The sequence below is a fragment of the Sturnira hondurensis genome, unplaced genomic scaffold (genome assembly GCF_014824575.4).
Source record: "Sturnira hondurensis isolate 20B ecotype Veracruz unplaced genomic scaffold, ASM1482457v3 Scaffold0021555, whole genome shotgun sequence".
Lineage (NCBI taxonomy): Eukaryota > Metazoa > Chordata > Mammalia > Chiroptera > Phyllostomidae > Sturnira > Sturnira hondurensis.
This window is the reverse complement of record NW_028094186.1, coordinates 1,661,474-1,802,029: the sequence shown is the minus strand read 5'-3', so window position 1 is coordinate 1,802,029 and position 140,556 is coordinate 1,661,474. Positions and strand designations below refer to the sequence as shown.

At 43.6% G+C, this 140,556-nt stretch overlaps 4 protein-coding genes and 1 long non-coding RNA gene across 8 annotated transcripts; 3 read left to right on the top strand and 2 right to left on the bottom strand.

Moving 5' to 3' along the window:
* The first annotated feature begins 11,563 nt into the window (after positions 1-11,563).
* Positions 11,564-32,174, top strand: TMEM50A (transmembrane protein 50A). Its single transcript, XM_037032878.1, has 7 exons — positions 11,564-11,718; positions 14,676-14,781; positions 17,293-17,405; positions 21,470-21,537; positions 23,351-23,443; positions 26,222-26,282; positions 31,913-32,174. Exons 2-7 carry the CDS (start codon positions 14,689-14,691, stop codon positions 31,956-31,958), a joined length of 474 nt encoding a protein of 157 aa, XP_036888773.1. The 5' UTR covers positions 11,564-11,718; positions 14,676-14,688; the 3' UTR covers positions 31,959-32,174.
* On the bottom strand, positions 15,136-15,390 carry LOC118977737 (40S ribosomal protein S27-like; the record flags this gene model as incomplete). The annotated part of the gene is made up of 1 exon (XM_037032778.1): positions 15,136-15,390. A coding segment is annotated over one exon (255 nt), but the record flags the coding sequence as incomplete, so codon positions are not given.
* Positions 26,683-27,645, top strand: LOC118977785 (uncharacterized). Its single transcript, XR_005064607.1, has 2 exons — positions 26,683-27,066; positions 27,319-27,645. It is a non-coding gene; the product is annotated as an uncharacterized LOC118977785 (long non-coding RNA).
* A 1,707-nt stretch (positions 32,175-33,881) lies between the features above and the next one.
* On the bottom strand, positions 33,882-66,783 carry LOC118977821 (RH-like protein). 3 transcript variants are annotated; one of them, XM_037032935.1, is made up of 10 exons: positions 66,550-66,776; positions 56,985-57,174; positions 50,288-50,438; positions 48,795-48,942; positions 47,853-48,022; positions 46,230-46,367; positions 43,608-43,741; positions 41,723-41,799; positions 38,550-38,623; positions 34,043-34,070 (listed from the first exon to the last, which is right to left on the bottom strand). In XM_037032935.1, exons 1-10 carry the CDS (start codon positions 66,734-66,736, stop codon positions 34,044-34,046), a joined length of 1,296 nt encoding a protein of 431 aa, XP_036888830.1. In that variant the 5' UTR covers positions 66,737-66,776; the 3' UTR covers position 34,043. The 3 variants fall into 3 exon arrangements, with proteins under 3 accessions (XP_036888832.1, XP_036888830.1, XP_036888831.1); XM_037032937.1 differs by lacking the exon at positions 38,550-38,623 and having other exon boundaries at positions 33,882-34,070; positions 66,550-66,783; XM_037032936.1 differs by lacking the exon at positions 43,608-43,741 and having other exon boundaries at positions 66,550-66,777.
* A 9,922-nt stretch (positions 66,784-76,705) lies between these two features.
* MACO1 (macoilin 1) lies at positions 76,706-137,917 on the top strand. 2 transcript variants are annotated; one of them, XM_037032700.1, is made up of 12 exons: positions 76,706-76,724; positions 77,373-77,620; positions 94,129-94,270; positions 95,677-95,803; positions 99,575-99,698; positions 101,561-101,739; positions 103,408-103,909; positions 124,781-124,939; positions 126,548-126,730; positions 129,133-129,253; positions 131,903-132,077; positions 136,773-137,054. In XM_037032700.1, the coding sequence occupies exons 2-12, from the start codon at positions 77,541-77,543 to the stop codon at positions 136,973-136,975; spliced, it is 1,995 nt and encodes a 664-aa protein (XP_036888595.1). In that variant the 5' UTR covers positions 76,706-76,724; positions 77,373-77,540; the 3' UTR covers positions 136,976-137,054. The 2 variants fall into 2 exon arrangements, with proteins under 2 accessions (XP_036888595.1, XP_036888594.1); XM_037032699.1 differs by lacking the exon at positions 76,706-76,724 and having other exon boundaries at positions 77,311-77,620; positions 136,773-137,917.
* The last annotated feature ends 2,639 nt before the right edge of the window (positions 137,918-140,556 follow it).

Below are 140,556 nucleotides of genomic sequence, written 5' to 3'. Positions count from 1 at the left end.
TGTTGGTTTCCTGTGCATTTCCCTTCATTTCAATTAGTTTAGCCTTCATATGTTCCTCTAATTTGTGACTATAATCAATGAGTTCTGTGAGCATCCTGATAAACAGTGTCTTGAACTGTGCATCTGAGAGGCTGGCTATTTCTCGGTCGCTTAGAATTATCAGCTCTGGGGCTTTGAGTTCTTCTTGAGCCATCTTTTGGACTGTTTGTGCCTGTTACGTATCAGGATCGGAGCCCTAGGTGTTCACCAGAGCAGGGCCACTCAGTAGCTGGGTTGTGATGCTGTATGTGGGGGCGGGTGTCAGAGAAGAGCAATGGCGGTCTGGTCTGCCACCTCCGCCACCAGGGCCCACGTGCTTCATCTCCCCGTGCGCGAATCTGGGACCACAGTGAGCCCTCCACCACTGGGTTCGCCCTCTGGGGCCTGTGTGGTCCGTCTCACTGTGCGCGAATGTGCGACCATGGTCAGTCTGCCCCACACCCCGACTGGGTCCAGGCTACCTGTGCACCTGGGTCAGGGGATCTTTCCTGCCCGACCCTGCTCCACTGCTGGCTCCGCCCCTCTTACCGTCCTGGTTGAAGGGTTCGTCGTTGTCGGACTTCCGTATAATTCAATTTTCTGTTCTTTGGCTGTGTCTTTGTTCTCCAAACCTTTGTTGTATTCAAACTTGGTTGTGGGAGAAGGAAGGCACAGTGTTTCCACCTATGCCTCCATCTTGGTGGAAGTCTCATGGAATTTCATAGTCTCTTTAGAACAATCAATTTGGGCTCAGAGGACACATAATAATACTTCAGTGTCTGGTGAGTCTGGGAATTCTAAGGTTCCTTCTCCTGAGAAAAATATAATTAAACTAAATTAAATTAAATTAAATTGGCCTCCTAATTTAAAAAGCAGGTCTTTACCTAGGACATTCCCAGGGAAAGTGTCCCATAATAGAAAAGTATGGCTTTCAGAGAAAGGGTCAAGGGTGACACTTACGTGTTCCAATAAGGGAACTCTTTGAATCTGGAAACTCCCCCCGCTGACATTTTTATCACTCCGAGGAAGTTCTTCACGTATGATGGGAGGGTTTCAAATAGGTAGAGTTGTTCTGGTATCTACCAACATGGGACAAATTTCTCCATTTAAGTTTAACTTTTCCATGTTGATTTAAAGCAATTAAAGCAACACGAGGAAGTAGCTTACTGGGCAGTTCCTCAGAAGCCTGCCATTGTTGACAGTTACCACAAGAGTCTACAAGTCGAGGGCTTTCTCTCATAGGGCAACTGGGTTATTTAAAAGTGGGCAGTTGTATCCCTTGTTTACAGTATTATGGCATCTCTATGGATAGGGGCAAAACGTGGGAGGGGGAGTGGGTCTCCTAAAGTTGGCTCAAGGTAATTGTTGTAATTGTAGGGCCCTGAGTCTGTTTGCTCTCAAGCCTTTTTTTTTTTTCTGTTCTGTTGCTCTCTTGCACCATAGGGTAAGATGCTGAAGCTCTAGGAGAGGAGTGACCTCCTATTCTAACGTGTCTCTTTTTATAAATATTATTTTATTTATTTTTAGAGAGAGGGGAAGGGAGGGACAAAGAGAGGGAAACATCAGTTGGCTGGTTCCCCCATGTCCCAAACCAGGGACCTGGCCTGCAACCTAGGCACGTGCCCCTGACTGAGAATTGAACTGGTGACCTTTCAGTTCCCCAGGGTGGTGTCCAACCCATGGAGCCACACCAGTCAGGGCCCATCCTAATTTATGTTTCTTTAATAAATCACTGAGTTCTGGGTTAAGCCCATTCACAACTATGGGTAACAGGCAAAACCAGTACCAAGGTCTTTTGAGACCAGAGCATTGTCTAAATATTACTTCTGAACAAACTCGGAAATCTGCTACTGGACCCTCCTTTTCTGTTGTTGTTTACAGGACTGTATAGTAGCTGAGTCGATTCTCACAGGAACAACTTTGGAAATTGCTTCAACAAGCAGTAGACTTTGCTCTTTGTTGTCTATATCTGGAGGCGTATTTGGTGGGGGTCATCAAAATCAAATTTGGAAGGGACTTTCCAATTTTTATTTTATTTATTTTATTTTTTTAGGGAGAAGGGAGGGGAGAGGGAGGAACTTGAATGTGTGGTTGCCTCTTCTGCGCCCTCTACTGGGAACCTGGCCTGCAACCCAGGCACATGCCCTGACTGGGAATCCAACAGGGGAAGCTTTGGTTTGCAGGCCAGTTCTCAACCCACTGAGCCACACCAGCCAGGGTCTTTCCAGTATTTCTTGAAGCAATTTTTTAGCGTCTCCTTGACTCGCTATCATTTGAACAATCTGGTGTAAATCAGGAAGTCCAGGATCATAGGGACCAAAGAACAATTTTAAATTCTTTTATAAATTTAGTTTGGTCCTTTTTAGCATGTGAAAATCATTTACGGTATCTTAAAGCTTGGCTCGAGCCCAGGTTTAAATCCTGCTGAGGCTGGAATCCCTGGTTCATTAGATCTGATATTAAAGGGCATCTAATTAGTTAGTGGGTTTGGAGAGGAACAGTAAAAGATCAAAAGAGTCCATAGGTTTAGGATAATCAGGTGGACAAGGACAGAGCGGAGCAGAGTTGCTGGTTGGAGGCCCCCTGAGTCATTCATGTCAGAGCTTGGTTTTCATTTTTCGCTGGCTCACCGTAACGATTATTTTAGACAGGCTCGTTTAGAGCCTCTCTGCCTTTTGGAGGCCTCTACACCAGTGGAAGAAAGCACACTGCTGTCTTTGGAAATGATCAGGATCATCTATTTTTAAGGGTTCCCCTAAGGTGAACAGTCCTATCTGGGTTAAAATTCCTCTAAAATGGCCCCTGTAATTCCAAGTTATCCTTTGCGGAGTTCACCCATTTTCCAAAAAAGGGACAAGATCCTGGCCCTTAGTGGGTATACATACAGCAAGCAGGAGTTTCCGGGGGAGGTGGGGAAAGAATTTTTGATCAAACTCTTCTCTGCCTTTAGGCTGTCTGGAATAACTATATCTGGAGGGAGCCAATAATTTTACCCCCATCTAGAAACCTAGGGAATCATGGGGTTTTCTTCCCTTTAGAGGTAGGAAGTTGACCAAGAAGCTTCAGCAAAACTCAGGAATGCATAATAAAGACAGAGAGCTCAAAACAAAGAGCAGAGATCAAGTCTAAGAGGGTCTTATCCTAAAACCCCTGTGTTCCTGGTGGTCAGTGAGAACATGGAGCACAATGGGCTGAGTAGGTACTGGCACCTCGTTGCCTCTGGCCTTGGGGTTCATTGTGGGGTTCTCTTTTTCAGGGCCTACTTCTGACACCAGAAACTGCCAACAATAAAATCAGATCGAATTAAAATTCTGAGTTTATTGTACATATGAAAGAACAGTTCACAAACTGGGAGACTTCAGACTAAAAATGGCAAGAAGTTCATTCACAAGCATGTCATTCTAAGATGGCTTATAACGTAAGATTGAAGAAGTTGTTTAACTTTACATGGATTGGTAGTTACAATGGGGCTTGCCAGACAGCAGGGGATTAAAAATGACTTAAAAAAATTTTAAAAATTTATTTCTTTTAGAGAGAGAGAGGAGATAGAAACAGAGATAGTGATAGAGCGAAACATAGATTTGCTATTCTCCTTATTTATGCATTTATTGGTTGATTCTTGTATATGCCCCAACTAGGGATTGAACACTAGCATATTGGGAAGATGCTCTAATGAACTGAACTACCTGGCCAGGGCTATTTATTTTTAGAGAGGAGGGAAAGGAAGGAGAAATAGAGGGAGAGAAACATCGAAGTGACAGAGAAACATTGATCAGTTGCCTTTTGGATGCACCCTGTCCAGGGATGGAACCCACAATCCAGTCACACACCCTGATCAGGAATAAAATTTGGTGAACTTTCTCTTTGTGGTATGATGCCCAACCAACTAAGCCACACTGGTCAGGGCAAAATGATTTATTTTTAAACTGATAGTACTTATTTAAAAATGATTCTATTTTATAAAACCAATTTCAGTTTTATTTATAATTATCCAAGACATTTATAAGACATAACTTAAATTAAGTTTCATTTATGTTCATGCAATAAACTATGTTAAGTTTTCCTTACATGGCCTAACTGATTTTGTCTGTTCAGGGGGATTTTAAGCTTAGTCTTCATTTTACTGTATTTTAGCTGATCTAATTCATCCTAAGAGGCCTTTTCTTATCCCCTCCACAAAAAGAGACTATTTGGTGGTTCTCTTTAACCAAGAATAACTGGTACTGGGGAGGGAAACCTGCCTCCCCAGTCACCTTAAAACAGGGACCAAAGTACCATCATTAGGAAGGATTAAAGGACCAATTGTAGAAAGAACCAATCTGGGACAAAGCCATAACAAGCCAAAACCAAACAAAACACCCACACACTATAATAGACAATAATTATACACAAGTGTTATTACTTTAATATAAAAATATGAAAGACGGGTGTTTATATACTTGAAAGCAGTTACATAAAAGCTGTTATTTAAACTAAGTATAACTAGTTATCAGTGACAATTAGTAATAATAGACTAATTACACAAATATATGAGAAATACATAACAATATTTTTTACCTAGTATTTCTGTGTTCTGATTCAGTAGTTAACTTTTTTTTTAAAAGATTTTATTTATTTATCTTTAGAGGGGAAGGGAAGGAGAGAGGGAGAGAAACAACAATGTATGGTTGCCTTTCCTGCGTCCCCTGCTGGGAATTGGCCTGCAGGGAACTGGCCTGCAACCCAGGCATGTGCCCTGACTGAGAATCAAACCGGGATCGTCTGAGTCGCGCAGGCCCACGCTCAATCCACTGAGCTACACCAGCCAGGGCTAGTTAACTTTTAAAAAAACTATTGGATATTGAAATTTTGTAGTCTATATTATTCCATATTTTAAAAAATATTTATTTTTATTTTAAAGATTTTATTTTTAGAGAGAGGGAAAGGGAGAGGGAGAGAAACATCAATGTGTGGCTGCCTCTCATGCGCCCCCTACTGGGAACCTGACCTGGCCCACAACTGGCTTGTGCCCTGACTGGGAATCTTAGGGGCCACCCCTGGGTTCACAGGGGCCACCCCTGGGTTCACAGGCAGCACTCAACCACTGACCCACGCCAGCCCGAGCTCTGTATTCTTTTTTTTTTTTTAAGATTTTATTTATTCATTTTTAGAGGGGAAGAGAAGGAGAAAGAGAGGGAGAGAAATATCAATGTATGGTTGCCTCTCATGAGTCCCCTGCTGGGAACTGGCCTGCAACCCAGGCATGTGCCCTGACTGGGAATCGAACCGGCGACCCTTTGGTTCACAGGCTGTGCTCAATCCACTGAGCCACACCAGCCAGGGCTCCATATTCTTAAGACGTATAAATATAAGACTTTTAAAAAGGAGAACATAAGTACAATAGGATTAACTAAACAAATGTTGCTTATACTTATTAAAAATAATGACAAAAATAAAATTAAAAAGGGAAAAAACAAAAAAAGTGGAAAACAATAACAATGTCATGTTTCTTTCAGTCCCATGATACAGGAGGAGAGTTTTGCTTTTTCTGTTTCCTTTTCCAGTGATACTTCTCTGAGCTGCCCGCAGCCTTAGGATAACCTCCTTTTCTTCAATGCAGTGGTAACACTGAACACAGTCAGATGTAAAACTCTCTCTGACTTGCAGCTGCGCTCTTATCAAGCCCACGTTATGCTGATCCCTGGTGTCAGTCCAATGTGATGACATCGATCCAAATACCCTCTCCATGAACACACTGGAGCATGGGATACTCAGGCTTTTGCTTACTAGCAACAGCAGGTGTTTAGACTTGCAGGAATTCGTTTCTAGCTCTCCAAAGACATCCATCCATTTTTTATCTACTGCTTGTTTTGGTGAGCCAGCAGTTTGTCGACAAGATCCTTTGCACCCATAAATTCATCATGCAGGTTGTCCATGTCTAAAATGTCCATCATTTTTTGCCCTGGCTGGTGTGGCTCAGTGGATTGAGCATGGGCCTATGAAGCAAAAGGGTCACTGGTTCGATTCCCAGTTGGGACACATGCCTGGGTTACAGGCCAGGTTCCCAGTGGGGGTGGCGCATGAGAGGCAACCATGCATTGATGTTTCTCTCCCACTCTGTCTCCTCTTCCCCTCTCTCTAAAAATAAATAAAAATATTTAAAAAATAAAAAAGAAGATGTCCTGGCTGGCGTAGCTCAGTGGATTGAGCATGGGCCTGCGAACCAGAGGATCGAGGTTCGATTCCCAGTCAGGGCACATGCCTGGCTTGCAGGCCAGTTCCCTGCAGGCCAACTCCCAGCAGGGGACGCATGAAAGGCAACCATACATTGATGTTCCTCTCCCTCTCTCCTTCCCCTCTAAAGATAAAATAAATAAATAAAATCTTTAAAAATAAATAAATAAAAGAGAAGATGTCCATCATTTTTAAACATTCAGAAGCACCAAGGATGTCACCATAAGCTAAAGCCTCCTTTCTCAGAGAAAATGGTTTTTAAGCACAGGCGTAATTCAAACTTGTGAAATCAAAACTGGATTCCAAAAAAGTTATAGTTCTAGTAAAGAAATCGAACAAGTCCTGTTTAACTGGGGTGCCTTTCTCTGGTGACATTTTTTTCAGTTCTAAAGCAGTCTTCTCCCCCCAAAATGAGTCACGTTTTCACTGTATGAGTTTTTGTCGCAACTTAGGCAGAACATCAAATAACTTGGGTGTAGACAGTTTATCCTTTTCCAGGCTCCTTATGGCCTTTTCAAAGATCATCAACCAGTTCTGGAGAAACAGCATATAAATTTCTGTTGTACTAAAATTCTTTTCCCCATTTTCATCTCCAATGTATTTCCAAATCACAGAAGGACATTATTCTTTCCCCACACTTTGAAAATAGGGTTTTAGGGCAGGCCAGCAATAGTAACATCTTTTCTATGGCTCCCAGCAATGATGGCCATCTTGTAGACACACATTTAAGGAGTCTATCTCCTTCCGTTTATTCAAAGTCAAGAATCTCATTAAGTCCTTCTGCATATTTTGAGGAAACTGAAAAGTAACCAAAAACTTTCACTGTGAAAGCCTCAGTGTCACAGGAAAGCAAGCCACACCCCTTTCTAGCAGTCTTGTGCACAAGGTGAACAGGACATGTAGCAGGTATTTTCATTTTCTTTGGTAAAAAGTTTATAGACTGAATGGAATTTGCTGGAACTTATGTGTGTACTGTCTGCTAAATATGCAGACAGGTGAGCACAGTCTAGTTTGCATTTGGACAGGATATCAGCGATCTTCTGTTTAGTATTTTCTGAGGTTTCATTAAAATCCTCCTAGAAGTCCAGAGGATGATTTGACTCCATTTTTCAAATCAAAGTATCTCAGAGCGAGGGGGAATATTTTTTTCTTTCCATGATTATAGAAAGCATGATCGTTGGTAAGATCTGACAGAATCAGCTCTACCGTAAGGGGGCCTACACACCTGAGATCAAAATTTCCCCTTTTGTTCGTCCACAGGACATTTTAGTTGCAATCTCTGAATCAGGAAAAGTAATTTCACTCAGTCTCATGGAGCAATCAAGAGAGCCATATGATAACGCCTGTTCATTTGTGTGGTATGCTCAAGCTAATTCAGCAGCTGCCATTTTTGATTGAGCACTGGTATCTTTTGGTGAGACCAGAACACTCTGGATTGATTCAGAAGTACTTGCTTGTCTCGTCCCAAACTTGTAGGATTCAGTCTCCATATGTGTTTTCACATCCCCTTCTCCGCCAGGCCCAGCCCCAAATTCTTTTCGGCATATTGTGCAGTATGCTCTGTTCGGATAACTCACCTCGCTAATCCAGCTGGGCATGTTCTTCCACCTGTCATTAAAATAACCTCGTCGTTTAGTCTTCTTTTTCGGCATAGTCTGGGTCATGCTGACACTTGTATTGTACCCACTCTCATTTTCACAATCTGAACTCTTAGAAAACACGGTCACAATATTAACAAAGTTAGAAATGAAACTAGTCTATCTCTATAGAAAGCACAACAGCTCATTGGACTGTTAACATTCACGATTACAATTGAAATTGCTCTGACAGGATGCTACAATGACTCCATTACTGAGAACCACGAATCATATTTGCCGATAGCAGTCGTCACCACGAGGTAGACAATCGCCATTTGCTGTTAAAAATAGTGTTGTCTTCAGCATCTTTTTCCAGGGGCCATAGTATGGCTTTTGTTCCTGCCCCCCAATCTTTAGCACTCATTTCTGAAAAATAGGATGTTTTTCGCCCAGGAGGGCTTTCTTGGGACACGGGACTTTCTGTGGCAGTCCCAAGGTGGCATGGTTAGCCATCAGAAATAAAGTTCATGACTCTCCGATTTTCATGAGTCTGTTTTCAGATCTGCTATTTTGACTTTAGTAATTATATTTAGCTAGAAAAGTAGTCAAAGATAAACCAAATAAAAATGGTTAACCAGATCTTTCTGGCAGTAGTTTTTCTGGAAGTTTTGTTTGGCGAAATCTGGCTTACCTCGAACATTGCAGTACCTGGTACAGCTGTTCCACGGCTTCTTTCTTTAGCTACAGAACAGTGCTGAGACCAGCTGGCAAGTCAAGACTGGCTATTCCTAACAACTCAGGTGTGCTGGCGTTTGCTATTTCTAACAGCTTCATTTTATCTACAAAGGGCAACAGCAAACACTTGTTAATTCTACAGCACATTCCAAACAGGATAAGAATGACAAATTAAGCATGCACTTTATTATAATAGCGATATAAAGATGCCCACTTAGGTTTATAAAGTATTTGACAATCATGATCATACAAGTAAGTAAAGAGTGGAGGGAGAAAAACAGAACAAGTTCATACTGTTCCTTCCACAGCATTGGTGAACTTATTATAATGGGAAGGCAATATTTGTTATGCTGCTCAGAGATGCTAAACTAATGTTTAAGTCATTAACCCACATTTAAAAAAGGGTCTGATAAGACCCTTAAGGGTCTGATAAGAATTTCCTGCACTAGATTCTCCCATCCTGAGTCACTTAACAGTCACAATTAATCCCTGAGAGGTTAGAATAATGTCCATTTAGAAATATGCTATGGATCATATTATATAGTTTTGTCTTCTAGTCCGTTAATGCTCCTCCCCCCCAAATCCCAAAGCTACAGAGATTTCATATTTCTAAGGAAATTAAATTAGCCAACAACGCTGGCTCCCTAGTTGACTCATACAGTAAACTGTCTCCCTCCATGTAAAACAGGTGAATCCGCATGTCTCTCTTAATGACAAAAGACCAGCCCACCTTCTCTGCTTCTCGACCTCTTGCTGCATCTCTCCCTCTGACTGTCATGTTCTTTCCCATACACCATAGTGTGGGGGCTCCACTCACGCCCCCCCCCACCTGCCACAGATGAGAATAAGTCTACCAAGACACGATCTGCTTGGGGAGGAAAGGTGGCCGATCTCTCAGTGGAGAAGGGCCAAGAGTCTTTTCCTCAGTGGGCTTTTATTGGGTTCATTTTGCACAGGAATACAGGTAAAAGCTCACTAATCATTGTCAGGTAGTAAGGATCAAACAATAGATAACATACAAAGAACTGTGAGGGCTTATTCTGAGTCAGGATCTGTTAGCTAAAAAGCTACAAAACTTTGGGAAACAAACTCATTTCCTGCCTGGACCCTTATCATTTAATTGCGAGGTCTTGGCAAAGCAGGTTTCACAGGATTTTATGTATTCTCTCTTAGGCCTGATCTCCCCAGGAACCTGCCCTTTCTAGCACAGGGCTGTACCACCCTTTGTCATGGTTTCAGGCTTTAGTCAGGCAGGAGAAGTAAGGCAGCCAAGAGATTAGGAGACTTCTTGCAGACAGAATGAGGACTCAGGCTATGTCAAAGCCGAGGAGAAAGCGTCCATCACCCCCTTTTGCTATAGCCGCCCAAGTCCTTCCCTAGGGCCTCCTCTGATGGTACCTGTCTTAGGTGTTCCTCCCTTGAAGAATCTTATCTGTCATTGGCTAACTGATCAAGTATTGGGGGCCAGGAAGGGTGAAGTAAAAGGAGCAGAGGTAGTGCCCCTGCCAGGGAGATTAGCTTTGTCTCCTTAGTGGCATTTGGTCTGAACTTTGCTCACAGGGCCTTAGCCATGGGAGGGTTACAGCTTCTGAAACCAGGCAGGGCGATTCCCAACACCATAGGTTAAAGCCATAGTACTGCCTTCCGTGACGTGATCACCTAGGCCCTTCTGTGACACCTTCTGCAAGATCTGGACCTGCCCTGGAATCACTACGGGCTCTACGATTAAGACCGAGAGTGGCGGCCTGGGCTTTCTCTGGTGGTGCCATTTGGAATGAGACCAGCTCCCACTCCATGAGGGCCGCCAAGAATAGACACCAGAACGGGGACCGAGAGCTTCTCCAGGGCGCCAGGCAGCCACAAGTCCTTCACATAACTAAGCCATGATTGCTTCCGTTTTTAAAAAAGGGTCACTTCCCCCAATGCCCCATTATCTCTTAAATAGTGCTTCTAACCCTGACGAGATTCCGTGGGGTGGGCAGTGACACTGGCAAAGTCTGCAGACGTTCTTGGTTGTCGCAATTGTGGGAATGATACTGGCATCAAGTGAGCAGAGGCCAGGGATGCAGACACAAACCGTAGGGTGCACATGACAGCCCCATAGGCTTATTTGGCCCAAATTGTCTCAGTTTAGGACGAGAAATCCTGCCTTAAAGCAAAGGGACATACTCAAAAGTCAAATCCCATAAATGGGTCACGGCACAAGGATTAGGGACGCACAGTATCTGAACCAGGGCATCCCCACCTCGCGGGAGTGACTAAAAAAAAAAAAAACGGTCACAAAATTTACAAAGTTAAATTCACAAAATTTCATTCTGAAATAGCGCCTCTTGGAGGGGGAGTTACAGTGCTCACGGAGCCAGGTTCTGCAAACGCAGAACTTAAAAACCTTCAATAGCGCGCCCTGGCTGGTGTAGCTCAGTGGATTGAGCACAGGCCTGCGAACCAGAGGATCGCGGTTCGATTCCCAGTCAGGGCACATGCCTGGGTTGCAGGCTGGTTCCCTGCAGGCCAACTCCCAGCAGGGGATGCACAAAAGGCAACCATACATTGATGTTTCTCTCCCTCTCTCCTTCCCCTCTAAAGATACATAAATAAATAAATTAAATTAAAAAAAGGACCCTGCACTTCTCCTGCCACCTACACCAGAGACACCAGAGACATAATTGCGGGACTGACCCCAGCACTAGAAAACTTTCCACCTCACTCAAGACAGACATAGAGGCCCAACACGCATGTCCTTTTCGATTTTCGAAACCTTAGGACAAAGAGTTACTTCTGCCATCACCCTCTAAAATCGAAACCTTAGGACAAAGAGTTACTTCTGCCATCACCCTCTAAAAGTGTACTCATTATTTCCTAGGCACCCGGCAACTAGAAAAGGCCCTGCTGCCGACTCCAGAGCATGCGCAGAGACATTCGTGTGGTGGGCGTGGCTCCCTCTGGCCCTACCTCCGCCCTTTCTCCTCCTGCTCTCACGCCCCTCCTTCAGTCGTCGTCTCCCAGTCGTCGTCTCCGCATGCGCAACCGAGCCGCGGGGCGGTACTGCTACATCCGGGTATCCGGCGGCCTGTATCTCCGGCGGATTTGTTTTTTTGGCTAAAAGTGGGAGAGTGAGGAGGCCGTGCGCGGCGCGACACCGGGCTCCGGACCGACTGCACGGCCGGGGCTGGACGTAAGTGCCTGGCGGGCGTGGGGGGAAGGGAGTAACCCCCGCAGGCGGGATAGTGCACGAACCCGGGGCTCTGCGCCCTGCTGATGCTGACTGGGTAGTTGCCTCCACCTCTGGGAAGCTGCGTACCGGGCTGTGCCTTGTTGGACAGTCCCTGGCTCCTTACTCCGGACCTGGTCCCGCCGGCGGCGGGAGAGCGCAACGGCGTCCGGACTCTGCCAGGCTGCCGGACCGCGCCCTTCCCCCGGACTTCCAGGATCCCTGAAAATCACATTGCTTCCCCTACTTTAGAGCTGGAGAAACTGAGACCCGGTCGGTTCACACTGCAACCCAGAGAGCTAGTTTCCAGGTCTTCCAAGTGCCATTCCACTCTCTCTACTCCTAAAATCCCCAGGGTCTGGAGGGCGGAGTTTGGGCGTGAGCGTGCCTGTAATGAAGCCTACGAAAATGGATTCGAGGCGGGGTCATTGGGAAGAACCGAAAGGAATACAAACCGACGTGCTGTTCCTCCCAGGGAAAAATAAAACGAGTGTATTTTCAAAATCAAACCTGCCCTAATGGCAACTCAGCACTGGTTGTATCACAATTTTGAATAATTAATTTTAAATCGGGAAGTTACAATAGGTTCCATTGCTCCTTTTTAGGATATCATATTTTTAGACGGTCATGATTGCAGGCTACGGAGTAGCTTTAATGGACGGGTTCAGATTCGCCGTAGGAGTTTGGGTGTTCCTTGATTATTAGCAAGTTTTACGTAATTCTGGCTTTTTCCCACTTTGAAATAGATACTGTGGCTGTGTCTCAAGCCGGGTCTGTACAGCTCAGCTCGGAGGAATGTTTTGTGTAGTTTATTAAGACATTTTAGGTCAACTATGGTCATTTAGCAGAGGGTTCTTTTTGGTCTGAATTAATACTAATTTCAATTTTGTACTTTCTTTTGGTTGAATAGCATCTGTGAGAATCAGAGATATTAAAAGGAAATGGGTGTTCTTTTTGTAGGAATTACTCCAAAAGCCAGGCTTGGAGAAGGAAAAAATAATGAAGTGATGTGTGTAGAAGACCTGCAGTACAGTATTTAATTTTTTAAAGTTTTTACTTACTCATTTTTTTAAAATTTATTTAACTTTTGTTCAAGTACAGTTTTCTTTCTTGTATTCCCAGCCCTGCACCCCCCCCAGTGCTCCCCACCCCCCTCCCATCTCCGCCCCCCGTCTTAGTTATTGTCCATGTGTCTTTCATACTTATTCATGTGAGTCCACCCCCTTTTACTCTGTGCTTCTCTCCCCTCTACCCTCTGGACCCTGTCAGCACGTTCTGTATTTCACTGTCTTTGGTTACATTTTGCTTGCTTGTTTGTTTTGTTGTTTACATTCCTGTTAAAGGTGATATCATATGGTATTTGTCTTTCACTGCCTGGCTTATTTCGCTCAGCATAATGCTTTCCAGCTCCATCCATGATGTTGCAAAGGGTAGGAGCTCCTTCTTCCTTTCTGCAGCATAGAATTCCATTGTGTAAATGTACCATAGTTTTTTGATCCAGTCATCGACCGATGGGCATTTAGGTTGCTTCCAACTCTTGGCTATTGTAAATTGTGCTGCTATGAACATCGGGGTGCATAGGTTCTTTTGGATTGGTGCTTCAGGGTTCTTAGGATATATACTTACTCATTTTTAGAGAGGGGTAGAGAGGGAGAGAGGGAAACACCAGCGTGTGGTGGCCTCTCACGTGCCCCCTACTGGAGACCTAGTCTGCAACCCGGACATGTGCCCTGACTGGGAATTGAACTGCCAACCCTTTGGTTGGCATGCTGGCACTCAATCCACTGAGCCACGCCAACTAGGGCAGGTATTTAATTTCTTAATCTGACTGTGCAGAAACATGTTCTCAAGTTGTATAATTCCTAACAAATATTTTTCACCTGACTGCATGCTTTAACTCAAGCCAAAGTTTATCATTTGTCTCTCCACTGTTAGTGCTTCTGGTTTGTAAATATCAAAATTGTACAATAACTTGGTTTAGAACAAAATTAATAATCATTATAAAAATGTTAAATATGTGGATATCCACATTTGTCCATATTAACTATACCAAAACCATTTATTATTTTTTATTGATATATAATTGGCATGTAATGTTGGTAATTTTTGACATACAACATAATGGTTGGATATGCTTATACTTTGCAAATTGATCGCCACAGTAAGTCTAGCTGACATGCGTCACTACACAGTTAGCAAGTTTTTTTCCTGTGATGAGAACTTCCAAGATCTACCCTCTTAATAACTTTCAAATAATACAATATAGTATTCACTGTAGTTGTGATGCTGTACATTACACCCCCAGGACTTCTTATTTTATAAATGAAAGCCAAAACTATCTTTTAAATTAAGAAAAATACCAAATGGAAAAAAAGGGGAAAATACTGAATGAATCCAAGTTTTATTTCCAAATTTATAATGTAGAAATTAATCAAAAGCTAAGTCAGATATTCTGAAGAAGTACATGTAGCCAAACTGAAGTACAGTTGACCTTTGTACAACACGGTGTGAATTGTGCATCTTATAGATGGATTTTTTTTCAATAAATATACAGCTCTCTGCATCCCCGGTTTCCCATCCTAGGAATCCACGGATGCAGAGGACCAACTGTATTATACATGAGGGACTTGAGCATCCTGGGTTTTCGGTGTCTGCAGAGGTCCTGGAACCGTTACCCTGTGGATACTGAGGGAGTGTAGTTAAGTTTTTAGGGAGTCAAAAAGTTATTCTTGGATTTTCAACTGTGTGTGGGGGGGTGGGCTTGGTGTCCCTAAACCCCCATGTGTTCAAGGGTCAACTATATTTGTAATTTTGCTTTTATTAAGTTATTTCTGAACTGTTTATTATTTTCCAAGAATGTAAGTCAGGTTTGAAGCAAGTAAATAGAATACTTTATTTAATTGTTTGTTTGTTTTTTAAAGTGACCTGAAGAAAATGTCCGGATTTCTAGAAGGATTGAGATGCTCAGAATGCATTGACTGGGGGGAAAAACGCAATACCGTTGCTTCCATCGCTGCGGGCGTCCTCGTAAGTGTCGTTGGTCATTTGGGCCGGCGTTCTTTTGGTGTGTTCGTTTTTCGTGTTTTAAACTCTGTGTGATGTTATAAAGTCTGTACTGTGTATTTTATCTTTGACCACTGAATTTATTTCAATAAATGTTGCTATTTTGTTTTGTTTATGAGAGAGAGTTATTCATTTCATTCCAACTCTTGGTTGAAATTATGGTTTGAAAATTTGATTAGTAGATCAATTGATTTTCTTTAACCACATGGTATAATAAAATAAGTATATTTTATTTTATTATTATTTTTAGATATTATTTATTCACTTTTTTTAAAATCCAGAGTGTGTTTGTTGGGACGGTTCCCCACTCACCTTGATTCAGGTACTTTCAGTGCTGCGTCCTTTGAAGGAGCATCCTTCTGTCAGCCTTGCTTTTCCTCCTGTGGGCTGACGGGGGCAGTGGAGCAGCCAACACAAAACTACCACGGGTGCGTGGCTAAAGGTGGTGGTGACTTTATAGCATCCTGGGCATTTCACATCCATGAAGTAGGAACTGGGGCTCTGCACTGGGTGTTTCCTCTTCTCCTCTGGAGAGGGACGAAGGAGAGCCTTAATGAGAGGGATGTTGTTGTGGGGAGGGGGTCACTGCCGGAAAGGTTATTTATTTACATTTTAGAGAGAGGGGAAGAAAGGGAGAGAAACATACATGTGTGAGAGATACATCAGTGGATTGCCTTGATTGCCTCTTGCACGCCCCTAACTGGGGAATCCAGCCCCCAACCCAGGCCTGTGCCCTGGCTGAGAATCAAATTGGCAACTTTTTGGTTTACAGGCTGGCACTCAATCCACTGAGCCACACCAGCCAGGGCGAGACAGTGTGTATTTTATACATTTACTCATTATATGGATTATGCCTCCTCTTAATGAGTAAACTAAGTTACCAGGAAGTGTTTCAGAAACAGGTCAAACTAACTGAGATATGATTGCATTTCTCCATAATTGGGTTAACTTTCTTCTCAATCTCATTATTTTTAAAAAAAAAACCATAAAACTCATTTAAAAATACTGCTCAGAAGTGACTTACAATATAAAATTGTTATTGACATTGCAGATCCCTCAAGGCATCTGATAATTTGTATTTTATGATACTATATTGTAACATGCTCCAAGTGAATTTTAAGTAAACAAACAAAAATTTAAGTTTAACTATCTGTTCTTTCCCGGTTGCCTGATACTCATAATCTGTGAAAATTATTATCCTATATTTTCGCCAAGTAATGGTCAAATATAAAACTGCTATAGAATTCTGCTCTTATAGACATAAAACAAAAAAAGCTTTGAACTTTCGTCTACAAAGAAAATAAATATCTTGACTATATTAAAAGAATACTTGTGTTAACCAGTAAAAATGTCATTAATAGAGTTATGGATCTGTCTGCAACCTGATAAAAATAACTTGATCAGTTTAAAATGGTTATTTTAAAGCAATTGTCAGAAGACGGCATTTCCCGAACCAGCTGGGTCAGGACTGGGAGTAGGGGAGGGAAAGGGGTCCCTCTCACACCCTTCGAAGCTGCGTGTCAGTATTCAGTTACTATGTTATAAGTGTTTGCTCGGATGATGAAAAAACATTTGTGCAGTTTTCATGTTTCTCGTAATATATTTGCCCTTGATAATACCCATGGCCAAATTCAGTTAGGATGAATGATACGTTGGTGTTAAATTTAGCATCACACGTGAAGCCGTCTGTAGGCTGCACTGCATTAATCAGAAGGAAAAGCAGAACTGCAGCCGTTACTTACTCACAGCATCGAGGGGACAGCTGAACTTCCATCAGCAACAATTACTCTCCATATTATTTTGAATTTGTTTTTCTTTTCAATAAGCATATCTTCCTGGAGGCTCATACTATATCTGCAGCAGGCCACTCTTTTTGTCATTTGTAATCTGAGTCCTTTTTTTTTTCCTGCCATGAGATGTAACTTATTTCTAGTCACTAAATTCAGATCACAGACTTTATTATGAAAAAAATTAAATGATGACTAAAGTAGATTTAGAAAATAAGTTCATGTTAGTAAATATTCATTGCTGTCAGACTTAAGGGTATATAGTATTTAATTATATATTAAGCTGTGTACCAGTTACATTTAAGAAATTGCTAGAACAGGCCCTGGCTGGTGTGGCGCAGTGGGTTGAGCAGGGGATTGAGCCCTGGCCTGTGCACTGAAAGGTCGCTGGTTTGATTCCCAGTCAGGGCACATGCCTGGGTTGCCAGCCAGGTTCCCCACTGGGGGCATGTGAGAGGCAACTGTTTCTCTAACACAAGGATGTTTCTCTCTTGACTCTTTCCCTTCCCCTTTCTCTAAAAATAGATAAATAAAATCTTAAATAGAAGTTGCTAGAACATTCAAGAAAATCTGGAAATTCATTAGAAGGGATCGCTTTGCTTTGGTATCTTGCTTTCTTTTTAGTCAGTAATATATGAAATTAATACATGAGATTTCTCCTTGGCGTCACCCTGTTTGTTTGTGTTAGTTTTTTACAGGCTGGTGGATCATCATAGATGCAGCTGTCATTTATCCCACCATGGAAGAGTTCAACCATTCATACCATGCCTGTGGCGTTATAGCGACCATTGCCTTCCTAATGTAAGTGTCATTGTTAGTGACACTTATCACATAGTTTGTCACAAGATAAAAATGTGTTACATGTTGTTGAATAGTTTTAAATTTTTGAAGTGTTATTAAATTAACATATTGGGCATGGTTTAAAAGTCAAATAGTAGAGAAGGACTTACAAAGAAAAGCAACAACCTTCTTTTTTTCCTTTACTTCTCCTTGTCCACGTCTGTCTCCCAGCTTCTCTCAACTCTCCTATTTCTATACTGCCTGTGTCTGTGACCTTACTTTTAGGTCATAAACCATGTGTTTTGTCTATGGGTTTGTTTACTCATTTAACAAATACTTGTTAGCCTCCAACAGACTGTGCTGGAGAAACAGGAAACAGTGACTAAAATGAGAAAATCCATGCCTTTTTAGAATTTATACTGTAATGAGTGAGGCAGATAGTTAACAAAAGAGAAATGAATTAAATACATAGCATGTTAGATAATGATAGGCCCTGGCGAGAAAAAGCAGATAGAGAAAGAGATGAAAAAAGGAGATAGAGATGTCAGCTGGGGGTGTAGAACTCCGGCTGGTGTGGCTCAGGAATTGAGTGCCAGCTTGTGAACCAAGGGTCTCTGGTTCGACTCCCAGTCAGGGCACATGCCTGGGTTGCAGGTTGGGTCCCTGGGTGGGGATGCACAAGAAGCAACCACACACTGATGCTCTCTCTCTCTCTCTTTCTCCCTGCCTCCCCTCTCTCTCTAAAAAAAAAGTAAATAAATATAATCTTTAAAAGAAAACAGGAGGTGTAGATATTTTAACTCAAGTCAAGGAAGGCCTCACGAGAAAGGTGATTTTTGAGTAAAGACTTGAAGAAATGAAGAGTTCATTGTGGGAATATGTAAGAGAGGATCGTTCCAGACAGAACAGTAAGAACAAGGGCCCTGTGGCCTGGAGACCAGTGTGACTAGAATAGAGGGTTGAGGTAACAAAAGCCAAAACAGACAGAAGAACTGTTCCAGACTGAGGAGACTAAAGAGACATGAGACACTACAACAGAGTAGCCTCATGACCCTGGGCAGGACCCTCCCTCCCTCCCTTTTTAAAGATTTTTAAAGATTTTAAAGATTTTATTTATCTTTAGAGAGAGGGGACCTGGCCCGAAACCCAGGAATGTACCCTGACTGAGAATTGAACCAGCCACCCTGCAGGACGGCACTCACTCCGCTGAGCCGTACCAGTCAGGGCTGGACAGGATCCTTTTGCTATTAAGAGCATTATTGGGACAACTGGGGAACTTGAATGAGCTCTGAAGATTAAATAATGGCAGTGGGAATGAATCATCGTTCATTTCCTGATTTTGATGATTGTGTCGTGGTTCTGTAGAAATGTCTTGTTGGTGGGAAATATATATACTTGTATGTCTCGTTTGTAGGTAATACAGTTTCTGGGGTTGTGGGGCATCATGTCGACAGCTTTTAAATATCAGGGAAGAATTTTATTTGGCCTGTACTTAGAACTTTTCTGTAAATTTGAGATTACATGTAAAACTGTTAATAACAGATAAAGTAGAGATCGTTTGAAAATGTGCTGAATAGTTAAGGCTGACAGGTCAGGGTCATGGTTGTCTGATGGAAAGTTACAGAGTTTATTCAGATGGCTCAGCAAGAAGAAACAAGAACTAAGCACCACTAACGTAGGATAATCTGCATTTTAAAAAATAGGAAGTTTGTTTTAAACTATATTTTATTTTATGTGCCAAGTAATTTACTTAATATAGAGGTCACTGAAAAATAATTATGACTACTTTGACCATTCTAAAATGTAGATTTGAACGAATTGAGACTTTATATTATTGTCAAAAATTAAGATATTTAACATATTTATTGAACACCTACCATGTGTCAAGCCCTGTGCTGGGCACTGAGAATAAAAATGGGAAACAAGGTAGACACGGCCCCTGCCCTTGTGGAGCTTACATTCCAGTGGTGTGTGTGATGTATATAATGTTTAACCGTTGGACTTGATATATTGTAAACATTTTCCCTTTTTTTAAAAATATACTTTATTGATTACACCATTACAGTTGTTCTATTCCCCCCCTTCATTCCCCTCCACCCGCACACTCCCTCCCCCACCATTCTCCCCCCCTTAGTTTATAACCACATGTCTCAACTTCTTTAGATTCCATATTTCCCCCGCTGTTCTGCCCTCCCCCTATCTATTTTCTACCTACTGTCTATTCTATTTTCTATGCCTTCTCCCCCCCCCCCGTTTCTAACCCTCCATGTGTTCTTCATTTCTATGGTTCCACTCCTGATCTAGCTGTCCTCTTGGTTTGCTTTTGTTTTAGGTGTGGTTGTTAATAACTGTGTGTTTGCTCTCCTTTCACTGTTCATATTATTCATCATCTTTTTCTTANTGGAGGTTCCTAAGCCTCTCCTCATTTTTTTGAATTCTCATTTCTTCATTCCTTTCTGGTGGGATGTTTTGTTCTTCCTTCTGGTCCATTCCATTGATTTGAGTCCCAGTTTCCTTTCCATCACTATTGGTTTCCTGTGCATCTCCCTTCATTTCAATTAGTTTAGCCTTCATATGTTCCTCTAATTTGTGACTGTACTCTACCAATTCTGTGAGCATCCTAATAAATAGTATCTTAAATTGGGCTTCTGAGAGGCTAGCAATTTCTCGGTTGCTTAGAGTTATTGGATCTGGGACTTTGAGTTCCTCTTGCACCATCTTTTGGGCTGTTCGTGCCTGTTAAGTAGCAGGAACGGAGCCCTAGGTTTTCATCAGAGCAGGGCAACTCAGTCGCTGGGTTGTGACGTTGTATGTGGGGGTGGGGTCAAAGAGGTACAATGGCTTCCCTCTGCCGCCCGCTGCCGCGACCCCCACCGTCACTGCAGCCACCACTGTCACCAGACCCATGCGTTTCGTTCCACTGCACTCGAGTGTGCCACCCATTTCGTTCCACTGCACTCGAGTGTGCCACCGCTGTCGGCCCTCCACCACTGTGTTTGTCCCCTGGGGCCTGTGTGGTCCATCTCACTGTGCGTGAATGTGCAACCTTGGTCAGTCTGCCCCGCACCCCGACTGGCTTTGGGCTGCCCGCGCGCCTAGCGCCTAGGTCGGGGGATCTGTCCTGCCCGACCCAGCTCCGCTGCTGGTTCCGCCTCTCTTACCGTCCCCGTTGAACGGTTCGTAGCTGTCGGACTTCCGTATAATTCTGTGTTCTAGTTCTCCAAAACTTTTGTTGTAGTCAAACTTGGTTGTGGGAGAAGGCACAGTGTTTCCACCTATGCCTCCATCTTGGCGGAAGTCCTCAACATTTTCCCATTCTAAACATGTAAAACGTTTTTAAAGGATACTAGGATACTTTTTTTTTAAAGAAACATCAGTGTGTGGGTGCCTCTCATGAGGCCCTATTAGGGACCTGGCCTCTAACCCAGGCATGTGCCCTGACTGGGAATCGAACTAGCAACCCCCCGGTTCTCAGCCTGCGCTCAGTCCACTGAGCCACACCAGCCAGGGCATAAAGGATACTTCTTAAGAAGGCAGGGCCATCTCAATTTAGAGTGGTGCTCTGTGAAAGTCAGCGAAAGATGTTTTACATTTGGAACACCTATGAGGAATTGAAAAAGGTTTTTCCACTTGAATATCTTTGCGTTGAGTATGTCTGATATGTACAAATGGAAAACTAGATAGGCTCAAGCTACAGATTGTCCCAATCTTAGCAAGATAGGGAATTTGAGAATTTTTAAAAAGATATAATTGGCTCTTATGAGAATTTCACTCACACTTAAAAAAGTATCAGAATCATAGAAAAGAATTGTTAAAACTCAGATTGCTGAGCCCCATACCCAGAGTTTCTGCTTCAGTAATATGGGTGGGGCTGAAGAATTTTCTTTCTAATGACTTTCTAGGTGATGCTGATTCTGCTGTTTTGGAACTTGCTTTAGAGGGTATCTGATTGAAGGGACTTACTTAAGGTCATATGAACCCAAACCTTAAATTTGAGGAACTCTGGCTTCTTGAATCTGGTCATTTGATGTCATGGGTAGTCTCTTGGAGTCAGAGACACTGATTTCTTGGTTTTATTTGTACAGGATTAATGCAGTATCTAATGGACAAGTCCGAGGTGACAGTTACAGTGAAGGTTGCCTGGGTCAAACAGGTAAGTAAGTGCAAACAGTAAGCAAGGACGAATTTACCATGCATCCTTAAAATGAGAATTATACCTGGAAAGGACCCTTGTCTGGCTTCTTCAGATCAGGGATCAGATGGGGGAGTATCTAGAGCAGAGGCTGTGAGTTCCAAGGCACAAGGTAAGAGTTGCATTCGGTCAGAGTTGGCTTCAAAGTGCAGAATACACGGTTTTGAATGTATAATTCTGTGCCATAGTGTGTAGATACAAATGTATATAGTAAAGAATAAGATATAGTGAATATACCTGCAAAGTAGAACTTACAGTGCTTTCAGCTATACCATATAAATTATTTTCTTTCCTTTTTTGCCAGCCTTATTTGATTGAATCAGCATTTGGAAATAGTTTAGAATCACAGGTTTTAGTGTCTGTTTTAAAATTTGGCATCCTAACCATTTCTAAGGGTACAATTTAGTAGTGTTCAAGTACATTCGCATTGTTGTGCATCTGACCTCCAGAACTTTTTTTATCTTGTAAAGCTGAACATAATAATAGAATTTCAGTGCTTAGATTCATGCCAGCCCTTCCTCCCTGATGGAGGAACTCATGGCCCCTGGACCCGATTGTCATGCCACGTGCCTGGGGCAGGCAGGGCACTGGACACTGGCGCAGCTTCCTGGAGTCCAGTTTGTGCATAGATTTTAGGGGAAGGACATTATTAAGCAATTTAAATGATAAACTGAAAATATTACATTTATTCAAAAATAAATTTGGATATGGGCAAATTGCAAGTGTTTTGTTTTTGTTTTTTAATGAAACAGGAGAAACTACTTGTCAGCTCTGGTCGATGTTTTCAGAGTTCTTGGTTCACTCTCTTCATAGCTGGGCTTAAGTAGAAGAGGTACAGAAACATTGACCTACCGTAACTTTGCAGACTCTTAAGGGGCGGGTGCCTGCTAGCCACTAGCGTTGGTAATTGGACAGTAATAGCTGGAGGTAGGGCTGGAATGCGGCCATTGTGTCTGTAAATAAAAGGTGTTGGCTAACGAGGCTTTGGGAGTTCAGAGACAGTTTTATTTGTTTTAATGTCACATCTGTGAGCAACAACTTTATAAATATTGTTTTATGTTTTGGATATGAAATCAAAAATTTATATATAGCATTCTGTTTGCAGTGCTTCATTGAATGGGCCAGTGTTTCTATTAAAATTTATTTGTCCTAATTAAATAAACTCAGAATTTATTTTAGGCAGTCTAACAATACCATTTATTTTCTAGCATATTTTCATAAATATAAAATGTGATTTAAGTCCTCCTCTATTAACAAAATTTTGATGCAGCTTTCCTAAGAGCCAACTGCAATGAATTTAAATTTATTTTGCAGCCTGACTTCCTTCAAGGTGAAATAATGGTAGTGTTGAGGTTCACATATCGCTGAATATGAATTTAATTTTTTGTTAAGTATACCTATGTTTTTGTTTGAAAGTTCTCTTGAAGGACTTTAAATTTTGCAGCACAATTTCTAAAAATATATGGAGAATGAGCCTGTTAATATGGTGAAAGATACTCTGTAAGATTTTTATTGGATGATTGAGAATATTTTTTTCTGGTGTGCGTATTTAGGGAAAGTAAATATAGGCAATTAAAATACACAGGCTAGCCACCAAGAAAAAGGCCAGCATCTGCACTGTTGAAAGATGCTTAGCACATCTCCTGGTCTTATTTTAGACTAATGGCAACTATACGTTTTTTCTTTTGGGGTCTTTGCTTTCTTTTTGAAAAGTTAATTGAACTGACCGCTGCTGAATGAGAAACAATCCTGATAAAATGTTGATTCATTTAAGGTGCTCGCATATGGCTGTTCATTGGCTTCATGCTGGCCTTCGGTTCTCTGATCGCGTCTATGTGGATTCTCTTTGGTGGTTATGTTGCTAAAGGTGAGAGAGCACAGTTTATACTCCCTTCAACGAAATGCTGAAATTGAGCATTAAAACTGGTTATTTTAGAATAAAGTTTTTTTCGTGCAGATAGGCCAGCTACTAGCAATGCATTTATGCCTAAGAACTCCCCTCTCTCTACCAGTATTTTGTTTTGTTTGGTATGTTTTTAGTATCCCTTTCTTCTGTATTTTTTCTTCTAATCTAGAGCCTGGAAAGAATGGGACATAGCTCCAAACCTTGCTCTTCTTTGGCTTCCAAAAACCTCAAAAGCAGAATATATATGTTCTCCAGCCTTTGGCAGGTTTTGACTTGCTGAGTCATATCCATGGAAGCTCTAACATCCTAGAACTGAAACTAATTGAGCTAATCAGCCTTCCTGGTAATGATATCATCTCCTAGAAAGAAAAATGAATTAACATTTAGTGTACATCTGCTTTATGAGGCTCACTTAAGACAAGCCCAGGAAAAGGCCTGCCTTTAGATTCTTGGCTGAAATTTTACTTGAGGGACACCAGAAAAATATGAAAAATCACTTCATGTTCCAAGTAAAATTGACTGTGCTTATCAGAGTGAAACTACAATATTAATGATTTGTAAAAACTGGACCAGTAAAGATCTGATTTAGCTCATATTTAACCCTTTACTTCTTTGAATAAAATGTGATACCTGAATTAAAATGAGTTTCCTGAACTTTTATTAAAATGATTTAAGTTTTATTGTTAGGAATGATAGCATTTAAAAATATTTGTATTTTTTTCTGCCCTGGCTGGTGTGGTTCAGTGGACTGAGTGCTGGCCTGTGGATCGAAAGGTAGCTGGTTCAATTCCCAGTCAGGGCACAAGCCTGGGTTGTGGGCCAGGTCCCTGGTTGGGGGTGTGTAAGAGGCAACCAATCAGTGCATCTCTCACAAATCAGTGTTTCTGTCCTTCTCTTTCTCCCTCCCTTCCCCCTCTCTAAAAATAGAGTCTTTAAAAATACATATCTTCTATTAAAATATTTATATATTTTTTTGAGAATTTTTTCAAGGGTGTATTTGAGCCAAATTGAAGACATGCCAGGAAGCAAGATCTCAAGTGCTCCCTGTATAATTTATTATTAAAACCACATTACCAAAAATGTAGAAAAGAAAGAACTGAAAAAGCAACGATAATAATCTTACTGCTCTTAAGTATTTTGGTATGTTTTCTTTGGTCTCTTCTGTTTTTTCTGTACTTAAAATTATAGTGTAAATCCAATTTTGGAGCCCCACATCTGTTAGGTAGAGAACTACTTGACATAATATGGAAAGTAGTTCTCTTGTTGCTACAAAAACATCTTTGCCACCATCATATCTTAAAAAGAAAGAAATTACTTTTTCTTTCATTTGAATTTATAACACTTGTTCATTGTAGAAAACCGAGGCCGTAGAAGAGCTTGGAGACGAGTGTACAATTACTGATCATTCTTCTCACCCAGATAGGACAACGACCACAGAGTTCCTTTTAGTGGGAAAATGTTTCCCTCATAGAATTTTACGACTTTTTTCTGAAGGCTTTGGGAGCCAGGCTATGCTTGGAGAATCATTAGTAACAGATCTGTAATTTTATAAAGTTGCCTTTTTTCAGGATCTCTATGATAATAGTTATATTCTAGTGGTAATAGTTATTTAATGTAGAATAATGTGGTCTTGTCATGAAAGCCTACACAAATGAGCTGCTGATCTGGTAAAACAAGAATAAGTAAAAACTGTTCTGAGGAAAAGTTGACAGTCCATCCCTTCATCATGCCTTGATTCATGTTGGTGAGCAGTTATTGACAGCCAGTAGTGGAAATGTGTGAGAATTTTAACTGTAGGATAAAATCAGAACAAAACGTCCCTCTGGCAGTCGTGCCCGTCTCAGCCACTCTGTTCCCCCAGAAGTGCAGCCGAAGGCCCCGGGGGCCTGGCCTGTCGGAGACGACCCCTCTCTCCCACCCCCCGCAGCCATCGGCAGCAAAGCCTGCTGGCCCTGCTGTCCAACTAGACCTTCGCCCTTGCTCTCACCCTGGTTCAGTGTGTGACAACCCCCTGCCTGATTCCCTGAAACAGACAGTTCACAGGCTTCTGCTTCTCCCCTGGCGCCTTTAGCCTGCTCTCAGCACCGCAGCCAGAGGGGCCCTGTTAAAGTATGTCCCCTCTAGGGCCTCTCACCTCGGTAAAAATGGAAGCCCTTGCCGTGACTGCACGGCCCCGCAGATCCCACCACCCAGCGCGCCCCTCGTGTTTCTCTCGTTTGTCCATCTTTTGCTTGCTCTCTGCTGCCCACCTGACCATTCCCGAGGCTCCGCAGTGCTTCCGTCGCGGGCCTGTGCAGCTGCCGTTTCGCTGCTTCTGTGTGGCGCCTGCCCGCACTTCCTCCCTGTCCGTACTCAGTGTCACCCCGTGGAGTCTCCTGGCCGCCGGTATGGAATCATTTTCTGTGCCATCGTCTGCCGCACTTCCCGTATCTTTTTTCTCCTCCTTTATTCTCTCTTGTCTGGCTCCATGAAGGCAAAAACATTTGTCTGTTTGTTTTGGGCTGTATCCTCAGCGCGTTAAATAAACAGGGTCGAACACTGTGCACTCAGGAGGTACTTGTTAAGTGAATGAAGGGGTCTGTCAATTACTAAGTACTAGACTCTGTCATGGGCATCATGTCGTTTAATAATCAAACTGCAGTCACCAGTAATGTCAATTATATTAGGAGAACTGATGTTCAACATATTATCAGAAACAATGTTTTGAGATGATAAGCCTCTAAATTTTTTTTTTAACAGAAAAAGCCATAGTATACCCTGGAATTGCTGTATTTTTCCAAAATGCCTTCATCTTTTTTGGGTAAGTTTGTTTTGCATTTTTCATCCTATCTTTCTTTTAAATTCTTTTTCCATAATAGTTTTTTTATGTCATTTATATATTTAGTTGCTTTATTTACCCCCATCCAGTGCTCTTCTCCCATGTTATTGTCATAAAATATGAAGCATGAGAAAGATATATATATATATATATATATATATATTTTTTTTTTTTTAGATTTTATTTATGTATCTTTAGAGGGGAAGGGAAGGAGAGAAAGAGAAATATCAATGTATGGTTGCCTCTCGTGAGTCCCCTGCTGGGAACTGGCCTGCAACCCAGGCATGTGCCCTGACTGGGAATCGAACCACAATCCTGTGGTTTGCAGGCCCGTGCTCAATCCACTGAGCTACACCAGCCAGGGCAAGAAAGATATTTTTAAATATGGATTAGTTTCCCACCAACCTTGGAAACATACATTGGTTTTTAAAATTGCCACCACCACCCTGGCTGGGTAGTTCAGTTGGTTAGAGCATCGTCCTCATCTGCCAAGGTTACAGGTTCAGTCCTGGGTCTAGGCACATAGAAGAATACAAATAGATGTTTCTTTCTTTTTCTCCTCCCCAACCTTTCCTTCTCTCTTTCTCCCTCTCTCCCTTCTCTCTAAAATCATTGCTTAAAAATAAATAAAAATAAATTTAAAAAGGGAAATAAATTGAAGAGAGATCTGCTCAAGAACCAGGAGTTCTTTACAAAAATAAAATCGCCACCACCTCCCCTTAATTGAAGAACTGTGGCTTGTGTAGGGTTAGTTATGTAACACGAAGTGTTCATTTTATTTTATTTTTTTTAAGTATTCTTTAACTTTATTTATTTATCTTTAGAAGGACAGGGAAGGAGAGAGGGAGAGAAATATCAATGTATGGTTGCCTCTCATGGCGTGTGTCCCCTGCTGGGAACTAGCACCTGCTAGGAATTGGCCGGCAACCCAGGCATGTGCCCTGACTGGGAATCAAACCGTGATCTTTTGGTTTGCAGGCCCGCGCTCAATCCACTGAGCCACACCAGCCAGGGCAAGAGTGTTCATTTTAAATCTGTATTTCTAGCAGCTGCTTTTCATGAAAAAGCTGATTTAACACCATTTTTTCTGAAAACTTTGTTTCTGGATGCATTTTATAGTTCTTTCTGTCCTTGGTGTCGTAGAATTTGTACGTGATTTCCGAGGTATAGTGGAAAGCCCTAACATTTTTTTAAATTTTCTGATGAATGACAAAAGGTTAATAAAACTTATAAAAAATCTTAATACTTCTATTAATAATCTTCTGTGATGTTTATTCTTTCCTGGACACTTAGGGCCTGCTTTCTTCTCTACCCTTAGCCTTCTATTCCTCACACCCAGAAAGGCAAAAAAAAACACCTCAAAACACCCAAACTTTTGTCCTGTGCATCAGGAAGGTTTTTTGTATGGTTTTGTTCTGTTTTAAGATTTTATTTATTTATTTTTCGAGAGCAGGGAAGGGAGGGAGAGAAACATCGGTCGGAGCCTGCAGCCCAGGCCTGCGTTCTGACCAGGATCAGACTGGCAACCTTTCACTTTGCGTCAGGAGTTCCTGACTCCACTCCATGGCTGCATTGCTGAAGGTGGGGGACCACCAGCCATCTCCACGTGCCAGACAGTGGTGTTTCTGGGGAGAGATTTTCAAAACAGTCCTAATCCAAAACAGTTTTCAAAATTGCTATATTTTGGACAGCCTGTTTGAGGACTTTTCTTTCTCTCTCACTTGCCACCCCTGAAAAGGAAATAGAAGCCCCATGTCTACGTGAACCATACATGAAATGTTAATTCATAGTTGCTCTTCAGTGATAGTCAGCTGTTGGTATTCACGCTTCCTCCATTTCACCGCCAGGCATTTTGCAATCTTATAAAATCAGTTTGGGAATAAGAAAAATGTGAATTTACATGTGGCAAGATACACAAGCCTCTTAGGTCATACCTTGTGTCCTAAAACTAGTGGGGAAACCTCAAAAGAATTTTAAAAATATATTTAAGCCATTGATTTTATGTAGAAAATAATAATGACCAAAGTTTATTGAGCAGTTATTACGTGCAAGGCACCATTCCTTGTGCTTTACATAGGAGTTCTCAGTTAATCCCTCTAACAACTCTGAAGATGGCTCTCTTATATTCCCATTCCGTGTATCGGAAAGCAGTCACAGAGAAGTTAGGTAACTTGTTTGAGATCGTGTGGCTAAATTTGCGTTGACTCTACTAGGGTCCAGACTCTTAACTGCTATGATGTTGAAATTTGAAATTTGGGATGAATTCACTTCACATTTTCTCACTTTTCTGGGTATCCAGCCAGTTGTTTAGTATTAGTTCTATTACCTTCCTTTTTTTAAAAAAAATAATGCAACATTGTATTTGAAAAATACAAGATGGGTAAACCTTACTTCCTAACTTATGAAATAAAGTTTGGGTGAGTTTATTATTTTGTAGGGTGATGTAGTTTGTGAGAGGGACAGTGTTGATATTTAGGATTTCTTCTCCATTCAAGCTGCAGTGTTGAAGTTTGAGAATTTTAAAGCTGATTTGAGAGAGAGAGAGAACATCAGTTGTTCCACTTATTTTTATGCCTTCATTGGTTGCTTCGTGAATGTGCCCTGACTGGCGATCAGACCTACAACCTTGGCGTATTGGGACAGCACTCTAACCAACAGATCTAACCTGCCCGGACCAGGACTGAGCACCTTCACAGGTGGACCAGGCCTCCTGGGCTCCCTACAGCACTGTCTGCACAGGGTGGACGCGGTCAGGGTAACTCAGTGCCCTGTGGCTTCAGGCGAAGGGAGGTAGTGACATGGGGTCAGAGGCAGGAGTCAGAAAGGCTTCAGGATGGAGTGGAGGGGTTTCCTGAGAACCAGCCACAGAGAGGCTGCCAGAGCCTTCTTTATTTTAATCATTATTTACTCTGGCAAAGATAAAGGGTAAGTGCCACTTTGAGATGCTTTTGGCAGAGAAGTTCCTCTGTCACAGCAGGGAGGGACGAAGGAATGAGGAGGAGGATTTGTGGGAAATGTTTAATCTCTTCCAGTGAGGGAAGAAACACATAAGTTCATTCAGTAATTACCACATTTCACAGAACCTTAGAAACTAATCACTGATATTATTTCAGATTAGTTATAATTAACTTATATGCAACAAGTTTGGTTAATTTCTCATTTGTTACTATTATACTTATTAGATCTTAATACTATAAGGAAATCAAAATGACATGCAACTAGCGGACACCGTCTGACAGTGCCGGAAGGACTGGCGCTTGCCCAGGAAACTTCGTTACAGTTCACATCTCTTGACTTGTGTTCACCGCGTCTCTTTTAAACTGTCTGGAACGTGGAGCCCCCCAGTAACTAATTCGGGGTTTGGGTGTGTGTGTGTTTGTTTTGCAGCAGTAGGTCTGATATTAACTGGTAGAGCAGAGATCAGATTACCTTTTCAGGTTTAAATCCTTTATAAATAGAAATTAATGTACTTCCAAGAGAGACTATGGCCGACTTCCAGGTTCCGTTTTTGTTTTCATCAAAAACAAGCAGTGTTTACCTTTACGAAGGCCTGTGAAACCTGTTTTAAGTGGGCGATTACGACTGGGGGCCGAGCCGAGAGTGCGCACTGGAAGCTGGAGAGCAGATGAGGAAACGAGGGGAAGCCGCACGTGCCGCTGAAGCCCCGCCTCTGCCTCAGTGTCTCAGTCGCACTGTTCCCCACAGCCATGCCCTGTTGCGTCTGCCTCCGAATCGTCTGTAACCTGTTCTCCTTTTGTCCGTTTCCATTGTTCACGTTCAACGGTTGTCATCCCTTCCTCAGTGTTCCCTTCCCTTGGATCTGGTTCTTGTTCTTGTTGTTAATTTTTCTCCTGAAACGTAGCTCTCTCCTGTCAGTTTCCATTTTAGAATTGTTAGAACTCTGAGCTGTCCACGGAAGAGATCGAAGAGATCGGCACTAGTGGTTGCCCGCCGGAGTCTGCCCACAGTGCTGCTTTATTGACCCTAGACAGCACTTTTTGTTTTACTGAGCTGATATGTAACATTTAAAAATCAAGAGATTTTACATAAAAATCTGAATTTTGGGCTTTTCTTGAAAAACTGGAAGATCTGTCAACCTTGGGCCCCACAGAGCAGCAATCTGCTGGAGCCAAAGAGTTGTCCCTTTTACATAGGGGTGCATCTCCGCACAGCCTCGCCCATTCATTGCCTGGGGCTGATTACCGCTTGCCCCCTTTAGTAGGACATAGAGGCTGGCCCCTGCTTGCTTGCTTGCTTGCTTTCCCTTTCTTTTTGAAGAGGGGGAGGAAGGGAGAAAGGGAGAGAAACATCAATGTGTGGTTGCCTCCCAAGTGCCCCCTACTGGGGGCCCGGCCACAACTCAGGCGTGTGCCCTAACTGGGAATTGAACCAGCGGTCCTTTGGTTTGCAGGCTCACACTCGATCCACTGAGCTATACCAGCTAGGGCTGGCACCTGCCTTCTTGGCCCATTTAAGGCACCTGAGGCCCCTATAGGCAATTTGCCACGCTGGTCAATTGGTTTACCAGATCCTGGCCATCACTCCGTATCCTGGTTGTCTCTTAAACTATAGTCTAGCCGTTTTGGGTAGCTGGTACACCTCAGGTCCATGTGAATGTCTTCTTATGCATATGATGGCGATCCTGCCCCTCGTAAACTGAAAGCTTGAAGACAACTCTAGGTACATCTCCGCCTAAACCCTAGACTATAAGTTCTGTGATGTGAGAGCATATTCCTGACACACTGATCTCCTTCCTGGCCTTTTCCTGAGGCCCCGTGGTCTTTTATTCCTCTTTGCCTTGATTTCTACTTCCTAAAACATCTTCACCTTTCCACTAGTTCCTGTACATAACCGACGCCCCATTTGAACTCCTGCCTAGCCAGAGTTTGTCTAGTATTACCATCTGTGTAAATCCTTTTCTAACACATTCAGATGGGATAAATTCTCTATGTTTCTGTGCTCCCTTAACATTTGGAGTATATACCTCTCCCCCCCACAAAACTTACCACATTGTGTCATCAAGAATGTGAGAAACTTCTCCATTCTTACCTTTACTGCCCTAGCACCGTGATACTCAAAAAAGGTTTGTTGAGTCCCAGCTGGCATAGCTCAGTGGATTGAGCACAGGCCTGCGAATCAGAGGGTTGCTGGTTCAATTCCCAGTCTTAGAGCACATGCCTAGGTTGCAGGCCAGGTCCCCAGTGGGGGACACGTGAGAGGCAACCACACATTGATGTTTCTATCCCTCTTTTCTCCTTCCCTTCCCCTCTCTAAAAATAAATAAAATCTAAAAAAAAAACCAAAAAAGGTTTGTTGAATGAATTTGATAAAAGTCAGACATATAATGGTTACATACTAAGCACTGGTTAACTTTTTAAGGGCGACATGTGTCCCCCGTACTCCCAGTTAAGGATGTGGGGAGCCAGTGATAGCACAGCTGGGCCCCGTGGGAGAATTGACTGCCTTGGATCAGTTTCTGTTTGTGTCCGTCCCCTGGTTGTTTTCATACAACTCGTCAGTTCTTCCTTGTTGCTTGTTTCCCATGTGTCCAAATCTCACATGTCTTTCTCTAAACTTAGCTGGTCATATGATGTTTCTTGTTTTGTTCACAGAGGGCTGGTTTTTAAGTTTGGCCGTACCGAAGACCTGTGGCAGTGAAGACATCTGGTTACTGCTGCTGTACAGCGGCCCTGCATGGTGTTTTTGTTCTTGTTTTTGGTTTTTTTACTACTCATTCCCAACTTTTTGTAATGCCATTTCCTAAACTTATTTCTGAGTGTAATCGCAGCATCAGTTTGTGTGATACTAAAATCATGAGAGATCCCTATTTAAATAACAACAAAAATTTATTGTGGTATGCATTTGAGTAACTTATAAAATGTTGAAGAATATTTCACATGAGTAATTTTTATTGTTTCATCATGATATAATTTGTAAAAATAAAAATAAATCACAAAAGAAATTGTGGATATACCTTATATGAGTATTTGTCATATCCAAGGTCCAAAAGTGCCCTGAAGATACGTGTTTATTTAAACGTGGGCTCTTCTGTGTCAAATATTAAGTGAAATACAAGCACTTTCTTGTTTTTAAAAACTATTCAGTGGTTAGGAGTCTGTTTTTTCATTGTTTACACTATTACAGATGTCAGTGGTCAGAATTCCTTCTCACTATACTTTGTGTTTTAGTTGTGCCAAAAATTCTGAAAACATTCCAGTGTGAGTAGCTAGCTGTTCAGGGTCCCCCAGGGGTGAGTGAACACGTCGGGAGAGAACAGCTCCTGATCCAGCCACCAGGCTCCTCAAAGGGTCCCTTCTGTGCCCCTGATCTGGTGAGGGTGGGGGAGGTGGTAATGACTCAGCCATGACACGTGGTTGGTGGGGACACGCAGTCACTCCACATCTACCGTTGGTGGAAAAAAGAAAAGCATAAGGACTGGACACCGGACTCAGGTAACAAATGTTAGTTTGATAATAAGTTGGATTCCACGTTTCATTGTATCTCTACTGAACCACTAAACTCAAAATAGACCAGCCAGGTCAGTTATATTTGTAAACATTAACTACTGGGAGTTCTCAGACTGTGTTCCTCTTTGGAACTCTGTTATCCCCCAGGCTCCCCACCTCGGCAGATGGGTTTTTTGTTTTAAGGAACTAGCTAACTATGGGATATGTGTTCTTCAGACCTACAGTGTGAAATGTTTTCTTTCATAAAACTTACTACACCTAGCCCTTCATTAAACAAAATGTCTCTCAGGTGACTTACATGTCTTTTCCATGCCAACCATAGTTACCGCCCTGTATGCAGGACATTTGGATACGGCCTGGTCATCCGGACACTACCTGAAGAGGTGCTGCTGCTGTCGTCCCACAGGAATCAGTCTGGGGAGTTTTTAGATCCACAGGATGTGAGAATTGGAGGGGGTCTCAGGCTGAAGCCCACGTTCTCCTTTTACAGATGAGAGACCGTGGACGTTGAAATGATTTCCTGAAGGTCATGAACTAGTTTTTTCACGTTGAGGCAGTGTACCTCTGCGACTGACCACAGTGTCTTTTCCTACAGTTAAATTCCGGATGTGCTCAGGGAGTAAGAACTACCCTGAAATTGCTGAAGTAAAAACATGATGTCTGCAGGACTAAATATAAATGAGTTCTTAACTTTGCCCTGGCTGGTGTGGCTCAGTGGATTGAATGCTGGTGTGTGAACCAAAGGGTTGCTGATTCAATTCCCAGTCAGGGCACATGCCTGGGTTGTAGGCCAGGTCCCCAGTAGGGGGCGCACGAGAGGCAACCACACATTGATGTTTCTCTTTCTCCCTTCTCTAAAAAATAAACTCTTTTAAAAAAAATTTCTTAATTTTCCTACTTTTTATCTGCTCTGCTGGTATAGACAAAAGTTAACTGGGTAGGTTACTTTATTAAGCATAAAAAAAATCTTAAGAATTGTGAAAATTTAACCAAAAATCTTGATTTTATGTTGCCTGCCCCCAAGGAAATACTGGTAGCATCATTTTTAATGAAATCAAACATTCATTTAAAACTGTTATGAAATTACCACTTAGACAAGTTCTTAGTCCTTTATTTTAAATACCAAATCTGTCTCTGATCTTATTTTGTTATTCATGAGGGGACTGCAGTGACGAGTGTGTATCGTGCACAGACACACACACGCAAAAATGTGGGCAACAGTAGAAGGAAGCTCTTGTGTTTTGGAACAGGCCTTGTTTTTCTTGGATGCTTTTGCTTAAAATCCAACAGCCAAATGAGGAAACTGTAAAAGCAAAGCAAACATTTTATTACAGATGAACCCTCTACTCAAAGTTTGTACACATGTTGATCCTGGCTTGATCTTTTGAAATTTATATTGACACATGTCTCATAAAATGTGAACTGGAAGAGTTCCTAGACATATAGACCTTGTTTTGTATAGCTCTTCAGGTGGAGCATTGCTAAATGGTCATCTGGCTTTATTTGAACACCTCCCGTGACGATGGACTCACTACCATTTAAAGGAGTTCACTCCATTTCCCAGAGAGTTCAAACTGCTCATTTACACCACAACCCCCACGGGGCCTAGGTACATTCTCTGGAGAAACATGGAAAAATCTTTTTTTTCTTCTGCATGACCACTTTCTAAGTGTATGAAGATTGTTCTTAGGTCTCCTTTGAGTCTTCTGCAAGCTGAATGGATCCCGAATTCTTCAGTTATGCCGTATCACAACATCACTGCTCATGAAGTTGTTCAGATCACAGAATTCTAGAATTGGACCTCAGACTAGCGAACATGTGTGGGGTGTTCCCATGGATTAGTGTGCTTACACTTCACACACATTCTCTACTTTAAATCCTTACCCCAACCTAGTGTGACATCACTATTATTACCTCCATTTCAGAGATGGGGAGACGGAAGCTCCAAGACATCACAGAGCTAGAGGTGGTGGAACCCAGATCTGTCTGAATCCAGCACGTGGACTTCGATGTCACTGTACAAATGAGGAAACGACCCTGGAGAAGCAAAGTGACCTGCCTGCGGGCACCAGCCTACCAGGGACGAGCTAGGACTAGAATTCAGAGCTGCCTTCCAGAACAAGGAAGGCAGCTCTTCACTGGGCCTCTCCAGGAGGCGGAGTCACTGGCAGGCTCCTCCTCTGTTTTCCTGCTCTCGGGTTTTTTTTTTTTTTTTGGCTGAACGAGAGCGTATGCTGGGCCCTTACTGTGTGTAGAACGTTTACATTCAGTCAGAAGCAGAGGTGATAGGGTGACAAGCGTTGGTTTTGAGAGTTTTGCATAAAACAGCAGGAGGCACTCTTAACACATTCTGTCATGTTTTTGTGCCAGAACAGTGGTGGTGTTTATATTTCTTGGCAATAACATTATATTAAAAAGAAACTGTAAATACTGCTTCAGAAGCCGGTGGAGGATCTTCTGCACATGCAGTCATTTCAGAGTCCATCTCTGGAGCTTCAGCGTCCCATTGCACTCAACTCTAGAGCATTCACGTCATCGCGTAATTTCCCGCACGGAAACCTGTCGGAGCTTCCAGTTGCCCGAAGGGATGCGTCAAGGGGCTCTAGGCATCCTTCCTCCCTCTCTTCGCCCCCTCTGCTGAGCTAGGTCGCTTCCTCTCCTGCTCTTGCTCTCAACATTCCCCTCGCAATGCCCTTCACTTCCTGTCGCTTGGCCAAATCCAACACAACTCACTGTGTTCCATTTTCCCTGACCTCCCCAAATTCATGACCTCCTCCTCCTCTTCGAGCAGCTGCTGCCAGAATCACCCTTTCAGTACTTAATAGGAAGAGCTGTGCACATGGAAAGAGCCAGTCCTTCAAAGTGGTCGAGGCCGTAGTTTCTCTATTTATACCCCGACACCATACTCAGAGCAGAGGCCTAGCCACGGTAGTCCTGCAAAAACAGTTTCTTTCTTCAGAGAGGTTCGCTGTGGAATTCATTTCCATAAGTGGATATTGGTGGGCCCTTGTGCTCTCGGAAAGCAAGAAATAAAACCCCTGGTTTATTAAACTGAAACAACGAGTTGAAGGAAGCGATTTATTCTGTTAGTGAAAGCACAGGAAAAATTGTGTCGTGAACTGAGTTTGTGTAAATCAGCACCTGGGCTAGGATCATTGCAATCTACAGGGAGACAGAATGAACGGATGCAACTCCTTGAGACCTACTACCCTGTTTTACATAGAGTTGTCTCTCCAGCACTTCACACAAGGGCTCTGTCACATTTTAGGTGACACATCTGATGAAATTAGGGGATGAACAAGTGCCTCTTACCAGAACCCTCCAAGGGCGCGATGGGTGCCCCATGCTGGCGAGTGCCAGGCATGGCCTGGACAACCAGGGATGGGTGTGTCCCTCCCACCCCCCAGAGGTCTGGTTTTATAAAATGCAATGAGGGCATTCAGTAATGTTTAAAGTGTGTTCTGGATGGTTTACAAAAAAAATACTTCTGGATTTATCAGCTTTGGAACTTTAAAATTCTTCTGTAATGGATATTTGGCTTTTCAAGTGTAAAATATTTGTGCTAGACTGTTGAATAAATGCTTATACACAGCTGTAAGAAAGGAAATCAGAAGATTGGGTGGGGGAGAAATAGTTCTCCAGTAGGTATCCCCTTCCTCCACATGCACACACTGTGTCCTTGGGGCCAAATGGATACCACCCCAAATTCCTCCCCTTCCACTTACTATCTCCGTCATTCTGGACGAGTTACTCCTGGTCTTTAAGATGGAAACGTTTACTCTTGTGCAGGGTTGTTGCAAAGATAAGATCAGAGAATTTTAAAAGCATCTAGCACAAAAAGGGAAACAGTAGGCTTGCAAAAAATAATGATAGCTAGTATGCTTACACATCCCTTCATGTTTGGCTAAACCTAGTAATAAACTTTCACATTCATATGGTGGTTTGCAATTTACCCAGTGTGTTGTATTTACAGACGTTGTTATCTCATTTGATCTTAAAACAACCCAGTGAGGGAGAATAAAGTTTATACTATTCTTACTTTACCGGTGAGAGAGGGTGAGGAACTTGCCTCCTCGGTACCTTGTGGAGCGGTGTCTGGAATCCAGGACCTCTCATTTCTGATACACTCTCGGCTGCTGCAGGGGCTAGTTTTGGGTGGGGTGCCCGGATTTCCTTTACTGATTCGGCAAATATGTATTGCAACTCAAGTAATTGAGCTGGATATTTGTCCTGATTGTGGTATCCCTGGTTGGTTAGCAGAGTGCTTGGTATTTACATAATAGTTGCTCAATAAATACTTGTGGAACGAATGGGTGGATTTAACCAGTTTTCTGAGTCCTTTCACTAAATCACCCAGCCTCTCTGCTAGAAGAGTAAGAACACTTGCAGGGCATTGGCAGAGACCAGCTGTCCGGACCCAGGACTACAGAGAGCAGCTGGTGTAAGAGGAGGCAGGTTACACACAACCACGTGGATGGCTCTCAGAATAACTCAGAGTGAAAGAAGCCAGACGAAGAAGAGTATATACCGACTGGTTCTGTCTATATAAATTTGTAGAAAATGCAAACTACCCTATAGAGACGGAAAGCAGGTCAGTGGTTGCCTGGGGGTGGGAGGGGTGGGGTAGGAAGGGAGTAGTTCCAAAGACGCAAAGGAAAATGTCTGGTGGTGATAAATACGTTTGTTATTTTGATTGTTTTAATGGTTTTCACGGGTGTTGAATCGATTTGAATGTATCAAGTTGTAGACTTGAAATGTGTGTAGTTCGTTGCCTTTTATACCCACAAAGCCGTTTGAAGAAGAGCAGAAGGAAGGAGACGGAGGAGGAGAGAAGAGGCAGGCTCTCTCCGTGGGTTCTCTGTTTCGCCCCCACAGGCCCGAGTGTCAGGGCCCACGGTAAAGATGGCTCTCTGTCCCGATGGTGCTCAGTGTGCCGGCTCGTGGGTAGAGTGCGGATTGGCCCGGGACTCTGAAGGCCTGCTTCCGGCTCGTGCCTCTGCCCCCCATGAAGTATGATGCTGGGCATCAGCCTGGCCTCTCTTGGCCCCAGCTTGCCATTTGTAACAGGCGGTATAGATCCCTGCTTGCCCAGCCGACCTCAGCTTCATTAGGAGATTACTCAGAGTGACGTCAGAGTGCTCCGTGAACTACGAGTGCAGGTCAAAGAAAGGAGGGCAGTGGGGTGATGTGTCTAGCCCAGTCGCGACAACAAATGCTACAGTGTAACACAGACACTGTCGGTTCAGGTGACTTGTTTGAGCTCTGGGTCCCTGGGCTGAATGACTCCAGACTTCTATACCACAAGTTTCCTTGTGTCCATCAGCTGTAATTCATCCGAGCTGTTCTAGACTGAGTTCTGCTGCTCGATGAGAACTCGGTCAGTCCTGGCTCCACTCTGAGCGTCTGTCAAACAGGGGATTAGACCTGCTGGCCTCGGTGGTCCTCTGGCTCTTGCATTCAGGATTCTAGCACCTTCACGTCAAACTATTTGCCACTCCAATGACTCCAGGTGGAGAGAAGTGTGGCAAGAGTCCATTCTCTTATCCCTGGCCTTCCATGACTTGGAGGCATCAGGGAAACGGTAGCTTTTACTGCCTCCCTGCCCTCCCCCACCGCCACACGTGCACACCATGGGTTTGCTCCTCCTCCCGTGGTCTTTACTTAATTCTCATGTGTTTTCACTTTACTCTCATAAGCACTGAGTGAACATGTGGGCCCAGATATCTTTTTAAGTTCATTCACTCAAAAATCTATGACATTAATAGGTTAAAACAAATCTTACCTCCCAGAAAGCTTGGTCATCAAAATATTTAGCCACACGAGGTGCTCTCCATATTTTGAGGTTTAAGAGTAAACCTGTGCAAATTCACAAGTAAATGTTCAACATTTGGAGCGCAGCATTTGTTTATCGCAAAACTAATGAAAATATCATATGTCAACTATGGCGTCTCAACAGAAACCCTGTTTTCTTCCACGACCAGGAGACAGACAAACTGAAGCACTGTTCTCCCTGGACTGGCTTAATTAACTCCATTGACACCTTTTAACAGGAACTGGCAAGAGCAATTATTTCCGAAGGACCGAGGTTACACTGAGAGGTGTTAGGGTAACCATGGATGCGACGTGCTTCCCCAGATGGAATAGAGCCGTCCTATCAGACAATGCCCTGACTTAAAAGCTTCTCCATTTCAAACACAAGAACTACCATGGAGAGCGACTCAAAGTGGGTGTCCTCGTAGGTCCAGTAAACTCCCGCTAGCTTCAGCTTCCGATTCCACTCGTGTACTTAGGAAAGTAGCTCATGACAATTTGCTTTGGTGCCTGTAATTTCCGCCTGTCCAGCCTCTGCCCAGAGAGCCTGGCTCTGCGCATTCCCCCAGCTGCACAAAACCTGCCGAATTTCCCAGGATCCGCGAAAGGACAGTCTACCTTTCTCATGAAGCGGGGAAGTGCCGTCCATAGATTTACCAGTGTATTTCTAATGATGATCGGTTCCAATGTATTTAATAGTAAGGTTGACAAGAGTAGGCACATGCATGCTCACATTTCCTTTTTATCGTGCATGCCTTTAACTGATACTGGCAGGTAAGGTGCAATTACCCAGAATTACTCAGGAATGATCTCTACTGCCCACGTGAATTTTCCAGATAGATGAGGCTTACATATCACTAATGAAAATCCGTCTGAATACCCAAGTCCACAGTGCATTTCTTGTCCTATGAATCATCACTGAACACATTTAGACTTTTAGACTATGCTGGGAACATAGAGACTGATAAAATTTCTGTAAAACTCAGAGCAGGTATGTAGCTATGGAAGGTTGTTGGCCTGCTTGTCTGCAGCCCAAGCTTTTTGTGTTCTGGTGTCTGATTTCAAGAATTTCTCTTCCTCTGTGAGGCTCTTTGCTTTGTCTCTAACATCCCAGTGTGCCTTACCTCCTGGAACCAACCCCACCTCCAATCTGCTATTTCCGGTCTTCCCGATCTAGAAGCCCAACAACTATGCCTGACGGGACTGTTCCTTCAACAGCAGAGACAGGCCCCAGACGATGGGGTCTCCTGACAAGTACAGTGCTTGGCTTTCATGGGGCATTTTGGGGCTATTTTGGCTGTTGGGGGGCCACTGTCCCCTTCTGTTGTCCAAGTTCTCTTCAATCACCAGTTTCCTCATGTCCAAAGCAACATGAAAGGGAGAAAGCTCATTGGTTTAACATCTAAAGGGATAATATAGGCGTCATTTCCACTTTTAAGTATAAGAAACGCCCCCATCCCCAGGTCCTTTACAAGACTGCGAGTCAGTGTCACTTTGGTAATAGAGTGACTAATGGTGAATGATGAAAGGACCCAGGTATAGGGTTGCCAGATAAAATACAAGATGCTCAGCTAATTTTGAATTTGAAGAAAATGACTACCTTATACTTTCATTTGCTCAATCTGACACCCCTGCCCAGGATAGAATGTGAACTTATGGAGGAAGGCATTTTTGCTTTTTGTTTTCATTTTTGTGTGTGTTCATTATTTTTTTCTCTTTTGCGTGTGTGTTCCTTTGTTCATTCATCTGTTCTTAATTAATCATCTTGGCCTCTGTCACAGGCTGAGGCCGGGTGGCATGTTCAGGTAATTTTAGACAATCTCACTCTCGAAAATTACCCAGGTAGCTCCAAAAAGTACCTTCATACATATTTTAGAGCTGAAAGGAAGCCAAATGATTAGTTACCATAATCTTTTCACTATACAGGGAAGCCAGCTCAGGCCCCAGACAAATAAAGTGCTACAATGCCACACAACTCATTAGCGTCTGCCTACACTATTTTGCCTCTTGTCTGGCATCCACCCCCTGTTTAGGGACACAGTATAGCAGTATCTAGTCAGGAAAAGCTGCTCCCTTACAGAATGAAAGTCCACAGTTGTGAACAGGATGCATAGTTTCACCTGGCATATAAGATCGGCAAAGTGATAACACCTCGGGATTCATTGCTGTTCTGTCATATTGCAGGAGCAAAAGCCTACTTCAGTCCTCTGCTTAACGGGGGTCTCCAGTGGCTTTCTACCTTCCAGAGGGACCTGGCACCTTGCCACCGCTCTGTTCTCAACCCCTGCCGCTCTCCCCCTCCCTCCATGCACGTCAGTTGCATTGACCTCCTCCGTTGTTCCCCAGACATTTGGAGCATGCTCCTGCCTCAGGGCCTTTGCACTCGCTGTTCCTTGTCATAGACTGCTGTGCTCTAAAATGACCTCCTCGTAGGTCTCCCTCCTTCTCTCCATTCAGGTCTCTGCTTAAAGGTCACCTGACCAGATAGCCTCCCCTTGCCGCCCTTCCGGAAGAACAGCCTGCCCTCGCACTGACTCTGGTTCTCTCACCCCAATTTATTTCTCTTCATAGCACTTATTACCATCTTATATAGTATGCATTTCTTTGTCTATGTATTGTCAAATAGGATGTCAGCTCCATGTAGTCAGGGAACTGTTTGATTCATTGTTGTGTCCCTAGTGTCTAAGAATGGTGTCTGGCTCATAGTCGATATTGAATAAATATTTGTTGAACCAAATACTGTTATGGATATCCTTGGGGAATAAAAGGTAAACATTTTTGGCATAAGAATTTCCTTGGTCTTCTGTACAAAATTGAGTGAAGTCACGAGCCCTGGCCTTCAGGGGCTGCAATGCCACCAAAAACTCCTATTTATAACCTTAGGACAGTCTCTTCCTTTCCCTGGTCCTCAGAGTCCACACCTACTGCAGGTGACCTTGAGGGCCTTTCCATTTCTAAAATGGGTTGATTCTGTGTTTGTTTGTTTGTTCATCAAAGTCTGAGCCCTTGTGCCCTTTGGCCGGAGCGGGGGAGGTTGGTCCGCAGGGGACGGGATGGGCTTACCCACGTCCAGCCATGGGGCAGGTGCACGTACACCCCGGGCCCTGTGCCTGGGCGCTGGTGGGAGGGCGAGCCCACACTGACCTGTCAGGAGACCAGATGCCAGACCCATGGCCATGTACAAGCTGAGTGTCCCGCTGTTGATGAGCACGTGGATGATCCTAGGAACGACAAAGCAAAGATGGTCACATTCGGGTATCAGGCTGCGGATGTCCTGGGGACAGAAAGCACTACTTGCGTGAGCAGTGACACTGTCAGGAAGAGCCATCAGGAAAACGATGTCCTCTTCCTGGTGGGACATTTCCCTGCAAAGCCATGCTGACGTGAAGGAAGGGACGGGGCAGTTCCAAGATCCTATTTGGCTTACTTTCATCCTTAGAGCCCACGGATAATGAACTAGACCAGGAGCTGGAAAAACCAAGTTCAAGTCCCAGTTCTGTCACTAGTTGCGTGACCCTGGGAAAGTCACTTAACCTCTTAGAGCCCAGAGTGTCCTCATTAGGCAACTGAAGATCAAGTCAAGGGGGGCATATTTGGTTATCAGACCCGTCTTCCCTGCCTCCCCCCCTTGACCATGGTCCCCTGTTCATTCTCCTTCAAGGCAAGCCCAGAACTTCACTTTAAATAAGTAGGTGGCCCTAGGAAGACATTTACATGACCTTGAAGTAGACAAAGATTTCTTACACAGGGCGCACGAGAGCTAAACATAAAGAGAATAATGGCAAATTGGACTATATTAAAATTAATAGCTGCTCATCAAAAGACACCCTTAAGAAAGTGAAAGGTAACCCACAAAGTGGAAGAAGATATTCACAATACATGGACAGAGGGGACTCTTGCGGGTAGATTGGCGCAAACCACAGCGGAAGACTGGTAGTACCCACTAAAGTGGGTGCACGAATGGTGCCTGACCCAAGAATTCTACTTCTAGGCACATATTCCCTAGAAGTGCTGCCCATAGGTTCCCCTAAAAGCGTTAGAATGTTTATAGCAGCAATACTAGAATGTTCAGAATAGTTCCAAACTAGAAACTACCCAAATGGCCATCAATAATGGATCGATAAATTGTGCTGTACTCACCCAGTGGAACATTGTTTTAACTGTGTTTTCTTGGATTCTATAACCGGTCTACTTGGTACTCACTTTTCAATCACAGTTTGCATTCAATATTACTTGATATTAGTTTCAGGTGTACAGCGTAGTGGTTGGACAATCATATGCTTTACAGAGTGATTCCCCTGATACTAGAACTTGCATTTCTAACCAAAGCCCAGGTGATGCTGATGCTGTCGGGAAGCAGTGCCCTGGGAGAGCCACAGAGTCACAGCATTTGGGGTCTAGAAGGACAAGCGGTCCAGATGTTCCAGGTCAGCAGCCCATGAGCAGACTTTGGCGCACTCAATTTGTCCAAAGATTTCAAATCTTCTGCCAGTGCTTTGGGAGAGTACCTAGTATCTTCCTGAATTAAGTTACGAAATCCTCTTCACCCCATGGCTCCTGGCCGCAGGCAGCCGCCAACAACTGTGTGAGAGGAGGCATTCTCACTACCTTCACCTACAACTGGGTGACTGAAGCTCAGAGAAGTCAGGTAGCATGCCCAGCTAGGAAGAGGTCGAGACGAGCCTGACTCCACGGCACACTCTTCACCATGACCTACACTCTCAGAGGCTGAAAACTGGACTCAACTGGCTTGGGCCTGATTGTCCTGCTCTGTCTGCTTTCGAAGATCCTCAAGACTGTCTGCTTTCGCCTTGCACCTGGGCTCCCCCCTTTGGAAAGAAGTGGCCTGAAGAGGTGGCTCCACACAAGTTAGGGGTTCAGCAGAATTTCTGAATAATATTGGCCAATGAACAGTGACTGTGGTCTGCTGAGTGCCTGGCCCTGAATGCACGCACTCCAGCGAAGGGCTCTGGGCACATTTCTCCCTGAGTTAGGTGGGGGTATTAAGAGGGTGAGGCAAGCCACTCACATGGAAGACATGGTCCATTTCTCCTCAAGCATCTTCAGGACGATGTAGGTGATCCCTCCGAGCAGACCTGGCAAGCCAAACGTGTAGTGCACACCGCAAGTGTCATGGATGCCCAGCAAGTGGTTAAAACACACCTGGGGACAAACATCATTATAAACAGACTTACATGTGACTGGCATTTCCTACCCACCCTTTGCATAGAACCTTGGCATCCAGGGCCACCAAAAGGAGATGGGCTTTAGGGCTCACCTAAAGAAGCACTTCTCAGATTTGGCTGTGTGCTCACATCACCTGGGGAGCTTGTTAAACTGCAGAGTCAGATTTAGTAGCTCTGGGGCCCGAGACCCTGCATTTCCAACAAAGTCCCAGGGAACGCCAGTGCTGCTGGCACACAGACCAAAATTTGAGAAGCAAGAATCCAGCCTAGGCACTACCCACTTTGGGCTATACTTCTGGGATGTGAGGGGGGCTGTCCTGTGCACTGTAGGGTGTTTAGTAGCATCCTTGGCCTGGACCCTCTAGATGCTGGTAGCACCCCCAGACTAGTGTGTCAACCAAGAATACCTCCTGGTCTAGCCGCAACTTACCCACCATCCCAAAGACAACATGACTGCTTAGAATACAAATCAGAAGGAAAGAATCTGACCACACCTTCCGACTCCCATTCAATGCTCCACCTCACCACTTAGGTGCCCAGATGGCCAGGAGCCAACAGAGGTGGATTCCAATGCTCATTGGTCAGGCTAGTTCCCACCTGAGGCTCCCCACGATCTTCCAAATACAATTCCAGACTCCTTAACTAGCTCAGGAGCTATACCTGAGCACCCGCCATCTCTCCAGACTCTGGTCCCACCACGCTCTCAGGTGAACCCAGTGCTTCGGTCATGAGAATGTCTTTCTGCTCCCCATTTGGGCCACAGGCTCTTCTCACTGTTGAGCCTCTGAACACGCAGTTCCTTCTGCCAGGAGTACATCTCCCACTTCTTTGCCTGGCTGCTGTGAGTTATCTGTCAAGGCTCAGCTGAGGCATCCTCTGCTCTGGGAAGAATTTCCTGGCCCACCTCAGGTTGGCTTAGATGTGCACCTGGAGCAGATATCACTCTGAGGTGTGCTTATTTGTCTGTTTTATTCACTACACAATAGCTTGGAAAGTAGGGTAAATGTTAAAACATATGTGATGAATGAATGCATGCATGCATGTATGCATGAATGAATGAATGGAGGGAATGAATAAATTAGTGAATTATCTCTTTTTTTAGAATTCTCACCCAAGATCATGCTTATTGATTTTAGAAAGAGGGGAGGGGAGGGAAGGAGATAGAGAAGGAGAGAAACATCAATGCAGAAGAGAAACATTGATCAGTTGCCTCTTGTACTCACCCCAACAGGGGACCAAACCTGCAGCCCAGGCATGTGCCCTGACTGGGAATCAAACCTGCAACCTTTTGATTTATGGGTCAATGCTCCAACCAACTGAGCCACACTGGCCAGGGCTTGAATCATCTTTGGATCCCTCCCCCAGTGATAGAGTCAGGAAACTGAAGCGGAGAAAATGGTGGACTCTGAGCCTGGTGATAACTTATGCATTTTTTGCTATGTGCTTCCCCCTTTCATTACAGGGCCTCAAAGCCAGAGGAGATAAAAGACATCTGTTCTCATTCCAAAGATAAAAAGCAGACTGCCCCATCTCTGCTCAAATCAAACTGTTGGTAAGTTCCTCCTGGAGTTGAAACTGCCCCCCTCAATATCCACTTCACCAAATGTAGATTCCTGGGCCACCCAGAAGTATATCCCTTTGTTCTCCACCAAGCCTTCAAACCCACAAAGATTTGTTGTTCCTAAATATTTCTGTTAGAAGTGTGTCATAACAAATTGGCTATGATAAAGTATTTCGGTATTATCCATGCCTGTTGAACATTGCAGGAAGAAAAATCCATCCACTTAGAAGAACTAAACAATCAGAAGTGGACATGACCTGGCTTCTGGGTCCTGCCCATCTTTCTTCAGGGCACTGCCCTTCCCTCCCCGAGTTCTCATGGTTCAGGGGCAGCAACCATATATGTACGACATGCCCCACCCCCACCCCAGACTAAGGTGGGTACACGATCTAAGTTAGACCAATGAGCCTCTTCTTCAAAGAGCTTGAAATTTGGGCCAAGAGATGCTACCCAGCCGCTTTCTTGAAGAGAGAGACTACATTCCACCATGTGGAATAATAGTAGGAGAACAGAAAGGAAGTCTACAGAGAGAACAAAGCAGATATTCAGGTAAAACAAAGGAAGAAGGAGATTAAGGATTTCTCGGGCTCCCCGCAACGCTCTGCCATCCCTGGTGCCAGCCATTCCTGAGTGCCCAGCAGCACTCCTGTCCTTGGGTTCCATGGCATCCCAGTGGCCTTGGAACAAACTCTCCCTCCTGTCTGAGCAAGCTTGAATGGGTTCTGTTACTGGCTCCCCAGATCCTAACAAGTGTCCCATCCAACCTGGGTGGGTCCCTCACCCAAACGGAGAGCGTGCCAGCACCTGTCTAATGCAGCCCATAGAACCACACGGTGGCCCACTGTAGTTCCAGGGTCCTCTGGTCTAAGACAAAGCAGACAGTGTTAGACGCCCAGGTCCTTACCGGCAGGCATTTGGCTCCCGCGATGGAGATCATCCCAGCCACAAGGCCCAGAACCATGGCAATCCAAGGGGATGAAATCAGGTGACCCGGGACACTCAGAGCCACACCTCCCGCCAGCACTGCATTGTGGATATGAGTCTGCAAAGACATAGCTTGTGAGTGAACGAAGTGAGGCACAGACAAGACGGCGTCTTGCCTGAAGCTCTTCAAACAGCTGGTAGTAAGGAACACTGCAATGTGCTCCCTGCTTCAGTGATCCTGAAACCAGCCACTCCACCCTGTTGGGACCACCTGGCCTGTGTCCACAGTCTTATCTCTCCCCACTTCTCAGGTTCGGGGGGCAGTCGCCCTGTTGGGAGGCATTTGGGGAATCAGCTCGAAGGAATCATTACTCAGCACTCAGCCACCCTCCCACTCATTAGGGATGTGTCCTTGGGCTCTGCACAGTCCGGCACTTCAACTTTCCTCTGGAAGAAGGGGGCTTGGATTGTACCTGCTTAATATGTGTTATTGTAAGAATTAAACGAGTTTGCACACATAAAACCCTTAACCCAGCACCTGGCATGGAATGCAAGTTAATGCAAGAAATAAAAGCCATAGTTATCTGCTTTTATTATATTTATTGGTTACTTGGTGCCTATGCCACTCTGTATGACTGAACCCAACAAATTGGGTCCAAAATCACATGCAGCTATGTCCTTCACTCCTCCAGACCTGGGCCTTGCCTTCTCGTACACTGCTTACCCCTGCCCCCTCAACTCTAACCAGGTCTAGGAGCTTGGGCCTTTGGACCAGCCCCTGGGCTTCCCCAGCCTGAAGGCCAAAAATGCCTCCCTGGATGGCTCAACCTTATCTGATTCTAGACTTCCTGTCGCCACAGAACTCACTTGTGGGAACACCTACCTCCCCTTAGTATTGTTAACCTACCATCTACAGCCACATTCTCTCCACTCCAGGCCCCACTGTCTGTCTAGACGTTTCCCTACCCACTCTGGCTGGCTGGCCCCAGGCCCTGATCCTCACAGGAACTTGTTGTGCCTCTCGCTCTACACTCTCACGTCTCCCGGTGACCCCAGAACTCAGCCGTGGTCTGCCGGCCCCACTGATAACCGCAGCTAATGCTCACCCAGCACTTTTTCCATAGAAAGCACTTGACATACAAAATTCAAGTGGCTTAACCAAGTACACGTAGCCAGTTTAACATACTTCTTTACTTCTGATTTTTATCATTCCAATCTTGAAATTTCTTGGGGTAAAGGAAAATTGACTAATTCTATTCTGGTTTTTCTCGGCTGACTCCTGCTCATGGTGGCTGGCTTTAGTAACTAGCAGAAATGGGGTTCAAACCTGGGTCTGTTAGATGTCAACGCTGATGACTAAATCACCACCTCACCCCGCCCCGCCCCACCAGCCAGCCTTTGATCATTGCAGTCTCCCAAGTCCCAGCGCCCATTTTACAACCTAGCGCTCTTCCTTACACTCCATGGCTCAGAAGACGAGGCTCTATCACCAAGCATGCACTTTCCCAAACCACGGGGCCGGTGCTGGGGGGGAGCAGGCGTGAACATGTGCGCTGGGCCTAGAAGACCCAGGTGCTGGCCAAGGAGCAGGCCCTCTCCTCACCATGTTGATCTTTCCTTGGGGGTGAGCCAAAGCCGACATGGAGATGGCCGTTACTGCACTGACCGCAAGAGCGTAGTGGGTGTTGAACACGGCCTTCTTCCTTTTTTCCTCTTGTATTGACAGCAGCACGGAGTTGAAACTCGGCCAGAACATCCACAAGCAGAGGGTGCCTGGGGGCCATAGAGGGGCATTGGCCAGAACCAGCACGCCTGTTCCAAAGCCCGAGCCTCTGCGGACTTCAGACAGAAGGCTCCCGAGGCTGGAAAATCTCAGCTTCATCCCTCTCTCGCCGAGTGACTTTGGGCAAGTCACGTTCTTTCTGAAATCCAGAGTTGGTGGGGCCCAGCTAACCTACTTCACAGGCAAGGAAGCTAAGGCCCTGAGATTTCAGGTCACCAAACTCCAGGCCTCCTGACCTTGGCCTTGTGATGGCCCAGTGCTTATTTCAAAAAATTAACATGCTGCTTTCATTCAGCCCCATGGCCTGACATTCAGTTGCCTGCTGTCAAGCTTACTGGCTGATTTCCTCCAAGCCTCTCCCGGCAAACTGAGTTCATCACTGTCACTGCAGCTTTTCGAAATGCACCAGTGTTACCCCTCTGTCCCCACCCCTCATCCTTCCCCCACTTCAGTGTGGGGGAGACCCGACCCTCTTCACTCATCCAATTCCTTCCTTTCTGTTGAGTCTGACCAGGTTGGATAAACTTATTTAAATTTAAATGTAGGGACTGTCTCCTCTCATTTGGATAAGAAGAGAGTACCCTAGAGCAAAAGGCCTCCTTTGAAGGTCTGAATTCACCGAACACCACTTGGGGGAATAAGTCCCCGTAGAGGGGCTTCTGACACCCAGGGCAGGTTGGTGACCGAGAGGAGTTTTCTGTAGAGCATTTCGGAGCCTCCTGCTCACTCTGGGTATGAAACCACCCACCACCTCGTGCTTACCCAGCATGGCAAACAAACTGGGGCTTACTGCCTTCTGGTCTGTCTCCTCCATTTCCTTGGGCAGAGGTCGCGAGAGGCACCAGGCCATGGTGAGCCCGAAATAGGCCGCGAACACGTGGATGTACATCATGCTTAAGTGGTTTTCCGCCTGCAACAAAACCCAGCGGGAGCAGTGGGTGCCGGCGTCCGCTGCCCACCCCGCTGCTCCTTGGAGACATCTCTGAGCTTCGTAGAGGGGGTGTGACCTGAAGTCATGAGACTGGTGTTTGGAGTGTATCCAGCCCAGCAGTTCCCCTGTCAGAGGAGCCCCACCAGTAGCTGAGTATTTATTCCAGGGAGGTTGCAAATTGGTTTTATCAGTAGCTTTTATTTTATCCTTACCCAAGGACATTTTTTCATTGCTTAGAGAGAGAGAGAGAGACATAAACATGAGAGAGAAACATCCACTGGCTAGCTGGCTGACTCCTTACATGCCCCAAACAGGGACTGAACCCACAATCTAAGCACGTGCACTCACCAGGAATCGAACCTGCAACCTTTCAGTGTATGCTCCGAGCACCTGAGCTACTCTGGCCAGGGTTTATCAGTAGTTTTCAAACACTTTTGGCTGAGGTTCGCTTAGATGGGGCCAAAAGCCACAGGATCACACACCCTCACTGCTTCCTACTTTTCAGCAGAATTTCATGGAGTTATGAGTGATACAAACTTTGCAACATGAAACAGCCAGACTTCTCAAAAGCGAACTGAAGTCTTTAGTAAATTCTAGGCAGATGCTAATTTTGCTTTATGAATATCAAATTCAGTCATCTCTACTAACTCGAGCAGTGGGCTACTCCTAAATCCTGTTGACTGCGCCTTCAAAAATATGCCCAATTGGCAGAATTTTTACCACCCCAGCTCACTGACCTCACCTTGGTTTAAGCCACCATCACCACAACCCCAAATTATTGCGATAACCTTCTTAACAAGCAATCAAAGTGCACATCCTCAGTATTGAGATAAATGCCACTACTTCACCGAATGATTTTGGAGCGTGCCTTCCCCTCTCTGGGCATCCGCTTTCTCGCCCTGGATCAGCCTTCGTTTCACTCGATTATACCCCACCACAGGGTCTCAACTATAGCAGAAGAGCTGGGAAAACCATCTGGTCTGGCCTCGGCCTTAGACTTTTGACCATTTTCCCCAATGAGATCACATACATCATTAGTGATACACACTGACGGGTCTGAAAAAAGACGTAGGCCATGCAGCCTGCTGGACCACAGCTGGTGGGGCCACTGGAATTAATGATCTCTTTATACATCCCATAATTATCTTGCGATCCCTACAGTATCATATTTTGGAAGTTAAAGGCATTCATATGCTGTGTTTAAACATTTAGCATAGGCCACATTTCTGTAACCTTATTTGGGGCTGGCTTTATTTTTCAAAATCCCAGAGACCTCACCGAATGGAGGCCACCCTTTCCACCTCCTCACCGAACCATGACTCACAAGGAGGACTTGCTTGTCCAAATGCCTCGTGGCGGCAAAGGCGGTCACCTCTATCAGCACCATCAACAGGAACTGCACCGGGTTGGCCTTCCGCAGGACGGCGCCCGCTGAGATCAGCACACACATAGCGCTCATGGTGGCCTGCTGAACGCTGGGGAGAGAGGGCGAGACAGTGATGGCTGAGGAGGAAGGATGCCTGTCATTCATCCACTCCTTCAACAAATACTTGTTGAGGATCTACTACTCTGCCTGGCACTGTTCAAGAAACTCGGGGCACAGGAGGAGAACAAGAAGGCAAGATTTCTGCCTCCATGCAGGACTGATGCTGCCCAGCCTGGGCTTTCCTTCGTGCCCCTCTTCCATCGGGTTGGTAGCTACACTCTGAGAGATTGATCGCGCATCCGTACTGAGGATGCGCGGAGGTCTCATTGGAATGTGACGGTGAGTTACAGAGACCACATGTTCCCTAGGGCCTCCTCTCTCGGATCTGACAACCGGGACTCTGCTTATGGCTTTTCTTCCGCCGTCCTCACTTACAAATGCTCAATAGAGGGCGTTCTTCGCCCGCGTACCCCGCCAGCCACCTTCATCTGCTCTCCCATGGGGTTTGGAAGTAGAACAAGCCTGACTTCCAGTCTCAGCTTTTCCGCTCGAGTGGCTATTTAATCTCACTGAGCCTCTTTCTCCATCTGTAGGCTGATAATAAAATTATCTCATGGTAGTGCTGTGGGGATTAGAACAAACATTTGTGCATGTGTATCTAGCACCATGACAGCACAAAGAACCGAGGAATAGAGCTGACGCCATTACCAATTTCTTCCTCCCCTTGACAAATTGAGCAAGCTCGGTGCGGGGATTCGGAAGGAGAAAACAATTTTTGTTCTCGAGGAACTTATGATTCAGCTGGAGAGACAGGGCTGGCATCCTGAACCCTGGCGTCACTATCTGTATCATAAGGAGGCTAAAGGGAGACACTGAAGACAGACTAGTGCGGACTGGACTAGTCAGGGAGGGCTTCCTGGGAACGATGGCCCTTGAATACAGCAATCCATGGCGGTTGAAAGGTCCCTCCCCCGAAAACCTTTCTCTGAGACCCGTCCCTCGCTGGGAGTTGATAATGATGATGCTACGACCACCACCATGATAATAACTTTTTCTAATAATCAAAATAGTTTATATTATAACTTAAAATAAGATTCTTTCACATAAAAATAGCAAACTATAATTGATGCTTTTTCTACCCTCTTAGGACAAGGACATTAAAAATGCTGGATATGAAGATATTAGTTGCATTTCTTATATTTAATTTCCACATTTCATATTTGCTACCCAAATTTTACCCAGACTTAGTTCACCTGTCTTTATACAGTGTTTCATATTATATTTATTATCTTAGAATTGCATTTATTAGCCTGTGGTTATTGAGCATTTGGAAAATGGCTAGTCCAAGTTGAGATGTGTTTATAAATGTAAAATATACCAGAATTTGGAGAGTTGGTATGAAAAAAGGAATTTAAGAACATGGCAATGATGCGTTGAGCATCATGTATAACAGGCTTGCAAACACGTCACCTCATTTACATTTTTTTCAATTACAGTTGACATTCAATATTATTTTATATTAATTGCAGTTGTACAGCACGGTGATTAGATATTTATATAATTTATGAGGTGATCCCCTCATAATTCCAGCATTCGCCTGGTACCATACGTAGTTATTACAATATTATTGACTGTATTCCCTGTGCTGTACTTTACATCCCCATGACTATTTTGTAACTACCAATTAGTACTTCTTAATTTCCTTACCCTTTCCACCCAGCCTCTCAACCCACCTCCCATCTGGGACCATCAGTTTTTTTCTTTGTATCTATGAGTCTGTTTCTGTTTTGTTTGCTCATTTATTTTGCTCTTTTTATATTTTTAAAAACATTTTATTTACCTATTTTTAGAAAGAGGGAGGGAGGGAGAAAAAGGGGGAGAGAAACCTCAATGTGTGAAAGAAATATTGAGTGGTCGCCCCCTGCATCTCCCCAGCTGGGGACCTGGCCTGCAACCCAGGTACATGCCCTGACTGGGAATCGAACCAGTGACCTTTCCGTTGGTAGGCCAACACTCAATCCACTGAGCCATACCAGCCAGGGCTATTTTGTTCTTTAGATTCCATATACAACTAAAATCATATGGTATTTGTCTTTTTCTCTTGGACGTATTCCACTTAATATAATACCCTGTAGGTACATCTATGTTTTTGCAAATGGTAAGATTTCAATTTTATGATCAAGTAATATTTCCTCGTGTATATGAACCACATCTTTATTCACTTGTCTGCTGATGGGCATTTGGCCTGCCTCCAACCTTAGCTTTGTGAATAATGTTGCAATGAACATAGGGGTGCATACAAATGCTTTCAAAGTAGTGTTTTGGATTTCTTCAGATATATACCCAGAAGTGGAATTGCTGAGTCATAAGGCAGCTCTATTTTTAATTTTTTGAGGAAGCTCCCTACTGTTTTACATAGTGGCTGTACCAATTTGCAATCCTGCAAACAATGTGTGAGAAACTTTCCTCATCATCACCAACACTTGTTTGTTGATTAATTGACAATAGCCATTCTGACAGGTGTGAGGTGATATCTTACTGTGGTTTTAATCTTCATTTCTCTGATGATTGGTGATGTTGAGCATCTTTTCACGTGTCTATTGGCCATCTGTATGTGCTTTTTGGAGAAATGTCTATTCAAGTCTTCTTATTTCTTTTTTTTATTTGTAAAGATTTTTATTTATTTATATTTAGAGAAAGGGGAAAGGAGGGAGAAAAAGAGGGAGAGAAACATCAATGTGTGGTTGCCTCTCATACCCCCTACTGGGAACCTAGCCCACAACCCAGGCATGTGCCCTGACTGGGAATCGAACCAGTGACCTTTTGGTTCATAGGTTGGTACTAAGTCCACTGAGCCACACAAGCCAAGGGTGCTTATTTCTTAGTTGGATTTTTTTTTTGGTGTTGAGTTGCATGAGTTCTTTATAAATGTTTGATGTTAACCCTTTATTGGATGTATTATTGATTAATATATTCTCCCATTCAGAAGGTTGCCTTTTTGTTTTGCTGATGATTTCCTTGCTGTGCACAACTTTTTAGTGTGATGTAATTTTGCTTGTTTATTTTTACTTTTATTTTCCTTGCCTGAGGAGATATATCAGAAAAAAATTACTAAGAACAATGTCAGAGATTTTAATGCTTATGTTTTCTTCTAGAAGTTTTATGGTTTCAGGTCTTACATTTAAGTTTTCAATTCATTTTGAGTTTATACTTGTACATGGTAGAATAACCTGGTCTAGTTTCTTTTTTTGCACATTTTTTGTCCAATTTTTCCAACACCACTATTGAATAGACTGTCTTTACTTCATTGTATATTCTTGCCTCTTTTGTCATATATTAATTGAACATATAGGCATGAATTTATTAACAGGCTTTCTATTCTGTTCATTGATCTATATGTTTGTTTTTATGCCAGTACCATCCTGTTTTAATTATAACTATAGGGAACTGTAACCTAGCCCCTGATTCAGAAAACCAATGGGTTGCGAGGTTGGCACACAGGACCCACGCTCACGGATAGGTTTTCCCGTGGGGAATCAGGCTTGCATTACACCCAGGTTGCTATAAGGCTTGCTTTTGCTAAAACTCCCTCACCCTGGATTGAGGGAGAAAATGCTCACTGGATATCTTTAAAATGGCTTCCTAAAGTCTGTGTTAAACCTCCCAAGTATGGAGTATAACCAGTTCAACTACTTTTCCCCCTTGCATCTGAAACATCCTTCTCTTTGACATAATTAGCAACATTCTTTCCTTTGTTATCTGTGAAAGGGAATCACCTACAGCAAACCCGTATGTAGTAAATGAGGACCATTCTCGATGTAATATACCCAGAAAAGCAACAAAAGCCTGTCCAGGCAGGGGTTGGGGCCCTCTCTTTTACTTAGGGAGTGGCCCTGCCGTCCATCCCTTTTTCTCCACAGGACTTCTGTAGTCTGTGTGCATTTGTTTGTTGCGGCCACAATGCACAGACCTCACGGGCCAGAGTCCGCATCCCATAAAGTTGAAGTATAGTTTGATGTCATGTGGTGTGATTCCTTCAACTTTTTCTTCTTTCTCAAGATTTCTGTGGCTGTTTGGGTCTTTTGTGGTTCCATATAAATTTTAACATTATTTTTTTCTGGTTCTGTGACAAATGTCATTGGTATTTTGATAGGGATTGAATTGAATCTACAGATTGTTTTGGATGGTGTGGACATTTTAATGATGTTAATTCTTCCAATCCATGAGCACAGTATATGTTTTCACTTATTTGTGTCTTCTTCAATTTCTTCCTTTAGTGGCTTTTAATTTCCCAAATGCAGGTTTTTTACCTCCTTGGTTAAATTTATTCCTAGGTACTTTAATTTACTTTTTGGTGCAGTTGTAAATTTTTTCTTAATTTCTCTTTCTGATAGTTTATTATTATTATACAAAAAATGATACCAGTTTCTGAATATTAATTAATTTCGTATCTTGCTACTTTACTGAATTTATTTATTAGTTCTAGTAGTTTCTTGGTGAAATTTTTAGGTTTCTCTCTCTATAGTATTATGTCATCTGCAAATAATGACAGCTTTACTTCTTCCTTTCCAATTTGGATGCCTTTTATTTCTTTTTCTTATCTGATTACTGTGGCTAGGATTTTCTTGTTTAGATTTCAGTCCCCCAAGCGACCATCCATATTGGCGCTAGGGTACCATTCAGTGCCTCCATTTTACGGAAGAGAACACTGAGACTAGAAGAGGAGACTTTTTTAGCAATGCCCACACAGCCAGCTAATGCAAATGTGAGGTTCAAACCTCGCTGTGCTCTGAAGTCTGAACACAGGATCCCCATTGTTTGCTGTCAAAGTATAGTCCTGGCTCAGAACTTCAGAGGGAAGATCAGAGGGCAAAGGGCAAGGGAAGGAGTCTCACAGGAACCAGGAATTATTTAGGACTCCTTACTATGTGAGGAAAACAAAGGACAAAGTTGAATAAGACCGGCCCCTGCCCTGGAGGAACTGGTCATGGGTGACTCAAGGCAGAACCAATCCAGTGCCCAGTCAGACTGCACGGAGTGGGTGAGGCTGAGGGAGAAGGAAAGTCCCCATCTGGGTGGCGGACCTGAGCACCACCCAGCAGCCCAGTCCAGCTGGAAAGGTCAGGAAGGAACCCATCCTTCAAATCTGTGATGCCACTCTCAGCAAGGGTCATGGTTGGGAGGACACAGCCAGCCAGAAGTGGGACAGGGAAGTTCCGTCAGGCTGCAGATGACCTCTCCTCATCTTTCTAGATCGAGTCAAGAACGAACAGGTCCCCACGGGCAGAACCACAGAAGAAGGGAGCAGCCCACAGATGCCTGTAGACGGAGGAACACAAGGCTGACGGCTTACGTGACCTTATGCCCAGGCTGCAGGAACACCAGACCAGGGCCACCACTGTCAGAATTCCCCCAGAACTCCCTCCCTCGATCACTTCCCATGTTGTTACTGAGGCTATTGGATCCTCATGGGGATTTGCTCTAAAATGATTTAGAAGAAAAAATGTGGAGAGGTTTTTTTTCAGGGCCAGTAGGGAAGTAACCAGACGGTTTAATGTCATGACTACCTAGATTGTGCTGGAAGATAATTAAAGCTAAAGCCATGTCACCCCTTAGTCATCTGACCCTAGGAGAGAGCCGTATGCTCCCTGAGCTTTGCCTGCACACCAGGTTGGACCCCTGCTAGAAGCGTTACACAAAATCGTTTGTCAGGTGCCTGGCACAGTGCCTAGGGCAGTGGCTAGTTCACGGACAGATGCTCAACGGCAGTGCCCAGGGGTTTAGCAGGTTCTGCAAGGGGAGGACCGAGTGAGCTTGAGAGGTGACAGGTTCTACAAGATACCTAAAATGGCATTTATAATCATCTGGGCAGGACAGGGATTCTAGTTACTTCAAACAAACAAAAATGATTTAAGGAAAAAGTTTCACCTAGTTCCTCCTGTCAAGTGCTAGCTAATACTTTCTCTTTTGAGCACACAGCTCGATACATATATATACACCCTTGTATAAACCATTACCCAAGGTAACAGAGAACATTTACTACACCCATAAGGTTCTTTTGTGCCCCTTCCTAACTAGCAACCACCGCCTTCCCCAGATAACTATTATTCTGACTTCTAGGAACATGGGCTAATTTTGCTGGTTCTTCGAACTTCATATAAGTACATCTAAATGGATCAAAATACATTTAACAAAAGTAAAGGCACAGCTGTTTCTTGTCGATCAGCATTTGAGAACTAAGAGTACTTTGTTTTTAAGAGACTGTCTAGCTGAGTGGAGACAGTCTCTTGAGGTTTTTCTTTCTACCTTATCTCCATTCATTTTCCTTTGAACCCATATTGATTGGGTAAGTTTACAAAATCGGATTCAGTAATAAAGGGAGAATTTAGGGAGAGCTGTAGATCTGGAATTGTTGGATAAAGTATATGATACCCAGTTAAATTTGAATGTGAGATAAACAATGAATAATTTGTTAGTCCTAAATATTGCATGGTTTTGATGCTAGAAAGAGAAGGGGTCACTCTGTCTTTTCTAGAACCCACCCTCTCGGGCCCCATACTCTCAAGGACCCAATTGCGATCCCGCTGCCAGGTACCTGGACAGTTTGATGACCACTTTCCCAAGGGAGGACTGGTCCAGGAAGCCATCCACCAGCACTGCCCACTGCACCCCAAGGGCCAGCATGAAGAAGTTGAAGGCCACACTGCTCCAGCCGTATCTCCACAAAGACGAGGTGAGGAAGCCCAGGCCGAGGGCCGCCATGATGGTGACATCCTGGAGGAGGCCTAAGGGAGGTGACATTGAGGAGGAGGAAGAGAAGCAGACAAGGTAGGTATCGGTAGAAAGATTTTCAACCTTTTTCATCTCATGGCACACAAATTAATGACTAAAATTCTGCGGCACACCAAAATATACATTTTTGTGCTGACCTGACCCCCCAAAATAGGTATAATTTTGATACATTCTCACTGGATGGCTATTGTTGTGTTGGCTGTTGTCATTTTTTTTTAATTGGACCATCCAAGGCACAGGTGGCAAACACAAGGCCCGAGGGCCGAATCCAGCTCTCTACCTTGTTTCTACCCGGCGGCAGCACTGAGCTCTCGCTGAACTGTTCTGGAGTAGTTAGGTTTATGCCGTCCTAAAATTACATCTGGCCCTTTGAAGGCAACTGGGAGGCTGACGTGGCCCCCAGTGAAAATGAGTGTGAGGCCCCCGAGGGAAAAGAGATCACGCCCATGGCTAAATAGTCAAGTGTTGCTTGTTTTGAAAGTTCCGTGGCACACCACTTGCAAATTGCTGAGGTAAAGGGTCATGTGAAATTGGAGTTTTACAGAATGGCAGCTGGAAGGGATGTCGAAGATCATTTGAGAGAGCTTGGGCAAGTTACTTCACCTCTTTGAGCCTCAGTTTTCTCATCTGAATAATGGAGGGTTCGTGCCATGCAGGGCCGAAGGAGGGATTCCATGAGCTAAGCTGGTTACGCATAAAGGCAGGGCCTGCCTGGCCCATCGACAGCACTCGGGAAATGTAGCAATTATTGTTATCATTAAACATAATGATGTGAGCAAGTGCAGAGCATCAGGGCCCGTGGTTGGCAAGCAGCTGACACTCGGGACAGGTAATTACTTCTGCTTTTGGGATCAGGTTCAACCTCCTCGTCACGAGCGTGAGGAAATAAGGTCATAGAGGCCAGTGGCTTGGCTCAGGTCATGCGGGAAAGAGGGAGGAGAAGCAGGGCCAGAGGTTCTGATGGCAAGAACCAAATTATCTTTGCAGAAAACAGCCATCTCCCTTTGCCACCTGCTGAGTTGGACCCAGTGGGCCAGCAGTAAATGCCAGGACCACCTGGGTGAACCACACCTTCCCATACTCAGACCCAGCGCAGGGGCCACTATGTCAGGTGAGTACGGGAGACTTACCTGATGTTAGAGAGAGGTCCTTCAAAAGAGAAGGGGTGGATGCTTTGATTTAAATCCAGGCTTGAAAAATGGTTAGCAGCTTGGTCTCCAGCACCAGGCAAGCTTGGGTTAAATCAGCTCTCTGGCACTGACCAGCTCCGACATCTTTTTCTGACTCTTTAGCATCTCTGAGCAATGACACCCCACATTTATTAAGTGTTTATCCGGTACCAGCACTGTTTTAATCATTTGATATAAACCATCTCGTTCAGTTCTCACAACGACCCTCAAGGTGGATGCTGTTATTGTTACAAGTTGACAGATAGGGAAACTGAGGCCCAGGAGAGCCAAGGAACTTGCTCCAGATGCTAGAGCCAGGGTTTGACCCCGGTGGGTCCGCTCTGAAGCCTGCACATTCAACCAAAACACCATCTGCCCTGTTAGTCTTCACATCTGCGAAACGGGAAAAATAACCTCGTATGGTTTGGGAGAATCCAATGGCATCGTGCCCAGAATCACTCTGAATAGTAAAGGCTATTTTATCAACAAACACCAACTCTTTTTACATGTATAGAAATGTCAGGAGAGAGATCTTGAAGGAATTTTTTGCCCTTATGGAGACTGTATCTGGTCTGGGAGAGTTTTATTTCTAAAAAAATGTGCAGTGTTTAAACTTGCTACAACCTGTTGTAGACAGTAAACACCTTTAAAAAGAGACCAGAAAGAAAGCAGGGGCCCTGAGTTCAGACAGTTCTGACCGATTCTAGCTCTATCATCCCCCATTAGGTTAACCCATATTAAACTGCCAACACCTGACCATTTTTTTGCCTATAAAAATGGCAGTTTATATGTTTCGACTTCACAGCCGTGTGGCTGTCTAGGTTGCTGACCTTCCTCATCGGCTAAGTAAGGGCAATCACCCCCCTCAGAGGGTGCTGGGTGATGTGAAAGAAGGAACGTTTGTTTGAGTGCGCGGCACAGTGCCTGGCACACGGAGAACCCTTGGTGAGTAGGGGCTATTTCCTCACCACCACCGTCACCATCACAGCCGTAGGAACTCACCTGGTCTCCATGGGTCTCCAAAGTCTCAAAAAGCCCCCTCAACTTACATTTGAATTCATCTTCATTGAAACACACACACACCTAGGGTCTTGCACTTGGGGCTTGGGTGCTTGTTGATGTTCGTAGTCAATCTAACAGCACCGGGAGGTAGGAGACCTCTGAGGACCTCCATGGGGTCAGGGGACTTGGGGAGTGGCTGAGAAGGGGGCGTTCAGGAGGATTCAACTTCCTGTATCTTCTTCTCTGACAAGAGGGAGGAGAAGGGTGCAGGCAGTGTGTCAGTTTCCGGCTTGCAGCCTCCTAGGAATGGGGCTGGGCCGGGGGTGGGCAGGGCACATTTTGTCCAGGGCTTCCTCTCGGGGCGGCTCGGACTCCTTCAGGAGCCAAGCAGAAAACCAGGTGTGTGGAGGGTGGGATGCCTACTTGGGAGTGGCGAGGCCTGCAGCCAATTGGACACTGCACACCCCACTTTAGATATTCAAATTCAATCTTTTATTAAATGCTGCTGTTCAAACAAACACACTTGCTGTTTCGCAGAAACACTATAGGCATAGGGTTCAGAGTTCCTAAAGATTTCATGAATAGGGAGACCTTTCCATCTTCCTTCCATTTTATAGAAGGGGACCAGAGAGAGCTTGTGAATTCCTCAAGGCCACATAGCACGCCAGCAGCAGAGCCAAGCTCTGAATTCCTGGTACAGTGCCCTTCCACCAGGCTAGGCCACCTCTTGCTCTTGTTGGCCCTCGCCTGGCTAAGAGACCTTAGGTAAGTCCCTTGCCCTCTTTGGGCCTCAGTTTTCCTATCTGTAATACATGGGAATTGGGCGTGATACTGTCTAAGGACCTCAACATTCTGGAACATTCAGAGGAGGCTATCAGTGGGTGAGGAGAGGGGGGTCACCAGGATGAGTGCAGAGATGGGGCCCTAAGATGAGAAACTCAGAGGACCTTGGGTCGGGGCTTCATCAGGCACAGCTGCCACCCCTGCCAGGTGCAGGGGCTCAGGGTCTTCTCCCCCAGGACCCGACACTGTCCCTCAGCCAGGGGGATGAAATTAGGGTGGCAGTTTCTGGGAGCTGCTGCCAGAGCCCATTCACCCCACACTGGTCAGTAAATAATGTTTGATTGCAGGCCCCTTCTTCTTTTACCCCCCGCACCCTCCCCTGTCCTCTCCCAGCCTCCCAGGGCGCTGGGACCGCACCTGCTCCTCCCATGTCTCACTGCCTGGACCCCACTGCAGGGCTGGGTCCCAGCTCTGGGCACCCCTATTGATGTCAGCCGCCATCTCTCGGAGCCTGTGTTACACCCACATCAGCTGCTGGTTTGATAAGCTTGTGACTCCAAGGTGTCCAAGAGTGACAAGGAATGGACTTGCTCCAGGGCCCCAGTTACTAGGCCCTGGCGGAGAATTTTGCAGTCTAAGCCATGACTGCGAGAAAGGAATTTAACCTGGGAGTCCAGCAGCATGAGATGAGGCAGCAGTTACCATCATTGTAACAGTAGACACATATATGGTGCCCTCCACATATCAGGCTCTGTTGTTCCAAGCACCTGACAGGCTTAACCTGCAACCACCTTGTGCTGTAAGTGCTTTTCCTTATCCCCTCTTTGCAGATGGGTAGAGGAAGGAACAGATGCCAGCATCTCTCTGTTCCACTAACTGACCCAGGTCACTCAGCTAGCAAATGGTGGTGGGAGATCTGAACCCTGACCATTCGGCTACCACCCCCACACCACCCTGCCTCTCCATGCAGCATGCATAGTGTGATGGTGAAGAGTGTGGTCTCTGAGGGGGCTTGTTAGAGTTCACAGCTTGGCTCTACCTCTGCGCCCCAGCCTCCTAATCTGCAAGATCTAAACCTACTCAGAGGATTGCTGGGAGCCCTGAGCTCGCTGGCTCATGCAGATCGCTGAACCTAGCGCTGGGTGCATGGTGAGTGCTGGCAGCTGTTACCCCATGCCTGCCGCTTGTTAGCTGTGTGACTTTGGGCAAGACTGTGCCTGCCCTCTCCTCTCCCTGGCCCCGCCTCTGGCCTGTGGACACGTCAGCACCATCACCTCTGAAGCCAGGACCACCTTTTGCCCCCAGGCTCTGGGCTTCACCTCTGCACTGTGTTTTCCTCTGCTGACTGGGAAGACCTCAGCAGGCCCAGACTGGGACCTGTCCATGGAGCCTCATCTGCCTTCCCCTCACCACACCCTCTACTCCTACCCTCACCCCTGCAGGAGCCTGGGAAGAGAAAAAGAGATTTCCCAATCAGAGGAAAGCCAAAGCTAAGATGTGGAAGGCACCAGAATTTGATGGTATTCTTGAGTCATTGGCAAAGCTCCCGTTGTCTTTCGGTAGATCTCCTTCCAGCTTCTGAGGAACACAGCGGAGAACTGGGTGGTGGTCACAATGCAGGGCCCAGGCTTGTCCCCAGTTTGGCAGCCTTACAGTAGGCTCTGTGTGACAGATTTTTACGGTAATTCCCACAGTGACTCATGCCTTTCAATGCAGCACCTCCCACCTGGGTTGGGCCTTGTGATTTGCTTTGGCCAATGGGACATTAGTAAACATATTAGTAAACATAACACAAACAGATACTTGAAAAGCACCTGCGCATTGGGGCTTGCCCTCTGCTGCCGCGTGAAGAAGTCTGGTAGCCATCACTACACGGGCTAGCTGCCAGACATGGGAATGAGACCATCTGAGGCTGTCTGCCTCAGTCAAATCTCCAGGCTGGAGCTGTATGAGTGACCTCAGGCAAAACCGACAGAAGAACCACATTGCTGAGCCCAGCCCAGCCCAGCCCAGTCCATTGCTGAACCACAGAATCATGATCCTGAGCAAATTACATGGTTGCATTGTTAAGCCACACTGAGTTTGGGGATGGTTTGTTATGCAGCAATAGATAACCAACGCTCTCTGCTTTTCTTCAGTATCTCAGAGGCACCTCAACCCCAAGCACAAAATAAACATATCATGGTTCACTTATCTCACAGTCTGCCCCTTCCTGTGCCTCTCCTTTCACCAGTTGGCATCTCCATGGGCCAAACCACGCGTCTGAAGCCATCTTTGACAACTCCTTCATTTTCACCAAGCACAGCTGATTTTACCTCTGGAATCCAACTCTTTGCGTCTCCTTTACTCCTCCTGCCCATTTGGCCTCATCGCAGGTTATCCAGACCGGTGGTCATCAGAGTAGAGAACACGCACCCCAGAAGATGCTCCAGACAATCCATACGGACTGCTGAAGAGGATATCAGCACTTCTAGTTTTACTTGTTTTTATTTAAAAAAATAAAAAATTAAACTCTACTAATAATAACAGCCAATACTCCTATCAGACTTTATATGTGTTCATTATTCCAGTCCTTTCAACAGCTTGATGAAGTAAGAACTGTCATGTCACAGAGGTTGAAATGGAGGCAGAGAGAGGTGGAGTAATTTGCTCGAGGTCTCACAGCTAAGAAGAGGCAGAGGCAAGATGTGAACCAGTCTAACTCCAGTAGTTCTCAGAACTTCATGTGCATTAGAGTCACTTTGGGAGGTTGGCAAAACACAGAGCGCTGGGCCCCGTCTCTGGAGTTCCTGATCAGTAGGTGTGGACCAGGGCCTGGAAACCTGTTCTTCTAACCAGTTCCCAGGGGCTGCTGGTCTGGGGGGCCACACTTTGAGAACCACTGATCTGTGCTATATTACCTCTAAAGGCACTTGGTGAAGTTTGCAACGCTGCAAATATTTAATATTTATGTGAACCCAGAAGCCTCCTCTTACTCGCACAGAATGTCAGATAGTGGTGGAAGCTGTCCTAGCTTTGCCAGGTGTCCTGAGGGAATATTGGAATCCTGGGAAGGGGTTGATACATGTTTCTCCATATTCATCAGGTTGCAACTAATTGCAGGTTTTTAAAAAAAAAACTTAACTCCATTATGGAAAATTTCCAGCATATGCACAAACAGAGAGAGTAGTGTGGGGACCTCATGCAGCCCATTCCCAGGATAATGATTGCCATGTAGGGTCAGCCCTATTTTCATTATCCTTCTCCCCTTGTTCTCTTCTTTCCACTTTTCTTTCATTCATTCTTTCTTTTGGCATAAAATAGACCCCAGACATTATTCCATTTCAATGTGTTTCTCTAACAAATAGGGCCTTAAAAAACCCCACTATACTATTATCACATCTAACAAAACTATAATTCCTGTATATCATATAATATTTATGCTATATTAATTCTCTGATTATCTCCAAAATGTCTTTTTTATTTTTTAAAAAGATTTTATTGACCTCTAGAGAGAGAGGAAGGGAAGGAGAAAGAGAGGGAGAGAAACATCAATGTGTGGTTGCCTCTCACATGCCTCCTATCAGGGACCCGGCCTGCAACCCAGGCTTGTGCCCTGATTGGGAATCGAACCACTGACTTTTTGGTTCCCAGGCTTCTGTTCAATTCACTGAGCTACATCAGCCAGGGCTCCAAAATGTCTTTTTTAAAATTGGCTTGTTTAAATAACTTATTGTAGTTTACATGGACTAGATTAGATTAAGTGGATCAGCAGATTAAATTACCTAGTTTTAACTAACTGACCTTCACAAAATGGACTAGTGGCTTAAACAACGTTTGCAATACTTTCCCTTGTACGAATTCTTTGTCAGTCACATTCAATGTTTTAAAAAAATGTCAGTGTAATCAGCGGGCAAGAAGTCAATCAACATAATTTGAAATTATCAAGAAGACTCTGAGAAATGAATTTCCATCCACTTTCAGTAATGGTAACACTGGACCTTTACTGGTCCAGCAAATGATTACTTCATATCTTTAAAATGGCTTCTTGAAGTCTGTGCTAAACCTCCCAAGTATGGAGTGTAACCAGTTCAACCACTTTTCCCCCTTGCATCTAAAACACCCTTTTCTTTGAAGGAATTAGCAACATTCTTTCCTCTGTTATCTGTAAAAGGTAATCACCTACAGGGAACCTGTGCATAGTTAACGAGGACCATCCTCACTGCAATGTACCCAGAAAGCAACAAAAGCCTGTCCAGGCAGGGGTCGGGGCCCTCTCTCAGAGAGTGGCCATGCTGTCCTTTTTTCTCCACAGGACTTCTGCAGTTCATGTGTATTTGTTCATTGCAGCCATAACACATGGACCCTGTGGGCCAGGGTCCTCATCAGTGGACAGTCTGAAAAGCCTGAAGCCACCACACCGGTGTCCCCCCTGGAGTCACGCCCTGTCCCCCAACTCCTACGCCAGCCCGGGGACAGTCTTCTCCATCACTCGAACCCAAACTCATTACGTCCTCTTAGGTCGGCAGAATGAGGGTTGAATTCCTTACTGAACCCAGTGGGCCTACCAAGCCCTGCTGACTCCTAAAGTTCCAACAACACTGCATTGTAAAACCCCCACCTGGTCCACTCCAGTGAGCGCACATGCAGTGTGGTTCCTGCTGAGCTCTTGACCTTCTGTTCTCACATGGTTAACTCCTACTGAACCTCCAAGCCCTGACTGGGTGGTCACCTTCCTGCGTGGGTTGTGGGTCCTCCTCTGTGCTTCCACACAGAGTGAGTGTCTGAGGCCCCTTTTTATCTGTGGTAGCTGCACAGCACAGGAGAGAAGGACTTAGACCCGGGGCTAATCAACAGAGTTGGAATACCAGCCCCGACACCTGCTGGGTGAATGACAAGTGACTCTACATCACTGTGAAATCGGACCATGAAACATAATGGCCAAGTGTATGAGGCCTAAGCCAGGCTGCCTAAATTTAAATTGCCGTGCTTTTGCCAGGCGAGTGACCTTGGGCAAATTACTTAACATCTATGTGCCCGATTTCTTCACAGGAAAAATGGAGATCTCTTTTTTAATTTAATTTTTAAAATATTTTATTTATTTATCTTTAGAGGGGAAGGGAAGGAGAGAGGAAGGAAACATCAATGTGTGGTTGCTTCTGGTGCATCCCCTGCAGGGAACTGGCTCCTGCCGGAAACTGACCTGCAACCCAAGCATGTGCCCTGACTGGGAATTGAACCTCGATCACCTGGTTTGCAGGCCTGCGCTCAATCCACTGAGCTACACCAGCCGGGGACAAAAAATGGAGATCTTAACAGTATCCATCTCATGGGGTTATTGTGAGGGTTCAGTGAAAGCATTTAGAATAGTACCTGGTATACAGTAAGAGCTCATTAAATATCAGCCCTAAGTAGCATGCGTCTGGATCACACACTGGTTGTGATGCAGTGTTGAATGAATGCACTGAATCACACTGTATTGGATGGAAGAGTGAAAGTAATGGAAATGAACTAGAATTGTGCCCAGGCTTTGCTTGTCTACAAGGGCTCCGCTGGGCCAGACCCCTGAGTCATTCCCTCCCTCAGGGTTTGGGAGGGAATGGGTTTCCCTGATTAAATACTACCTTCCACTGCCGAGGGCCCACGAGTGCCTTTCCTCTGCTTCCGGTTGTCAGTCACCATCACTAAGGAACAAGCAAGTACTCAACCAAACTCAAGCATCAGCTTTATCTCCACAATGTGGCTCAAGGAGGACTGTCCATTATCAGAAACAACATATTGCCCACTGAGATGCTTGAAAACTTATCTCATTTTGTAAAAAGCAAAAGCCACACCACTGTGGACATCTGTCTTACTTACTGTTGCTGTCATCACCGTCTGAATATTTTTAGCTGCATATAAATTACCAGCCGTCCTACACTCCCCTTCAGTTACAGCTTATGGCTCTGGAGGGCATAATGCAGACCCTTCAGCCTCCCAGTGAGAAGAGGCCCGGGGGTGGGGGAGGGGCAATAGACTGAAGCCTCTAAAAGGAGGGTGGTACAGAAATGAGCAAGAGAGACTCAAACTAGATAACAAAAACAAAAAACCCTGACGATGTGACATTTCTTGCCACTAAGGAGAGAGAAGTTGGGGGAAGCAGAGAATTATGAAGACTGTTTGGCAAAGGGGAATTCTGAGAACACAGAAAAGGAGACTCCTCACTCTGCCCTGACAAATCAAGGAAGGCTTCGTAGAAGAGGTGATGTCTGCACTGGTCCTAAAAGAGAGCCTGCATTGTTGGCTCCATCTTTTTGCAATCTGTGGAAGAAGATGAGAGAACCCCTTCCCTCGGAGACTTCGTGGAAAGGAGCATTTAGGCTCCTGGAGAACCACCGACCTCCTTTGCCCCTGCCCCTGTTTGCCTCTGTGACCAGCTCTCCTCTGGGCACTCACCTTGTTCAGTCCCCACGGTCCTGTGGTCCTTGGAGTTACTGTCATAGTTGGTGAAAAAGAAGAAGATGAGAATGAGAGCCGCCTCCAGGGTTAAGGTCCACGGGGGCAGGCAGCCCCGCATAGACCTCGGGTACTTAGAGCCCAGTCCACGTGCGTCTCTGTGCATAGTTCCACCCGCACCAGGCATTGCCCCTCTGTCCTCACACCTGCTGGAGGGAGTGATGGGGAGACACCCGCCAAAGGCCTTATCTCAGGCTGCATGGCTGGCTCTGCTGGCCTGTCTATGGAGTTAACACAGGAGCAGAGGGACTGTGACAGCGAGGGGGAAGAAATGCATGTATTCCAACATTCATTCATTCAATCAATGATTCATTTACTTATTCATTCAACAAAAGGTTGCTGCATTCCTACTAGAGGGCAGGCATTGCACTCAGCTTAAAAGAAGGCATCCATTCACTTGGCACCCCAACCTAAGTTCATTCCTTTAGTTTACCCTCACCATATTCCTGCAAGAAAGGCAGAGAATGGATCAACACTCCTGTTTTACAAGTGGGTAAACTGAGTCTCAGAGGAAGCTTTGGATTCGCAAAATTTCTCTTTAAAACCTTACCACATGTGAACATCCAGTGAGCTCTTAATAAGGATGTATTAAATGAGAATGAATGAATGCATGAAAGCAAAGTGTAACACTAAGCTCTGGAGAGGATATAGGGAGGCCCCATGGAGAACTAACTCCTCAGAGTTACGTAGCTGACGTATGTATTTGAATCTGTTCTTAAATCTACTTGTTTCTAAATCTCATAAGGGTAAGTGGGAGAAAAGAAAGGAGCCTTGGATCCAGCTGTAAGAAAAACCTGGTGGGGGTCCTGATCCAGTCCTAGGCTAAAGCTGCCCCCACCTCTGGTCACCTCCTCACAGAGCAGTCCAGGACTCTGCTTGGGGCATGAGCACAATATAGCATGGAGCAGGGCCACCAGCCTCGGCATCACCAACTCACAGTGCTGGACATCCCTTGAAATGGGATTTAGGTTACCTGCTTTCTAACTCTGACCATGCAGCTAGTTTCTCCTAGGGCCCCCATGCCACAGCAGGAGGTCTGACATATACTAAGCATCAAGAAAGGAGGAAGAGAAGGAGAGGGAGGGAGGAGGGGAAGGAAGGAAGAAAGGAAGGAGTTTCTTACCTTTTATACTGGCCCCAGCCACTGGCCAGTATAGACTGCATTTGTGGGGCCCCAGAGGATAAGCTAGGCTAGGAGCTGCCGGGAGGCAGATGTGGTCCCGTCACAAGTGGATCTTCATTGACCATTACAGCTGCCCAATGAAGGAGACTGCTCATGAGGTAGTGAGCGCCTTGTCACTAGAGGAATACAAGCAGGAGCTGATGGTTACTTGTCAGAGATCTCCGGAAAGCGATTCATACATGGATGGCAGCAGATTTTCATCACCCAATATAATATTGTCATTTTGTATTCAGATGAAGAAACTAAGACCCGGAAGATTATACAGTCCGTTGGCCCCCCTCACTTCTGGCACAGTGCAGCTTTATTTACAGGCAGAAAAAAATTGAGGGTAACCCAACTATCCATTAATAGGAGACTGGTTAAACAAACGACAGGCACACACCAATACAATGGTTCTGAACATATGTGGGAAAATCCAGAGGAAAATGTTTTTTAAGGTTTATCAAAAGTGGCGCAGAGGGTTATTCTATTTGGTGAAAAAGCGGGTTACAGAACAGTGTGTATGGTGTATTCCCACTTTTGTAAAATAAGAATAAAGCAACATGTTAACGCATGCCCGGGGGGAATGTGGCTACAAACCACTAACGCCGGTTACTTTCGTTTCAGATGCTTTCAGGGGCCCGCATTTACTAAGCGTTTACCACTGCTAGGCACTTAACATGTGTGAACTCAGTCATGAACTGTGAGATGGGAACTATTAGTCTTGCACTGCAAATGAGGAACCTGAGGTGCAGAAAGATTGAGTGACTTGCCCAGGTTTACATGGCCGGTAAGTAGCGGAGCAGCGATTTAATCCCAGGCAGTCTGACTTGTGCACCTGGGTGTTTGGCCAATTGACTCTATCCCAGATAACTTCTGAGTCTTTTTCCTATTTAAAAGTCTAGGAACATAGGATTCAGAGCTCTCTGCCACCGTGACGGTAAGTAGGGAGCAGGCGCCCCAACTCCTAGGCTCCATTCCCTTCATGGTCACTCGGTTCTGATTCCTGGCCTTTTTCTGGCCATCAGCATTTTTTATGAACTGGTAACCCTACTCCTGTGTGAGTGGAAAAAGTGAATGTGACCCTGCTGGCCCGGGTCTTGTACCAGCAGCTTGTAAAGTAGGCAGGCTGACCTACCTAAGGGGCACCAGGCATCCCTTACTTACGGTTCAGCCAGATGAACATAAGATTTCCAGTCACCAGCAGCTCCTGTGCCTGGAACCTCCAGATGGTTGTATTTACCAGCTGACAAACTCAGTGTGAACGGCAGCTGGTTCCACAGCACCCCAAACCCCTGTGCATCCTGATCCTCAGTGAGGGCCTGGCTGCTCGCTGAACAGAGAGATTTGGTTAATAAGGGAGATTCCCAACCCCCCACGCAGTTGGCCTCTTTCAACAGATTTGTTCAAAGGGGAGTTTTCTCTCTTCCCCTCTGACTCTTGCAAAAAGGCCCCTGTTTTCTGACAACACTTCCAGGTTGTCAGCAGATCATCCGGGAAAAAAGCACACGGGGTTTAGAGCAGCTATGTCATCAAACACATATAGTTAAATGTTATTTGTTGTGTCCAGGCGGGAGGTGAATGACTTCACTGAACAAGTCTTTCAATGTTTTTTGTATATGTTTGAAATTTTTCATCCCACGACCCTGGGAAAAGAACACTGTGTGCCTGCTACCCCCTCTGCCGGAAGTGGTCCTCCCAGCAGATACCACCAGGAGAACAGGGACTTTTGGCTATTTTATCTTCAGCACCTGGTGCTCAGTCCACAGTAGGTGATTAATAAGTACTTGGTGCATAATGAATAAGAGCTGCCATTTCTGGAATACCAGGCCCTGGACCAAGGCATCTGCATACATTATTTCATTTACTCTCCCCCTCAAGCCTGGGAGTATAGGCATCATTGCTTCTGTTTCACAGGTGAGGAAAGCGCTGCTCAGAGAGGTGGTGTAAACACCCAAAGTCACAGAGCGAGCACATGGAAGAGCCAGGATCCAACCCACACTTGTTGGACACCACGGCTCACGCCGTTAACTACTTTACAATTCTGCCTGCCGTTTACTAAACCACTCACAGTCTCAATTTCCTTATGAGTCAAATGAGATGAGCTGCTCTGCTTTCCCACAGGATTATTATACTCGTAAAGGTAAGACTATGTAAGCACGCTTGGCACCTGTGTTATAGAAATGACGGTGAGCGAGCAGCGTTATGACGGCAGCCTCCGGGTCTGAGTGGCCAGGTGTGATGAATCCAGTCAGAGAGACTTGCAGCTTTCACATGTCATCATGCATTTTGTGTAAAAACAGGACTCTATGAGAATGACCACCACGCCCTCCTCACCTGTGTAAGGCATTGTAAAACTCAGTTATGGGCAATGACCAAGGGGATAGATAAGTGGTCCCTCCATTGTCCCTCACAAAAGCTTGTCCACACCAACGGTATGATACTGCTCTGGGCACACTCTGGTTCAGGTGTGGCTAAGTCAATGATTCATTCATTTAACAAACATGAGCTTGAGGGTCAGGCGGCCTGGGTTCAAATCCGACCTCTGCTGTGTGATTGTGGGTAAGATGATCATTTACTCTGTTTCTTCATTTGTAAAGTGGAGGAAATCAGTGTCAGTCTCGTAGGGTGCTTGTGAAGATTAGATGAGGTAGTTCACGTAAAGTGTCGGATGTGTAGAAAATGTTCCATAAATGTTCATAGTTATTATTGCACAAGCTTGGTGTGTTTACTATAGAAAACTGAAAATGCAGGCATGCATAAAGCTCACATAAAGCATCCACGATCTCACCATCTCCAAAAACCAGCTCTACTTCCTTAGGGACATGTCCTTTCAGAAGTTTTTTGATTCATGTGGTTTAATTTCTGTTCCTACAAAAATGGGATTATATAGCATCACTGTGTTGTAGCTTGCTTTTTCATGAACAGTAGGTCATAAGCAGGTTCCAAGCCAGGAAGCTCTTTCCACAGCACTGTAGCACACGGGCTAGGAGCACAGGCTCTGACACCAGACTTCCTGAGTTTGAATCCTGGCTCTATCTATCACACATACTGTGTGACCTTGGGTAAACGACTTCACTGCTCTGTGCCACCGTTTTCTCATCTGTAATACTGCACCAGTAACAATCTCTGCTTCATAGGGTTATTGTGAGAATTACATCAAAATGCATACAGGACTCAGAGCAGTGACTTCGCACAGCAAACACTAGGAGTTATCAGTCTCTACGTTACGCTGACTTCCATGGTGAGAGCATGTGATCATTTGTTAGGCCAGCCCCTTTTGTTAGATACCTGTGTGATTTCTATCCGGTTTCTGATCTAAACACTACAAAGAATATCGTCCATTAGCAGGGTTCTCTGGGGGATACAGGTACATGTATCAGAGGTGGCCGTCTCAATGTCTGAACTTTTCTGTGGCCACTGGGGATGGGACAGGAACAAAACTTAAGGCAGTTGGGCCAGCTCCCGTGTGGTGGGCTTGAGGGGATCAATACTGCTGAAAGAGGTGGGAATGCAATTTCCTTATTTGTAAATCAGGGTGTGATGATGTCTCCCTAGGCTGTCCTGAGCTCAGCTGAAGCTCAAGTTCAAATCCCAACCCCTTGCCCATCAGGAGTCCTAGGGAAAGAGGAGGGATAGACCTGAATTCCTGTCTGGTCCTTAGTCTTTTGAACGAGAGCAAATGAGCTGCCTTTCTCGTTTTACTCATTTGTAAAACGGTCACTGCTGATCTCCCCTTGTTTCTGGGTGCTGGTGGAGGTGTGGGAAGCTGCGGGGACTCTGTAGCAGGCCACCCCCATCTCAGCCCAGTTCTGTGCCCTTAGTATCCGGAAGGGCCATTTCAGGGCTCAGAGAGAAAAGGCTGGCATTTGACTAGAGCCGAAGGACCTTGTGCTGGGACGGATCAGGAAAAGAGAGGGTCCAGCTAGGGCGAGAGGAGGGAGAGGAGAATGAAGAAGGGCAGTCTTATTGTTACCTGTGCTTGGGCTCTTGGCAAGAAGGCCACTCTCATCATTCCACTCCAGTCAGTCACCACCAGACCAACAGCATCTATCATCAGCCACCTACAGGTAGCAGAGCGTGTACCTATAGCATCAAGGCTTGGTCTGGTTCAGCTTGTGCTGTGAACTAAATTCATCTACCATACCAAGTGCGTGACCTTGTTTTCTCTGAGCCTCAGTTTGTTCTCATCTGAGAAACAATGGGGCTGACATGACCTGCTTCTAAACATAGGGTTAGAAGCAGAGGGATCTTGGACAGGATGGACAGGTGACGCATCTAAGGACCCCATCTGAATTGGGACTGGAACCTGTATCTCCAGATTGCTTCTTGGGCCATCACCCTGAGATTCCCTCTACTCTTTCTTTGCTCCCATAGAGCCCCAAGCCCCACAGTAATTCTTAGCCACACTGTCTAATAGCTCCCAGCTGCTCCATGCTTCTGTCACAGCATGGAATGCCCTTATCAGGAACCTATTTGTTGGTAGGAGGCTATAGGGAAACTGTCTGCATGGTAAGGCGAATGTGGCCCAGTTCCCTGATTTGGAAGACCGACAGGGAGCAAGGTTGGCACACAGGGGCCAAACCCTCGGATAGGTTTTCCCGTGGGGAATCAGGCCTGCATTGTATCTAGGCTGCTCTGAGGCTTGCCTTTGGCTAAAACTCCCTCACCCTGGATTGAGGCAGAAAATGCTCACTGCATATCTTTAAAATGGCTTCCTAAAGTCTAAACCTCCTGAGCTAAACCTCCCAAATATGGAGTATAACCAGTTCAACCACTTTTCCCCCTTGCATCTGAAACATCCTTCTCTTTGATGTAATTAGCAACATTCTTTTGTTTGTTATCTGTAAAAGGTAATCACCTACAGGGAACCTGTGCATAGTAAATGAGGACCATCCTCAATGTAATGTACCCAGAAAAGCAATAAAAGCCTGTCCAGGCAGGAGTTGGGACCCTCTCTCACTTAGAGAGCTGCCATGCTGTCCCCTTTTCTCCACAGGACTTCTGTGGTGCGTGTGAATTTTTTGTCACAGCCACAATACAGGGAGCCCACGGGCCGGGTTCCACATCAGTGGTCTAGGCGTGTGAACTCCAGAAAGCTGGCACATGCCCCCAGTGACTCTCCCATTTTTTCTCTGGATTATTCACCTGTCTGTTCCGCAGTGTGCCAAGGCACTGTCCTAGACAACAGGGATACAGAGGGGAGTGGGAAGAAAAACACAGGGTTAGTCCCTAACCTCAAGGAGTTGGCAGTCTCAGTCTCTGGCTCAGATAATCTGGAACCTTGAAGTCATAGAGATGAAAGCTGTTCAGATACGGGGTCCCTATGAAGTCTGGAGCCAGGATCTCACAGTGTACCCATCCAGAGCTTGCCCTTCAGATCCTTTTACGATGATTGGCAGCCTTGGTGAAAGTTTGAGCTGAGTTCATCCCTGGTTACCCTGTGCCACTTTATCAACATGCCACAGTAGAGGTGAGGAATGAAAAACAAGTATCTTGTTAACAGTAATTACTTGCTGTTACCTACTGAATGTCTGGCCCTGAAGTTCATTATCCTGGAAGCCTTAAAATACACCTGAGTGGAAACAGAGGCTCTGAGAGATTCTGTAATTTGGCCCAGTTAGTTGGCCCAGCTGGAATTTCAATCTTGGTCTGAAGAAGCAGGTACCCTTGCCATTTTTCTAAACCACATCTCTACAGGGTATGAATCCCGTCCCCAAGAAGCGCTTCAGATGGACAAGCCTCACTCAAGAAATCACAAATTAAGAGCAGTACTGATGGAGATGATCTGTGTAAAAGCAAGGTTGAGAAGGAGGGAAGACAAGGTTGTAGTGGGTTTGGGGACAGTGAGCAGCTAAGGCTTGCTCACCTGGGGAGGCCTGGAAAAGGAGAGTGGGGCCCTGCTGTGACCAGCTCTGGTGCTGTAATAGAGAAAATGGGTTTTATCTTTTAGGCACCAAGGGATACTTGAAGATCTGTGAGCAGGATAGAGTAATAGAGAGCAGTTGACAATGCACTTGGTATAAATCACTGGTTCCTCCTTGGGGTAGGTATTGATCAAAGGAGTGTTCACAGGGCAAAGAGAAGTCTATCCATCCTCAGGCGAAATAAGATGCCATCTACTTCCTGAAGTTCTATTTTATTATTTATTTATTTCAATAGATTTTATTGATTATGCTATTACAGTTGTTCCATTTTCCCTGCTTCATTCCCCTCTGCCCTGCTCACCCCTCCCACACACATTTCCTCCCCACTTTAGTTCATGTCCATGGGTCATACATGTAAGTTCTTTGGCTTCTCCATTTCCCATACTATTCTTACCCTCCCTCTGTCTATTTTCTACCTACTATTTATGCTACTTATTCTCTGTACCTTCCCCCCTCTCTCCCTTTCCCACTTCCCCACTGATAACCCTCCATGTGATCTCCATTTCTGTGGTTCTGTTCCTATACTAGTTGTTTGCTTAGTTTGTTTTTGTTTCTGTTTTAGGTGTGGTTGTTAATAACTGTGAGTTTGTTGTCATTTTACTGTTCATATTTTTTATCTTTTTCTAAGTCTCTTTAACGTTTTATATAATAAGGGCTTGGTGATGATGAACTCCTTTAACTTGACCTTACCTGGGAAGCACTTTATCTGCCTTTCCATTCGAAATGAAAGCTTTGCTGGATAGAGCAATCTTGCATGTAGGTCCTTGCCTTTCATGACTTCGAATACTTCTTTCCAGCCCCTTCTTGCCTGCAAGGTCTCTTGAAAAATCAGCTGACAGTCTCATGGGAACTCCTCCGTAGGTAACTGCCTCCTTTTCTCCTGCTGCTTTTAAGATTCTCTCCTTATCTTTAATCTTAGCTAATGTGATTATGATGTGCCTTAGTATGTTCCTCCTTAGGTCCACCTTCTTTGGGACTCCCTGAGCTTCCTGGACTTCCTGGAAGTCTATTTCCTTTGCCAGATTGGGGAAGTTCTCCTTCATTATTTTTTTAAATAAGTTTTTCATTTCCACTCTTCCTCTTCTCCTTCTGGCACCCCCATGATTCAGATATTGGAATGTTTAAAGTTGTCCCAGAGGTTCCAAAGCCTGTCCTCATGTTTTTGAATTCTGGTTTCTTCATTCTGTTTTGGTTGAATGTTTATTTTTTCCTTTTGTTCTAAATCATTGATTTCGGTCCCAGTTTCCTTCCCATCACTGTTGGTTCCCTGTACATTTCCCTTTATTTCACTTAGCCTTCATGTTATCATCTTATTTGCAACCATATTGAACCAATTCTCTGAGCATCCTGATTACCAGTGTTTTGAACTGTCCATCTGATAGGTTAGCTATCTCTTCATCTCTTAGTTGTATTTTTTTCTGGAGCTTTGATCTTTTCTTCCGTTTGGGCCATTTTTTGTCTTGACACACCTGTTATGTAGTGAGGAGGGGAGCCTTCCGTGTTCACCAGGGCGGGGCAACCCCATCCCTGCATTGTCATGCTGTATGTGGGGGAGGGGTCCGAGGGGCAGCAATGATGCTTGCTCCACTCTCTACTTATTTTCAGTCCCTTCCCCCGATACCTTTTTGGTGCTGATTCCTGGGTAGGTGGGCTTGTCTACATTCTATGACCCTGTGGGTCTCTCTAATGAACTCTCCTGTGAGGATGGGAGTTTCTCCTGCTGCAAATCCCACAGGTGTTTTCAGTCAGAGGTTTGAGGCTTTATTTCCTTACTCTGGAACCCTGGGTTGTGTGGTCTGTCTCACTCCCCAGTTGTTCCTCCTGGTTTATCTGCACTTGAATGTGGGACCGCCCAGTCTGCAATCCACTGCATTGCCAATCCGCCAGCCACCACCTTGCCCTCCCCAGTCCTCCAGCAGCTGCCTTGCCAGGAGTTCTCTCCACCCTGCTGCCTGTTTCTGCCCCTCCAACCGGTCTGGATGAATGTTTCTTCTTTAACTCCTTGGTTGTAGGACTTCCATACAGTTCGATTTTCTGTCAGTTTTTAAAATTTTTGTTTTTAAATTGTTTTCCTTCTTTTGGCTGTGCAGGAGGCACAGTGTATCTACTTACGCCTCCATCTTGGTCAGAAGTCTACTTCCTGGGATTTTAAAAGTGCTGGAAGATCACCTAACAGTCTCACTGTTTGTGAGTGGTTAAGTTGGCACAGGTACTTAATAGGAAATTCTGTAAACATCAGAAATATTTAGGAAGGGGGCATAATAACACTTAAAAATGCCTATATTAAATAAAGAACAGAATACAAAAAGGAATGTCTAGTATTATCACTGTTCCCTTTAATAATAACAACAGTAATAGAAATATTATCCATGGGAGAAGACGGAAAAGAAGATAAAAATATGGAATATTAACAGGATAGTAGTTGTGTTAGGGTGAGGAGATACATGGGTGATTTTTCCCTCCAGTGACTTTCCTACCTCTTCCGTTTTCTTTAATGACATACACTCTTCTTCTCTTTAAAAAAATAACTTTTCTGTCTTTTCTAGTAATGACTTTGCCATGCCTATATTGCAGGGGAGTAATGAGGAACAAGTGAACAACAGATGCAAAACACCCCGTACCGTGTCTGGCACAAAAGCGGTGCCTTAGGAGTGTTAGGTGAGAAAAAATCGCTGGCCTAGCTTCTCCACCTCCGAGGAGCCTGGCCGAGGCCTGGCCGAAGCAGAACAGCCTCCGGCCTAACCCTCAGTCCCCGCAGCCCGGGGGCAGACGCGCCTCCTACACCGACCGATGCTTGCCCTGTCCAGCAGGCGCGGTGCCATCGGAGCCTGCAGCCTAGTCCGCCCTGCGGACGTGGAACCTGGACTGCACCGCCCCACACACCACACCTACAGCCTAGAACAACGTCGCGCGCACCCAGCTCCGCCCCTGTGACGTAAGGCTAGGGGGCAGAACCACAATAGCCCCGCTCCACGCTTCCTCGGATTGGCCGCCTCGCTGTCATCACCTCGCTGAAAGCCGGTAGTGTGAGTGTGTGAGTGTTTGTGTGTAGGGGGGGGGCGGGGGACAGTCGCTTTGTCATTCATACTCCCAAGGCGAGGTGATCCGGCCAGCCTGGTGGAGAGGTCAAGGATTCGCAGAGAAGGTCCCCAGCGCTGACCCCGGAGGTTCCTGGATGGGAAGGGTGCTGAGAGCCCCTTACATAATGACGCGCAACTGACTGGAGCACATGTCAGCGCAGAACAAGTACATGCCGCAAACCCAGGCCTCGTTGGTGCTAGTGATAGACTACAATGAAAATAGCATGGTATGCTCCAGTATGGATTACAATACAGTGAAACGCATTCCAATAATCATGAAGTGTACCTTCGCAACAAGGAATAATATAGGATGTTATATTTATAGGGCCTATTTATAAGCCTCTATTTAAATCTTTTCTGATAGGCTCAGGCACCGGCCCAGACACCATAATGATTGGCGCATTTTTCTGTCCTTCAAAGAGGCGGATTCTAGAGTTCGGTTTGCCTCAATGGGCTCTGGGATTGGCCAGCAGTGGCGTAGCAGCACCTTCGATTGGTCCCAAGGGCCGTCTGTCGGAGCCTAGTAGGCGGGGCAGGTGTCTGGCTGGTGCTGGGGCGGGCGGCCCCGGAATTGTCATTTCTTTGTTTCCGAAGGCGGAGGAGGCTCTGAACGCCCCCTTTCCGTCCCACCCCCCTCCCCCTCGGTGCTGGCTCCATGTCTCTGTGACCAGCCCCAGGGGTAGAGTCCAGGCCCGACGCGGGCCGGCGGCGGCTGAGGTGAGAGACGGCTGCGGCAGCAGCACCCGGTCCCCCAGCGGGAGGATGAAGCGGCGGAACGCGGACTGCAGTAAGCTCCGCCGCCCCCTAAAGCGGAACCGGATCACCGAAGGCATCTACAGCAGGTGAGCGACAGTGTTCCTCTCCTCTGCTGTCCTGGGCCCTGCAGCCCCCGGCCGCTCCGGAGGGGCCTGGCCCCGTTATGTAACCCCGACTAGGCCGCACGCCCGCGCCGGGGGCTCTCCCTTGGAGCGCTGCACTAGGGTCCCTAGGCAGCCCACCAGGGGTACGCCCTGGGGGCGTGGGGCGTGGCCGAGGGCCACCGGCTTAGCAGGCCAGCAGAGGGCTGAAGGAGCCGCGGCACCGCCGTTGGGAGCATCTGGGCCCCGCTGGGGGGGGAGGGGGGAGGGGCAGTGAGCCCCTTCACTGTCCATGCCCCCAGCCAGCATTGCTCACCCTGAGGGCCATCCCAGGAGTGGACCGGCCTCCACTGGCCCCACAGCCTGGCTCTAGCTTGGGAATCGCCAGCCTGAGCCTGGAGGCTCGAGGACCATATGTATTGGGGGAAAAAAGGTTGTCAAAGTTGGGAGCAGACAGTGTCCCCTCGGTCCTCCAGCAGACCGGGCAAGTGGCCACGTTGTCCCTTCTTTCATCTTCTACTTATTTCATGGGATCTCAAACTTGGCACCGAGGGCTGAAGCCGATCTCAAATCATGCCCTGTGGCCCCACTCCAGCCTCAAAAGGAGCTGATGATCATTTCGTCAACAAGCGTTATCTTGACAGTTACGAGCGGATGGTTTTCTTCGAACCTTTCCAAAGGGGTTTTCTTCCAATTCACATTTTTTCCTCCTAAAGAAAAGCAGTGTCCCTTTAAGTAGAAACTGAATTCAGTACACTGAGGGGGGAGAAGGACAACAGGTTCATGGGGCAACTTAGTGACAATCACAGCTTGCCTGAGCAGAATTTGTGTACGACTGTTACTTGCTGGTTCTTCTCAGAATGTTAATTGTAAATGGTTCTTGCCTTGATAAAGAAACTATTTCAGTGGAGAAAGTAATTAGTTTACAAAGGAGAATTCTCAGCGTGTGAGTACAGGTTTAAGTGCACCCTCATGTTTTACAGTTTAGCTCTTTTACCTGTGGGACTTGAGGAAATATGTGAGGTAGTTTATGACACCCTAGTGGTCCCAGCATAACTGTACACCTTGCACATGCTACTGTTTACACGAATGGAATGAGTGCTTTTCACAAGCAGCTGGCTGTTGTAAACACCGGAGGGTTTCTTTATTTCCAGTTTAAAAGCATTAAGGAGTCAAAGTGAAAAGTTCTTGAATATATTCTTGTGTAATGAGCCATAGATCATAGGAATAATTCATTCAGTCAACAAATATATACACTGTGTCAGGCCCTTTCTAGCCGGTAAGAGGACAGCAGTGAGTAAAACAGACCAAAATCTGTGTTGAATCCATCAAATCTGACCATTTTAACTGAAACTGTAAAAGAAAACAATTTTTTCTATAGATTTAATGGATGCAGGAGAGGTCTCTTCAAGTTACACACACTCTAATTCTTGAATAACAGAATGGCTTTTTCCCCCTGGCTATTGACAAAGATTTGAACTACTAAATATTAGTAGCAATACAAGAATAGAAAAAATATATGCAGCAGAGTTGGTAGACAAAGGACATCTGTGGCATTTGATTGGCTGCTATTTACAGTAATATATGATAATGTACCTCCATTTATAGCAAGATTGGCAATCCTGTATTGTTTACATGTCTTCTGGTATATTTCACTTTCTCTTCGTGTTTGGACAAACATGCCCAGTTTCCCTGCCCCATTGTAACCACTCAATCCGTGTGAGTAAATGTGAAGAAGTGGATTCATTGACTAAAGAAGATTATTTTACTGGTAATCTTTTGCAATGTGAATTCTTACATTAGAGGTTAATAGTAAATACCTTATACAAGTGAATTAGAATTTCATGTGTAAAATTTTAAGGAACAAACAGTGCTTCAGCTCTCAAATCTGTTTGGCATTATCTAAGTTAATTGTTAATAAAAGACATATATATATTTTAGACCTAAATATATTTTTACATCATATATCAGTGTTTCAGCTATCTGTTTCTTAGTTTATATTATGAAGTATTGGACTGAAGAGGTTTGTTTTTTCCAATTCTGTTTTTAAGAAGAGAGTTAGAAGGGGTCTGAACAGTGCGGGAATAAGGACATCTAATAGTGTCAACAAGAAAAAAGAGAAGAGAAAAATTTTTTAAAATTATTTCTAAAGCAAACATAATGTATGGGCTAGTTATAAATTGTTGTTTGAGCTTGTGTGGATATCATATTTCCGTTGATCACCAAATTGAACTCTGTCCTAAACTTTCTCATACCCTCTATTGCCCATTTTGTTTCTCAACATCTCAACAATTTTGGTCTCATTCATTAGAGAGCTTTCCTCTTTTTTGTTCCCCCCCGAGGCTCTGTTGACAATTTTGAGAACTCCTTGGTCCACTTTTACAGCATAACTTTTCATGGACTTCTTATTTTTATGTTTTCAGTCCGTACAACTTTCTGAGCCTTGGTATAGCAAAGAGGCAGCTGTGGTGAAGAAAGCACCGGACTGTTGGTATCAGGAGACCTGGGTTCATTCTTAAAATCCCACTTTGAAAAGGCAGGGAACCCCAGCTTTGATCCCCAGTTCTCTCATCTGTCCAATGAGTTTTGAGGACTACAGGAGATATGTACATGGAGATATGAAACTCTTCAGATTCTAGCATGCTATAGAAGTATTATTTGCCATGGTTTCATGTGTTGGACTTTTCCTTTAAGGAGGGAAGAAAGACTGTAAGATTTGATTCAACTATCAACAGAAGTTGAGTAGTCAAAACAGGTTCAGTTGCTGCTTGGTCTTGTTGAAAGAAATTCTGTTGCTGATAATGCTTTTAATCATGAGCTCTAATCCGACAACTGTGACCAAGGTGATTGTCAAATGATATTATTACTGCCAGTAGAATGGTTGCGACAGAATTTTGTTTCAGGGGCGTGGAAGAAGGAAAATAGATTTTTTAAAAAAGATTTTATTTATCTTTAGAGGGGAAGGGGAGAGGGAGAGAAACATCAATATATGGTTGGTTGCCTCTCATGCGTCCCCTACTGGGAACTGGCCTGCAACCCAGGCATGTGCCCTGACTGGGAATTGAACCGTGATCCTCTGGTTCGCAGGCCTGTGCTCAATCCACTGAGCTACACTAGCCAGGGCGGTAGCGTAGCTCGCTATTAGACATTATTTTAACATGGGCTACATTTGTATATATGTCTATCATTTGAAAATGGACTTGTTAGGAATATGTTATTCCAGTCAAGTTAATAATCAAGAATGAGAGAAAGGAAACAGGAATGGTGATCATTTTCTTTTATATAATTAAGGGCTAAAATTCAATGTCATTAAAAAAAAATCTGAGCCAGCACAGTGCCTGACACAGTAGGAATTCATTGTTCAATAAGTGTTGGATGAATTGATAAATGAGTAGAAGCTAATCTATTTCACCGTTTTAGGAACCTGCATTGTTCAGGAAATTACGGAGGGTGAAAGATACGATGGATCATTCTTGGTCCTCAGGGGGGTTACAGTCCCGAAGGTCATAGTAATTCCCTCTTAAATTTGTGCAGTGGTTTTGAGGTTCTAAAGAACTTTGAGTTCTGTCCAAATAAAAATATTTGTGTTGAATTAAATATTAGTTTGCTATTTTAGTGGTTAACCTGATACATTAACAGCTGTATTCTGCCCTGCGCTATTTCATGAAGTAAACTCTCAGTGAGGGAATGTTTTCTAACTCAAATGGGATAGGTGTGAAAGTACTTTGCAAGTTACGACAATAGTTATTAAAAAGGGAATGTAAAGTGGATAATTCTACTTCGTGTTACATGCTGGGTTTTATGGCAGTGACCCCTCCCTGGGTCTGCCAGACACTCCCGATGGTCATATCCAGTTACACGCAGCGATTCTCCAGGCGAGGTGGAGTTGGGGCGCTGTATAGATTTTACAAGCCTTAAGGAGATTCTGTGGATTCACCCACCTTTCACCTTGCTGTATCCTCACTCCCTTCCCCCTGAAATTCCTGACTTATAATGAGATGAAGAGATAAGTGTGGTGGGTGGAAGACAGGCAGGCACGCTATTGTTTAAGGTCTCTGCAGTGAAAATGGCTACTTACATAAGTAAAAGTAAGCATTTTATGTAAGGCATGTGTTTTAAGCTTCAGAAAACTATTTTATATCTTTGCTACTGATGGTTGAAGAAAGCACTTCTTCACTTGTGAATTTATGAATGCTTCTGTCACCGAGCATGGTCCTGTGTGTAGCGTGTTTCCCGAAGCTGAGGTAGGGCAATACTTTACGTGTCTCTTACTTTTTTTTTTTTTTTTTGGCTTAATGCCTTAAAACTATGACTGAGGACTCAGGACTTTGCTGGCTGACAAATGTATATACAGGGTCTGGCAGAGAAGTAAGGCCTGCTTGAGTGTGGTTGGTAGGATAATAATATGGGTGTGATAATTTATAGTTTTAGTTTGAACATTTCACCTAAAATGTCATATAGTGTGCTTGAGTGTGATATTGTGATGTTACAGAATGACATGCTTATGATTTTGTAATAAAATAGGGGCGTTATTTGTGCCGGACCCTGGTCTATATGATACCTTTTCCCATTTTTGTTTCAGACAAGAGTTTCTGGGCCTTTAACTTTTTAAGGTCAACTTTTTTAATGGTCAAAGCTTGCATCCTTTTTAGCTTCCTAAGGTCCTTTTTCAACCCTTGTCTGAATGATCTGGTCTCCACAAATGTCTCTCTACTGCTTTTTCTGTCTCCTGAAGGTTGTTTCCTAAGCCATGTTTTAGGCTCCTTTGGGGTATGCGTATTAAAGCCACTGGAGGCTGACATGACCCTTGGCTGCCTTGATTTGACACGTGTTCTGCAACTGAAATCCCAGATACTGGTGTTGCAACCACAAAGCCTACTAGCCTTTTGGTGGTCTTGGTAGGCTTTAGCTTCAACAGTGCTGGACCTGACTTAAATAAAAGTGGTAAATTCAGTGTTGTTTTAGAGGGGTGGAGAATTGAAGTGTTTCACTAACCTTTCCAGTGAGGTGTTTAGTTTTTATTTGTAGTTTCAGTTAAATATATTTTTAAAAACCTGCCATACTGGGATTTTGACCTTAATTTTTACTAGTAGTATACTATGTTAAAATTTGTTTAAAAAGTATTCATGATACTTTCTGCCTGGGCCAGTGTGGCTCAGTTGGTTGAAGGGTCATCCCGGAAGCAAAAGGTTTTGGGTTTGATTCCTGGTTGGGGCACATGCCCAGGTGGCAGGTTCCATCCGCAGCCCAAGTGTGCACGTCCAGGCCCGGCTGGGAGGCCGCCAACAGATGCTTCTGTCTCACATTGATGTTTCTCTCTCCCTTCCTCTCTCTAAAAGCAGTAAAATTAAAAATTGTCCATGGGTGAGGATTTAGGGGAAAACAAGTGCTTTCCTCTAACTTTCATTTATGATTCTGAGCACTCTTGGCATTTAGTTTCATTAGATGTTTTAAAAATTCCTTTTAAGTTGCTGCTACCAGCAGTTGAAGCTGGGAAAGGAGGGAACATGATCTGTTTTGGATTATTTGCTTAAAAGCTTCCTGTTTTATCAATGATACTCTCCTTTCTCTTCATATTGATTCCTTAAGGGCTTTCTTGAACCTCACTAGATTTGGAGATTGATTTTAATGGTAGACTTAAGAACTTATTTTTTCACTCTTACTATAGGTCTGTATATGGTGGACCCAATTAATATTCTATAAGTACTTATATTTTCAGAGTTTTTTTCTTTGTACATTTCTCTCAGATCTCCCTACTGATATTAACCCTTTGGCGTTTTATAAGTGTGTTTTGTTTTGTTTCACATCATTTTTTAGGCTACCATCCAGGTGATATTTAAGGGCATGTTAGAAGGTATAACTTGTACAGTATATAGCTTATGGAATCTGGAGGGTCAGAAAGAGATTTTACCAACGCAGTTAAGAACTCAAAGTGAAATACTATAATTGGGCTACTTTTCTTGATGAAATTTAGTGTATCCTTCAAATATATTGATTACTTTACTCTCTAGGCTAGATTTGGGTATACTTAGTTTACTTGGACCATTTTCAGGAAGTAGGCCCAGAAGAAAAGCAGGTTGTTCAACAAGCTGTGTAAGTGTAGTGGAGCATACCAACGGTAGAAACGTGAATTCTTTGCTGGGCTTTTTGGATTCTTTAAATACCTAAGGAGTGATGATTTCTTTAAGGTCTCTGATCTTTAGGCACATGCATCCTGGTCATGGAAACGTCCAGAGATTTAACCAACTGTTAGAGTGTATATGTTGAGGCGTTACATCTTTACAATGGCATTTACCTAACTGACATCAGATTGACCTCAGCTCATCACCCTTCTGAGATGCCTGTCATCCGCAGACTTTGAAACCCTTTCATAGCATCGGCCTCTGTTCCTTTGTATTTTTTTTTTCCTGTGCTACTGCTAAGGACGATGTATTCACATTGAGTCATGAGACTGTGATCAAAGGTGATTTATACTCACCCTGTCTCGTTTGTTGCCTTTTACTTTTTTAGAGGTTTTGCATTTAGTAGTGGACTGAAGTGGTGCAGTAGCCCACTTTACGTGTATCCATAGATACCACTTATTCATTTGAGCTATTTGGGATCTGTTTCCTACCCAGCACAGGGAAGGTGGCTAGAAAAATCTCGTTCTGTTTTTGTTTGCATCTCACTAATTCTCTTGAACTGTATATCCCTTAGTGCCTTGCTCAGTTTTTAAATTGTATTATTACTTTGCTCATTTTCTTTTAAAAAATTTAAAAGATTTTATTTATTTTTTTGAGAGAGGGGAAAGGAGGGAAAAAGAGACGGAGGGAAACTTTGATGGATGGATCGGTTGCCTCTTGTACACCCCCAACTGGGGACCTGGCCTGCACCCCAGTCATGTGGGAATCCAACCAGTGACCTTTGGTTCACAGCCTGCACTCCATCCACTGAGCTACACCATCCAGGGCAAAAATTTTTGTTTATTGATTTGGGAGAGAGGCGGGGGGGAGAGCAACATTGATTCGTTGCTCCACTTATTTATGTAATCGTTGGTTGAGTCTTCTATGTGCCCTGACTGGACATCAACAGACAACCTTGGCATTTTGAGATGATGCTCTAACTAACGGAGCTAGCTGGCCAGGGCATGTTCATTTTCAAAATATTTTTTAAAACCAAATAAGCTGCTCAGTACTGAAGTCAGTCCTTAGCCTGTCATGTACAGCAGGGACACTTGAACTCGAGCGAGAATGAGTACCATGTTCATGGTCATATGAAAAAATCTGGCCTTAGATGAGAGAGATACAGGGCTGGAGTTTTCCTTCTCAGATGTAATAAGTAGTATTTTCTTGTCTTTTTCTAAGCTTGACAAGGTGTAACTAACTCATGGTTCATTGTGTTTCTGACTATTTAAAGAAATTAGTTGTCTTTTTATTTTTAAATTGCATGTTTATTACAGTGACCATTCTGGGACTGAATATTGTTGGAAAGCTGTTTTCAGCTGTACCATCTTTTGTGCCATTATATTATTTCTGTAAAGAACATTTGATTTTGAAATTTTTTTCTACAGAGCTTCATCATCTGTTTACAAATTTATAATTTATGAATTAAGATATGGGTTTATTCTCTCATAAAGTACATCTGCTTATTTTTTTAAAATTTGGTTCTGTTGGTGAATTAAAGAATTGCGTAACTTGAATATGCATGAAGGAAGAGATACAAAGAAGGAAAGTAGTATTTATTCAGTATCAACTGTGAGGTGAGAAACTCCAGTGTGATGGATCAGCATACGGGCTTTAAATTCATATAAATGTGGGTTCAAATAATGTTCCTGAACTCAAGTTCATTCATCTGCTTTAACCCTCAGTTTTCTTAGCTGTAAAACGAGGACAGTACTAAATATATCATGTACTTTATAGGATTATTATAAGAATAAGTGAGATAAGTCACATAAAATATTTAGCATAGTGCTTGACACAGGCAAATTGCTTAAAAAGTTAGTTGCTGTTTCTGCTATTCCTGTAATATTTTTATCTTCATTTTCTTATTTAGTTCCAGTAAAGATGTAAGCGTTGTAGCTTTGGTTTCACAGTGAGAAAACCGAAGTTGCTGGAGGTTTAGTTACTCTGATAGAGAACCACGTCTGTCCAGCCCCAAAGTCTGTCCTCTTTCGGTTTCATTGTCTTGTGTAGCTCCCTCCTTTCTGAATGGTGTTAATGTGCAGTAACTTACATGGTCCTCTCGAACTCACCACTGCACATAGGGAAAGATCACTGTCTTCGTTTTCCAGGTGAAGCAACGGGTACCGAGAGTGTCTTGTACAAGGCCATATCTATCTATCTTCCTACCTACCTACCTATTGATATAAAGGACATTAGTGAGATAATTACTGAATTTTGAATAAGGTCTGTAGATCACATAATAGTATTGGGTTGGCCAAGAAGTCCATATGGTTTTTTTCCATTAAATAAAAGACACATTTTTTATTTTTATCAATAACTGTTGATTTGGATATTTTGAGTGTGTCGGCTATCTTGTGTGTGGTATAATGTTGATTGTTCTCAATTAATGTCTTGATTTGAGCACTGTCAACTTCACTTGGTCTACCCGGCCACGGAGCATTGTCCAGTGACAAATCTCCAGCATGAAACTTCACAAATCTCTTTTGACACATTCGATGAATCACAGCACCTTCTCCACACACTGCACGAATCTTTTTTTTTTGTATTTCAGTTGTGTTTTTACCTCTCTTGAAATAATAAAGCATAATATGCCAAAATGTTGCTTATTTTCTTCCATCTTCAATATTAAAACAGCTATACAAAAATTCATCAGTTTTGGTAAGGTTTTTTTTAATGCATACTAGTTACGACAGTTGTCACAATACAGTCTAACAAAATTGTTTCGAATGACATTAAAGACAACTAAGGGTTTCTACTAGAGCCGTCTTTCAGAAAAACCAAACGAACTTTTTGGCCAACACAGTACTACCGCAATGGCTTCAAACAGTTGAGAAAAAATTAATATGTATACATATGTAGGGACAGAATAAAAGGAGAAACTTGATAAAATGGTTTTATCATTTGTAAAATCTGGGTGAAAGATACAAGGGAATTCTTCATACTATTTATACAACTTTTCTCTAAGTCTAAAATTACTTCAACATGAAGAGTTAAAAAATTAACACATGCTTGTTAATAAAAAAAGCAATATGACTGTGTAAGTGTAATGTGAAAGACCTTAGCACTCCTGCTTTGGGGCGATCACTGTTATATAATTTGTAAGTATAGTTCTTTTTTTTCTATGCAAGCAAACATGTATTTCTTTATTGCAAAGATGGGATTCTTTTCTACATAAAAGTTTCTTGGCATTTACTCTCACTTAAATTCTTGTCCATTTGTTTACCTCCAGTTTTTTGTTTTTGTTTTTTTTTTTTGCAGCAACATAGCATTTCATGCGGAATTCACTCTGTTCTCTGGTCTCCTAAATCCCATTTCTGTGTGCTTTCAGTATGCCCTTCAGCCCACCAGTTTTCTGGTTCTCAGGTTTCTTTCCTATAAAATGGTAATAACTACCTGCCTATTTCACATTTGTAAGGATAAGATGAGATAATAGGAAAGCATTTGAAAAAGTTACAAGTGCGATATAAATGAAGGTGTGGTGGTTAGGTATTAAAGATGTGAAGCGTAATACTTGTTTTGCTTATGAAATGAATTGCTAATGTTTATTCAGTATTAACAGTTTTTTTAGGTCCTGTGGGTTGTTCTTTTGATACACTTCTTAACCCCTTTCCACCCCAAACCCTGTAGAATTCACACTGTTGAAAGTGTTTTTGAGGCAGAAATTTTAAAATTCTAAATTCTCCAGTTAAATTATGTGATGACACCTGTCCTTGATATTCCTGTAGTCTATATAATCTTTTATAAAATCACAGTCAAACCTCGGTTTCTCGAGCCTCTTGGTTCTTGAACAACTCAGTCAGGTCTCCATTCTCTGTCTGACAACACTTTCATGCTGATAGCTGTGTGATCAGTCACGTGTCTCTCAGGTGACAAGAGATTCAGTTTTTGAACAAATCACTTCTTGAACAGTTTTGAGGAACGAATTAAATTAGAAAACCAAGGTTCCACTGTTCTGTACCACACAATTCTTAAAACCTTTCTTAGTGATTTTCATTCTAGCTTTATTTTTTGTTTTTTAAATTTTGGGGGTTTATTTTTCCCTTTTAAATTGGGCATATTTCACAGTGTTAGATTTGTCATTGCCGTGGCTGTGTATGTTTATGTCTGAGTTTGCGTATGTGTATGTGTGTGATTGACTGTGGGAAGGTTCTCTTTGCAATCTGCTGGGGGCTTAGAATAGGGAAGAGAAATAGGGAATAGCTTAGGTCCTCCCGGGCTGCCCTTTTCTGGCTCTTACACAGGGATGTGGTTGCAGAACGCGGCACTAGTTTTAGTCCGTTTTATCTTGAGGCGCACACACAGCTTTCTGTACTCCACCGTTTTACAGTATTAGAAATTAAGACAGAAAAACGTAAAACAGTTAGTAGTTCTTATAAAAATAACAGTAATAAATCCATGAGAAGAGGGATGTGGTTTTACGTTTTTCCAGATTTCTTTAATGTCAGGCTTAACAGAAGACACTTTGAGAACCCTACTGTAGTCAGAGCCAGCGGCAGGTGGGCCAGTGGAGGGACGGTTTGGCATCCGGGGCAAGGCTGATGGGAGTCGTTTCTCCCTAAAGAAGAATAGTCAGAACAGATTGGCAGCGTGTGCTTGATAATCTTTCAGGCAGAAGCTGCATTTGTTATCTTTGTTGATGTTGCTTTGTTAGGTACCCTTCCCAGTCACCTGTGAATTCCCTCTCCCTCTGCCTTCCGTGTAGGTGTACTTTGATAAAAGCCCTACTGTGGCCCTGAACACTCCTGTGCACTGCAGGTCATTTTTGCGCAGTGTCTGCAGTATGCAAGGTTCTCTGCTGGGCACTGAGGATAAAGCAGGGAGCAAAGTGGGCAGGACCTTACATTAAACACTCACACAGGATGTTAATTAGAATTTCGACTACGCTTATGGCACAGCGTGCTAGGTAAGCCTGTAATGGGGTGACTGTCTTTACTTTGGGTCAGGGAGTGCTGTGTTGAGCAAGTGACATTTATGCTGTGTGCCGAAGGATGAGTAGTAATGGAAGTGTGCCTCACGTGGTTTAATTGTACTTCGGTAGGGCTTTTGTCTACGCCTCGGAAAGAAATGTAGAAAAATGGAAGAATTAACCCTAGACAATGGTGATGACTCCCAGTTGAGGGAGGTACACCTAACAGTTTGGAGGTCAGTACTGATTATCTGAGTGGATCATTGTTTTCTTTCTGAGACATTTTGGGATTCCGTGGAAGCTCCATGACAATGAAAGGTTTATACTGTAGACCCGTACTTCTCAAGTTTTAATGTATGCACAAATGGCCCAGGGAGTCTGGCTAGAATACTGGCTTGGATTAAACGAGCTTGGTGTGGGCCCTGAAATGCCACTTTTCTAAAAAGCTTATACGTGATGCTCATGCTGCCGGTCCGTGGGCCACGCTGAGTGCAGCACGGCTATAATCACACGTAATAAGACTTTAGAAGTAATGCCAATTGGATACGAGGCCGGAGGAATATTCTAGAAGTGATGTTCAACAGGGAGCAGTATTTCTTTTTAATTTTTTTATCCTTACCCGAGGACTTTTTTTATTGCTTTTAGAGAGAGAGGAAGGGAGAGAGAAACATCAATGTGAGAGAGAAACATTGATTGTTTGTCTTCTGTACATAGCCAGATTGGAGCTTGGACCCACAACCTAGGTATGTGCCCTGACCAGGGATCAAGCACCCAACCTTTTGGTTCCAGGACAGTATTCCAACCAACTGAGCCACACCGGCCAGGGCCAATAGAGAGAAGTATTTGATAACAGAGAAGACAAAGCAGTTTGGTGCAAGTGTGTTAGCTACCTACAGAAAGCTAAAGGCAATTCACTGTTGCGATCACAGAGATGACAGAGAAGCTAGGGATTGAGATAGATGGCCACTAGCACAGCCAGTGAAATACCGCACAGAGTTATTTCTGTGGTGAGGGCCAAGTGAACTAAATGATCATTAGTCTGCCTGGAGGAAAGGTCGGGTGGTGAGGATTGATGGCGGCCTCGTGATGATTATGTGGACTCCACACGATGATCTAAGTGACAAGCAGCTAGAGGTACTAGCGAGGAAGGTGCAAATTCTTCTTCTTTACTTGGAAAAAGAAGAATGTTTAATACTACTTTTCATTATCCATAGGTCATTAATCTATACATGGAGGGCACTGCTAAATAGATTCAGGTAAAAAATGGTTGTAAATGGCAAAGGTGGGAATAGAATGGGGGAAGGAAACTTATAGTTAATGTCCACTTGAAAGAGTCACCACCATTAAGCCTGTTAATTGCGCACGTCTCGTCTCTCTTTCACTGGAATCCAGAGTAGAAGCTCGTAAGACCCTCAGAAGACATGACCGGTCTGCCCTTGTTTCATGTATCATTATGAAACATGTCTTTTTGTTGCAGTTATGCTGTTAGGTTTTGCTTGAGATGCTTTATAGTTCTTAGTAAGTTTATTTGGACCAGAGAATTAAAGTAACATCAAGTTAGCCTGTCATATGGTGAACTGTATGTATAAAATATTTTATATCTAATCATATTTTCTCCCTGGTTTAAAAGGAACATTTTGGAATGCTATAATGGCTTAAAAACCCACCTACTTTTTCTCCCTTTTAGGATGTCATTTCTTGGGATTTCACAAAATCGTATGACCTTCAGTATATTTGAAGAAAGGAATCAGGGTTTCCACAGTGATAAGCAGTTATTTTAGGTTGTCTTTTAACTTTTGTGCCTTAACCTATCAAAGGATAACAAAAATTTACTGATAAAGAGGTTTAAAAAATACCCAATTAGGCAATTGTCATAAAGCTTTTTAAAACCCTATAAGACAAAATTAATAGAATTCAAGACTGTCCTAGAGTAAAGTCATCTTTGTTAATTAGATTGCATCTTGATTTTCGGACGCAGGCCCACCTGCAGGGGCCTGAGGAAGCCAGGAGTGTGGCACATGTTTGTGAAAAATCGTGTTTCTTTAGATGTCTGTGCTTCTAAACTGTGACTCAGTAAGAACTGGATGTCAAGGAGCATCAGAGGTACGAGAGTAGTAGTTTGAAAAAGTGTGAAATAGGTTGAAGGGAACCCCTTGAAGTTAGTTACAGAACTGGAAAGGGGTAGTCACGCCCTGGTGGGGCAGCTCAGTTGGTCAGAGCGTCATCCCGAGAGGGCAAGGGTACAGGTGCAACCCCCCATCGGGGCACATACAAGAATCAACCAACGAATGCATAATAAGTGGAAAAACAAATCAGTTTTTTCCTCTCTCTTTCTCCCCATTTTTCTCTCTCTAAAAAAATCAAATAAATCAATACCACTTATTTTTTAAAAAAAAGAAAAAGAGGAGTCACTGTAACAAAGATAATCTTTTTTGCGTTGGCCTGGATTGAAATGATTGAGTAGAGACTGCCATTCTGTGGATAATACTGTCTAAACAGTGACATGGAATGTTGCCGGTTAGACTGGGATCCAGCCATGCCTTGGGAGCCCTGGGGCAGAGAACAGTTGGTAGTACCCCACCTTCCCCATCGGCAGAATGGTGTGACTAGAGACACGAGGTGCAGCCACATTCCAGAGGCAGTCCCATGGGAAAAAGGATTCAGTAGAGAAGTAAATGCCATTTCTTAAATGCCTTAGAAACATGGATGAGGAGCTATTATTTATTCTTTAAAACATAGAAACAATTCTAGAAACAAGGAACATTTTTTTTTTAGTTTTAAAGCCAAGCAGCTTGGCAATCTAGTTGCAAACTTTATTTGTGCTCCCAAATGCCTGTGTGTATGTGAGGGGTGCTCTGCCCACAGAGCACCCCCCATCCACCACGGATGAGAGTAAGTCTTCCAAGACATGATCTACTTGGGGAGGAAAGGTGGCCGATCTCTCAAAGGAGAAGGGTCAGGAGCCTTTTCCTCAGTGGGCTTTTACTGGGTTCAGTTTGCACAGGAATACAGGTAAAAACTCATCAATTATTGTCAAGCAGTAAGGATCAAACAATAGATAACATACAAAGAACTATGAGGGCTCATTCTGAGTCAGGGTTAGTTAGCTAAAGCGCTATAAAAGTTTGGGAAACAAACTTGTTTCATGCTTGGACCCTTATCAGAAAACTGAGGACATTCCTAGCAAAGCAGGTTTCACAGGATTTTGTGCATTCTTTCTATTTTTTCTTAGGCCTGATCTCCCCAGGGAACCTGTCCTTTCCAACACAGGGCTGCACCGCCCTTTGTCATTGTTTCAGGCTTGAGTCAGGCAGGGGAAGTAAGGCAGCCAAGAAATTAGGAGACTTCTTGCAGACAGAATGAGGTCTTAGGCTATGTCAAAGCCGAGGAGCGAGGGTCCATCACCCCCTTTTTCTGTAGCCCGCCAAGTCTTTCCCTGAGGGCCCCTTTGTGACCATGCCTGTCTTAGGTCATTCCTCCCTTGGGAAATTTTTCCAGTCATGGCTAACTAGTCATCCACTTGGGGCCAAGCAAGGTGAGGTAAAAAGGGGCAGAATGGCACTCCTGCCAGGGAAATAAACTTTGTCTCCTTATTGGCTTAGAGTCCCAAAGTCTTTTTACTCAGCCTTAGACACGAGGGGTTACAGTTTCTGAAACCAGGCAGGGCAGTTCCCAACACCTGTGTGATTCAGTTCCTTCCAATAAAATTTGCCTTGCTCTCCACTGGGCTAGTGATGGGATTTAATGAGTGAGAGTGAGGGCCCTGTCTTTATCTGGCTAATGTGACTCTAGTGAAATGAAACTAAAAAAGGGAAGATTTAGGATTCCAGCCTGTGTTCTTCTGGTTTGCCTTAGTTTCCTTTATTCTTCAGTAAACCTCTTAATTGAAACTTACTATCAAGCCCCAAAAGTTCTACCAAGAATTAGTATTGGAAATTGACCCTAGCTGCAAATTATGTATATCATTGTGATACTGTATCATTGGGGGCAGGATGTGTCTGTTCTTGGCATCTTTTCCTGTGTGGTTTCAGAGGGCACAGAAAGTCCTCAGTGTTGGATCCTATTTTTGTTGTTTCCTCTCCCAACCCAGGTATAACTCTTTTTGTACCTTACTTTATTTCAAAATTATTTATTAAAAGTCGTGATTTGTTGCCCTGGCTGGCATAGCTCAGTGGATTGAGCACGGGCCTGTGAAGCAAAGGGTCACCGGTTCAATTCCCAGTCAGGGCACATGCCTGGGTTGCAGGCCAGGTCCCCAGTAGGGGACACATAAGAGACAACCACACATTGATGTTTCTCTCTCACTCTTTCTCCTTCCCTTCCCCTCTCTCTAAAAACAAATAAATAAATAATTTTAAAAAATAATAAATAAATAAAAGTCATGATTTGTTGTTGCTGGTATATGTATAAACAATTAATTTAATCACATCATTATTGGAATATTCATATTGCAAAACACCATGCAAGGCTCTGGCCAAGTGTAAGTGAATTTTATTTCTAATCCATCTATTTTAGAAAACCTTCTTTAAAAAAAAACACTGAATTTAACCTGCTCCAGAATCGATAGGGTTTGAGGACATGGCATTTGGGGGTTATTCACAGGTAGAATCTGAAGGCTTCTATTATACAGTTAACAAACTAGAAGAATGGACTTTTAGATGACATAGAAAGTGTTTTTTTAATTTCGCTCCCTTACCTTGTTTTGAGTTGTGCAGCGGTTAGGTGTATGTTCCGACTGGTTTGGCAAAGTGTGTTTCTGTTTACCGTGAGTCCGGAGGGAAGTGGGGGCACACATTTATGGGACAAGGCCGGGTTGCTTTCGGGTGTTTTTCTTTAATGTGTATTTTTTGTGACCTCACAGCCCTTAGTGTTGGCATCTGCTCCCTAAGTTGGTTTCTGGGTGTTTTGGGAAGTCATTTGTTTTTAATTTGGCTAATGCAGTGAAAACTACATAGAGAGGCAAGAGGAGAAGGGGTGGGAGGGAAACAGGGTTCTTCAGGCGGGTAGGGGTGTGGGGGGGGCGTCAGACTTCAGACAGGTGCGGGGGTAGGGGAGCCGCAGGCGGGAGGCCTTCGCACAGTGGCATTTTCTTCGAATGAAGAGCAGCTTGAACGCTGTCGTTTGGAGAGTGTTGCAGGATTTTGAAGTCAGAGACTTAGCACGTTTTAAAATAGTGGTGAGGTTTAGTTTTTTCCATCTTAAATGGAGTTAAGTATATTTAGTCACCATCTCACTTTGGTAGCTGTGGGTCCCCGAACAAACCCGGAGCTTTTCAGATGTAGCCGTCCCTCCCTTTGTCCTTTATCTCCGTTGTTTTTGAGGCATATAAAGATATTTCTTGTCTCTTTTAAGCAAAACGATGTGTTTTTCTCTTTCTAGTTCTTCACAAATGACCTGAATTAATTCTTTATTTTTCTGTTCTGCAGTACGTTTTTATACCTGAAATTTCTGGTCGTGTGGGCACTTGTCCTTCTGGCAGACTTTGTCCTGGAGTTCAGATTTGAATACCTGTGGCCATTTTGGCTTTTCATCAGAAGTGTCTATGATTCCTTCCGATACCAGGGACTGGTATGTTTATTAATTCATGAACTTAATAACCCTTCTAAGAAAATCTTCAACAAATGATAATGAAACTGTCTAAACTAGGTTTTATTAGTAATACTTAGGTGACTTTGAGCTAAAATGGGTCGCTGGCCTCTAAGGCTGTTTTGTATAAACTCATTGCTCAAATCATAACCCGTCCTCCTCTGTCACGGCAGTGCACGGAAGGGGAGGGAAGGAGGCCTTGGGGAGGGGACAGAGCGTAGAGGGAGAAGAATTGCCCAGTTCTGCTCAGGAGTGTTTCTGGAGCCCCTGTCACTGTGTTCGTGATTGGCTTGGAGTTAGAGCACCGCTTCCCAAACGCTCTGGCCTCAGACCTGTTTCCGTTCTTAAAAATTATTGAGTACTCACTCTAAAGAGCTTTTGTGAGCTGCATCTGTCCATATTTACTATATTAGAAATTAAAACAAAAACTTGAATATTTATTAATTCACCTAAAAACAATGAAATCATTCTGTTAATACAAATTAAATTTTTTAAATGAGAAATAAATTTATTTTCCAAAACAAAAAATTGGGTGACTGACTATAGTTTTGCAAGTTTATATAATGTCTGGCTTAATGGAAGACTGCTGGATTTTCACATCTGCCTCTGAACTCAGTCGATTGCAATATCACATATCATGTACCTTCTGGAAAACGCCATCACGCTCCTGAGTGAATGAGTGTGGGAAAGGCAGGTAACAGCTTAGTATTATTGTGAAAAGAGTTTGACCTGGAAGACTTGCTGCAAAGATCCCAGAGACCCCCAGGGATCTCAAGACCATGTGTTTTGGGAACTACTGGCCTTGTGATTCTGTTACGTTACTTGGCCACATCTTAAACCTGTATCTCGTCCCCCTGGGCCCAGTGCTTTGGCCAGAACAAGTCCATGCCTTGAAGAGATGGTTTTGAGCTCCTGTCCCATTGGAAATAGGTAGAGGTGCTCCCAGAGGAAGGCTGCATTATTAAAATATTAACATCAGCATAATTCCTATTACTAGTATGGGTCATCTGTGCTCCAGAAGTCTGCCCTGTAAGAATGAGGCTCTTTAGGATTGTATGGTGAGGAGAGGAGCCTTTTCTGTGTTAAAATTCCAGTCTTTAGACAACTCACCTGCGGGGTTCTGGTGAACTTGCTGTGAACTGACTTCAGCAAACCGAATAGTTTGCTCTAGTCCAGTTATTCTTCATGTTTTGAGGCCATAAATAGGATTTCTTTTTAATATTAAATTAACCACTATTTGTATTTATTTTAAATGTTTAAAGTTTCCTGTCACAGTTTTCTCTGTAGTTACTGCATGGAAGTTTTAGAGATCTTGTCTGACATGCTTTTATTCTCTGTTTGAAAATAACGAGTTCTAAGATGTGTTTTTGTTTTGTTTTCCCCTTTAGGCCTTCTCAGTGTTTTTTGTTTGTGTAGCATTCACATCAAATATAATATGTCTGCTGTTTATCCCCATACAATGGCTTTTTTTTGCTGCTAGCACGTATGTGTGGGTTCAGTACGTATGGCACACAGGTAAGTCTTACTGGTCTCTCAGGTGGACAGAAATCTTAGATCCAAACTCTTTAAATGTGGTGATTAATCTTTGAATAAATTATTTAGAGTTGAGTTTAATGCGGGCATTTTAAAATGGTCTTTTCCTAATAGATTATAATAAATTGTGTCTTTAAAATATATTTTATCTTTTTCTCATTATTGAATCAAGAGTTTAGGCCTTTATGATTTGATATCTTGATTGTTACTGTCTCATCGTTTTTTAAAAAAGTTTAATGAGCTGAACCCTTACTGGGTACAAGAGCCCCCACAGCATCCCTTGCACGTGGTGTTTGATCTCTGACCGAAAACCTGTGATGACGAGGAACGCATTACTGTTGTTGGGGGCAGCTGTAATTCCTCATACTGAGCCAGAATTTTCTTGTGACTTTTTTTACACTTTTGACCCAGTAGGTCTTGACTACTTTTGGGCTCACTGATCTCTTAGGAGATGTACAAAGGTTTTCCCCAGAAAAAGTATGTGGGAATGTATGGAACTTTTCCTTAAAATTTCAGGGATCCTACAGGCCATCCCCCGAAGGCCAAACATTGGACCCCTCCCCCGCCCGCCACATTAGAGCCACACTGTAGGGGTGTAACCTCCATCTATGTTAATATTTCTTTAGAGTTAGAGACACCATCATATCCTCTCAAGTCTTTTCTGTAGGCAAAACACCTCTGGTTTCATCAGCATTTCCTCGTGTGTTATTGTAAGCACTTCACCATTTGGGTCTCCCTAGCTCTCAGTGGTTCTCTTAACTAAAATGTACCATTTCAGGTACTTTGTGACTTGAATGGAGTTACATTGTCACCTCCCTTCTTCTTAGAGCTGTACTGCTCTTTCAGACTAGGATGTTTTGACAGCTTCCTCCACTGTGAAAGCCTGAATGCGGGATACATGAGGATGTGAGAACTGGCTCCCAGATCATTTTTAACTTGACTGCAAAACTGCATGAAAGTTGATTCTTAGGCCCAGCTGCAACCTGTAGGACTTTGACCACTTAGGGAGCGCCACCTAATAAAAGCTCTCTGGAGCAACATTCATCCTCTTCTCAGAGGTGCTGGAGGATGATGTGGGCCCACGTAGAAGACACAATTCAGTTGCTATTTGAAGTGTCTACTATGAACGCAGTGTTCTCCATCTCCATCTTTACCACTCTTTCATATAGCATTGATTTATAAGCTAGCATGATGGTTTCTTAGTCTGCTTTCCTTTAACTAAAGTGATTTTTCTGCACACCAGTGTTTACTTGTATTTCTTTGTCTTGGGTCTCAGTTTCAAGAGACTTGCCATTTACAATCGTCATTCTCTCTAGGTCTCAAATTCTTTGTCATATGAAAGTGGAATAATCTAGATAATGTTTAAGGGAGCTGTCCAGCTCAGATAATCTGTGACTTTGATGAACTATTCTCGTTCCCTAAATTACTTTAATAATGTCTCAGTAGTTGAGGAAAAAACTACTCGTGTAACTATTAATAGAACCTATTGGGAATGAGTTCAGTGGGTGACTCACAGGGCAGCAACGAAGCTAAGATCGTAAATGATACTTGCCTGTCTTTAGCCCTAGGCTCAGAAATGTATGTTGGAATAGCTAAGCTGTGAAGTATGTTTTAATTAGGAATGATTAGTGCTCAGGCAGACAAACAAAACAGACTGTGTTCTTACTGGGCCCAACAGATATGAGTGCAGTTTATATAACTTGGGATTAATTTCTCTTCCAGTTGTTAAAATTTTTAAATTCTTTTTAAAGAATATTAGGAATAGTTGATGAAATCATGTATTGCCACAAAAGAAGAATATACTATATTTTAAACTTCTTTCCTTGCTGTTAAGAGGGAAAAAATAGGACACAAAACTGTGTGTACATGACTATCACACTTGGTCAAAAATGTTTTTCAACATAGTTTTATTATGCTATTTGATAGGTTTAGAAATACAGGTATTTTGTCCAAATTTTTCTATTTTTTTCTGTAATGTGCTTATTATGTTTATGATAACTTTAGCAGTTAATTTTTAAGAGGCATTCTAAAAATGAATTTGAAAGTGCATTATCTTAAAGGTTGCTATTTGTCTTCTTACATTATAAAAATACCTTTGTGTGTGTGTGTTAAATCTGCAAGAATGATTGAGTCCATTAGCTACCTTCTCAGAGCTTGGGGTGTGCTCCTTCTTCACAAACTGGGTCTAAGGCCCTTTAGGGTTATTTTCCTTAGAAGCAGATTATTATCTGCTTGTATTATCTCTGTAAACTTGGACCCAATTTGTGTGAATTCTGGGTCTTACTTTACTCTTCAGTAAAATAAAGAAGTTGGACTAAATTATCTTTTTTCTAATTCCAAAATTCTATGATGTCTTTTGTTTGTTTGTTTCATCCCAAAGATCCTTAGCAAAGAGCCCTTTAGTCCTTCAGGTGACTAATTTTTTCCCTCCTATTCTCTCCTTCATAACTTGCGTGCCTTACACAGTCTCAGAGGAGCTCTTTCCACAGTTACTGGACCTCAAGTCTGTGTAGCCCATCTTTGTAAAATACCCCATTGTTAGTCACATCCTGACAAAGATGGACCTAGTCTGCAGATACTGAATAGTGTTCCACTATTTGCATTTTATTTATTCTGTTGCAAGATGCTTTTTCCTCCCTTGGAAATTGTTTTTAATAACAAAAGGTACATGAGCTTAAGAAAATAAATTTTGAACAGTACTTAAATGTCAAAACAGTTTCTTTGCGCTGTAACTCATTCTTACTTAATTATTTATTTACTTACTTTTAGAGGAGAAGGGAGGGAGAAAGAGAGGGAGAGAAACAGCAGTGTGCAAGAGATACATGGATTGGCACCTCTCGCACGCCCCGAACCAGGGACCTGGCGCACAACCCAGGCATGTGCCCTGATACGAAATTGAACTGGCAATCTTTCAGTTCGCAGGCCAGCACTCAATCCGATGAGCCACACCAGCCAGGACTGTTAATTTATTTTCTTATGTATCAGTTCATATTAATACAAATTTTCATTCTTTTGAAAGCTGAATCATGTGTTATTATATAGATTAGCCAAAATTAACAGTTCCCTATTGATAGACATTTAAATTAATTCTGTATTTTTACTTTAGCAAATAATAATACAGTGCATATTCTTATATATTTATCCCATGGCTCTTTTATATTTCTGTAGGGTAAATTTCTGGAATTGGAATTTCTAGGTCAAAGGTATAAGTATTTTAAACTTTATTTTACTGCCAAATTGCCTTCTAAAAAGTATTATTACATTATTGCCAATGTAATTATTGAGAATGAACTTTGCTCAGGCCCTCCCTATACTATCACATGTCTTTTAAATTTTTGCTTAGCCAATAGGTTAAAAAAATTGAAACTAATTTTTAAAATGGGACTTGTGTCTTCTAATCAGTAGTGAAGTTAAGCATCTTTTCATATGTTTAAAGCCTTCTATGTATTTTCTTTTTTACTTGCATTTATTGCCCTTCCATTGATTCATTGGAGCTCTTTGTATGCTAGGCTATAACTTCTTTGTTTTACATATATTGTAAATATTTTCTGCCAGAATGTTTGTCTTCTATTTCTGCCTATGATTCCACAGTATCTTTTGTTATATAAAAGCTTTCAGTTTGGATTAAATTGCTTCTTAATTGGTTTAAAAGTCTTAATGGAACTTACTGTAGTTAAACTAGTCTTTCAAACAACCCATCTGTCTGTTAGTTAATGTATCATTGATATTCGTCTCTCTGCTGCTTTCCCACAGAAAGGGGAGTGTGTCTGCCCACTGTGTCCCTCTGGATACTCTTTGTTTATATTGAAGCAGCAATTAGATTTAAAGATCTTAAAAATTTTCATGTAGACCTTTGTCGTCCATTTGCTGCTCACTGGTGAGTATTATGTATATTCTTAATCTATCATTCAGTTTGGTGTTTTTAATGTAAATGGTAAGTTCAGTGGTAAATTTTTTTCTTAGAGATGTTACATGAACCCAGAAGACCACTTTAACATGGTGGCAAAGAGCATGAGACCTCTATTCAGGCAGGTGAGGGTTTTAATCCCGGAATCCCAGCAGCTGTCCCCTAATGGCTTTGTTGCTCTGGGCATGTCACCATCTCTAAGCCTTAGTTCTCTAACCTGTATATTTTGGACCTATCTCATGGGGGTGTGGGAAGATGAAATGAAGTGATATATGTAATATGTTTTTTTAAATTGATTTGAGAGTTAAAGAGAAAAACATTGGTTTATTTTTTCACTTATTTATGCATTCATTTGTTGATTCTTGTATGTGCCCTGCCCGGGGATCAGTCTGCAACCTTGATGTATCTCGATGATGCTCTAACCAACTGAGCTACTCGGCCATGGCTTAAAGTGTTTTCTTTTTTACTTAGCTCAATGCCAAGTACAAATGTTATCTATTTTTATTATAATCAGATACTGATTTCCAAAAGTCTTGGTAACATGTGGCTACTTCATAAAGCTTAAATGAACTTACAATTTTCTTAACTAATAAAATTTAAAGGAATATTATTTTTCTTATGAAATGTAAATGCATGAATATTAAGATGTTTTATTCATTTAACCTTAACCGTGAAACATTTTTTAAAAATCCTTACCAGAGGATATACATTTATTAATTTTAGAGAGAGAGGAAGCGGGGAAGAGAGAGAAACATCACCTGGTTGCCTTCCATAGGTGCCCTGGCTGGGGCTCCAACACTCAACCTTTTGATGTACAGGTGGCTCCCACCAGCTGAACCACTGGGGCCGGGCGGGTGGAACAGTCTTTAAAATGAGCCTGGTACTTGTTTAGATCTATTGTGGAAAGCACCACTTCACGTGTGTTTCTTTTGTAAACGCAAGTGTTTGCCAATACTAAGGCAGAAACCAAGATAAACAGAAATCAATGGAAAATAATAGTTTCCAGTTTTTTAAAGTCTTTTCACAAATAAGTGAAGTAAATAAACCTGGTCAATAAAACTTGTCACTGAAATTGATAGTGAGGTCACTTATAGACTAATTATGATTAATGAGTTTTAAAATTATTAAAGTTTAATATGAGTTTTGCCAGTGCTTGTAGAGGCTTTGAAACAGACTGATTTGTTGAATGAAAATACTTCAGCTTTTTATCCCAGAGATTAGAGCTGTAAGTACAGCTGTTAATTTGGTGTCACAGACTGATAATATCAGATACTTATTTAAGTGATAGACTGTTTATGAAATAATTTTCCAGGAATAGCTGGTGATAGTACCCGTCAGGCAGCAGGAAGATTAAATTAGTCACCTGAATTTGACCCTGTCTTCTGGTATTAAAATCCAAATGGTGTCCTTTTGATTTTTTTGAATGCTTTTAATGCCTTATGACCCCTGATGAAATCTCTACTGTGTTAGATCTTACAAGTGTACAGATGCCCAGGTTCTGATACTGCACAAGGCAGTTCAGTGTTAGTCAGCGGCACTGGCCACTCCGTCCAACGGCACTGTGGTACTTCCTGCGCTAGTTTGAAGAAAGCCGCAGTCTGACGGGCAGCCTTATGTCCAACCGTCCTACTGTTTCCTGGGGGTTGGTTCCACGTGCCAACTGCTTCTGGTTTCCATACTAGACACCACATTTATTTATGTGTTTACCGAATGCTCAACCGTCATCATCATCTAAAATTTTCTTAATTTCAGTCATGGGTGTCCTCGTGTGCTTGATACAGGTGTTTTTATAGTTAACCTGGAATTACTGGCTGGACTGTCTTTCTTTCTAGCATTGGGTACCCTGTGGTGACTCTGGGCTTTGGCTTCAAAAGTTATGTAAGCTACAAAATGCGGTTAAGGAAGCAAAAGGAAGTGCAAAAAGAGAACGAATTTTACATGCAACTTCTTCAACAAGCCCTCCCCCCGGAGCAGCAGATGCTACAGAAGCAGGACAAAGAGGCTGAGGAAGGTAGGTCTTTACCCTAAAGCTGTTGGCTCAGTGGGTTAGTCATTATGATATGGCGGGACTTCTTCTTTTTTTTTTGAAGTTGCTAAGATTTTGGAAGATTACCAAGGACTTCCTCTTTTCCAGTATTCCTTTTTTAGGTTCATTGATTTGTTTGGTCATGAACTAGAGTATAGGTGCTGTTTTCTACCTAGTATCTGAAGACCATGTGCCTTTAAATATATATCTTTTATATATTTTATTTTTATAGCTTATTTAATATTTTAGTATTTGTTAATAAATATTTTAAAGTATTCTCAGTAGCAAAATAGTATGTATAATTACATGAATTTATAAGTGAAACAAGCCAAGAATCAAAGCATAAGTAAGATAGAGAAGTAGACAAACAAAATTGTTTTGTAAGTCAGAATTTTTCTGAATAGAGCAAAGATGAATAGGTTCCATTTTAAATGGTTCGTATAATACAGTGTGGAACTTAAATTGAACCTTTTCTATAAGGACTTCTCTAATAAGTATATACTGTAATCAATTCAGTAGATGAATTGACAGCAGGTTTGTTTTTTGTTTTTTGGGGGTTTTTTTTGGTTTGAGAACTGGAAGTTTGGGGCCATAGTTTTAGTTGATATATGCCAGATCTTATTCTCTGCTGTGGTATAAAAATACCTCTTCAAGTGGACTTTGACAAACTGTAATGTGTAGACCTAATACAGAAAATTTTTTTACAAGTTTCCTAGTAAATGATACAGATTTCTTATTATGTCAACCCTAGCATTAAGAGAAAACATGCCCTGGCTGGTGTGGCTCAGTGGATTGAGCACTAGCCTGTGAACTGAAAGGTCACTGGCTAGATTCCCAGTCAGGGTACATGCCTGGGTTGCAGGGTAGGTCCCATGTTGGGGGCATGCAAAAGGCAACTGATCCATGTATCTTTTGCACATTGAAGTTTCTCTCCCTTCCTCTCTCTAAAAGTACATACATAAAATCTTTTTTAAAAATGTAGATGCCTTGTATTCTTTTTTAAAAAAGATTTTATGTATGTATTTTTAGAGAGGGGAAGTGAGGGAGAAAGGGAAAGAAACATTGATGGGTTGCTTCTTGCACACCCCCCAACTAGGGATCTGGCTTGCAAGTCAGGCATGTGCCCAGAGTGACTTCTTAGTTTTCAGGACAGGTGCTCAATCCACTTAGCCACACCAGCCAGCGCAGGATTCTAACGTCACACTTCTTTTGTTTCATTTAATCTCTCTCTTTTCAATAAAGTATTATTAAGTTTGTTTAACTCAAGCACCTTTTAAAATAATGGCCCCTTAAGAATATGATCTGCCTGTGTCCTCTCACCCCAGTGATAGACAAGCTGGATTTGACTGGTAAGTGAAGTGTGACTTAATTATAAAATCCTCATCTTATTTTTGAGACAAAACCTTTAATGGTTTGCTGTTTAGAAATGATGGCAGTTTTCTGAATGTTCAGCTTCACAAATTTATTTGGATTTGCTTCATAAAGTTGGCATAATGTAGTATAGTTACTGCCTCTAAATGAGGTTGCAAATTAATGCAGTGAGTTTCTAAGCGTAGATAATACAGTGTGTTGAATCAGTCTGTTCTGTGGTTTTATACAACTCAATATTCCGGTGTGGGTTTTTTGTTTGTTGGTTTGTTTTTGGTATTGTAGCAGCCAAAGGATTACCTGATATGGATTCCTCGATCCTTATACACCACAATGGAGGTATCCCAGCCAACAAAAAACTCTCCACAACTTTGCCAGAGATAGAATACCGAGAAAAAGGGAAAGAAAAGGACAAGGATGCCAAAAAACACAACCTTGGAATAAATAACAACAACATTCTACAACCTGTAGACTCTAAAATACAAGAAATTGAGTATATGGAAAATCACATCAATAGTAAAAGATTAAATAATGATCTTGTGGGAAGTACAGAAAACCTCTTGAAAGAGGACTCATGCACTGCTTCCTCCAAAAATTACAAAAACGCCAGTGGAGTTGTGAACTCCTCACCTCGAAGTCACAGCGCCACAAATGGGAGCATTCCTTCTTCATCTAGTAAAAATGAGAAGAAGCAGAAATGTACTAGCAAGAGCCCAAGTACGCACAAGGACTTAATGGAAAACTGTATTCCTAATAACCAGCTAAGCAAACCAGATGCACTGGTAAGGTAAGTGTGCCTCCTGTGTCCTTACCAGCACTTTCCAATAAACTTAACTTAGATCTTGAAAAGCACACATTTCCATACGGGCCTGCGGAACTGTTTGTGATCGGATACTGTGACTGTTAATTCTGTGGCCTTGGACATTTTAGAGTATTTCACGAGGGTTTGTTGGCCACCCAGGGCCACTGTCCTGAAGCATCGACGCTAGCTCTCCAGTGTTCTGAGTTAGAGGTGACAATGATTACTTTCCACACTTGACCGATTTACATGTCACCTGATTTTCTAGTGATGTTGAGAAACTTATCTTTAGTTTGGTCCTTTTGTTTTTGCATATCCAAAGCCCTTGTGGAATAGACATGAAAAGCAGAGTGTGTGTCTTGTTCAGATCTCTGCTAGATGCCAGGGGGGTGGTGGAGGGATCGTCCTTACCTCCTGGTGCTTGTTTTTGTTTCTACTTAATATGCAAATTATTTTCCAAGTAACTCTGGCAAAGTTAGGTTTGAAAAGCGGTCTCTTTCTAAAAGTTCCATAGGTAAATACAGTGTTAGACGTGGATTTTAATAAAAAATGTTCTTTTTTACATTTTTCATTAAAAGAATAATATTGTTGTATTGCCTTAAGTGGCTCAGACTTAACTTTACTAGATTTTATATTTTTATGTATTCTATAAAATACCCATGTTCCTTTTTCCCCATATCTTTCAATTTGGAAACTGGGATCTGAACTGGAGCTTTTTTTTTTTCCAGTATGTAATTGAAAGGGGCAATTGTAACTTCCTCCACAAAGTTGTCTTATATTCCTCTCCCTTTGGCTTGCTTAAGAGCTGACAATATATTCTAGGAGAGAAGGCTGTCAATGTTATAACTTATATAAACTAGATTATTAATTTGTTTTAATTTTCTGACTGGTAGTTAGATTAAGGGAAACATATTTAGGTTCTACTGCGAAAGGCTCTTGTTACAGCCCCAGGCACTTTTGGAAGCATACCGTGCTGCTGCCGATGCCAGGCTGGTGTCCTCCTCTGTCTGTCGTGACAGTCTTCCCGTCATGCCCTGCAGAAAAAATACTCAGCAGAGAACTCTCTTCTGGATGCCCGTAGGAGAGAGACCAGTTAGTTCATCTTTTCTCCCACAAACTTACTATATGCTATAAGTAAAAGCTTTGGATATCTGTCACACACTTTCTGATATCCTTTCTCCTATACAGTTTTCATAACAGCAATCAACCTGAAACAATTTTCCTGTGTTGGGTATTGCACAGAGAGTGGTCAAGGCTCAGTCTTATACCATTTCACTTGGGCCCCAGTTCTGGTTGTTGACTGACTCCGCTGCCTAATCAATCTGCCTTCAGTAAAGAAGTTCAAGGACTCGCTCAGATGGCCAGTTTCCCAAATGTGGGTCCAGTGCCCCCATGCCTCTGCCTGTGGGCACTAATGTGATGTGCTTGGTCAGAAGGATCCCAGAGTATTACTGTTTTAGGGAAAACCTTCTGTCAAATACATAAATAGAAAATATTTCATTTAAATAGTTTTATAAGCTTCCATAGAATTATTTTCAACTTTTAACGTAATATAAAAAATAAGGAGATGATCTAAATAGCCAACAAGAGGGGACAGATTTAAATAAATTATGGTTCATCCATTTGAAGGGACTTTTTTTTTGAAACATCCGTGTGTGGTTGCCTCTCATGTGCTCCATACAGGGGACCTGGCCCGCAACCCAGGCACATGCCCTAGACCAGAAATCAAAGCGGCGACCTTGTGATTCATAGGCTGGCACTCAACCACTGAGCCACACCAGCCAGGGCATGAGGGGCTTTTTAAAAAAGATTTTATTTATTTTTAGAGAGAGGGGAAGGGAGGGAGAAAGAGGGGGACAGAAACATCAATGGTGGTTGCCTCTTGTGCTCCCCCTACTAGGGACCTGGCCCACAACCCAGGCACGTGCCCTGACTGGGAATCGAACCAGTGCCCCTTTGGTTAGCAGGCTGGTGCTCAATCTACTGAGCCACACCAGCCAGGGCCATTTGGTGGGCTTTTAATATAGACATTACAAAATTATATTTTTGAGCTATGTTAAATAATATAGAAAAGTGCTTATGACAATATTTTCTAAAGAAAGTAGAAAGCAATTTTATTAAAACATTTTTTAAGTATACATAGAAAAAGGGTTTGAAGGGAAAGGAACCAAAATGATAACAAGAGTTATTGCCCCACGGTAGTATTTGGGCTTTAATTTTTCTTTTTACTTTCATGCATTTTCAGTTTTTTTTCTATGCTGAACAACAATGAAAGTTAATAAAAAGAAGATTTCTCCATCTGAGCAAATTATCCAGTTTGGCTTTAGGAGGCCTTATCATACTTCCTCTGGCCCTTCTTGGCTATCTCCTATTTCCTCTTGTTTGAGCTCATGTATGTTTTGATGAGTGTTAATAAGACTGAAACTGTTCCAAACCTGACATGTTTGAGTGGTTAGGCGAGGGAGTGCATTTGTTATCTTCAGATGGAGAGGGCTGGACACAGTGGTCTCTAACGCTCCTTCTGATGCAAACCTAAGCAGGCTGATACATATAATATACGGGCCCTTTGCTACCGTAGACTCACCAGGGTTGTATATAGGTCCAGGCTGGCTGTAGGGAGAAAATTGAACTGCCCTTTTAAACATGCCTTTTTAAAAAATCATCTGGGCCCTAGATGGTGTGGTTCAATGGATTGAGCACTTGCCTGTGAACCAAAGGGTTACAGGTTCGATTCCTGGTGTAGGGCAGTGCCTGGGTTATGGGCCATGTTCCCCAGGAGGGGGACATGTAAGAGGCAACCAAACATTGATGTTTCCCTGCCTCTCTTTCTTCCTCTCTTCCTCCCTTCCCCTCTCTAAAAATAAATAAATAAAAGCTTTAATGGAAGCCATTATTGCATCATTAGTAGTAGATTAATCGTAACATGTTCTGTAGCTATGTCTGTCTCAATATCAGTATCATGGTTGAGAACTGCTATATTTGAGGAACCAATTCAGTGACTTTGGAGGGGGGAATTCATTCGTACACCATTTTCGAAGAGAATCTTGTAGCTCAATATAGCTGTCAAAATAAGATTTGATGGTTATTGCCTTAGAAGGGTCAGGTTGTCCTTCAGGTCTTTTTTCCATTTCTCCAAGCTCCATGGATGTTCTCTAGTGAACTGTGTACCACAGGTTGGCAGATGACTGGACACAGGCCAAATCTGGCCCACTGCATTTTTGTGAAAAGTTTTATTCACTTAACATAGCATCTGTGGCTGCCCTTGTGCTTCAGTGTCAAGAGTTCACTAGCTGTGTATGGCCACAAAGCCAAAGGTGTTTGCTATTTAGGCTTCAGAGAAAACATTTGCTGATGCATCACTAAGGTTAAGGAATGTGGATGAACGTAATGAACCTGGGAATAAGTGTTGCCTGTAGGATCCTTCCTAGGAAAAGTTCAGGAACTTGCTAAAGCCAGTCCAAAGCCTGTTTCGGTTTGAGAAATTTTGGTTGGCCAAATGTTCATTTAGTTTTTTCTGTATAGTAACTAACACTCTAGTAGTGCTTAGTTGTCTTTAACTTCATTCAAAACAATTTTGTTAGATTGTATTGTGACAGCTGTCATATCAGTGTGCATTTAAAAAAACTTACCAAAATTGGTGAATTTCTGAAGAGCCACTTTCAGATTGAAGATTGAAGAAAATACACATTTTCAGCATACTATTTCTTTATTATTTCAAGAAAGGTAAAAATGCAGCTGAAACACAAAAAGATTTGTGCAGTGTATGGAGAAGGTGCTGTCACTGATGAACATGTCAAAAGTGGTTTGTGGAGTTCCTTGGTACTGTTGGCATTTTGGTCAGATAACTCTTTGCTGTGGGGCTGTCCTGTGCATTGGAAAATGTTCAGCAGCGCCCCTGGCCTTTACCCACTAGAAGCCAATAGTAGGAGACAGTCAACATATTCAGAATATCCAAATCAATAGTTATTGGTGAATATGAAAAACATGTTTTATATTTTATGGAAAAAAATAAATGTACTTTTCAGCCAACCCAATACATATCTTACAAAATGACCCAATTTCTGCCAGCTTGATTTCTGAATTCTTTACTCAAGATTTTTAGAATAGACTTATAATGTTGGTAGCCAAAAATACCTAATTCTGACATGGGAAAAATTCTAGACAAAAACAGAAAAAGCATTGAGGAAGGTCAGGGTTTTTTTTTGTTTTTTGTTTTTTTTTTAAATTAAGTGCTGGGGTTAGAAAGGAATAATGTAAATTAGAATGAGATTTGCTTTAAGTTTTTTCTTCAGCAGTCATTTAAAAAATATTTTAAGAGTGAAAAAATATAGACAATTTAGAGAAAAGAAGAAAATAATCCTACCTCTCTGACACTAATTACTGTTAAATTTTGTTGTATTCTCATCAGCCACATTTATATCATTGTGGCCACAGTGTTGAGTAGTTTTTTGTTCTGCTTTTTCACTTATATCAGATAGAAAGCCTCTCCCCACCTGACCCTGACTCTCACTTTTACTCGATGTGGAATATTCCGTGGCAGGTCTGTGGGCTCATTCGGCAGCCCCCCCCGAGACGGGCAGATCACTGTGGGACACCTGAGCCGCTTTCCTGCAGATTCAGGGCCTGCACGCAGGAGAGCCAGCAGATTTGTTTGCACTTGGCACCCGGTTCCCTCTCAAATACAGCCCAGGACTGTGGGGGTTCTTGTTGGTGATTGGTACTCGTTTCAGTTTTCCTGGTTAAGGGAGAGAATTTAAAACTTTGAGTACGAAATGTAGAGTGATCCAGATTCTGTAGAAATGTCAAAGCAGAAGTCTCCTCTTGGTTTATTTCCAGTTCACTTTTTTCGTAGATTTGTCCTTTTTTCCCTTTGTTTTTAGCGCTAATAAGATTTCAACTCTTTAACATAGTTGAATAATGTCTGGTGTGAAGAACCATAAAGGAATAGAGTCCCCTGTTTGCCTAGTGGAGATGCATTCAACACAACCGAGTAGACTCCAGAGTGATGACTGTTTTTGGAACTGTAAGAGTTCTAAAGACATCTAAACTGCCTCCACAACCCTTTCTATCAGAAAGGGAGCCCTGGAGGGTTCAATGGCAAGTCCAAGCCACCCAGCTGGGTTGGCGGTGCCAGGACCAGAACCCGAGTTTCTTGACTGCTGCCTTTTCTTTTATACCATGCTGCTTAAAAGAAGTTTATCGACCTGCCTTATTTTTCTACTTTATATTTTTGTTACAAATCTGTAGAGACTTGTACAGGTTTGTAACAAAGGAGTCTCCTGTATTAAGTATTCCAGTTCAGGGTGTTTAGTGTGAGAAAGCAGACAGGAGAGTCCCTAGCTACCATTTGTGCGTTCAGCTAAACTTGGTTCGAAGGGTCGACACCAGGCCTAGATTTGATGCTCCAGATGCTAAAATTTGTAGAAGTGCTTAGAATCTCAGAATTCATTTTTCTTTCTTCTAGAGAGATGCTGTTCTAAGTGTTTTTAAAGGTCTTGCTCTTGCCAAAGACACAGGGCATACTTATCTTGGAAAAGAAGAGGGCCATCTACTTGTCCCCTTGAAAGCTTACAGGGTCTCTGAGAACTTAGCCCTGGTTTGGTCCAGCTTGGGAATTAGTCTGGTCCAGATAGCCTAGAGCCACTGAGCATGGAATGTGCCTCTTAGGGATGTTATGGTGTAGGCTTAGCCTGACAGCAGCAGACCTGAACGCCCTGAACTGGAATACTTAAGACCACGGATGTAACCAGCTGAACCCTGAGGAGAGGCCACCATTGACTGCTTGGAAGACCTGGGGTCCTGGCTTGTGGGCATTGCTGAAACAGTAAGTTCCAAGAAAGTTTGAAGCCACAGAATGGGGGAGAGCCTGTTCTTTGGGGGAAATTGGAAATCTGAGAAAAGTTACAGTGTATCGAATACTCGTGCTTTTATTTCTCTGCGATTTCATTGGTTATTTGAAATACTATTGGGCTGGCCAAAAAGCTTGTTTTGTGTAAGATGGCTCCAGTAGCACTTGTCTTTAACTTCATTTGAAATAATTTTGTTAGATGGTATTGTGACAGCTGTCATATCAGCATGAATTAAAAAAATTTAATTGGAATCTATTAATTTTGTGTAGCCATTTTAATATTGAAGATGGAGGAAAATAAGCAACATTTTTAGCATGTTATGCTTTATTATTTCAAGAAAGGTAAAAATGCAACTGAAATGTGAAAAAGATTCATACAGTGTATGGAAAAGGTATTGTGAGTGATGGAATGTGTCAGAAGTCTTGTAAAGTTTCATGTTGGAGGCTTCTCACTGGATGATGCTCCACAGTTGGGTAGACCAGGTGAAGTTGATAGCTATCAAATTGAGACTTAATTGAGAACAATCGACCTTATACCACGCCGGAGATAGCTGACAAACTCAAAATATTCAAAACAGTACAGTTATTGGTGAAAATGAAGAATACATCTTCTTTTATATATATATATATTGATTATACCATTGCAGTTGTTCTATTCCCCCCTTCATTCCCCTCCACCCGCACACTCCCCCTCCCCCACCATTCTCCCCCCTTAGTTTGTAACCACATGTCTCAAGTTCTTTAGATTCTATATTTCCCCTACTATTCTTGCCCTACCCCCTATCTATTTTCTACCTACTGTCTATGCTATTTTCTGTACCTTCTCCCCCCTTCTCCTCCTCCCACCCCCCTATTTCTAACCCTCCATGTGTTCTTCATTTCTATGGTTCCACTCCTGATCTAGCTGTCCTCTTGGTTTGCTCTTGTTTTAGGTGTGGCTGTTAATAACTGTGAGTTTGCTGTCCTTTTGTTGTTCATCTTTTTCATCTTCTTTTTCTTAGATAAGTCCCTTTAGCATTTCATATAATAAGGGCTTGGTGATGATGAACTCCTTGAACTTGACCTTATCTGAGAAGCACTTTATCTGTCCTTCCATTCTAAATGAAAGATTTGCTGGATAAAGCAATCTTGGCTGTAGGTCTTTGGATTTCATGACTTGGAATACTTCTTTCCAGCCCCTTCTTGCCTGTAAGGTCTCTTTTGAGAAATCCGCTGACAGTCTGATGGGTACTCCTTTGTAGGTGACTGTCCCCTTATCCCTTGCTGCTTCTAGGATTCTCTCCTTCATTTTAGTCTTGGCTAATGTAATTATGATGTGCCTTGGTGTGTTCCTTCTTGGGTCCAACTTCTTTGGCACTCTCTGAGCTTCCTGGATTTCCTGGAAGTCTATTTCCTTTGCCAGACTGGGGAAGTTCTCCTTTATTATTTGTTCAAATAAGTTTTCCACTCGTGGCTGTTTCTTTCCCCCTTCTGGTACCCCTATAATCCGGATGTTGGAACGTTTAAAGATGTCCTGGAGGTTCCTAAGCCTCTCCTCATTTTTTTGAATTCTCATTTCTTCATTCCTTTCTGGTGGGATGTTTTGTTCTTCCTTCTGGTCCATTCCATTGATTTGAGTCCCAGTTTCCTTTCCATCACTATTGGTTTCCTGTGCATCTCCCTTCATTTCAATTAGTTTAGCCTTCATATGTTCCTCTAATTTGTGACTATGTTCCTCTAATTTGTGACTATAATCTACCAGTTCTGTGAGCATCCTGATAAACAGTGTCTTGAACTGTGCGTCTGAGAGGCTGGCAATTTGTCGGTCACTTAGAGTTATTGGCTCTGGGACTTTGAGTTCTTCTTGCGCCATCTTTTGGGCTGTTCGTGCCTGTTATGTAGCAGGATCGGATCCCTAGGTGTTCACCAGAGCAGAGCAACTCAGTCGCTGGTTTGTGACGCTGTATGTGGGGGCGGGGTCAAAGAGGAGCAATGGCGTCCCGTCTGCCACTGCCACAGGTGCCGCAGCCGCCACCATCACCGGGGCCCGCGAGTTTCGTCCCACTGCACACGAGTGTGCCACCGCCATCAGCCCTCCACCACTGGGTTCACCCTCTGGGGCCTGCGTGGTCCATCTCACTGTGAGCGAATGTGCGACCTCGGTCAGTCTGCCCCACACCCCGACTGGGTCTGGGCTGGGCCTAGGTCGGGGGATCTTTCCTGCCCCACCCAGCTCCGCTGCTGGCTCCGCCCCTCTCACCGTCCCGTTTGAACGGTTAGTTGTTGTCGGACTTCGGTATAATTTAATTTTCTGTTCTTTGGCTGTGTCTTTGTTCTCCAAACCTTTGTTGTATTCAAACTTGGTTGTGGGAGAAGGCACAGTGTTTCCACCTATGCCTCCATCTTGGCGGAAGTCCAAGAATACATCTTTTATGGAAAAAAACCATATGGGCTTTTTGGCTAAACCCAATAAAAGTTGGTGGGTGAACAAAATGTCATGGCTCTTCATTCCACTTTCAAGTCCATATATATCTTTATGTTTATGACTATTTATGTTTTATGGCTTTAGGTTTCTCTTAAAAAGGGGGACGAAGATGGCAAAAGCTAAAATTAGTCAGCTTTCCCCTTTGACTGGACTTGCTGGTGGCACGGGTTTACCGGATGTGCTCGACTAGCAGCTCAGTCTTCTGGGCTTCTGAGTAGCCTTACCCTCCAGGTACCAGCGTGTGTAACCTCTGGCATACATAAGCCTCCTTAGTGTGGTCTTGCTGTTGGAGGAAAAACCACAGGAGATCATTTACAGTACTTTATATTTTTTATTTCCCTATATTTTAAGATGTTTACACTCATTCAAAAATGATATATCCATTGAAAAGAAAGGGTCATTTTTTATATACTGATTTTTAATAATCAGTGGATTCAGGGTAACTTGGTGTGAACAACTGTGAAAAAGAGCAAAATGAAGAGAATCCAAGAAGCCCCTATGTCGTCAAATTAAAGAAGCATTTCAAAGCAGCAAGGACAATCGAGGGCCAAGGCAGTGTACCAGAAGAACAAAGAGACACCAGTTCTTTCTGCAACTATCCATCTTTCCTTTCCCTGTAGCGGCTGGGATACTGGCCTGGACTCTGGTTAGGAGTGGTGGGGGAAAGGGGTGGGGGGTGCTTGCTCTTAGTTCCCAGGGCAAGGAAGGGCAAGGAAGTTGTTAGTTCCAAGTTAGCAGATGGTGGGGAAGAAGATTTAGATCATGGAGCCCAAGACCGTAGGCCCAAAGCTGAGACCTGGCTGTGGGGAAAAACAAGACACAGCACTCACTCAGTTCAGGAGGTAAGGCCTCTGAGCATTCCTGGGACCGGTACCTTGTGGGGAGGTGGCCTTTTATGAAACATTCCAGCCCTCCCCCAAGGTCCTAAAGAGCCCTAAGTGGGGAATCACGGTAGTTTAAGTGGAAATGTTTACAAACTATTCTCTTGAAAGGTGGAAACCCATTTTAAAAGAAGGTAATTGGGAAGCCCCCAAGATGGATTGTTAAAGAGGAAGAAGTAGCAAAACAGATTATTTAGTATGAACCCATTACAAAATATGGGAAGATACAGTTCTCACGTACACAGAAAATTATTTGAAATGGTACATACCAAATGGTCAAATGGTTGTAGTTGATTATAGGGGATATTTGAGCTCTACCTTGTATGTTTCTGTGTAGTTTGAATTTTTACATAGCTTATACCCGTCATAGAACGTATCTTTAATGAGGGCACAATCTTCTTTTCTCCTGTTCGCCACAGTACACTGTGCTTTGCACAGAGTAGATGCTCAGTAAGTACTTGTTGAATGACTAGGACCTTTGTGCAGGGGGAATATTAGAAAGCGGATAGGAGATGGGCCTCAGTACTTTCATTACAGTGTACTGTCGTTTTCAGGGTTGAGTTTCTTCAGTATAGCACAGAGGCTTTCAAAGTTAGAAAAACCTACACACTGTCTTGGACTGGACCAAGGACCAAACATCTGTTGTCAAAATATTTGTTTTCTTGAGTAGGCTGTTAATGGATTTATTTCTAAAATATGTAAGACCTTCCACGCTACACTGCTTTCCTTGGTATTTCCTGGAAAGCTGAAATTCAGTCCTGCCAGTGCTTTTTTCTAAGACTGTGTAGGAAGTTGGAAGTTCAAGAATTTCTGGAAGTTACAAGGGACAAGGGGAGAAAACTCCAGGAGACTGCTGTCCAGAACGCCGTTTGTCCCACATTGGTTGGTAGGAATCTGGGCACGAGCCACATCTCAGCCAGCAACAGCCAGGAGGAAGTCTCAGTTTGCCTACTCTTACTCATCCTTTCAGCTTTCCTGATGAGTCTCTTAATCATCTATTCAGCTTTTCCACCGGCTACACTCGCCCCACCCCCTTGCTCTTTGTCTCTGTGGTGTAGCGTAGCTGGTGTAGAAAGCTCAGGTCCCATCAGGTCCCACGTTTCTATTCCAACATTTTCTCCAAGGAAATGGGCTGACTGTGTACATATCAGCTCTGGTGCCACAGTGTAATTTGTTTGTTTTCTTTTATATTTGAATACATTTTGTTGTGTGTCAGAGATACTTTGCAAAAGACAGTCTGACCTGGGAGACAGTGACTTGGGTATTGGGCCTTTGCTCTGGTACCTTCCCCTGCGTGTATTACCTGCTCTGATGGACTGCTGCTCAGAGTGACCTGCTCGATGCCCCCCCCCCCATGAGTACTGACTGCCAAAGCAGGCCTTTCCACTTCTACTGGTGCATGTGACAGTTTATTCCGAACAGTGTCATTTCCAGCTGAGAGCTAAAATTTAGTGAAAATGTGTGACATTTTAGAATGGAGATTATGAAAACTGGACACTTAAGAGTTTCTAACTAGATTAGGTTAAATATATTGGACATATAGCTGCTACTAAGTTATTTGGAAATTATTAAGTGGAAAAAATAAGTAGAAGAGCCAAGTTTAGTGTGCTCTATGGAAACAAATATTTGATTTATGTTTGTCTAGCATTGTTTCTGAGCAGATTATGGTCTCACACCTGATTTATTTTCATTTTCTTCCATGCTTATAATATTTAAGGTACTTCCAAGTTTTACTTAGTTCACTCTACTTATATTAATTCACAATATAGTTTGCATTTATTTTAACTATTGCAGTGATTTAAAACTATAATATCCTTGGGTGTCATCGTGGTAATAGAAGCATGACCATTACACTTAAACAGGCTGTTTTGTGACCTGAAACCCATGTAGCACTTTAGAAATTGGCATTAATGAATTTAAGCCAGCAGTTTGCTTAGTGAGCCCATATCCAGGTGGTCAAAGAAGATAATTGTCTATGTTGTATGGATAAATAAATTATGAAATAACACATAAGTTATTTGGGGGTTAGAGGCCCTATTAGAAACATTTTTATGTTGAGTACTGAGTTTATTCTAACAAAACAGATTGCAAAGTTCCCTCCTTAGAATTCAGAAGGAACTACTATAAAACTTTGTGTTAAATTCTGAGTCAGTGCCCTCCGGCTGGCACATAATGAATGGAGATCTCCAGTTAAGGGGATTAGAGGTGGATTCCCTGAAGGGGAGGTACTCTGAGCAAAAGGAACTATATTCTTTAAATGTTATTCATGCTCTCATTTAGAAACTGGCTGTTTGAATACTCTGACATCCAGCTTGGGTATACTTCAGCCTTTGCACGTCTGTCTCGGGGATTTCTTAGACCTTTTTTCTAGACAGCTGGAACTCTCAGGATTAAAACAAGTGTGTTTGTTTGTTTTGTTTTTTTTATGGGAAAAATGACAACTCCTTTCAGAAGGTACATTTCACCTTTCTTAATGGAGTGCTGAAACAGATTTGAAACAAACTGAAAATAGTGAACTGGAGAGAGCAGGTGTTACAGACTTAGACACCTACAGAAGCGAGGCAGGGCACAGGCAGGAGGCCAGGGTTGGCATCATTCCTATGTATCACTGCACTGGGCACCTGGGAGTTCTGGAGCACAAACCCTCCCACACAGGACTGCCAACTGTGGCCTGGGGGGATTGCAGGCCCAGTGTTGCTACATCCGGTATTTTGAAGAGATGCTGAAAATAGATTATCATTATGTGCAATCTACCAGTTATTTTTTTTTCTTTTTTTTACATCCTGTGGGAGAGGGTCGAACAAAACATCTTTATGGACCAGATTGGCTCACCCGTTTGCAACATCTGCACCTGCCCCTTCCTGTTATTCTTATATTTTGCTCTCTCCTATCCCCTGACCCCACAAATCAAAACTTGACTTATAGGAAGGACTTTTCTGTTAGGAATTATCTGGTAAATCCCATGAACTAATCTGCCATCTATTAATGGGACTTTTTTTTGCCTCCTCCTCTCCTTCAGTTCCTTGTGCCCCTGGAAAACAAGCCCCTTTTGACAGTATTCCACCCCCAGTCAAAGACCACCCTCTTTATTATTTAATCCTCACCCCTGACTATGAGGCTTTCACACTACTTAGGAGGAGAGGGGACAACCTTGTGATAAGAAGGTGGTTTGGGTCTCTGGTTGGTGTTCTTCAAACAACACAGAAGTGCTTAGGCCTTCTGTGCCTAGGACTGCAGACTTCTTCTGTGCCAAGATGTTTTCCTGCCATGATTTTAGAGCATAAAATACACAACCATTTGGGATGTGGACACAAGTCCTTTACAGACTTCACAGGCCAGCTGGTTTAGAATCCGGACCCCTAGCACCATCCCTTGTAACGGGTGTAATGTCAGGCTTGATGTCAGAGCAGTGATGCCTGCTCTTCCCTTTCCTTAGGGGGCCAGAGCAGGGCAATAGACTGTAGCTCTAGACTCTAGTTTTAGAGAAACTGTCGTTTCAATAAGAACTGATGAATGTGATTCATATTTAGGAACCGAACTGTTGTCTCCTTCAGAAAGTTAAGTTCCCCTTTTTTGGAATGACCTAAAAAGTTTGTCAAGTAGAAGAGTTGGATTTTCCCTAAGGCTTTCAGATTATTCTGAAACTGACCTGTTACGTGGGAAAAATCTAAGAGGAACAGTGAACATTGAAAAGCCATGGATCCCTGGCTGGTGTAGCTCAGTGAGCCTATGAAGGAAAGGGTCGCTGGTTCGATTCCCAGTCAGAGCACATGCCTGGGTTGCAGGCCAGGTCCCCAGTTAGGGGACACATGAGAGGCAACCACATATTGATGTTTCTCTCCTGGTCTTTCTCCTTCCCTTCCCCTCTCTCTAAAAATAAATAAATAAAATATTTCTAAAAAAAAGAAGAAAAGAAAAGCCATGGAAAGTCAATTAACAGCCTCCTCTTTTAAAATAACTTTTCTCCCAATTATAAAATAAGAAAATGTTAAAAATAAGTTATATATATATTGATTATATTCAGTTTTTAAGATAAAGAAGAGAGAGCCACTATCTTGATACATAACCTTGAGTCATTTTTCTCTTTTGTCTTTTTCACTGACTGTGTCATGAGTGTTCTGTCTCGTCATTGCTCATTCTTCCTCAGTGGTTTTTTTGCTTTTGTTTTTGTTTTTTTGTTGTTGCTTTTTGAAAGGAACTTTGTTTGTTTGTTTGTTTGTTTTAGAGAGGGGGAAAGGGAGGGAGAAAGAGAGGGAGAGAAACTTCAATGTGTGAGAAAAAGGATGTGCAAGAGAAACATCCCTCAGTTGCCTTTCTCACGCCTGCAGCTGGGAGCTGGCCTCCAACCCAGACGTGTGCCCTGACCAGGAATTAACTGGTGACCTTTAAGACTGGTGCTCAGTCCAATGAGCCACACCAGCCAGGGCTCCCATTGGTTTTTTTAATGGCTGTATATCAGTCAGACAGACACGTGAATGAATATACAATTTATTTAGCCAACCTTCTGTTGAATATTTAAGTGTTTCAGACGTTTTTATTATAAATAATGCTGCATCAAACACACTTCTACATCTTTGCGTGCATCACCAGTCCTCCAGATGAATAAGTATCTGGTGGTAGTTTGCTGCATCAACAGATAGAAACACTTTAAGTACTTTTGATACAGACTGTCAAATCTGACCACATCCTTTAAGAACCTTATTAAAAATACCAGTTTGGGGCACTTACAGCTTTATCCTTGAAGGGCTTCTAAAAGTCAGTTTTTCGTTTCCCAGATTGACCAGTTGTGTGAAAGTCTCTAGGATTCCCTTTCTGCATTTCTTTGCCTGTGTTAATGAAAATTAATGTGTTTGCCTTTTGTGTTTGACAGATTAGGGAGCAGAGACTAAGTGCTTTGTAATGGGGTCACCAGGCTGCTGCTTATTTACGGATACCTGTGCCTGGTAAGCAGTTGTAGTAACCACAGTGAGACCTGCAGCAGCTTCGTTTCACTGTCTCAGAAGCTGTGGTTTATAGGATATACTGGAGCAGCCTCAAGTCACTGATGGGAGACCTTCACATTTTTATGTGAATGACTCAGGCTGCCTGTCCGATCAGTGTGAATGGCCTGGAAAGGGAGAGGGGAAGGAGTTAGGGAGAGGGGAAAGAGTATTGCTTTTTGGGACAGAGCTTTGATACATGAGCTCAGCTTTCTGCGTAGACAGCTGTGCAGTCCCTGAACAAGTCTTGTCTTGTATGATGAATGTATACCAGCGGGTCTCCTAATGGGATTAGGTACTTACCAGATGGAGCAGTTGCTCTTCGTTCGTTCTTCTCACATGAACCTGCCTGCTTGGTAAGCAAGAACCCACTCACCCCGTCTCCTCCAGCCATTGTTTAAACTAAATGTCTGACGGCCTGCTGTAGATAGGTTTCCAGAGCCTCATGTGTCCAACACTGACCCTGTTCCATCTAAACACGGAGGAGATGGGCACAGAGTGAGGGTTAGAGATGTGGTCTGGAGGAATTGGAAGAAATTTTAGAAATAACAGTTCCAGCTTCCAGTTTCATAGCACTGTTGGCCCCTGGTTCCTGGCTTCAAAGAACTTAGTCTTTTTTGAAATAAGATACACACACAGGAGAAGATTGAAAGCCAGAACAAATGAAAAACCAGCACCAGGCAATAAGGTTTAGTCCCACATGAGAAGCATCAACTGTAAAAGGGCTTTCAGGTCTCGGAAAGAGAGGGGACTTGGGGCCCTGAGATCAGCACCTCCTGCTGCAGAATTTGTTTAGTTGTTTGTTTTTATTTTTTAACTGATGCTTAAAGAATGAGTAAAATTTGACAATCAGAGGTTGTTCCTCCCAGATGGGCGGTAAGATTAAAGGTAGAAGATGTCTGGAAACAAGGAGTGGGTCACTGTGGCCTGTGTGACAGGTTTGTCAGAAAAACCCATCTTTCAGTCACTTGGCCGTCTAATTTGTAGATGACCCGCAGCCCTTTTCTTACAGAGCAGGCAGAGTTGTAAGCTCTGCACTGTCTTGCAGAGCCTGTACGGTCCCTCTGTCGCTAGCACATGGGATGGAGTTCAGAGACAACCAGCAGAGCCGAGGCTCCTTATCTTCCCGATGAGTTCATGGGGTCGAGCCAGCAGCCCACAGCAATATACGCTGAGATGGTTTTCTGGAGGGAGTGTGACTCATGGGGTATTTGGGGAACCTAGTCATCCCTAGGTGAAGCCCTGGGTCAGAAGAGGTCTCCCCCTCTTTTGTAAGACTTGCTCCCTGGGGAGACTTAGTGCGTCACAGCCTTAAGGTTTCACTGCGCTTCCCAGTCAGGCCTCAGAGCCTCAGGCTTTAGAAAACTTCGGAGTTACTGGCGGTACCCACAGGAGACTGTTGAACTTTCAGTGAAGTCAGTACTGTGGGCTGTGATTCAAGTAATTCACGAAAGATAAGGATTATAGACAGTTAGACGTAAATATCTTCCTACTTTTCAGATACTTAAAAACAATACCCCTTTCATCTAAAAGCTGTCACTTGAATACTGTACTTTGTTTTACTACCAGGTGTACTTCAAGATATTCAAAGATATTTTTCCTACTTAGCCTGCCTGAAAAGCTAATGTTTGAGTTTCATTCTTTTGGAGATTATTAAGATGTAAATCTTTTTCTATTAAGATTAAATAATCAACCATTAATATTTGTAACTTCATTGGGAAGCGTGAGGGAGCAGATGGGGTAGAGTTAAGGTTTGGAGTCGGTAAGAGGGATCTCAGCTGGTCAGTTCTGCTTTGAGGTCAGCCCAGCCCATCAGAGTGCAGACCAGAGAAAGTCCTGCTCCCCACGGTCCCACCTCCTGCTTGTGAGCTGGACTTCACCTGTAGCTTCCCAAGGTTAGAAGATGAGTGCTGTCTTCTAAAATAATCAGTGAAGTGGCTAGGAAAGATGCCTGGACCCAGTAGTTAACATTCTGAGTGAGTCAGAACCCTGGCTTGTCTAATTGGCACAAATGGACGTGTTTATTGGGCACACAGACTCTGGCTTTGCCACGGGCCCCGTCTGCATCCCAGGTGTTGACCCCGTTAGTCAGCCTTTGCAGGAGTGAAGGCTACTACCACCGGGGCTGGGAAAGCAGGAGGTGATTTATTTCCTGCCGAGCCGTACCAAAGTTCGGTTTAGATCTGTCTGGCCCAGTTTTTTTCCCCATGAGATTGGAGTTCTTCTGGAGGAAATTCCTTTTTTACCCCTTAATCTTCTATTGTGTAGGGAAGAATGGGATGTCGCTCTCATGAAAGGGGTATGAGCTCATGGATGAATTTTTTTCCTCCTTTCTTTTGATCCCTATTTACTGAAGTGAGTTTTAGGGTTAAAAACTATTACTTTTGCCTCATGTTCTTCCTGACCACTTGCTTCTAATTTGGGTTGCAGCTGTTGACATTTTAATAAAATCCCATGAATACATTTGAAGACTTTTCATTAACCTCTTAACATCATTTAATCAGTACTTCTTGGTGTGCCACACCAATAAACTATGTATCTGCTTTTTCACCTAGCGAGTTTTGACCTTCAGCACCGAAGGGTTAGTGTCTCATTAGGACAAGTAGCAGTTACCCGTCTAATAAATGCCCTGGCACTTGACTGGCTTCATTCAATTCAATTTACTGATTTACATAATTCTTTGAAAACTCATTTATATACTTTTTAATGAGCATATGGAAAAACTGAGGTATATCTTAGAAGATAGGACTATATAGTACATTCACACAATTGGAATATTATGCAGCAAGAAATTGTTTACGAGAAATTTCTAATGGCGTAGGAAGGCACTTAAGGTATGTAAACGGTGTATGTGGTACTCTCTCACCAATATGAAAAATATTTACATGTGTTAAGAAAGAGAAAGGGAAAAAGACATGCAGAAAAGAAGTAACCAAATGTGAATAGGGAATCGTTCTGTTTGGATGAGAAGATTATGAATTAAATTTTTATTCTTTATACTTTTCTATTGCTGTATGCAGTTTTTTATATTGACTGGGTGTCACCTTTACAATAAAAAATAAATCCAAAATAAATAAATAAGTCCAATAAGGAATTGTAAATCATTTTAACCACGTATCTCAGTAAAGATTTAAAATATAGTGAACCTTTAAGGTTTAATTAATGCTTTCTGTAGCGAGACAGTGAGAAACTTCCCCACATAAATTTTAAAAATTACTTACAATTTATTATTTAGCACTTTATCTTACATGTCAGTGTTGTTGTTTTCAATAAAGATTTTATTTATTTATTTTTAGACAGAAGGAAAGGGAGGGAGAAAGGGAGAGAAACATCACTGTGTGGTTACTTCTCATGTGCCCCCTACTGGGGACTCAACCCGAAACCCAGGCATGTGGCCTGACTGGGGATCGAACTGGCAACTGATTCGCAGGTTGGCACTCAGTTCACTGAGCCACACCAGCCAGGGCTTTAACCATGTTTCTTAAACTGGGTAATGCTGGTACCAACTTACAGGTTTTGCTGCAACTGTTTGGAAAACAGTAATTCAGAGTTTTACAAAATTGATTATAGCAGTTATGAAAATCTAGAAGCACTTTCATTCTATATCTTGTGAAATTATTTTATATATATATATTTTTTAAGAATTTTAAGAAAGATTTTATTTATTTATTTTTAGAGGGGAATGGAAGGAGAGAGAGAGAAATATCAATGTATGGTTGCCTCTGGTGTGTCCCCTGCTGGGAACTGGCCTGCAACCCTGGCATGTGCCCTGACTGGGAATCAAACCGCGATCGTGTGGTTCACAGGCCCGCACTCCATCCACTGAGCTACAGCCAGGGCAAATTATTTTATATTTGAAAGTATAAACTTTTTATTGAATTATAACACACATTCACAGAAGTACACAAATCTTAAGTGTACAACTTATATTTTCAACTTACCCTTGTAGCTACATCATTTTATTTTTGTTGTTTTGTGTTCATACGTAGCCTTGACAAAAATTTCTTAGTTCTACATACAAAGATATATTGATGTTTAGTGTTCTGTGGTCTCTAGAAGTTATACTCCAGATGTTTTGTACTTTTTGCTCTCATAATTGCATTAACTCTTGGGCTTTTACACTTTTCAAGGAGCTCTACAATTTCATTCAGAATATTCTTACTCTTAGTTCATGACAGGAAAATTGGCAATTAAAAATGCAAAAAAATATGCAAATTACTGACACCTGGCCTGTGCAGATTCAATTTTTCTTTCATCCCCAATGGGCACGTGTTTCCCCACACTGGCCGGTTGTGTGGAACCTGACTCCTGTGCGGGCGACACAGCTTAGGTTGCTAATCTGAAGAAGCAGATCAGCAGCCAGCAGTAAGTGTGTCAGGCTAGAAATCCTAGACCAGGCTGGGAGGAACTTTAGAGATCGTTGGCCTCAGATGGGGAAACTGAGTCCTAGAAGGTTACACGCCTTGCCCAGCCAGGGTCACAGAATTGACGCCAGAGCAGAGTCTAGAATCCAGATCCTAAACACATTACTAAACTATGCAAGTTCCTATTCTCGTCTTAAAATTCACCCTTTCTACCAAAAAGGCAACCGTCAGATTGTGAAATAGGCTTCGCAAGAAAGATAAATTACCTAATACGTTTTCAGCCAAGCTTCTTAATGGGGATAACCTGACAGCATCGACCTGTTTTGGAAAATATCCCTTGGGTTACTTCGGGTAAATGAGGGGTGGTGTGGGGTGGCATACATGCCAGTCTGTAATTGTTTAGAGCAGTTCTGAGAGGACATTCAACTGGATTAACCCTGGCAATAGGGAAAGTGTGGCGTGATGTTGACTTGTGACCCTTCCCTGGGGAGCGAGCTGGGTCAGGAGACCCAGTAGAGCTCCTGGAACACAAGGTCTCCAGTGTGTGCTCCGGTCGCCACACGGGGAGACTGACTACTGCGTCTGGGAGAAGACCATCGTTGTTATAAGACTATGTTTGAGGGGGGTTTTCAGTTGGCAAAGGTAGAAAAGTAAATAAGGCTCCACTCTTTGGTTTTCTAGGAGATGCCAGGCCACATGTATTTAGTAAGTATTGATGACTGTGGTGGGCCCTGGGGATTTGGTGCTTAATAAAACGTGTCTGTTGGGACTTAGTCTGTGGAGCTGGGAGTCCCAAGGAGATCACCATTGCCCTGCAGAAATCCTGGCGCTGTTGGTACGTTATATTCGTGAAATGCACAAGTCTCATCAGAGCAAACTGGGTTTTTTGCCCAATTGTAAATTCGTAGGACAGGGTACCTTGTAAGTCTCAGATGACAGCCATCCTTGGCCCAACCTTCAGCGCCACTCACCAAAGTGCCACCCGGCAGACCCACTCTGTTCTTTCCCACTCTCCACAGTACAGCCTTCCTCAGAGGCCGGACTGATTGCGCAGTCCCGCAAATGTCCATGGCTGTTCCTGCCCGTGAGCTTTTGGACAAGTTTCTCCCTTGTTGAAAACACTCCCTCCTCCCCTTCGGTTTCTCCAAACCCTGCCCAACCTTTGAGGCCCAGCTCAGCTCCCGTCTGCCTCCTGAGAACCCACTCCTACCCGTGCCACGCCGTGAGTGGTAGTGCTGCAGCGCATGGTGAGGGGTTGACCCTGGGGCTGTGCCGCCTTGTGGCCTCCGCTGGAAGCTTTCCTGAGGCTAGACTTCGTCGTCTGTAAAAGTGGGAATAATAATTGCATTTAGCCGTAAGTTGTGCAAATTGAGTGAGTTTATACTGTCAGAGGCATAGAGCAGTGCTGCTACATAGCTCTGCTTAAATACTAGTTTTAGCAATTACTCCTTCTAGCATGTATTGAATCATTCAACCCCTTGTGTTATTGCTTAATTGTTTTAAGTATCTATTTATTGGCCCTTCATGATATTGAAACTTCCTCTCTTGAAGAAAGGGGCTTGATTTTACACTTTTTGTTGACCTTTCTGGCAATACATGTTCATGTAATAGTTCCCCAATATATATCGCTTAAAATGAAACTACTACTATATTAAAGAAAATGGATGGAACAGGTATAAGGAGTTGAATAGAAAATACAGGCTTCAGTTCACAGATGGAGTTTTCTTATGATTCTTAAACATGCAATTTGTTCTTCTTTTCATTGTCATTGAGTCTAATGAGCTCTTATGTCCTAATCACCAGAAGTGTGAGCATCATTTAGCAAGGATGCTAGTAATTTCAGGAGGTTGTCTCAGACACTGTTTTCTTCCAGGCCTGTGGTGGGATGGAATCTCAGACAGTAGATTCTGATCTCTCAGACTATCTCAAAGCAGGTGGGTCCTGAGCTGGATGTTACTAACATTCCCTTGCTGAGGGGCACGGGAATTCACCAGTAGGGAGGGGACCTTACCCTTCAGCTGCCCTCTTTCTGCCTTTCCCGCCTCGTCCGTTAGCAGCTCAGATGCTCACAAGCACCATCTTCCCCTGTCAGGGTTCACAGACATTTGGGGGAAATCAAAAGGGTACCCTCCTGGGGGAAGAGGTGGGGACCCAGGCGGAAGCTTTCAATGAAGAGCTAATTGCCGACGGGAGTTGTGATGGCAGGAACTGCCAGAGGGTCCTCGGCTGTGCACCCAGCAATCCGGGGCTTCAGCCAGGGCCTCCCCAGAGCCTCGTGGGTGCTCTCTCTGTGGTGAAAATGCTGTGTTTCTCCTTCTCCTAGGCTGGAACAAGACATTAAAAAGCTAAAGGCTGACCTACAGGCCAGCAGGCAAGTGGAACAAGAGCTCCGAAGTCAGATCAGCTCCCTCTCAAGCACCGAGCGAGGGATCCGCTCAGAAATGGGCCAGCTCCGGCAGGAGAACGAGCTGCTGCAGAACAAGTATGTGCACCTGTCGGGCCCTGGCGAGCCGAGCGGGCTGGGGCACAGGACTCGTGATGGCAAAGGGGCCTGGCGGAGGGGTTTTGAGTTAAATGTTTAAGGTTTAATTTAGTACCAGATAGTCAACATGTTACAAAATCTCTAAGAACTTACTTCATTTCAACAAGTTTATTAATATTGCTATTTTTGTCTTGTATCGTTTAATATCTTGTCTTAGCTTGAAGTATTTACTGAGCTTTTGTGATAATATAAGTGAAGTTGACAAGTGTCTCTGCCACAATTTAAAGCTCTTGCTCCACAGAGTGAAAGTTTCCCAGAGAATTAGACTCCATTTTCTTTGATTTTCAAAATTAAAAAATGACATTGAGCTTTGAGTTTATTTGAAGAGGCAGGGGAAAAGCCAGGTCTTCTGTGTGAATTCTTATGCTTTCTATTAATTTTTTCTGGAGTTACTTCTTGACTTAATGTGGGCTTGCCCCATTGAAAGTAGTCCTTCAAGCCTGAGTCACAGGGCCGGGTTCTTGGTGGGGGATGTGTGAGGGGCAGTCGATGGGTGTATCTCTTGCACATCAGTGTTTCTCTCTCTCTCTTTCTCCCTCCCTTCCCCTCTCTCTAAGAATAAATAAATTTAAAAGAAAGAGTAGTCCTTCAACACTTTTAAGGAATGTAACTCAAAAGTTAAAGCATTATAGGCAAATAACCTCCCCATTTCTTCTGACCCACATATGTGACGGCTCTAGCATTGATAGAGAACACTCACCCTTATTGATGCATTTAGATACACTCAACTTATATTGGCATGCTAAGCCGGGGGTGGTCCTAGGTAAAGAAGGTAATATGGCTGAAGTTCCTGTCTGAAATGAAGCATCCCATGACGCTAAGATCTGTTTTGGGATCCTCGGGAAAAGCGTCTCCCAGCCGGAAGGAAAAGGCTCCAGCCTGCCCGCACTCAGGCAGGGCAGGTCTTCCCCCGCCCGCCCTGAGCCTCAGTTTCGGTGAGGCCGCTTGCATTAGCTGCCCCTCGGTCAGACTGAAGTTCTTNCCGGGGGTGGTCCTGGGTAAAGAAGGTAATATGGCCGAAGTTCCTGTCTGAAATGAAGCATCCCATGACGCTAAGATCTGTTTTGGGATCCTCGGGAAAAGCGTCTCCCAGCCGGAAGGAAAAGGCTCCAGCCTGCCCACACTCAGGCAGGGCAGGTCTTCCCCCGCCCGCCCTGAGCCTCAGTTTCGGTGAGGCCGCTTGCATTAGCTGCCCCTCGGTCAGACTGAAGTTCTTCCAAGTGCTGCGGGGCACTTGGATTAGTTCTACAGTTATCTTTCCCTCTGAAGAAAATTGTTTTACCGTATTTTTTGAATTACCTTCTGTGGGGAGAACAAAAGCTAGGTCTGATTCTGAGTCTTGTATGGCAGCTTGCCTATTAATATTAAGAATTATTAAATAATAATGACAGTGTGTTTTCCCTGGGCACTCTGGTAGTTGATTTTTATGATTTGCTGTTCAAACTTCTTGTTTACTTTGGCCTTAAAATGATGAGGAGCCGCGTTTTCCAGGGTTTATAGTGGGTATTTGTAATTGTAAAACTCTGCGTGACGATCGTCTCCGTGTAGGTTACATAATGCTGTACAAGTGAAGCAAAAAGACAAGCAGAACATCAGCCAGTTGGAGAAAAAGCTAAAAGCTGAGCAGGAAGCCCGAAGCTTTGTAGAAAAGCAGTTAATGGAGGAGAAAAAACGGAAGAAGTTAGAAGAAGCTACTGCTGCCCGGGCTGTCGCATTTGCCGCTGCGTCTAGGTATGTACGGCCGTGTCACCTGAGTGCTTCATCTGTGGTTGGCTTTGCTCGGACCGAGACAGCCGTGGGAATTTGATGCCTCAGGCAGGATTGGAAATACAACAGTTGTACACAGATGGACTGCTTTTAAATAAGGTTTTATTAGCTGGTTTAAATTCCATCCATACAAGCTGCACTCTCTCATAACAGCTTCATCCTCAGTGACCTCATCTACACAGTGGCCTGAGGGAGTCACCGTGCTTCCCCTGCCTGGGTTTCCAGTCACTTTCTTTCAGACTGATAAATGCTAAACACTTCGAAAGAACCAATCCGGAATTTTATTTCCTTTATAGAAGTATCATTATTACTCCCTATAGTTAGATGTGTTTCTGGAGTTTTTATCTTAAAATGGACGAAAGGTAAGATCTTGGTTCCCCAAGTAGTATGCACTGACTTCTCATGTTTTTGTTGGCTATCAGCAAGCTGTCAAATGAGGTGGAAAAGGTGGGGCAAAAATGAGCCCTGGCTGGTGTGGCTCAGTGGATTGAGCACCAGCCTGTGAACCAGAAAGTCCCCAGTTCAATTCCCAGTCAGGGCACACGCCTGGGTTGCAGGCCAGGCCCCTGGTCAGGAACATGCAAGAGGCAACCATGTATCTCTCACACACTGATGTTTCTCTCCCTCCTTTTCTCCCTCTCTTCTGTTCTTTCTAAAAAAGGGAAATAAATAAAATCTTTTATTCTTTTATTTTTTTTAACATTTTTTATTGTTCAAATAAATAAAATCTTTAAAAAGATGTGTTTTAAAAATGAAACTTAAATCACTATTAGATATCATTGAATTTGTGGAGTGATGGAAATTAGGGACTGCTTCCCTGACCCAGTGAAGAGTATGCGGATACTCCAGAACCTGCTGTGTAACTGCCACCTGAATGTGGACAAGGGGGGAGAGAGATGAGAGCCTCTTGGTTTGTTTTTGGCTTTTACTTCACATTATCACTTTTTTCCTTTGTTTTCTTGACTAGTGAAGTCAGCTGCATAGTGGGGGTCAGTTATGGGTTTACAGATGCAGGGTGAGAGTAAATTATTATTTATTTCATTTTAAGTTTCTATCGTAATTTGCAGCTATGTGATAAAATTCTACTAGCATTCGTCCTTGGGTTTTGCTATTTTGTATTTGGTGTGTTAATAGCCTTCTGGGTTCTGGCATTTGCAGGATAATTGAGCAATCATTAGCTTGCTTTTAGGAAGTAATCTCAGGGAGAACTTTTCCTCCTGTGACCCTGTCTCGCCGCAGCAGACTCGGCACTAGAGCTCACGTGGCCCATCAGCATCTGTTCAGACCCTTTACTAGCACAAGACCCTTTACTACGCTGCCTCACCCTAACCCTAACTTAGTGGGGGTTTGGGGGTTTTGTTTGTTTGTTTAAAGATTTGTAAACCTCTCTGAAGCACTTATACTTGCAGTTTCCCCTGAACAACTATCTAGTATGGCCCATGCTGTCCTTAGTTCATCTCATACCTACACTTCTTTCAAAAACCCACTGAGGAGGATGGGACCGTTCCCATCTGTATGTGTAGTGCTTCTTATGCTTGAGAATCAGAAAACTGGTGTTAGTCTCTATCCTAAACCCTTTTTTGTTTCCAGTTAGGCCTATTCGTTTTGGTCTTATCCTTGGATAGTCCTTGTTTGCCATCACCGGTGTAGAGGTGGTTTTCATTCTTAAGTAAATCTCAAGGCATTAAGTCTCTCACTGGACTTCCATTTGGGGTAGGTAAGGACACCTACTTTCTCCATCAGGCGAGGCTGTCTGACATCTGAATAGGCCATCAGCTTTGGACTAGTCTTTGCCCTCATCCTTTGTGGTTTACCCTTATTAGAGCCTTGAGAAGCCACTCGGTGTCGCTCCCTTCTTGTTTTTTATTCCAGGTCTAGGGCAACTTCACGACTAAAGAAAGGTGAAAGTCCCAATTCTCAGTCCTTTAGAAGTGAAAAATTCTTTGGCTCACCGTCCCCTGCTGGGCATGTCTGTCTTTGTCCTGCTCAGTTTGTGTGCACGGTCTCAAGTCCTATGGCCCAGTGGGAACCGCAGTTCCGATCCCAGTTCTCTGACCTACCACGTCCGTGACACTGGGCTGGTATTGTATCTACGCAACCTCAGTTTTCTTACTCATAAATGGTATAGTATACCCTACCCCCATAAAGAAGGTAGGATGGGTAAAGCACCTAGCTTGGTGCCTGGCTCATATTAGATGCCCAGTTAACGATAATTATTTTAGAGAGTGTGTTGAAACTGTCAGACAGTAGAGAGAATGAGCTGACACCTGACTGACTCCGGGGTATAAGAGAGAGAGCAATCCTGCAATGTAAGTAAAACTGTAGTCTTTTAAGTGCCCTTATTTCCTTCTCTTCTTTTTCACAAGGGGAGAGTGCACCGAAACCTTACGGAATCGGATCAGGGAATTAGAAGCAGAGGGCAAGAAGCTCACGATGGACATGAAGGTGAAAGAAGACCAGATCAGAGAACTAGAACTGAAAGTTCAGGTGATGCGAGAACCAAAGACTTTCTTGCACTTGAATTCCTCTTCTGTGTTTGATTTGTGGTCTGTGATTTAATGTGGAGAGCGTGCCTTTTGATACAGGCAAATCCCATTGCATCTGAAAAAGTATGTGACAAAAGGAAGCTCTCATCTTGCCCAACTCATTCATATCATATTTAATTTAGCTAGATTCTAATGCAAGCCAGAAATGTTGATGGTCCCTTGATATGTTTTATGCCAGAATTTGATATAGATTCACTCTATTTTTTTAGGTTATAGGCTAGGCTAGTGTCTTCTGAAATCTATACATACCTCATTAGCCCTAACCCTCTGTTCATCGCCAGGGAATTGACCACTCCGGGTGGCTCTGAACCTTGCAGATTGCAGTTCTGAGCAGTGCACAGTGAGGGAAGCTGCCAGTAGGCATAGCCAGTCTGGGGCCATGTGTACCCCAGCCAAGTATTTGGCATTGGCTCTTCAGGGGAACCTTTAAACCTAATGTCATGCATCGTAAAATTACAGTAATTTGCCTCATGTGGAACTGGTACGAAATGACTGGCAGGTCAGTGGAGTGGAGAGGTGACCTAGACAGAAAACCTAGTGTGTCCAGGAAAGGTGGCATCAGAAATGGGTGGGAACAGTGAAGAAAAAATAATAAAATTAGAGGGTCATCTCATGTTACACAAAAAGAAGTTCCAGATGAAAAGTTGGGAAAAAAAGAAACATTTTGTTTTAAACTAGGTAAAAATATAGAAGAATTTCTTTGATCTTGAAACAGGGGAAGACTTTCTAAACAAATTAATGGACAGGGTGACAGAAGGAGGCCAAACTGTGGGCGGTGGGCACACAACGAAATATACAGATGGTGCATTGTAGTATGGAAACTTACACGGTCTTACTAACTACTGTCGCTCCACTGCATTTTTTTAAAGATTTAATTAAGTAATATGTTAGAGAGGGGAAGAGAGAGGTCACAAGAGAGGCAATCAATATGTGGTTGCCTCTCTTGTGACCCCTACTGGGGACCTGGCCCACAGCCCAGGCATGTGCCCTGACTGGGAATCGAACCAGCAACCCTTTGGTTCACAGGCGGGTAGTCAATCCACTAAGCCACACCACCAGGGTCCAATAAGTTTAATATAAAAAGTTAAATAGGTAAAAAATTTACACTGCAGTCATAATGGAAGAAATAACAAGGCGAAAAAATATAAATGAAAAAAGTCAATTGGACAAGGGTATAGATAGATACTGCAACAAATATAAACACAGAATTAATACTCTTAATATATAAATAACTCATAAAAATTGCTAAGCTCAAATATACAGAAAAATAGGCAAAGGATGCGAACAGGTAATTCCCAGGAGAAATATAAATGGCTGATAAGAACATACACGTATATCCTTATTACTCGTCAAAGACATAGGTTAAAACTGGGTATCATTTATCTACTGTGGAATTAGCAAAGAATTTTTCAATGATAATATCAACCTGAATAAGCCTGCAGTGAGACAGGCCTCATGCATCACTGATGAAAATGTAACTTTCTGGAAAGGATTATACTTTTTAAGTATTTCCCTTTTTAGGGCTCTAGCCTAAGGAAAGTATTGTAAAATCTCACTAATGATAGATGTATAGAGATGTTCATCATGGTAGTATATAAATGCCAAAAATTTGGAAACAGTCTTAACAAATGTGTGATTCGTTTAATAAATTATGGTACATATACACGTGGGAATATTATATAGCCATTAAAAATTACATTTTCAAAGAGCGTTTGAGATTGTATAGGTTTTTTAAAAACTATACAGCCCTGGCTGGTGTAGCTCAGTGGATTGAGCACGGGCTTGCAAACCAGAGGATCAAGGTTCAATTCCCAGTGAGGGCACATGCCTGGGTTGCAGGCCAGTTCCCAGCAGGGGACACAGGAGAGGCAACCACACATTGATGTTTCTCTCCCTCTCTCCTTCCCTTCCCCTCTAAAGATAAATAAATAAAATCTAAAAAAAAAACTATACAAAGATGTACATATACTGTAACTTCAGTTATGTTAAAAAATACACATGCTCAAAAGACTAAAAGAGTATATATAAAATTTTTCACAGTGTTGGGATTTTGGGTGATTTTCATTTTCTTTCTTGAACTACAATATATTTTAAAATTCTTTGTAGTAAGTCTGTATCCTCTCTTAAAATGAAGAAATTAAAATATCTATATACATATATTTACTAAGTGCATTACCAGATATTGTAAGTGGACTTATTCCGCAGTATGCCCTGTCAAAGTAATGAACATTTTTACAGTTTTTAGTGTGGGGTGAGAGTGCAGTTTTGGCAAATTTGACGACAGTATTAGAGCAACATTTGCAACTGGCAGCAAGGAAAATTAGCCTTGTAAGAAAGTGTTTCATGTGGAGACAGAAAAGCCCGATATAGGCCAATGTATCTACTAAAATGTCGTCATATATGCACATTACCATGTACATCCATTTTGTTCTCCCTCTAAGAGGTGAGGTCTAAACCCATAGAATACTAGCATTCTGCATTTTAGGGGCCAGGTCAATAATAGCAGGATTTTATTTGTGATTTCAGGCTAATTTGTAGACATCGATGCCAAAACTATCTTGTAACATTGCTGCTTTGATGATATTGATAGGAGCTTCGGAAGTATAAGGAAAATGAGAAGGACACGGAGGTGTTAATGTCAGCTCTCTCGGCCATGCAAGATAAAACACAGCACCTGGAGAACAGCCTGAGCGCAGAAACGAGAATCAAGCTGGACCTGTTCTCCGCACTAGGGGACGCAAAGCGGCAGCTCGAGATTGCCCAAGGTAGGAGAGCCGCAGGTCCCGGGTGAGGTGGTGCGTGCGCCTGAGAACGCTCAGAGGCACGGAGAGCTTTTCTCCTTCAGCGGTGGCGTGCCCAACATTGCCATTCAGGAGTCATCACATTAATTCATTCTCGCAGATGTATTTTGAAGTGAGAACATGTCGGGAGCAGGGCACACAAAGAGGAGTATGAGCTTCTGTGCTCAAGGAGATCATGGTGTTGTTGAAAAATTAGAGAACTGCAGAGTTACCCCGAGGTGCTGGTGGCCCCAGTAAGTGTAGGGTCCGTGGGAACATAGAGAAAGGCAGGGACAAAGCCAGTCTGGGAAGGCAGAGGGCTCAGGGAAGCTGATGTCCGAGCTGGGTCCTGAAAGATGAGCAAGGGTAGCCCAGTGAAGAAGGAGTTTAGCCGGGGAGAGAGCTAGAGAGGCATCTCAGCTAAAGCAGGTCGAGCAAGGCCAGGGAAGCTAGGAGGGCTGGACGCATTCAGAACGGCCACGGGCTCTGCTTGGCTGGCGCGAAGGTTGCGGACGAGGGACTGGCGGCGGGAGGGTCTGGAGAGCGGCCGTTCACTCGGCAGTTATTTACTGAGACCCACTGTATGCCGGGTGCTGTGACAATCCCTGAGGGACAGACAGCAACACGCAAATACGTGTCAGACGGTGACGATGCAGTGAAGAAGACAGAGCAGTGCCGAGGCGTCAGGGGTGTGTGTGGGCACAGGGGTGTGTGTGACGTGTGAACAGGAAGAGTCCTTTGAGGAGCTGGCCTTAGAGCAGAGACTGAAAGAAGAGAATGAGTGAGTCCTGTAAACCTCCGGGGGGACAGCACTGCAGGCAGAGAGGAAGCACGTGTGGTGGCCGTTGGGACGGCGGCCTGAGTAACGGGGAAGAGTGCGCAGCCTCAGAAGTAGCAGGGGCCACGTTCTGCCAGATTACGTAGCCCATAGAAAGGACTTTGGACTTGATTTTAAGTGACAGGGGACATTTTTAGAAGGCTTCTGAACAGAGGCATGACTTGAACTCTTGAAAAGAAATTTGGATTTTTGTCCCAGAAATTGATTAGCCACCAACAGATTACTAGAAAAGAAAATGTAAACAATTGACTCAGTAGAAAGGAAAGAATATTTGAACAAGTACGTATGAGTGCCCACGCTTACTCCCTGTAAAGCGTTGTACTAGAAGCTGGAGGGGAGGCAGGTGACCCAGATGCAGTCTAGGGCAGTGGGGCTCAGACTGTTTTGTTTGGCCTTAGGGAGTCCTTTATGCTCCTCAAATTAGTGAGTACACCAAGGAAGGTTTTTTTAAACTGGATTATATCTGTCAGTGATTTACCTATTAGAAATTAAAACTATAAACATTTACTTCTTGATTCATTTTAAAATAAAATAAACATATTACTCGTTGACGTATCTTTATGAAAAGTAACTATTTTTCCAAAAATTAATGAGAAAAGTAGTGTTGTTTTACATTTAGGGAATCTTTTTAGTTTCTGTCTTAATAAAAGTAGATCCATTCCCATCTCTGTTTCTACATCCAGTCTTCTGTACATCACTTGTCATGTTGGTTCTGGAAGATTTTTTTATGCCCACGAGGGAATGAGTGTGAAGAAGGCAAATAATGCGTTAGTATTATTGTGAAGATAGTTTGCACTCTGTGGCCCCTGTGAGAAGGCCAGCAAGCAGCAGGCCTGCGCCATTAGGTAGAAGCAGAGGGCTTGAAAGGCAGGAGGAGAGATGAGGGGTATCTTCAAGAGGGAGGGTCACTGAGTGGGCTTGGGAGGGTCATTCTGAGAGCAGAGAATGGCGGGGAGGAACCCTGTTAGCCCGAGGGAATAGCGTAAGGGAAGGGAGGTGCTGGGAATGCCCAGGGGAGCAGCCCGCTGACCACAAGCTGGGGGACCTGGAAGAAGAAAGTGGGAGATCAGGGGAGCAGGAACGAAGCCGTGCTAGAGAACCTGCTCCTCCATCCTCAGGAGGAAGGAGGGGCGCGCTCTGGCTGTTATTTTGGAAGTCATTTTCCAGTGTGAACGACGGATGTAAAAGATGGAGTGGAGGCAGAGAGGTCAGTTAGGAAGCTACCACTGTCTTCTAAGAGGTGGCGACTGGGGGGGAGGAGGATGGTCCACACGGGGGAGGGAGGGAGGGAGTTACTGGAACCAAGGAGGAAGAGCAGGACCTGTGTGTGAGGAATGAGGAGACAGCGTTGGGGGTTGCTTCTTGGACACCCAGGTAAAAAATGTTCACTCAGTGGGAATTTGGGGCCTAAAGCTCATATAGAGAGAGGACCAAAACCTGCGGGGTTGCGTGGGGGCGGGGGGTATAGTGAGAAGTGAGCGAAGCCATAGGAGTGGGTTGGGTGACCCAGATGGTAGAGCAAGAAGAGAAGGGAGTGAGAGTCGGGCCCACTCATCTGCGGACTCAGAGAAAGGCATTGAAATGGAAGGTTCCTGGAAACCCCGCTTTAAAGCCCAACTTCTGATCATACACTGTGGGGTTTTTTTGTTTTCTGTTTTGCCTACTTGGCTCAGCTCTCTGAGAACTGGCCATCTCTCTCTGCTGCTGCCTGTGTACTGGGATTTGCAAACTTGGAAGAGATTCCTCCCCTACCCCTTGCAGTGAAGCAGCACCTGGTCTCAGAGAAGCCAGGGGGAGCTCGGTTTATCAGCCCAGGAATTCCTGTAATGCAACAAAGAAGCAGAGAGAAATGTCCTTTTCAAAGCTCTGGCAGCGGCGTTTGCATATTACTGATTAAAGAAATCAAACTTAAATCTGCGTAAAAAAAAGATCCAGTGACTCATTTATCAGATGCCAGAAGGTATTCTATTCATCTGAGGCTTATTTGTTAAAAGGGAAGGAGGGTTTTGAGGCTCTCTCTTAAAGCTCAGAGAACATAAAAGAAGTCACAGGGAGCAGCAGGTCCTTTCTCGGGCTCTGTGCTGCTGCCTCCCTCAATCCTTCCCTTCTCTGTCATGCTCAGAATATTCTAATAAGCACCCAACTTTGTAATTCAAATCAAACCCATGTTGCTTTTCTCCTTTCTACTTTCTATGTCATTTGATTCATCCTGGTTCCGAAATGACTTTCATCTCTACTGCATCCTTTTTAAAAATACAGTACCGTGTTCAGTTACATTTTTAAATATATTACCGTCTTCCATAGGACTGGGATGCAATTCAAATTCAGCCTCTTTCTTTTCTGAGCATTTAAGTTTCTGAAGGCTATTCCTAAGTGTTCTTCCCTTAGGAGACCAGGGAGCTTCAAAGAATGATGGAAATTGCACGGGCTGTTTAAAAAATATATATTTTTAGAGAGAGGACAGGAACGAGAAAGAAAGGGAGAGAAACAATTCGTGTGTGGCTGCCTCTCACACACCCCCTACCGGGGACCTGGCCTGCAACCCAGGCAGGCGCCCTGACTGAGAATAGAAGAACCCGTGACCCTTTGGTTCACAGGCCGGCACTCAGTCCACGGAGGCACACCAGCCAGGGCGGAAGTTGCATGGGCTCTGGAACAGAGTGGTTGTAGGTTGAAATCCTACTCTACCTCTTAATGACAGAGTGACTTTGGGCAAGATGTGTAGCTCTCAGCGCCTCAGCTTTATCCTGGGCTGGGCATAGGGACGTAGTGATGCGGAAAAGAGTGGATGGTCTCTGCCCTCGTGGAGTTCGTGGTCCAGTGGAGAGAGGATGGACACAGATCACCTAAATCAGTTACAAGAGACAGACGAACGTGGGAGGCAGGAGTGCAGACAGTGGAGCCAGGCCGCAGAGATCTGAGCCCTGCCTCTGTTCACCTTCCTCTGTAAGGTGGGTGATGATAATAATTTCCAGCCGATAGGGTTGTTGTAGGAAATAAGTTTGTGTGTGGAGGTACTTACAGCAGTGTCTGCACATCCGTGTTAAACACTGTAACTGCCATCATCGTCACAAAGGGTGAAGTGACAGGGAAGAATCGGGATGTGCTGGGAGTGGGTAGGTCTGGTTTAAATGAAAGGATTAGAGAAAGCTCAGTGAGGAAGTAGACACAGAAACCACAAAGAGTTAACAGCAGAGAGAGAGCTGGAGAAGCCCAAAGGGGAAGCAGTCCTGAGGCGGCCGGAGGGGCTGGGGGAGAAGCTCATTGTAGTGCGGGAGAGCAGCCACGGGGTCCTCTGGTTTTCTATTAAGAGAAAGAACCTCCGGGCAAAGCGTGTGGTTGGGACTGATTCTGAGACCTCAGTTTTCTGTATTCCTTGGTCTGATGCTCAGAGATCGGCTGTCCTCCCAGGGAGGTATTTCGGCTTGAGAGGGAGAGCCTTAGTTCAAAGTCAGCAAGCTCTCACACTGTCGTTGGGGACCTGCCACGCTCAAACTGCTGGGCTCCTGGAAATGGGCCCCTTCGCTTAGTCACACCTACACAGAGTCCCTTTTTACCCATAAAGCATGGCCCTCGGGCCAGACCTGTTCTTGCACCACCCATGGGCTAAGAAGGGTCTTTACATTTTTCCATGGTTAAAAAAATAAAAATAAATAAAAAACATGACAAAGACAGTATGTGGCTCGCAACACCTAAAATATTTACTATTTGTCCCTTTACAGGAAAGTTCTCCACCCTCACGAACCATCAAAGTTGGAGTCACATCTACTTGGGATTGGCCCGAGGGGGCCTTGTATCGTTAGCTCTCCTTTCTCACTAATGGTGGGTCTTTGATCTTCCAGGACAAATTCTTCAGAAAGACCAGGAAATCAAGGACCTAAAACAGAAGATAGCCGAAGTCATGGCCGTCATGCCCAGCATAACATACAGTGCCGCCACCAGCCCCCTGAGCCCTGTCTCCCCCCACTACTCTTCCAAATTTGTGGAGACCAGCCCCTCTGGACTCGACCCCAATGCCTCTGTGTACCAGCCCCTGAAGAAGTGAGGCCGGCCGATGTGTTTTGCCCAACAATTTGGTGACCAGACGGCATTGCAGAGGGGCGTCTCTGGCAGTCAAGATAAAAAGTTTATACTGTATTTTGTGGGACTGTATATGTTGTTGTTTTTAAAAAGGGGGGGAAGATAACATCCAAGTCTGATTAGAACTGCCCATCACCAGTTTTTCTTGTAAATTTCTAGAAGACCTCACAGAACTTTGCAGTTTATTTTTCTCGGCCAATACATTAAAACCGTTCTTGGATTTCAAGTAGCCAATTTTGCCTTTTATGTATTCTTATAGTTTCCTCTTGAAGAAGGAAAAAAAGCAGGGTTTTTGCTTCTCAGTCCTCTATTTTTTTGTTTTGTTCCTTCATAAGCAAAACCTGCACATTGGATCCACATGGGGTGATAATAAAAATTTTAGTTCTCAGAGCGAAAGAACTAGTTAAATAACCTAACACAGTGTTGATCGTACAACCGAATCAAGAACACGATTCTTGATACCACAGCAAACAAACATTGATTACCCCTCTAAGGACCAAACAAGTTCAAGGGGCGGCACGTAAGCCGAGGGGAGAAACTCGGGCGAGGAGACAGTGTCGGGTTGTGTTTGAAATGCTCGTGTTCCCGCCGGGGAGTCGGGTCCTAGACAGTCGCTAGCAGCAGTCCTGTTCACAGTGCCTTGGGAAACGACATTTCAAGAGGAAACTTGCTGACGTTAGACTGTCCCCCTCTGTCACCATCTGTCTTCTGTCTGTCTCAAGCTCACTGCGGACCCCACTGCGAAACGGGTGGGTAGCCGGGCCGGTCGTTAGCACACGGCCGCTGCTTCTGTTTCTGTTCACAGCGAGCACGGCAGTGCCCTGGGCTGTCCGCACCTGGACGGGGCGGGGCGGGGTCTGTGTACGAGAGACTGCCATGACAGCTAATAAAAGCTGCAGTTCCAGGCTTTTTGTTTTCGTTTTGTTTCGTTTTCATTTCATGTAACTGTGCTTTCCACTCTTCATCATCTTGTGTTCGACAGTTTAGAAGGAACTTGACTATTCCTCAGCTCTTGTGCCAAGGGGTGTTTTTTTTTAAAAGTTTCAAACTCAAAACTCTGCACCAGGATTTCAGTTTCAAGTGTATATTATACATTGGTAGAAAAGTGTTTGCACTGGCAACTTTTGGAAGTGTTTAAGAATCGGGGTGGGGGTGGGGGGAGGGACTGGGAGAGGGAGGGACAAAGCAAAATTGTATTTGGCAACTAGAAAAATTAAGAAACCAAATAGATTGGTTTTGCTTCCTTGCCATGGATTCTGGAAGGACATAGTTGTTCTAAAATTTCCTGTTAATTGGCATGTACGTCTCATTTAAAGCAAATTAAGTAGGACAAGCAAGTCAGCAAAATAGAAGTATTAAAAAGAATCATCCTTTTAAGCACAGATCTTATTTTGGGATTAAAAAAAAATCTAGCTTTAGCCAGGTATGCATGTTGCTGCCATTTTGCATTTTTGAATCATCTTGTGTAATTGTCACCATGGAAGTGTTACTCGGAATTGTCATAGAGTTTTTCCCATCTTTGTGCAAAAACATGGAAAATTGTCACTGATTTTGTGTTGAGGTTTCCCCCATTTTGCTGCCTTTTGGGACACTATTTTCGTTAAATACTTGGTCTTGGCTGCATTCTTTTTTTTCCCCCTGTGGGGTTCAAAAGAATAAACATTTTCTTACAGATACAACTAGTTTTTGCCTTTTTAACTTTTCAGGAGGGCACAACAAGTCAGATGGTTCTGAATGGACCTAGATGGTGGCTCTTGTTCTCTCATCTCAGTGCCCGTCAGGTGGCCTTGTCCCGTGCGGTGGGGAACAGACACAGGATTTGGGATGAGTCCATCCAGGGTCTCAGGTTGGTTTCACTTCCAGTCTTACTTAAAACACACCCATTCCCCTCCTCTTTCCTCCCCCCCTCCCTCCCTCCTTCCTTCCTCTCTGCCTCCCTCCCCCTCCCTTCCTCTCCGTATCTGATTAGAACCAAGGCTGACCTGTCTTCTGGTACAACCCTTCTTGCCTAAAAAATCATGTTAGTCATGGGGTTGGAAGGTAGTGGGTGGGAAAATCTTGAGAGCAAATTGTATTCTCAGTCTCCAGAATCTTGTTGACCTACTTTGGGACCAATACCCTGTGGGGTTTCCCGCCTTGCTGATCCTGACTGACCTCCAAGGTCACCACTTCAAAATCTTCCCCTGTTTCTGGAGGCTTCGCTTTCATCTTCTGAGATGCCAGGTGCCTCTCTTGGCCCCTGTTTTTCTCTCTTGGCCATTGTTACAATTGATCTTGGCTCGTGGCTCCAGTTTTTTTAAAATTCTGCTCTTGGTGCCTCACCTCTGTCCGGGTCGCTGGATAACCTTTCTGAGCCTCGGCGATCGAGGCTGTCACGGACACACCTCGAACTACTGTAAGCAAGAGTTCTCGGGGGAAACGCTTTGGCTTGCCGCTTGCCTTTTGCCTTTTGGGACACTATTTTCGTTAAATACTTGGTCTTGGCTGCATTCTTTTTTTTCCCCCTGTGGGGTTCAAAAGAATAAACATTTTCTTACGGATACAACTAGTTTTTGCCTTTTTAACTTTTGGCCTTCCCTGAAGAAATGCACCTGCCCGTAGCGTTCTCAGGGGCACATTCTTTTCCACCAAGGAGATCTCCAATTGTCTTTGTTACTTTAGGTACATCATAAAATGGTTCTGTGTCTTAATACTTTGTAATTTATTACATGCCAGAAAGCCGGGTTTGCCATTCTGGATGGCTGAGTATTTACCGAAAGAGTGAGCCAGGCATGGTTTGACTGGCCGAATAACCTCTCTCCATTGACCTGAGTAGTAGCTCTTGTGTGTGTCCGTTCCTTCTGCGACAGTCTTTCCAAGAGGTCCTAGCAAATGCGAATGAACAGTTCTGCTCCCATCCTGGAGGAAAGGAGTGTTTTTCCTGACCATCCCAGTTTCCCATGCTCACCAGCTGTGTGCATCGGGCTATGGCAAGCCACCTGGGAGGGCTGAGCATTTCTGACAGCTGCTATCAGATTGCTTCTTGCAAAATTCACACCACACCAGAAAGCACTGAAATGATGAACTAGAAACCTCCCCCAAAGCCAATTCAGTGGAGTTCAACTAGTGAAGTGTTTTCCAGTGGGCCTGCGGTAGCAAGATCGGTTTACAGCTAAGGGGCCTCTGAGACCTATATATGCCTGGTTTCCTGTGACTCTCAGTGACATTTCCCCTCTCAGATGGCTCTAGTCTGCTCCAGGCCATGCAGAGCCCATGACAGTGGCATAGGCAAGCCCTCTCAATGGGGACGGGAGTCTGCTCCCAGCTTTGCTGCCATCTTTCTTCTCCCACCTCCCCTCACCTCTCTAGGCAGGTGCTATTTCCTCACCTCAAACAAGGAGTATTTGTGCTGGAAGGAGTTACTGTGGGAACCGGGTGAAAGGATGCAAAAGTGCTCTGCCAATTATGCAGGGCCTCCCAGATGGAAGTCCAGAACTGTGGCCAAGGAGTCATGGAGAGGCAGGGGACCTGGCCAAGATGGCCTGTTCCTGGGCTAGTTCCATCCCC

What these genes read in the sequence shown, in the direction of transcription:
- LOC118977821 (XM_037032937.1), bottom strand. Translation starts at nt 66,736, where the DNA reads ATGCCTGGTGCGGGTGGAACTATGCACAGAGACGCACGTGGACTGGGC. An exon ending in AAATGGACCATGTCTTCCAT is followed by an intron (nt 41,800 to 43,607) that starts GTGAGTGGCTTG and finishes TGTCGTTCCTAG; the next exon opens with GATCATCCACGTGCTCATCA. An exon ending in GGCATCTGGTCTCCTGACAG is followed by an intron (nt 34,071 to 41,722) that starts GTCAGTGTGGGC and finishes TTGCTTTTACAG; the next exon opens with TTTCCTCATTTGGCTGTTGG.
- MACO1 (XM_037032699.1), top strand. Translation starts at nt 77,541, where the DNA reads ATGAAGCGGCGGAACGCGGACTGCAGTAAGCTCCGCCGCCCCCTAAAG. An exon ending in CCTTCCGATACCAGGGACTG is followed by an intron (nt 94,271 to 95,676) that starts GTATGTTTATTA and finishes TTTCCCCTTTAG; the next exon opens with GCCTTCTCAGTGTTTTTTGT. An exon ending in GGACAAAGAGGCTGAGGAAG is followed by an intron (nt 101,740 to 103,407) that starts GTAGGTCTTTAC and finishes TTGGTATTGTAG; the next exon opens with CAGCCAAAGGATTACCTGAT.
- TMEM50A (XM_037032878.1), top strand. Translation starts at nt 14,689, where the DNA reads ATGTCCGGATTTCTAGAAGGATTGAGATGCTCAGAATGCATTGACTGG. An exon ending in CCATCGCTGCGGGCGTCCTC is followed by an intron (nt 14,782 to 17,292) that starts GTAAGTGTCGTT and finishes TGTTTGTGTTAG; the next exon opens with TTTTTTACAGGCTGGTGGAT. An exon ending in AATGCCTTCATCTTTTTTGG is followed by an intron (nt 26,283 to 31,912) that starts GTAAGTTTGTTT and finishes TTTTGTTCACAG; the next exon opens with AGGGCTGGTTTTTAAGTTTG.